We start from the raw sequence: 144,179 nt of genomic DNA, 5'->3' as shown, positions 1-144,179 counted from the left end.
GATGATAGAGCATCAGATGAAAATACATTGAAGAGAAAGAGTATCAGCAAGGGACAGATCTACTCATAATGGAGAACAAATTTTTGATGTAGATTAGGCACATTAACTTAGAGGGAGTTACACAATTTTGAGGTATATAGTCTATTAAATTTTTTTGAAAATTTCAAGTTTTGTATATAAGAAGAGTTGTGAATATATTATACTCAAGAATATTAGATAGTTATGTACAGTCAAGTGTTTTTGATACTCATGAATATATTATACTCAAGAATATTAGATATTTATTTACTGTCAAGTGTTTTTGACACTTGTGTCAAAGGGGGATATTGTTGATCTCAAATTGGTTTGACAATTGAGTGTCAACACACTTAAGTCATTTACTTAGTTCATGCCGAACTAGTAATACATGTGATGCCTTGCCTAGAAATCCTTGGAACAAGGATGAAATACAAGCCAAGATTATCATTTTTTATAAGTATGAATGCACCTGTCAACATCATATAGGGATCACTATGATTGCAATAAAAGATTTAACCTCCATCCTAGCAACTAGTGGACCTCCTAACACCACTACCAAACTGACACAACACTACAAGAACAAAAAAACTAGACACTAACAATAGAAAAAGAAATCTCCAAACTACCCAACATAGGTAAATTGGGTCAACCCCATGGGTATTAGAAACTCAAAAAACTAAAGGAGACATGTCTTGTTTCTTGCCCTCTACCAGGGTTTCATGCAGAGAAGTGCATCGTGGCACATGAAGAAACACAATTTCATGCAAGAAAGTGCATATTTGCATGAGGAAGTGTTGGTTGTGCCAAAAAAACACCTTAGGATTCGCATAGGGTTTGGTGAAAGAAAGTACCAAGTTGTGCCAAGAAACCCAACACACCACGTGAAGACTTCCATCCTCACATGATAAAGTGCAATTCGCATGAGATCTTAAATCAACACACAAACAAAAAACACAACAAAAAGATAAGGAAATAAGGTAATGTCATTCCTCCACACTAGGGAGTACTGGATCCATATTTCAAGGAGAAAACACTTGATAAGCACTGAAAGACAAACAATTAGAATCTAACCATCTAATCATACAATGAAGGAAAAGAATAAAAGGAACATCACAATGAATTAAAAGCAATATTGCACTTGGAAAAAAGACTATCTCTATACACTAGTCCCTAGCAGTGGTATGGGTAGCTATGCCTTCCAACCACATGGAACCCATAGGTCCACTCCCACCATGCTGATGGAGATAATGATACAACTACAAACACACAAGAACAACATCCATGGCTAACACTCACACCAGATAGTATGATAGTTGTAACCAAGAACCTAAGACAATGCAAGGAGTATAGGTCCTATTCAAACACTCAAAAGGCTACTAAGTAGAGACTGACATCATGGAGAGTCACTTGGCATCAAAAACCCCAAGCTCAGATCATGCGGATTCAACATCCCTCAACAGAATGGCTTGGCACAAGCATTTTATTATCTTTAGTTTTATTACCACCCAATATTTTCTTTAGTTATAACTTAATTAAAAATGTCTTCAATCAAATGGTAAATGGACACCAAAATGCATGACAGAAGCCCCCTCCGTATGCTACCCTACCCTACACATGCTCAACCTATGAAAATTGCTTGTGGGCATGCATATTCCCAACCCAACCCCAATGATCATAAACTTTTTTAAGTACCATGAAAGATTCGGCCTCACAAGTCACCTAACAAATGTACATGCACGTACTCATGTATGGTGCACCACCATTATGAAGATCATAACACAAGGACTAGATGAGAACACAATACAAAAGATCACTCAACTGAAAACAACTTGGGAGGATGAATTCTACACGAATCTCAAAGACATAAAACCATACATCATGAAATCACTCCACCAGCCTCAATTTGAGAGTATGGATTGTACACGAATTCCAATGATGCAACAAGACCAAACATCATGAACTCAATAAACTAGCCTCAATCCAAGAGTATGGATTCTACATGAATCCTAGTGTCTACAAAACAACAAGAAAATAGGGTGGCATGTAAAATAAGGTAAAAACCCCAAATTTCAAAAAAACTTTGAAATTAAAACCAATTTGGCTTTTGGGTAAAAAAAAACCCAAAAATCCAAAAATAATTAAGTTCGGACATTGTATGCAAAAATGGCCAGCATAATGGTGCAAAACCCCAAACCCTCATCCTGAAGAATAAAGAACCGTTTGTACCCACCCAACCAGGTAGAACTAGTGTACAAAAATGGAGGGAAACACTAGTTCTCAACCTCCTAACAAACAACTACCAAAAACAACTGCTAAAGGGAACAAAAACAAAAAAATGGCAAAGCCCTACCTCACAGCCAAAAGAGGAAAAATGGTAATCTAAACTAGAAAATAAAAAGCTCATAGAAGTGGCTATAAATTGTGGTAATCCAAGGCCTCCCCAAACTAGATCCAACAAGCTCAACCTCGCGATGGTCCCATGCTCGCAGCTCCCGCAATGAAAAAAATAGTAAATCCTCATGAAGATGATTTTGGGTTTTACTCTCCAACTTTTTAATTTGAAGGTGAGAAGTGAGGAATTAAATTTATTTTTCAATACTTATTCACTTTTTGAGTGAATAATCGATTAGGGCAATTAACCAGCCAATTTAGTTAAACCTCAAATTGACCCAAACAAAAATAGTTTATTCCTCATAATGAGAATTCATTTAAGGAAAATCTACTAGAAATTAATTTCAAGAAGATTTAAAGCCTAAAAACCCAAAAACACAGAAAATCACTTAACACTTTCATGATAGAGTGACCTCTAAATACACATACATGCTCATAGGTCTAATCACATAATTCAAATGAGCTCAGATTTAATAATCACCAAAAGTATTAACTAAACAATTAAAATAAGGATATGTCAACCATGCAGGGATGAAATTAGTAAAATATGAATAGCTAAATCACTAACGCCATGTGCCACTAACAGGGATATAAATCCTGCATGCTAAACAACATGATCAAGTGCAATTGCATATAATAATATAGCCAAAGAAATAAATGCATTAAATCACCTAATTTAACTATTTATTTAATTATATCAAAATACTCTATTTACATCACTCACATTTGCATAAAGGATAACAATGTAGGAATGAAGTAAATAATCATAGAATTAAATCCATCACATAGCATAATCAGGGATATGTCCAAATATCAGATAACCATATATCATCATAAAACACACTGTCATCTCAAAATGGCATCATCATGCAATATGATCAACTGAACAACATAGTAGTCTAATATCTATGATACTGAAATCAAGGCATAACATCTGACCCTTAGGTCATCTCAAAACTAAAACATAACATAAGTAGAAATTATCTCTTGGATCCAAAACATAACAAGGTAAATATCCTCAACACAAAACCAAATAATCCAACATGTACAATCCATTTATGATTATTTAACCATTAAATAATGGTTTCTAACACAACATAAAAAGGCACATAAAATACATTAGTTACCATAGTCATAAACATGACTAACCACTGCTATAGGAATCCAGTCTAGTTTAGCATGGTAAAAGTACACAGTGCAATCTCTGGACACATCTCAAGGTAATCACAGAACAACCTCATGATACCACATTGATCCTAGTAACCAATAGCACAAACCTCAGTGAACCATAAATCATCATAATCTCAAAAATCATTCAAAGCATAAACAAAGCAATTGATATAGAAACATGACTCCAATCACCTCAATGGTGTAGACCACTCATGGTACTAATCACAATCCCATATCAAGGAGAGATCAACAAGGTTGTATCCATTAGTATGAATTACAAAAGTCAAATGGGAAAGAAACTACATCATCCCTCCCAAAGACTAGGCTTACTCCTGGAAGCCTGCAATCCAAGAATAGAAACCAAAACACACCAAGAGAAAAATCAAAACTGAGCAATAGGAATGACTCAAGAAGCTCTCCACAAGTCAAACCCAAATCACTCCAACATTCTCAAAGCATCACATCAACCCCAAACATGTCAACCACAAGAGAATGAGAGTCACACTGGCATAAGGTCCTCCAACAAGGAACTTCCTAAATGCTAGGAAAAAATCCATCTAGCCATAAAGTCAACAATATAAGGGAAGGAAAAAGTCACTCTACCTTGTCCACAAGTTCCCAACTAAACATGTTCCTACCACATAACCACAAAAAAAGGTCAAAAACATTGCACACTTCCAACAAGAGTTGGAATCATGAGAAAATAACCATCCCAAAATTCCCAAGAACACAATCATGTCACACATGAGCATTCTTGAAACCACGTAAACTCATCCTTTGAACAAATTGGATGACAATTTACTAACAAAATTGCACACCCCAAAAGACTACTCACTACCACTAACCACCAAGTGTAGGAGCACAATGCCTCTCCAAAGTACAAAAGCTCAACTATCACCGAGAACTAGGGTTACACAACCCAACCAAACAAGATATAACCTTTCCACAAGGTTGCAAAGACATTTGTCAGTGGACACAATCATGTAATATTTGCATACCAATTCATAAGATGGTAAGATGTGTCCAACGATACCATGTCCCTCTAGCACCATGTTGGGAATACCACAGCCAACCTACCGCTAAACTCAATCTCTAGCATCAAGTCAATGGTCTAAGAGAAAACTTGACTGAGACAATTCTCTTGAAGAAACAAGCTTAGGGAGGAAGAAAATGTAGAGTATTAGGACTGAGAGGGAGTCTCTCTCAACCTTTTCACTAAATCAACCCAAGGTGCACTAGGGAACTCACAATCCCACCAACCATCAACATACTCATTTGAAAACACTAACTAAGCTAGTGGCATAACCACACTAGCCTACTTTCTCAAGAGAGAAAATAATGTGGAGATGTACCAAAGTCAAAGTCCAAAAAGCAGAATCTAGACTCATCAAAGAACTAAGTCACTCCCAAATGACAAGGCAACATCAACCTTGAGCAAGGAATGCTCACAAACCACACTTCACCTCACAAGGGTGGGATGGTGCTATAGGAAACACACAACCCCAAGCACAAATTCAAACAAGTACCTAGTAAATTATCAAGATTTGTTAACACCTCCCTACGAATAATCATGAAGGGTTAAACTTCTCCAATAGCCATAAATGTGACATGTCGCGATTGAATTGGCTTCTACTCAATAAAGAGTACTTGAAATAGTGATCTGCACCTTCAGAAGTGCAAAAGAATTTCTTGATGATCCCCATGAAAAATTTTGCATTAGTACAATCTCATGTGAAGTTTCTCATTAAACCAAGTGAGAAAGTGCAATGAACCAGGTGAGAAAGTACATGACCACTAGATTCTCACATGAAATTTCAAAACAATACAAAACTACCTACACTTTGGAGGCCATAACTTTCACATTCAGACTCTGATTGGCTCCATTTGAAAAGTGTTAGAAAGATATCAAAAATACCTACAACATGATGAAGCTTAGAGAGTTCTAAGACCTAGGAGTTTTAATCACCACTCCAGACAAAACATCATAGGAAAAATCAACAGTCTCAGTTACCAAAACAAATGAAAGACAAAACATCCAAAACCACTCAAGAACACACATGCCCAACACAACATAAGGCATGGAATGAAAGTTAGTTCACACACTAAAATAATCATTACTTATCTTTCATAAATTCATTAGTTAAACATAACATGAGCACTAATACACAAAGAACTTAAAGGTTTTCAAAGCAAGGGTTCAAGAGTCACTTACCCTAAAACAAGTACATATCTTTTAAATTTCTTTCAATAATAACATTATGTTTACTCATAAATTAAACCATCTAATTACATAAGAAATTTTACATCTATGAAAACCACACTAGTATATTCTCTATGATATTATCCCTTGTACATACTACCAGAGGTTCGAGATGAACATGGTAGAGTCACAATACACAACTAGGCATCAGTTAGAAACACATTCAGAATAGTCATCATGAACCAAAAAAAAAGTCCAAATGGGGAATTGTCAATTCCAATTGTAAATCAAAAAGGATATTAGTTCAATAATAAGTTGAATGTGACAACTATCACAAAGAGAGAAATAGAGAAAATTTGATGACTACTCCAAGAGAGAAAAATATTGAAAACCAATGCTAGCCCAACAACATGAGAAAAATACCTCTAGCCAAATAGAATAAGGCATCAAACAAATCACATCACATGTGACAACTAAGAACAGTCACACAAGAGGGATAAATCACCACACAATTCTAAGCAATACATCATCCTAGAAATGTTAAAGAACACACTTAGACACACCAAGTAGTTTACCATCAGTAACCTCATGCATATGCATACAAAAATACTTTCCATGAAATGCAACATTTAGATATCCATCACTTTTAATACAAATTTCCACAATGCTCAAGAAGTAATTAAATTGGGGACTTAAGTCATTAACCCAAGTATATAATACAAAACCTACTTCTTTGAAATGATTCATAATAAACACTTATTTCTCAAAGAAAAGAATCATTTCATTAGTATAACGACATAATCAAAGTCACAAATAAGAATCCTTTATTTACTTACAAGTAGGAGAAAATAGAGAAATAATGCACCTTACTCCAAAAGGAGAAATAGAAGAGGCACTCTAAGCCATCACATGGACACCAATTAGTGGTTCCATTGAATACGATCACACAAGAAACCAACCAAACAACGCACATCAATTCCATCTATAGAACCAAGAAGACTCACTTCCTTCTCTTCACATTGATCTAGTCACATCTCTTGGACAAGCAAGTCCATCACAAGTAGATACTAAAGAAACAAAGATCATGAGCTCTTTACCAAGACACTTGCACTTACACAATGCAGCATCAACTATATGGGCAACATATATGCTGAGATCCCAATGTTAGAACATGGGCTCTGATACGAGAAGTGATGCCCCGCCCGAAGATCCTTGGAACAAGGATGAAATATAAGCCAATATTTTTTTTTTAACAAGTATAAATGTACATGTCAACATCATATAGGGATCACTAAGATTAGAATGGAAGACTTAACCACCATCCTAGCAACCAATAGACCTCCTGATGCCACTATCAAACAAGCACAACACTACAAGAACCAAAACACTAGAAACTGACAACAGAACAAGGAATCTCCAAACTTCACAACCAAGGTAAATTAGGTCAACCCCATGGGTATTAGAAACTCTAAAAATTGAAGGAGACACCTCCTATTTCTCGTACGAGAAATTACCTTTACCAAGGTTTCACATGAAGAAGTGCATTGTGGCATGTGAAGAAATCCATTTCCATGTGAGAAAGTGCATTTTCATGTGAGGAAGTGTTGGTTGTACCACCAAAACACCTCAGGACTAGCGTAGGGTTTTGCGTGAGAAAGTACTAAGTTGCGCAAAGACTTGTATCCTCACGCAAGAAAGTGCAATCTTGCTTGAGATCTTAAATCAAAACACAAACATAAAACATAAAAAAAAGCTAAGGAAACAAGGTAACAACATTCCTCCACACTGGGGAGTACTGGATCCATATTTCAAGGAGAAAACACTCGACAAGCACTAAAAGACAAACAAATAGAATCTAACCATCTAATCATACAATAAAGGAAAAGAATAGAAGGAACATCATAGCGAACTAAAAGCAATATCACAATTAAATAGAATTAACATCACAATGAGCAATACAAAAAAACTAAGTATGCAGTTCCTCCTAACCGTCAATAGCATCATAAGATCATCATGGATCCTAGCCATCCCTCACACATAACATCTTAAGCCACTAACTAGATCATTGGTACTATCATAATAGGGACATCACTACTAAAACATGCTACAATAAAAGCATAGGGAAATCTAACATGCTAGTAATAAAGCATAAGATAATCCTACAAAGTAGATAACATCACGTATCACATGCTAACATCATACAAATAGGAAATCTAACATGCTAAACCAATAAGCAATAGATAATGCAATAAAGTAATTCACATCATCTAGTCATATGCTAAACATCATAATATGGAAATGCATCAAATAAACTAACATCATCTAAACATGATATATAAGCATTCCAATGAAAGCATAAATCAAAAGAAAGCATACTCTGGAACCCAAAGTACCAAGTGAAAACATCCAGCAATGGTTACACTAGGACAAAAGACCATCTCTGTACATCATTCCCTAGTAGTGGTATGGGTAGCTATGCCTCCCAACCACATGGTACCCATAGGTCTACTCCCACTGTGCTGAAGGAGATAATGATCCAACCACAAACACACAAGAACAAAATCCATGGCTAACACTTACACCAGACAGTATGATGGTTATAAACAAGAAATTAAGACAATGCAAGGAGTATAGGTCCTAGTTAGACACTCAAAAGGCTACTAAGTAGGGGTTGACATCATGGAGAGTCGCTTGGCATCAAAAAGTTCAAGCTCAGATTGTGTAGATTCAGCATCCCTCAATGGAATGGCTCAACACAAGCATTTTATTATCTTTAGTTTTATTACCACCAAATATTTTATTTAGTTATCACTTAATTAAAAACATATTCAGTCAAATGGGAAATAGACACTAGAATGCACAACAAAAGCCCCCTCCATATGCTACCCTACCCTACCCATGCTCATCCTATGACAAGTGCTTATGGGCATGCATATTCCCAACCCAACCCTAATGATCATAACTTCTAGAAGTACCCTAGAAGATTAGGCCTCACAAGTCACCAGAAAAATGTATGTGCACTACTCGTGTGTGGCACACCACCATCATGAAAATCATAACACAAGGATTGGATGAGAACACAATACAAAAGATCACTCAACTAAAAACAACTCAAGAGGATGGATTCTACATGAATCTCAAATATAATAAAACCATGCATCATGAAATCACTCGATCAGCCTCAATTTGGGAATATGGATTCTACACGAATCCCAGTGATGCAACAAGACCAAAAATCATGAACTCACTCAACTATCCTCAATCTGAGAGTATGGATTCTACATGAATCCTTGTGTCCATGAAACAATAACAAGGGTCCAAAAGAAACCATAACACCAAGTACAAAATCACTTAACCAAACACAAAGTCAAAAGTACAGATGTGACACATATCCTGTTGGGACTAGAAATTGCACGGTCAATTTTGAGAACCATTGAAAAAATCAAGCCCCATAAATGCCCTTATGATGAGATTGTACCCAGTTGTCAGTTTGAGGCCTAAGAGGTGTTTAATGATTCTAACACCTTTCATTTAGTGCATCTATGTGTTCTATGAAGTTAAAGTGACATTTCAAACCCAGGAATGTCTCATGACCTACCACTTTGGGGGATGTTTAGTATGCATAACAAAGAACCTATGTTTCAGATTTTGAGTCATTTTGAGTCCATTTGACTTGGTTTTGAATCCCTTGAAGTTGGTTAGTTATTGTTTTCATGTTTTTGCAAAATATTCAAAATTCTAGGAAGCCCTGTTTGACGTGCTGTCACTTCTGACCAGTTGACCCAAATGTTGAAATTCCTTTTGTGTTGCATTGTAGACATTAGAGACTTCCTATGTTTCAATGTTCAAATCTTGACGAATTCATTTGACCAGTTTTCAAACGCGATTCCAAATGGAATTTCGAAAGTTTTACTGATGTTAGCATTTGCAGATTGATTGGAACCCCTATTTGTGATGTCATAACTCCTAATTTGTGACTGGCTAGATCAAATGGTTTGTTCCCCTATATTTTCCACTAAAAATACTATAAGTGTGCCAATTTTTGAGCTTTAACAAATCCATTTGCACACTTTTTCGGGTCAGTTCCATTCGCAAAAAAATGTTTTATGTCAGTGCTTTTAATCTACAAAATCCAAGTAGCATACTTTGAACGTCCGCCATTTGCACCCTGTGATTCATCATGAACCCAAATTGCATATTCGTTTTCACCTCATGACATAGAATTAGTGTCCCAATTTTTGTTTCCCCATGTGCTCATTTGCCTAGTTTTTCAAACCAAATCCAAACCCAGTTTATGGTTTTCTGACATGTTTTGGTCCAAGTAATTCTAAAAGGGTGACTTTGATGGTCAATATCTTTTGACCCTAAATTCCTAATGATATGAGACTTGGTGGGGTAAAAGTATGTAGAACAAAGAATCAGTATGCCAACTTTCAAAGCTCATTCAGGTGTTTGGATTAGTTTTTAAAGCCAGTCAAAGGACCTCCTGGCATGATTTTCATAGTTTGCAATTAAGTCATACAATGAGTTTTAATTGTGTTTTTGGTAATAGAGTTTATTTTCAATCAGTTCAAGATGCCAAAAGGATTAATCTGAAGGATCAGTGTTCTGGAAACAAAAATTTTTAGTCGAACCCGCCTCAGGGCCCGATTAATCTTCATCAGATTAACTAGGAGTGTATAAGTGTTAGGCATGATTGAAATTGTCCATTGAGCCCTCTTCTAGTTGAGTCAAAAAGTAAAATTTATATCTTCAGTGGTTTGGGTATTACTGGTAATGCACATGTTAAGAATAGGCAATTCAAAGACATAAGACATCAAGAAAGAGTAGACCCCATACATGGAATAGCTTTCATATAATGATGCTTTTATTCCTATTGTTAGCAGCAATCAACTTAATGGAGATGGCACCCAATATATTGCACGGTGTTCAATAAATCTAATCTATGCCCAATTTATGGGTTCAAAGATCTTTAAAATAAGGGTAATATATGAATAAGACATGTTGTTCATGTCCTTTCACTTATGGTAAAATAGGCATTCATATTTGGGTCTCTAAAATATAGCCATTAAGCAGAGCAAATGATTTTCATGTTAAGAGATGCTTAGCACAGAAGATCAAATAACCATTAAGATAAATACTAAACACAAAAAATTGCCTATATATTAACAGATGTTTAACAAGCATTGATAGATTTTAAGAAGGAAGAACAACTTTTTTAAAAATTGAAGCCGCTACCTGAAAGGTTTGAGAGAAAATTCAAGCTGTAGGAATGAAGTTCAATGCTAAAACAGGGAGTCTCACATTTTAAGAATCTAGTCTACGTTCATCAACAGAGAAGACTCACATAAAAAAAGCAAATAGTCACACGATTAAGAAGGAGAACACATGCATGAGGAAAAGCAACCACCAGAAATCAACGTATTTAACAAAGAAGAATATACATTCATCAATGCCAGTTAGCAAACAAGGAGAATCTTCAGTTGTAGGGTCCATGTTTTAAAGAGGAAATCAGTGCAGTTTTTAAAAGGAGAGAGCCCATTTAACAAAGGATGAGTGATTTCGATTCAAGAACTATGTGAAAATGTTGTGACAATAAGAGTCAACGTTCCATAGTGGAGGGAGGCGAAGTTTTCCTTTCCCAATCTGCGAGGCCTCCAAGGGTACCATGATGAATCCAAGTTTTCTGCCTATTGATGAATTTTTGACAGTAAAACAACCGCTGCCATCTTTGTAAATGGATGAGTGGATAGAATAGGGGAAGGCTCCCATTACCCATTGCGCAAATGTTGCATGAGTTTTTAGTACAGACATCATTTTTTAATTAGAGTGAGCTTCACGCCATATTAAGAGGAACAAAGCCTCATGTGGAGTAATGCGAGACACCATTCAAACTCATGGAAACCAATAAACCTCAACTAAGAGACAAGGGAGTCGCAGTAGACCAAGAATGGCATCGGGGCATCTTAAAGGAAGACCACATGCCTGAAGCAAGCTTCCAACAAGAAAAAGGGAGTGACCATTGATATAGTCAACTTGCAGTTTAAAATGAGAAGCCACGTGCATAAAAGAGCACGTAATGCAAAGAAGTGGTAGGCATAAAAGCTGCTTATGCGAGGAGGGTGTGTTTTGAAGCCGCTGAAGGCAGCAGGGGAAGCCGTGAACATGTTTTGTTTATCCTACATTGCTTTCGTGGTGATGTTTTTATTCCTTAAATGCTTGTGCACACAGAAAGTTTTTTGTTGTAAGAAAGAAGCCTTTTGAAAGGCATACAACGCACGGGGGGGCTTAGGTGACGTCAGCAGGATGAAGTGATTACATAAATTTTAAACCAAACTACACACTAGATGACATGGCAGGAAATAGACCAAAGAAGGAGATTGTCACACATGTCTCGATCAAGTGGGAATCGCTAACTCGCCAGCCAAAAGTGCTCAGTAGTTAACCATGGTGACATAGCGAAGAGATAGGTGGTGCTGACATGTGGTAGCAGGTTTGGGAGATGATGACATGGCATGAGTTCCAAGGCAAGTGATGATGTGGCAAAGGATGACACATGTCATTTTGTCGCTATGTTGCTAGTGACCTGCCAGTTGCTGACTCAGGTAGCGACATAGCGAGGGTTGATGTGGTGATGGCACATGGCAACAAATCTTGATGGCAATGACACGTGGTGGATGATGCAGATTAGGTGTCCATCAGGAAGTTACACATGGCGTTGGTCAAACCTGGAGTTGACCCAAAATTAAAGAGGCTAGGAAAAATAAAATAATTTTAAAATTTTCATTTTAAAATTATTTTGTCAAGAGACTAGCGTGCAGGATTTTTAAATTCAAAAGACAATTAGGCTAAAGTCTAGACTTTAGGTTAATTTATTTTTTTCAATTTTTAAAACTGTGAAGAGTCACAGAACTGAAGTTCCTGGCAGAGGAGGACTTTTTCAAACTATGATTTTGGAGGCTCCTGGTATGCAAAGTATGCCTTATCATATACTGTCAGAATCATGAGAAGATGAATTTTTTGATTCCAACGTTAGTTTTTGCACAAGAATTTGTCTATTTCAGCAGTACAAGGTTTTCTATCAGGTACCTGAATTGCAACCATATTCAGACCTGGAAGTTCAGTTTTGAGTTTTTGTCACAATAATGACCTGAATATCAGTAAAAGGCAATGGAAATGCAGTTAGGGTCAAATTTGTTCAGATTTACTCACTAAAATCTCATTTTTACTAGCTTTTTCATAGGGAAATTAGATATTTTGGTGATTCAAAAAGCTTTCATCATTAAGTAGAGATTTTTTGCAAATTAGTTTTAGATAATGATGAAACAAAATTAGATCAAGATGGGAGATGGAAGAAAGAAGTTTTCTAGTTATAGAGGATTGCATTTCAAATGGACACTTGTCACATGAAGATCAGATTTGAGATTCTTTCCTTTGCTATATCTTTCTATCTTTCATTATTTCAAGGGTTCCAATTTTTTGTTACTGTGAGACCATTTATGGTAGGAAAATTGCAATCATTCTGTGAGACCACTTTTTTGGATCTAGAACTGTGATTCCACCTCCATTCTTCAGCATTTCTCTGTTGTATTGAGTAGCATGTATGTTTTATGCAAATAGTTCTTTTATGTTAGGTGATCTATGAGTTATTTTCTGTATGTCTTTCATGTATTCATTTTCAAGGAGAATAAATAAAATACAACAAAGGTTTCCAAATTCAATTTGAGTCTAGTCTCTTGTTTATTGATCTGTAATCTTTCTAGTTTGTGATCAAGGATCATAGATTAGGTTGCATCTCATTTTGGAATGTATGTGGTTAAAATGTCTTGCATATGGATCAAAGAGCCATGTAATTGCTTGGTATTTATCACAGGGTTTGCAGATTTCATGGTGGGATATTTTGAGTATGAGATTCAAATCTGAAGTAGATGTCTATTCACAAGTTGAAGGATAGATCAAGGATCTGGATGTAGTAATGTGTCTTAGATTTCCAAAAGATGTATGGTTATAATTCATTTAATTCCCCAATGGATTAGGCACTTATCAGAGATAGGATCATTAGGTTTTGCTGCATGTTTGAGGATTTGTTGAACATCAACATCAATAATCAACACTTTTCCCCTTTCATGTTGAAGAGCTATAATAGAATGCCCTCACTTAGCTTATGAATATCCTAGATTTGCATTTAGCTACTATAGATTGATGTTATTTCATGAGTTAATAGGAGAAATAAGGGTTTTATCTACTTCATATTAGATTCAGTGTATGCTTTGACAACTGGTACCATATAAGGAATCTATAGGTTCACCCGCCTAGGTTTTGTAGAGCCTGAAGTGTAGAAGGAGTATAGCCTTAGAGTTGGCCTGGTGTCTGAATGGTTGTGTTGATAATGGGAGTTAGCTTCCCCTAGATGCGTTTTGTTCTCATCAGGGTAATTGGAAATCGGTAACATTTTCAAACACCAACAAAATGGTGACTCTGCTGGGGAATTGCATTCAGAAAGAAGCAAAATCTCTTCCATGAAATAGATTGGATACAACAAATATGTAGCAAGATGTGTTCCTTTTCCTTGCTGAAGTTTCATGTTCCCCAGTTAAGCTTTATTCATTATTAGTAGTATGTTGAAACTAGATGAAAATTGTGTTCTATGATTGTCATAGGTCTATCTTCAATCAGTCTAGTTTGCAAATACTGTTGAGAAAGTTTCAGAGTCAAGAATTCATTTATAAAGTGTAAGTTCTTTTCAAGATGTCAGTGATCTCCAAGTTTCTCCTACATTGAAGGTTTGGTTCAGATTTTTCAAGTGACAAATTATGTTTTATTTCTCACCAAGTGTGAGTGGTGACTCTCAAATCTCTGTACTAGTTTGTTCCTAGTTGATTTCATTGCAAATTTTTGAAGGACTTTCAATTGTATGGGAAAATCTAAAACTGTTGATGTCTCTTGGAAAGGAAGTTTTAAATTCTTGATAAGTTTTTAAAGTGTTGTTTAAAATCTTCTATTATAAGAAATTGAAGTGTAAAAGGTGAATCACAACAGTGATTATTATTTTCCTCTTGCAAAGAGATGGTGACTCTACAAAGTTTGATCAGTGGTGTAAAGGATTTTCAGTCTTGCACCTATGCCAAATTAGCAGATCAAAGTTCAACATCAACACTTGAGGTATTTCAGGTTTCATGTTTTCATTTCATGAAAGTCAAATGTTAGAATCAGTACCTCTATTCAGTGATTTGCGGCACTAGAAGGAAGAGGTAGAAATCTTATCTTAGGATGGAGTTAGATCTAAGATTTGAGATTAGTTTACCAAATTTTGAGAGTTTAGAAACAATGAGTAATAACACTGCTATGTTGAATAGACTGGTTTACAAAAGGATTGTCAATCTTATAAGAATTGAATTAGGCAGTACCCAAGGTTTAAGTGCCAAACAATGTTATTTAAGGCTTAAGTCAGTAATCAGTAAGATGCCTTTTCATTGTAGACCTGAGGAATCTTCCCTACCTAGTGTTTTCCTTGATGTTCTAGTACCTAATTCGGTGAATTGGCTAGCACCTATAAGATTACAAAGATTTTTGCAAATTGAAAGATTCATTCAGGAGATGGAAAGCAGTGATTATAGATTTCATGACATATCTTCTAATGATAATGAGTGTGTTGAAAGCCAAGGTAGTAATGATTGCAATGAGTCCGTAGAGCAAGATAATCTGTCTTCCGAATGTGAAGAGGTGGATTCAAATGTTAATGAATTAGGTAATAGCAATCAACATGAAAAAGATGGATATAAAAGAGAAGATAAACTTTGTTATAGTGAATATGAAGTTGAAGAAATTTGTAACATTAGTAAGGGGAATGATTGCCATGATAAGAAAGAATGTTGTAATAATTCTGATTTTCCAAATTTTTACACTAATCATCTACTTGTTGTAAGTTCTTCATGTTATCTAGATGACAATCATAGGCAGGAGAAGATTTGTGAGGCAATCTTCTTGAGCTCTGATGAAATCTCTGTTTTGTTGGCTCATGAGTTTGAAAAGCACGTCAGCATCTCTAAGGATCTTCATATGTTCTCTCATAATACTTTCTCATTTAGTCAAATTAATTCCCCAAAGTTTGATGTGGAAAAAGAGATAGAATCCGAACAATCTTTGTTAGACTTTGGAGGTGTATATAACAGAACCTCAAATGTTTTTGCACATGACGATTTGCTGGATGTAGGGAATGTTAATGAAGGGAAGGTTAATGTTGTTTCAGATTCTTTTTACGTTGATCTTGCTAAACATTGTTTTGATGTTTCATATGGTGAAGTGGAAAACAGTGAGTGTTGTCAATCTAATTATAGATTTTCTTTATATGCTGATAGGTCTTGTGAAGATAAGTTCAAGGTGTATTCAAACTTTTAGTTTGATGAAGAAGATGATAGTGATCAACATAGTTTGGATCAGTACTTTCAGAATGAGTTTTCAATTTTGGTGACTAATCAATTGTTTGAATGTGAAGAGGTTTCAACAAAGGATAAATCTGATTCGATGAGTAACATGGTTGCAAGTAAGGATAAATCAGATTTTTCATACTCTTCATATTCGAAGGCACAAGGTGAGTTACCACCTGATTCATGTAACTCATTCAATGAAGTAGAATATCAAGCTTTTGTGTTTCTGGTTGAAGGAATCCATGACTATGTCAGTAGTGATCAATTTCAGTTTGATTTCAGTTATTATGATCACACTGATGTATATTTTCATAGTGAGCAAGGTATATAAATTTTGTTTGATTTATATTCACATTATGAAGATGATGACAGTAGTTTTGTTTTACCTAATGAGCTGACTGAAAGTGTTGACATGTTGGGTAAGACCAAGAAGAATGAGAATTTTAGTTTACCTCAGGGAGATGTGAATGAGAATCAGGTTTTTGACAGAGGTAAGAAGTTTTGAAAATTTTGGGTGGCCCGGGTCCATCGTGTGTACATAATAGTGTAGTTGTTTCCTTGCTTTCAATAAAGTTGTTCGAGAGAGAAAAGTTTTTGCTGCTTTGGGAATGGTCTGCTTCTTCCAAAGATCTAAAATCTTGCCATGCCCACAAGGGACATGCATCCCCAGACAGAGCCACTATTGGGACTAGAAATTGCACGATCAATTTTGAGAACCATTGAAAAAATCAAGCCCCATAAATGCCCTTTTGATGAGATTGTACTCGATTGTTAGTCTGAGGTCTAAGAGGTGTTTAATGCTTCTAATGACTTTCATTTAGTGTGTCTATGTGTTCTATGAAGTTAAAGTGACATTTCGAACCAGTCTGCAAAGTCCCATTTTGAGCTAATGTCAAAATTTGCAATTCTGCCCAAGTGTCAAATAGCGACTAGAGGCCCAGTTTGCATTTGAATATCTTTTACCTAGGAATGTCTCATGACTTGCCACTTTGGGGATGTTTATTATGCATAACAAAGAACCTATGTTTCAGATTTTGAGTCATTTAAAGTCTGTTTGACTAGGTTTTGAATCCCTCGAAGTTGGTCAGTTATTGTTTTCATGGTTTTGCAAAATATTCAAAATTCTGGGAAGCCCTGTTTGACGTGTTGTAACTTCTGACCAGTTGACGCAAATGTTGAAATTCCTTTTGCATTGCATTGTAGACATCAGAGACTTCCTATGTTTCTATGTTCAAATCTTGACGAATTCGTTTGACTAGTTTTCAAACGCGATTCCAAATGGAATTTCTAAAGTTTTACTGGTGTCTGCATTTGCAGATTGATTGGAACCACTGTTTGTGATGTCATAACTCCTAATATGTGATTGGCTAGATCAAATGGTTTGTTCCCCTATATTTTCAACTGAAAATACTATAACTGTGCCAGTTTTTGAGCTTTAACAAATCCATTTGCACACTTTTTTGGGTCATTTCCATTCGCAAAAAATGTTTTATATCAGTGCTTTTAATCTGCAAAATCCAGGTAGCATACTTTGAACGTCCGCCATTCACGCCTTGTGATTCATCATGAACCCAAATTGAATATTTGTTTTCACCTCATGACATAGAATCAGTGTCCCAATTTTTGTTTCCCCATGTGCTCATTTGCCTAGTTTTCCGAACCAAATCCAAACCCAGTTTATGGTTTTCTGACATGTTTTGGTGCAGGTAATTCTAAAAGGGTGACTTTGATGGTCAATATCTTTTGACCCTGAATTCTTCATGAGACAAGACTTGGCGGGGTAAAAGTATGCATAACAGAGAATTAGTATGCCAACTTTCAGAGCTCGTTCAGGTGTTTGGATCAGTTTTTAAAGCCAGTCAAAGGACCTCCTGACATGATTTTCATAGTTTGCAATTAAGTCATAAAATGAGTTTTAATTGTGTTTTCAGTAATAGAGTTTATTTTTAATCAGTTCAAGATGCCAAATGGATTAATCTGAAGGATCAGTGTTCTGGAAACAAAATTTTTTAGTCGAACCTGCCTTGGGGCCCGATTAATCTTCATCAGATTAACTAGGAGCGTATAAGCGTTAGGCATGATTGAAATTGTCCATTGAGCCCTCTTCTGGTTGAGTCGAAAAGTAAAATTTATATCTTCAGTGGTTTGGGTATTACTGGTAATGCACATGTTAAGAAGAGGCAATTCAAAGACATAAGACAACAAGAAAGAGCAGACCCCATACATGAAATAGCTTTCATATAATGATGCTTTTATTCCTATTGTTAGCACCAATCAACTTAATGGAGATGGCACCCAATATATTGCACAATGTTCAATAAATCTGATCTATGCCCAATTTATGGGTTCAAAGATCATACAAATAAGGGTAATATATGAATAAGACACGTTGTTCATGTCCTTTCACTTATGGTAAAATATGCATTCATATTTGGGTCTCTAAAATATAGCCATTAAGCAGAGGAAATGATTTTCATGTTAAGAGATGCTCAGCACAGAAGATCAAATAACTGATAAGTAGGAGATAATTTCCACAACTAGTCAAATTGTGATATGAATATCAGGATTTAACTGTGTGATTTTGAGTCAAACTCGATGACCCATGTTTCATGAGTTGTGATTCAACATGAATCCATCTCTCATGAGAATAAATGGAACACTTAGCACTCATTGGATCTAGGTGATGCTCACAGGGATGAAGCACCGGAACTTCCCGAGAGGTCACCCATCCCAGTACTACTCTAGCCTGAGCGCGCTTAACTATAGAGTTTCCTCCGTAGTTAAACCCAAAGCTTGCAACCCCATTTGCAAAACCTTCACCAAGTGTTGTGCCTTATGAACCATTCATTAGAAAGCCCTTAAGCTCATCAATTGATAAGTAGGAGATAATTTCCACAGCTAGTCAAATTGTGATATGAATATTAGGATTTAACTGTGTGATTTTGAGTCAAACTCGATGACCCATGTTTCATGAGTAGTGATTCAACATGAATCCATCTCTCATGAGAATAAATGGAACACTTAGCACTCATTGGATCTAGGTGATGCTCATAGGGGTGAAGCACCGGGACTTCCTGGGAGGTCACCCATCCCAGTACTACTCCAGCCTGAGCGCACTTAACTACAAAGTTTCCTCTGTAGTTAAACCCAAAGCTTGCAACCCCATTTGCAAAACCTTCACCAAGTGTTGTGCCTTATGAACCATTCATTAGAAAGCCCCTTAAGCTCATCAATTGATAAGTAGGAGATAATTTCCACAGCTAGTCAAATTGTGATATGAATATCAGGATTTAAGGGGCTTAAGGGGCTTTCTAATGAATGGTTCATAAGGCACAACACTTGGTGAAGGGGGTTGCAAGCTTTGGGTTTAACTACGAAGGAAACTCTGTAGTTAAGTGCGCTCAGGCTGGAGTAGTACTGGGATGGGTGACCTCCCGGGAAGTCCCGGTGCTTCACCCCTATGAGCATCACCTAGATCCAATGAGTGCTAAGTGTTCCATTTATTCTCATGAGAGATGGATTCATGTTGAATCACTACTCATGAAACATGGGTCATTGAGTTTGACTCAAAATCACACAGTTAAATCCTGATATTCATATCACAATTTGACTAGCTGTGGAAATTATCTCCTACTTATCAATTGATGAGCTTAAGGGGATTTCTAATGAATGGTTCATAAGGCACAACACTTGGTGAAGGTTTTGCAAATGGGGTTGCAAGCTTTGGGTTTAACTACAGAGGAAACTCTATAGTTAAGCGCGCTCAGGCTAGAGTAGTACTGGGATGGGTGACCTCCCGGGAAGTCCCGGTGCTTCATCCCTGTGAGCATCACCTAGATCCAATGAGTGCTAAGTGTTCCATTTATTCTCATGAGAGATGGATTCATGTTGAATCACAACTCATGAAACATGGGTCATCGAGTTTGACTCAAAATCACACAGTTAAATCCTGATATTCATATCACAGATCAAATAACCATTAAGATAAATAATAAACATAGCAAATTACCTAGCTATTAACAGATTTTTAACAAGCATTGATATATTTTAAGAAGGAAGAACATCTTTTTTGAAAATTGAAGCCACTGTCTGAAAGGTTTGAGAGAAAAGTCAAGCTGTAGGAATGAAGTTCAACACTAAAATAGGGAGTCTCACATTTTAAGAAGCCAGCCTACATTCATCAATAGAGAAGACTCACATAAAACAAGCAAACAGTCACACGATTAAGAAGGAGAACACATGCATGAGGAAAAGCAACCAGCAACAATCAACGTATTTAACAAAGAAGAATATGCATTCATCAACGCTAGTTAGCAGAGAAGGGAATCTTCAATTGTAGGGTCCATGTTTTAAAGAGGAAATCAGCGTAGTTTTTAAAAGGAGAGAGCCAATTTAACAAAGGATGAGTGATTTCAATTCAAGAACTATGTGAAAATGTTGTGACAATAAGAGTCAACATTCCATAGTGGAGGAAGGAAAAGTTTTCCTTTCCCAATCTGCGAGGCCTCCAAGGGTACCATGATGAATCCAAGTTTTCTGCCTATTGATGAATTGTTGACAGTAAAAAAACCACTGCCATCATTGTAAATGGATGAGCGGATAGATTAGGGGAAGGCTCCCATTACCCATTGCGCAAATGTTGCACGAGTTTTTAGTATAGACATCATTTTTTAATTAGAGTGAGCTTCACGCCATATTAAGAGGAACAAAGCCTCATGTGGAGTAACGTGAGACACCATTCAAACTCATGGAAACCAATAAACCTCAGCTAAGAGACAAGGGAGTCGCAGTAGACCAAGAATTGCATCGGGGCATCTTAAAGGAAGACCACATGCCTGAAGCAAGCTTCCAGCAAGCAAAAGGGAGCGACCATTGATATAGTCAACTTGTAGTTTAAAATGAGAAGCCGCGTGCATAAAAGAGCATGTAATGCAAAGAAGTGGTAGGCATAAAAGCTGTTCATGCAAGGAGGGTGTGTTTTGAAGTGGCTCAAGGTAGCAGGGGAAGCCGTGAATATGTTTTGTTTATCCCACATTGCTTCCATGGTGAAGTTTTTATTCCTTAAATGCTTGTGCACACTGAAAGTTTGTTGTTGTAAGAAAGAAGCCTTTTGAAAGGCATACAACGCATGGGGGGGCTTGGGTGATGTCAGCAAGACGAAGTGATTACATAAATTTTAAACCAAACTACACACTAGATGACATGGCAGGAAATAGACCAAAGAAGGAGATTGTGACATGTGTCTCAATCAAGCAGGTGTCGCTAACTCGCCAACCAAAAGTCCTCACTAGTTAACCATGGTGACATAGCGAAGAGATAGGAGATGTTGACATGTGGCAGCAGGTTTGGAAGATGATGACATGGTATGAGTTCCAAGGCAGGTGACGATGTGGCAAAGGATGACATGTGTCATTCTATCGCTATGTCGCTTGTGACATGTCAGTTGCATACTCAGGTAGTGACATAGTGAGGGTTGATGTGGTGATGCCACGTGGCAGCATATCCTGATGGCAATGACACATGGTGGATGATGTAGATCAGGTGTCCAATCAGGAAGTTACACATGGCATTGGTCAAACCTTTGACCTGAAATTAAAGAGGCTAGGAAAAATAAAATAATTTTAAAATTTTCATTTTAAAATTATTTTGTCAAGAGACTGGCATGTAGGATTTTTAAATTAAAAAGACAATTAGGCTAAAGTCTAGACTTTAGGTTAATTTAATTTTTTCAATTTTTAAAATTGTGAAGAGTCACAGACCTGAAGTTCCTGGCAGAGGAGGACTTTTTCAAACTATGATTCTGGAGGCTCCTGGTATGCAAAGTATGCCTTATCATATACTGTCGAAATTGTGAGAAGATGAATTTTCTGATTCCAAGGTTAGTTTTTGCACAAGAATCCGTCTGTTTCAACAGTACAAGGTTTTCTATCAGGTACCTGAATTGCAACCATAATCAGACTCGAAAGTTCAATTTTGAGTTTTTGTCACGATAACGACCTGAATATCAGTAAAAGGCAATGGAAATGTAGTTAGGGTCGTATTTTTTTAGATTTACTCAGTAAAATCTCATTTTTACTAGCTTTTTCATAGGGCAATGAGATATTTTGGTGAATCAAAAAGCTTTCATCATTAAGCAGAGATTTTTTGCAGATCAGTTTCAGATAATGATGAAACAAAATCAGATCAAGATGGGAGATGGAAGAAAGAAGTTTTTCAGTTACAGAGGATTGCATTTCAAATGGACACTTGTCACGTGAAGATCAGCTATGAGATTCTTTCCTTTGCTATATCTTTCTATCTTTCATTGTTTCAAGGGTTCCAATTTTTTGTTACTGTGAGACCATTGTTGGTAGGAAAGTTGTAGTCATTCTGTGAGACCACTTTTTTGGATCCAGAACTGTGATTCCACCTACATTCTTCAGCATTTCTCTATTGTATTGAGCAGCATATATGTTTTATGTAGATAGTTCTTTTATGTTAGGTGATCTATGAGTTATTTTTTGTACATCTTTCATGTATTCATTTTCAAGGAGAATGAATAAAATACAGCAAAGGTTTCCAAATTCAATTTGAGTCTTGTCTCCTATTTATGGATCTATAATCTTTCTAGTTTGTGATCAAGGATCATAGATTAGGTTGCATCTCATTTTAGAATGTATGTGGTTAAAATGTCTTGCATATGGATCAAAGAGCCATGTAATTACTTGGTATTTATCACAGGGTTTGCAGATTGCATGGTGGGATATTTTGAGTATGAGATTCAAATCTTAAGTAGATGTCTATTCACAAGGTGAAGGATAGATCGAGGATCTGGATGTAGTAATGTGTCTTAGATTTCCAAAAGACGTATGGTTATAATTTGTTTAATTTGCCAATGGATTAGGCACTAATCAGAGATAGGATCCTTAGGTTTTGCTGCATGTTTGAGAATTTGTTGAACATCAACATCAATAATCAATGCTTTTCCCCTTTCATGTTGAAGAGCTATAATAGAATGCCCTCACTCAGCTTATGAATATCCTAGATCTGCATTTAGCTACTGTAGATTGATGTTATTTCATGAGTTAATAGGAGAAATAAGGGTTTTATCTACTTCATATTAGATTCAGTGTATGCTTTGACAACTGGTACCATATAAGAAATCTATAGGTTCACTCGCCTAGGTTTTGCAGAGCCTGAAGTGCAGAAGGAGTATAGCCTTATAGTTGTCCTGGTGTCTGAATGGATGTGTTGATAATGGGAGTTAGCTACCCCTAGATGCGTTTTCTTCTCATCAAGGTAATTGGAAACGGGTAACATTTTCAAACACCAACATATCCCAATGCAAACAAAAAAGTGCAACGATGGTATGACTAATATCCAAATGGATAATCTAGCTCCATGACCCAACACATGCCAAAAAAACCCAAGAAAATAGGGTGGCACACAAAATGAGGTTAAAATCCCAAATTTTGGAAAAGTTTTGAAATTAAAACCCATTTGGCCTTTCGGTACGAAAACCCCAAAAATCCAAAAATAATTAAGACACTGTATGCAAAAATGGCCAGCATAATAGCGCAAAACCCCAAACCCTCATCTCAAAAAATAAAGAAATGTTTGTACCCACCCAACCAGGTAGAACTAGCATACAAAAACAGAGGGGGACACTAGTTCTTAGTGTCCTAACAAATGGCTACAAAAAACAAAAGCTTAAACAGAGCAAAAATAATAAAATGGGAGAGCCCTACCTCACAGCCAAAAGGGGCAAAACAAGAATCTCAACTAGAAAATAAAAAGCTCATAGAAGTGGCTGAAAATTGTGGCAATCTGAGGTCTCCCCAAGCTAGATCGAACAAGCTCAACCTTGTTAAAATCCCATGCCATAGCTCCCACAATGGAAAAAAAGTAAATTCTCATGAAGGGGATTTTGGGTTTTACTCTCCAACTTTTTAATTTGAAACTGAGAAGTGAGGAATTAAATTCTTTTTTCAATACTTGTTCACTTTTTGAGTGAATAATTGATTAGGGCAATTAACCAGCCAATTTATTTAAATCCCAAATTGACCCAAACAAAAATAGGCTATTCCTCATAACAAGAATTGACCTAAGGCAAAGCTGCCAGAAATTGAATTCGAGAAGATTTAAAGCCCAAAAACCAAAAAACACAAAAAATAACTTAAGACTTTCACAACAGAGCGAACCTCTAAATGCACAGACATGCTTATTGGTCTAATCAGATAATGTAAATGAGTTTAGATTTAATAATCACTGAAAGGATTAATTTAACAATTAAAATAAGTATAAGTTGACCATACAACGATGACATTGGTAAAATATGAATAGTTGAATCACTAACTCCTTGTGCCACTACCAAGGATATAAATCCTACACACTAAACAACATAATCAAGTACAATTGCATATAATAACATAGCCAAAGAAATAAATGCATTAAATCACCTAATTTAACTATTTATTTAATTATATCAAAGTACTCTATTTATATCACTCACATTCGCATAAAGCATAATGATGCAGGAATGAAGTAAATAACCATAGCATTAAATCCATCACATAACATAACCAGGGATATGTCCAAATACTAGATAACCATATATCAGCATAAAACACACTATCATCTCAATATGATCAATTGAACGACATAGTAGTCTAATATCTATGATACTAAAATCAAGGTATAACATCCAACCCTCAAGTCATCTCAAAAGTAAAACATAACATAAGTAACAAATATCTCTCAGATAAAAAACATAATAAGATAAATATCCTCAACACAAAACCAAAGAATCCAACATGGACAATCCATTTCTAATTATTTAAGCATTTAATAATGGTTGCTAACACAACATAAAAAGACACATAAAATACATAAGAAACCAGAGTCATAAACATGACTGACCACTGATACAAGAACCTAGTCCAGTGTAGCATGGTAAAAGTACATAGTACAATCTCTGGACACATCTCAGTGTAATGATGGAACAACCTCATAATACCACATCAATCTTGGTAACCACTAGCACAAACCTCAGTGAATCATAAATCACATCATAATATCAAAAATCAGTCTAAGCATAAACAAAGCAACTGATACAGAAACATAACTCCAATCATCTCAATGGTGTAGACCATTCATGGTCCCAATCATGATCCTATCTCAAGGAGAGATCAACAAGGTTGCATCCATCAAGATGAATTACAAAAGCCAAATGGGAGAGGCACTATAATACATGTCGAGTTGAAATGAGTGTCGATTCACTCATGTGCTGAGTCACTCAAGCGTTGAGCATATAGACCATGTTGAGTGATTCAAGTGCCAAGTAAATAGTAGATGTAGAGCAGTTCAAGTGTCAAGTGAAAAATAGAATTATAGTATGTGCCAATGTAGTGCCTCTCCCATTTGACTTCTGTAAGTCATCCTAATGGATGCAACCTTGCTGATCTTTTATTGTGATGGGATCATGATTTTGACCCTGAGTGGTCTACACCGTCGAGGTGTTCAGATTTATGTTTCTATATCAGTTGCTTTGATTATGCTTTTGACTGATCTTTGAGATTGTGATGTGATTTTTGGTTCACTAAGGTTTGTGCCAATGGTTACCAAGATTGATATGGTATCATGAGGTTGTTCCGTGATTACCTTGAGTTGTGTATAGAGATTGCACTATGTACTATTACCATGCTACACAGGACTAGGTTCCTATAGCAGTGGTTAGTTATGTTTATGACTGTGTTTGCTTATGCATTTTAAGCACCTTGCTAATGTTGTTTATACAATCATTATTAAATGCTTAAGTAATTAGAATGGATTTTTCATGTGGGGTTATTTGGTTATGTGCTGTGGACATTTACCTTGTTATATTTTTGATTAGAGAGATATTTGTTACTCATGTTATGTTCACATTTGAGACGACCCGAGGGTCAGATGTTACACTTTGATTTTAGTATCATAGATATTAGACTACTATGTTGTTCAGTTAATCATATTGCATGATGATGCTATTTTGAGATGACAGTGTGTTTTTATGATGATATTTGGTTATTTGGTATTTGGACATACCTCTGATTATGTTATGTGATGGATTTAATGCTTTGGTTATTTACTTCATTTTTGCATTGTTATGCTTTATGAGAATGTGAGTGATGTAAATAGATTATTTTAATATAATTAATTAAATGGTTAAATTAGGTGATTTAATGCATTTATTGCTTTGGCTATGTTATTATATGCAATTGCACTTGATCATGTTGTTTAGTGTGCAGGATTTATATCCCTGTTAGTGGCACGTGGAGTTAGTGATTCAACCATTCATATTTTACCAATGTGGTCCTTATATGGTCGATGTCTGTGCATTTAGAGGTTCGCATTGTCGCGAAAGTTATTATGGAGATTTATGTGTTTTTGGGTTTTTGAGCTTTTTAATTAATTTATTTTAATTTCTAGCAGCTTTCCCATAGATGAATTCCTATTTATAGGAATAGCCTGTTTTCATTTGGGTTGATTCGGGGTTTAACTATGTTGGCTGGTTATTTTCCCTAATCGATTATTCACTCGAAAAATGAATAAGTATCCAAAGAGGAATTTAATTCCTCACTTCTCACTTTCAAATTGGAAAGTTGGAGAGTAAAACCCAAAATCCTCTTCATGAGGATTTACTGTTTTGTTCGTTGTGGGAGCTACAGGTGTGGAATCATCACGAGGTTGAGCTCGTTGGATCCAACTCGGAGAAACCTTGGATTATCACAATTTTCAGCCACTTCTGCGAGCATTTTATTTTCTAGTTCAGATTCTCATTTTTCCATTTTGGCTGTGAGGTAGGGCTTTTATATTTTGTTATTTTTGCTCTGTTTCAGCTTCTTTTTTTGGTAGCCATTTTTTTGGAGGCTGAGAACTAGTGTTCCCCTCTATTTCTATATGCTAGTTCTACCTGATTGGGTGGGTATGAACATTTCCCTATTTTTTTAGGATGAGGGTTTGGAATTTTGCACCGTTATGCTCGTTGTTTTTACATACGGTGTTTGTTTTCATTTATTTTTGGATTTTTGGAGTTTTTGAACCCAACGGCCAAATGGGTTTTAAATTTTGAAGTTTTTAAAATTTTTGAAGTTTTTACCTCATTTTGTGTGCCACCCTATTTTCTCGAGTTTTCTTGGCACAATGTGGGTCATGGACCTGGATGATTCATTTGGATATCAGTCAGACCACTATTGCAACTTTTGTTGCATTGGGATGCATGTCACACCCGTACTCCAGACTTTGTGTTCGATTGAGTGATTTGTTACCTATTATGGTTTCTTTTGGACCTTTGCTTTTGTTTCGTGAATGCTAGATTTCATGTAGAATCCATACTCTCGAATTGAGGTCGGTTGAGTAAGTTCATGATGTTTGGTCTTGTTACATCATTGGAATTCGTGTAGAATCCATACTCTCGGATTGAGGCTAGTTGAGTGATTTTATGATGTATGGTTTTATTGGCTTTGGGATTTGTGTAGAATCCATCCTTCCTGTGTTGCTTTCATTTGGGTGTTTTCTTTGCATTGTGTTCTCATTCTTTTCCTTGTGTTGTGATCTTCGTGATGGTGGTGCGCCACACACGAGTACATGTGCATACATTTGTCGGGTGACTTGCAAGGCTCGATCTTCCATGGTTTTGCCAGAAGTTATGATCATTGAGGTTGGGATGGGAGTATGCATGCCCACGGGCACTTGTTGTAGGATGAGCATGGGTAGGGTATGGTAGCAAATGGAGGGGGCTTCTATCTCGTAGCTCGGTGATCATGACATGACAGGTATGGCTGAGAGGAGATTGAATAGGTGATAATTAAAGAAAATGTGTGACTGGTAATAAAACTTAAGATAATAAAAAGGTTTGGGGTGCTAGAGCCTTTTCGTTGAGGAATGTTGAAACTGTAAAAGTCCTAGCTTGGGCTTTTTGATGGATAGATGTTCTTCCTTCTGTGTTGTTCTTACACTCCAGTGTTCATTCTTCGAGCCTTTGTGGATCCGATACTCCCTGGCATGGAGGTTCTTTGGTCTGTTCTTCACCTTTCTGAGTTTTGGAAGTGTCTTTCTTTTCTATGGGTGACATTTGTTTAGCATGGTGCAACACTTTAAAAAGTATTGCATGCGCATGCAAACTATGTCGTATGACACTGTAAAGTGTTGCATGCCTTCTTGAGAAATGTCGTACGACACTAGAAGAGTGTTGCACGCCTTAAGGAGAAGTGTTGCCCTCCCTTAGTAAGAAGTGTTGCACAATTTTTTGTAAAAACCTATGTGTGCAGACAGTGGGCACTTTTTGTCATGATCTGAACTTTCTGAGAGTTGTTTTGGACACCCTTTTGGGCATTCTTCGACCCTATGTTGTTGCTTTTTGATTTTTGTCGGTTTCTCTTGAAATCTAGTTTTCGTGTTTTAGTTTTAGTCTCTTGGGGTTTAAAACATATCGTTGAAGTATAAGTTGACGTATATTTAATTTCTTATACTTAAGATATATTTTAATATATGCGACGAATCTTTTGAGATAGGTTTTAGACCTCTCGAAGACAAGTTATGGATTCTAGGAAATTTTAGGGCTTCAAAACTCCAGACTTAGCCAATTTTAAGGGCTTCAAGATTTTAGGCTTAGCCAAATTTTAGGTTTCTGCATTTTACCCCAGCTTGGTGTTTTGTTGATGAGTGGTTGTTTCTTGTGCCCTCATCATGTGCAATGTCGTTTTTAGCTTTGTTTGTGTGTGTCAGTTTGGTAGTGGCGTTTGGAGATTCATTTGTTGCCAGGATTGTGATGAAGTCTTCCATTGCAATCGTTGTGATCCCTATATGATGTTGTCATGTGCATTCATACTTGTAAAAAAAAATTCTTGGCTTGTATTTCATCCTTGTTTCCAAGGATCTCTGGGCAAGGCATTACATTTGGTATCAGAGCCCATGTTCAAACATTGGGATCTCTGTGTTTATGTTACCCAAGTAGTTGTTGCTGCATTGGTTGAGTGTGAATGTCTTGGTGAGAAATCGTGATCTTTGTTGCTTTGGTATCTACTTGTGATGGACTTTCTTGTCTAGTAGATGCAACTAGAGTAGTATGTGGAGAAGGAAGTGAGTCTTCCTAATTTTGTGAGCAGAATCGATGTGCCTTGGTTGGTTGCTTTCTTGTGTGACCCTTTTTAGATGGAACCACTGATTGGTGTCCATGTGTTGGCTTTGAGTGCCTCTTTTTGTTTCTCCTTGTGGAGTAGGTGCATTGTTTCCCTATTTTCTCTTGATTGTAAGTTGATGAATGAATCTTATTTGTTATTCTATGTTTTATCTTTAGGGTGATAAAATGGTTCCTTTCATTGAAAATGAGTGTTTATTGTGAAACATTGCAAAGAGTAGGTTTTCATTATATCCTTGGGTTAATGACTTAAGTCTCCAATTTGATTGCTTCTTAAGCTTACGTAAAACTGTATTAATTTGATGGATATCTAAATGTTGCATTGCATGGAAATTATTGCTGTCTGCATATGCATGAGGTTACTGATGGTATACTGCTTGATGTGTGTGAGTGTGTTCTCTAACATTGCTAGGATGATGTATTCCTTAGCATTGTACGGTGACTTATCCCTCTTGTGTGACTGTACTAAGTCATCACCTGTAATGTGATTTTTTTGATGCCTTATTTTATTTGGCTGGAGGTATTTTTCTCATGTTGTTGGGCTAGCAGTGGTTTTCAGTATTTTCCTCTCTTAGAGCAGTCATCAAATTTTATCTATCCCTCTCTTTGTGACAGTTGTCACATTTGACTTATTTTTGAAATGAGCTCTTTTTGGTACTTACTGTTGGAATTGATAATTTCCCCCATTTGGGCTTTTGATTTTGTTCATGATGACTATTCTGGATGTGTTTTACTGTTGCCTAGTTGTGTGTTGTGACTCTATCATGTTCATCTCGAACCTCTGGTAGTACGTACAAGGGATAATATCACAGAGAACATGCTAGTGTTTGAGTAGTAAATGTAAAGTTAAAGTTGTTATTGTAACTGAATGGTTTAAATGGTGATTAAACTTAATGTTATTTTTGAAAGAAATTGAAAGATATGTACTTGTTTTATGGTAAGTGACTCTTGGACCCTTGCTTGAAAATCTTTCAGTTCATTATGCATTAGTGCTTATGTTATGCTTAATTAATGAAATTATGAAAGAAGAGTAATGATGGTTTCAATGTGTGTACTCCCTTTCACTCCTATTGGTCTGACTTTTTGCGTGATAGAAGTCTTTTGTCCAATTGTAGAAAAGTCATATTTTTATTTCTAAGTGAAACATAGGGTTTCTAGATAATCCATCCATTGGCTAGCCTTTGAAAAAACCTTATAAAAACCCTATGTTCTTTCTATTCGTAAATTGTTAGCGCAAAATTTTTGAATTTTCAAATAAGATGAATATTCTATCGCCTTTTATCTTCTATGCCCCCGAGATACCTTTCCTCTCATATTTTCCCAGCCATCCGATCTAAGTAGATCTACCGTTGTCGTTACCTCGCTATGCAAACATGGGCACTTTTTATGTATGGTGAGGTAGCGAGTGCTGAATAGTTTATAAAATGGGACCATAAAATGAAGATACAATGGTCAGAGCTTTTTTTTCTAACTGATTTATTATTCAGGTACACATTGCAATTACCATCAAAAAAGGAAAGGGGACCCAGCAGAAGCAGTCTGAAGTTAGAGCTAGAATGATAATTTTTTCGATGCTTCGCTACCCCACCATCAAAAAAATTTGACACTCCGCCATTAGCGAAGTAGCGAGGCCCCATGAAATCAAAAGCCAGTGACATTGCAATTTTTCAGTACTATGACTAAACCAGGTGGCATGACAAGTAATAAATGCTTTTTTCAGAAGCAGTTTAATAGCAAAAATAATTATCTGATGGCCCCTTGCATTTCACAGTGCTGAAATTCATTAAAGTGCCAAAGCTCGCTACCTTGCTATTAGAAAAATTATACACTTTTCCGTTAGCGAAGTAGCGAGGCCCCATGAAATTGAAGAGCCGGTGGGAGCTTTGGTGACGTGGGATGATAATTAGGACTGGAGTAAAATCTTGAAAGGCACAATTTGTGCAAAATTCTATATTTCATCAATGCCCTTCTGATCAAATGTACAAAGAGATCCTAAGCATCAGATTGGAACAAAATCAACACTCCTCACTACCTCACTTTGAAAAGTTGCATGCTCTTTAAGCTATGCGATGTAGCGAGTATGAAACAAAAGACTATGTGCAGTTTCCTCACCCTTGATTAAACCTATGATCAACGACTATCATCTTCTCGCTATGAAGAGTTGCGAGGGAGATATTTATAGTGACATAGTGAATAGGGCCCACCGCCTTCTTTCTGAGCAAGCCTAGTAACATATCATCTGCCGATATCAGATCAGATCGATGGTTGTCACTGCTTCGCTATGGCAAGGTGCTCGTTCTTTATGCATAATAAAGTAGTGACATGTTGACACGTATCCTTAGTTGTCAGTGGGTCCAAATATAAGTGCCATCAAGGAAAGAGTTATGTACGTGGTAAGTTTTCATTGGGTGAATTGACTAACATGTCAAGTGCAATGCCTAGTTGTTCTCTCTGTATCACATGATTGTAGGATTCTTGAATATCGACGGTGTAGTTTTAAACACAAAATGTAGTGCCACTCTCTGTATTAATTAGACATGAAAGCATCATAGGTGAAAAAATAGAGTATAACACAGAAGATTTCATCAGTTCATCTTACACGAGAAAAGATTTTGAGCCACTCTTGTGCAAAAGCAATTACTGAAGGAAAGTGTGCCGAAGTCTAGCAGAATTTGCAAAATTGTCTGTTCGTGGAAAGATTGCAAAAATACAAAGAAAAACAAAGACGGAATTCAAGTAAGTAGTACTGCCATAATCTTCATAGGTTTTTCCAGTTCTGAAAAATAGTCCAAGATGCCTCTAAAGAAGGGATTTTCAGGTCAAATAAATTATTTAGATAGAAATGTGCATGATGACTTGCTTGAGTTGCTCCCTGAGTCTACTATAGAGACAATGCAAGTTAAAAGGTTAACCTCTTTGAACCCTAGGCTATGGATAGCTGATGGATTGTATGTAATGGGCACCCCTGGATGTCCCAAAAAACTAAACCAAATTGCTGAAAGGAATTATGTCAAACAATTTGCATTCAACTTCTTATTTCTCTGTTTAATGTTTTAAACCCCTTATAACTCCAAAAATGAAATGTTTATTGTTTGTTGTGTTTCGTGCATGGAATTGGTATCATACAAAATAAACAAGAAAGAAACTACAATGATATGCAAAGTAGAAATGAACTGTTGCTAATAAAATGTTATTTTTAGAATTCATAAAATCAAATACATAGCAGATTTATCAACTCACTAATTACTTCAGCAGTATTGACATAATACTCCAGCCCATGCTTACGAACTTTCTGCTACAATACTTTGTCCTTCAATCAGTCCACTACCTTCATAATACCATTCCTTCCAAGCGGCATAAGCGTCGGACAAGTAGTGAAGAAGATATGAGCAAAATACCAAATCTGCCTGTAGCCGGAAATGCAACTAAACTGCCTAATAATGAAGCTAATAACAAAGAATTCCAAAGGCCAAACCCCAAGGGAATGACATCTAGAATGTTACAAGAGAGGATAGACGTCTTCAAATGCCAAGAACAGAGCTGCAACTCACACACCAATTTCTTCCCATATTCAACCTGCCTAATGAAGCCACAAATGCTTCTTTTTATTCTATTTCCAAGGGTCCACTCAACTCATATGGGCAATGTGGGATAAAAGATGTGTAATATATAAAACATATATTAAAATACCCCTTATGTCTCCCTTGGGTACACATCACCATAAAATAAATATTAAAGTAACACTTTAATAGTTTACAATTAAATTAGACGTTACTTTAATAAAACTTCAGGCATTAAAATGTATTAGCAATCGGACTCCAAATAATGCGAGTGATAGCTCATCGGAAAGCTCTCACCGAGGAGTATCGAATCCAATCACCAAAATTGACCTACACTATGTCCTGCTGACTTACTAAAAATAGTAAGTATGCCTGAAACTGAGTAAATCAAGTTCATTTTGGCCCAAACTGGAAATGACTAGGACAAAACATTCCAGGATCCCATTAAAACCTTTGTTAGCCCTCGGGACCATGTAGAACAAGGCTAATGCACACACACTTGGTCAACTGCTAAAATGGGGACATTATAGTTTGCCCCTCCTTGAAATTGCTTTTCCTCAAGCAATCTCAGTCCAGCCTACTGAATAACCTGCTCACTCTCCCATGTAGAATCTTCCTCCGACAGGTCTTTCCATCATACCAAATACTCCTTCACTATCCTGTTTCTAAGCTTCCTCTCTCTAGTGTCCAGAATAGCATCAAGTACTAACACAAGCTTCCCCTCCTCATCCAAAGGGGGTAAATTTATAGAAGGCATTACACTCTAACCGATGGCTTTCTTAAGCCTAGACACATGAAACACATTGTGCACTCGATTGCCATCTAGAAGCTCAAGCTCATAGGCAACTTTGCCCACTTTGCGAATCACCCTATAGGGATCATAAAATCTAGGTTTCAACTTTTCAGCTTCGCTCTTCTTGAGCGATGACTATCTATATGGTTGTAGCCTCAAGTAAACCATATCCCCTACCTTGAAGGTACACTCTATTTGGTGCTGATCAACATACAATTTTTGTTGATTTTGGGCCTATTGTATATTCTCTTTGAGCACTTTCAGGATGCCTTGACTATCCTGTAATAAATTTTTGGCTTTGGGCACTCTATTGTCCCCCAAAACTAAATCCATGAAGCTAGGTGCTTCATAACCATAGAGTGCCATAAAAGGAGTCATCTTGATGGACATATGATAAGTGGTGTTATAAAAATACTCTCCCATATGCAACCATTTGATCCAAGCCTTTTGTTGTGTAGTTACATAGTTCCTCAAATATCCTTCCGCCCATTTATTCACAATTTCTGTTTGCCCATCTGTTTGCGGATGATAACTAGTGCTAGGTGTAAGATCTGTACCACACAACCTAAACAACTCTTGCCAAAAAACACTCATAAACTTACTATCCCAGTCACTGACAATGAATCTAGGTAGCCCATGTAACCTAAATATCTCTCTAAAGAAAAGATCTGCCACCTGTGCTACTGTGTAAGTGGATGGAATAGCAAAGAAGTGAGAAAACTTCGTCAAGAAGTCCACCACCACATAGATGAAATCCCTTCCCTATACTCATGGTAAACTAGTGATGAAGTCCATCAAAATACTTTCCCATTTCCTATCAGGAATGGGCAAGGGCTATAATAAACCTACAGGAAATTTGTGCTCTCCCTTATTCTATTGACAAACCACACACTCCCTAACATACCTCTGAACATCATCCTTGAGCCCTTTCCATGAGAACCACTCTCAGATCTGCCTGTAGATCTTGAAGACCCCCAGATGTCTAGCTGTGGGTGCATCATGAAATGCCTTCAGTATCGCCTCTCTCAAATGTGATGATGGAATCAAATAAACCCTATCCTGAACTCTGATCAATCCATCTATCACCTCATAGCGATCATCCTGTATGGTACCTAAAATCAATCCAGAAGCCCAAGCATCTCTGACATACTCTGCTATAATCCAATCTCTCCAATCTCCTAAAATCTCTACCAGAGCACATAAGTGAGGTCTCCGAGATAAGGCATCAGCCACCACATTTTTCTTACCTTTGACAAACTCTATGTCAAAGTCATAAGCCTGCAATTTAGTCACCCATTTTTGTTGCCGGTCATTAAGATCACACTGGCTCATGAAGTATTTAATACTGTTGTGATCAGTATTGATCACAAAATGTCCACCTACCAAATATGATCAAAATTTGGCCAATGCATGCATTATGGCCAACATCTCCCGATCATAGATAGAATAACTTTTCTCAACTCCCTGGAGCTTCCTACTCTCGAATGCAATGGGATGCTTCTCCTGCATCAATACTGCTCTAATCCCATCATCTAATGCATCACAATGAAGCTCAAAAGGCTTCGTGAAATCTGGTAGAGCTAGAATTGGACATGAAGACATTACCTACTTGAAATGCTCAAAATATCTCTGTGCTGCCCCTATCCACACAAAGGCTCCTTTCCTGGTAAGATCTGTCAAGGGTGTAGCAATTTATGAGAATCCGTTAACAAACCTCCTATAAAAACCACATAAATCAAAGAATTCCTTAAGCTGTGTAAGGTTTGTGGGAGTAGGCCACTCTACAATAGCTCTAATCTTTTCGGGATCAACCCGAACACCATCTACACTAATGATATGCCCAAGGTAAAGGAGCTCAGTCATGCCAAACTCACATTTAGATTCCTTGGCATACAATGACTCTCTCTCCAAAATAGATAAAACCTCCTCCAGATGATGTAAGTGCTCCTCCCAGGTCTTATTGAAGACCAAGATGTCATCAAAGAAGATCAAGACAAATCTCCTTAGTTGCTTCCTGAATACCTGGTTCATACAACTTTGAAATGTAGCAAGTGCATTGGTTAGACCAAATGGCATAACCATGAACTCAAAGTGGCCATAGTGACATTGGAAGGTTGTCTTCTCAATGTCCTTTGCTCTCATCCTGATCTGATGGTATCCGGATCACAAATCAATTTTGGTGAAGAAGCATGCCCCATGCAACTCATCAATCAACTCATCAATCCTAGGAATGGGATACCTATTTTTAATTGTTTTCTTATTCAGTGCCCTGTAATCGATGCACATGCACATCGTCCCATCCTTCTTCTTTACCAATACTACTGTTGAAGCAAAGGGGCTCTTACTAGGCCTGATATGCCCCATCTCCAACAAATCCTTAATCACCTTCTCTATCTCATCCTTGTGTTTCTTAGGATGATGATAGGGAGTAATCATAGCTGGTTTGGCTCCCTTCTTGAGCTCAATAACATGTTCCATCCCTCTATTAGGAGGAACCCCATGAGGAATATCACTAAATACTTTAGCATGTCTATCAAGTATCTTCTGGATATCTGGTGGATGACTCTTTTCTTGTGGCTCTGGTGAAGTTGGCATAATGTAGCATTCTGTTGCCCACTCTTTGTCATCATGACGAAAAAGTCTCTACATTCTCCTCAAGGACACTACTCTTCAACCTCCATCTGAAAGTCCTCTAAGTACCACAGTTCTGCCCTCATGCTGGAATCTCATCTCCAATTTTGTTAGATTGAGTGTGAACTCAACTAGTGAAGCCATCTATGTCATGCTGAGGATGACATCATAATCTCCCATGTCCACAACATAGAACTCATCCTCCAACTCATAGCCATCTCCAAACCTGATGCAAAGATTAGATATCTTCCAAGTGCATAATAACTTATCACTGTTAGCCACCATGACTCTAAACCCATCATGCTCCTCTGTCTGTAACCCTCTCCTGGCTACCAACTGTGCATCTATGAAGTTATGTGTAGCCCTAGTGTCAATAAGAGATATCACTTTCTGCCCCTGGATAGTACCCCTGACCTTAAATATGATTGTCTTTTGGGCCCCTGTCAAGCGTGCCAATGATCTATCATCCTTAGGAATGTTGCTCTCCTCTATAGTGTTACCCTCATCTGAATCAGAGTGCTGATCCTCCCCTTCTGACTTTGACTCTTCTATTGAAAAATACTCCATTTGATTTTCCTTAGCCTTGAGAGAACATTTATGAGATAAGTCCCAAGGCTCTCTACAATGGAAGCAGAACTTCTTCTTTCAAAGTTCATTCAAGGTTTCATTGTCTAGTCCTTTTGATCCTTCTTTGGGTTTGCTATACTCTTTCCAAAATAGTTTTTTGTCTTTGTCCTTGCAGTAGGAAGAATCTATTGAATGGTTTTTTCCTTTGTATACCGAAGGGGCTAAATCTCGTGCCTTTTTAGTTGCTTTAGCTAAGGTGAGTGGATCATGTCCCTTCACCCAACATTGTAATGGATCAGCAAGACCATCACAAAATAACACCACAAATCTCCTAGGAGAGATATCAATAACAAGTATAGACAAGCATTGAAACTCGGAAATGTAAGCATCCACAAAACCTAACTATTTTAACTATGCTAGCTCCTTGAAATGTAACTCAGGATCCTTAGTGTTAAATCTCTCAATCAATGTTTTGGTGAATTCCTCATAGGATGTAATCTGATTATGCCTCAAAGTCACCATGCCATGATTCCACCATTCATGTGCAATGCCATCCAAGTGCATAGCCACATACTTGATAGCCTCCTCCTCAGGCATAGAATTTAGCTGCAAGTATGTATCTACCTTCTGCACCCAAGCTTGTGCAGTCATCTTCCCTAAAGCATCATAATAAGGTAAAGAAAGTTTTCCAACTTTCTTCCTCAGCTCAAAGTTTTGATTCCTCCCTCCTACTTTAGGCATGTGTCTAATCCTCAAGTCCATATAATCTCTAAGAGAAATATCTGCCTGAAACTCCGGTCCACTAGCCTCCCAATCCCTCCTGAACTAATCCTATAACTTGGTAATCTACTATTCGTTTACTAGTTGAATCGGATCTCTAGGTGGAAAAGTGGGTAGAAGAGGTCTCGAGCTCGCAGTTCGTGCTAGGCGTGCAACGTGTCTAAAGTTATTAGCCTCATTCCCATTGTTTTCGTGTCCATTATTACCATTAATGTTATTCTCAGGACCATTGTTGTTGCCTTGGCCTCCATGGTTATTGTTTCCCCTGTTGTTATTATTTCTCTCGTTGTTATTTTTTCTGTTGTTAGCATCACCTAGATTAATATTGACACCCATCTGTCTAGCCATGAGTTGCAACATCATGTCCATTCACCTATTTTGCTCCTGTTGCATACACTGCCCCTGCTCTAATGTATCCAGTAACTGTCTAAACAGTACCTCCCCCTGATCTGGACCAGCATTTTTGCCTCCGCCTAATCTTGTATTCCTATCATCTCAATTACCCATATTATTTTCCTGATCAAAGAATATCTCCTCTGTGTCTGTATGGTTGGATTCAATGTCCACCTATACGGATGTACTATATTGTTTGCTTTGCAATTCTGAAATCCTATTTTGTCTTGCTCTGGTATCGCAGAAATTATAAGACCCCTGTCGCATGCTCAAACATAAATGATTAGCCTATGTTTTTTACTTACTTTTTCCCTCTATCCGGCTATTCCAAATTCCCTATAAGACCTCCATAAGATGGCAGGACTTATAGCTCTGATACCACTGTAATGGGCACCCCTGGATGTCCCAATAAACTAAATCGAATTGCTGAAAGGAATTATGTCAAACAGTTTGCATTCAACTTCTTATTTCTCCGTTTAATGTTTTAAACCCCTTATAACTCTGAAAATGAAATTTTTATTGTTTTTTGTGTTTCATGCATGGAATTGGTATCATACAACATAAACAAGAAAGAAACTACAATGATATGCAAAGTGGAAATGAACTGTTGCTAATAAAATGTTATTTTCAGAATTCATAAAACAAAATACATAGCAGATTTATCAACTCACTAATTACTTCAGCAGTATTGACATAATACTCCAACCCATGCTTACGAACTTGCTGCTACAATACTTTGTCCTTCAATCAATCCACTACCTTCATAATACCATTCCCTCCAAGTGGCATAAGCGTCGGACAAGTAGTGAAGAAGATATGAGCAAAATACCAAATCTGCCTGTAGCCGGAAATGCAACTAAACTGCCTGATAATGAAGCTAATAACAAAGAATTCCAAAGGACAAACCCCAAGGGAATGACATTTAGAATGTTACAAGAGAGGATAGACATCCTCAAATGCCAAGAACGGAGCTGCAACTCACACACCAATTTCTTCCCATATTCAACCTGCCTAATGAAGCCACAAATGCTTCCTTTTATTCTATTTCCAAGGGTCCGCTCAACTCATATGGGCAATGTGGGATAAAAGATGTGTAATATATAAAACATATATTAAAATACCCCTTATGTCTCCCTTGGGTACACATCACCATAAAATAAATATTAAAGTAACACTTTAATATTTTACAATTAAATTAGACGTTACTTTAATAAAACTTCAAGCATTAAAATGTATTAGCAATCCGACTCCAAATAATGCGACTGATAGCTCATCGAAAAGCTCTCACTGAGGAGTATCAAATCCAATCACCAAAATTGACCTGCGCTATGTCCTACCGACTTACTAAAAATAGTAAGTATGCCTGAAACTGAGTAAATCAACTTCATTTTGGCCCAAACTAGAAATGACTAGGCGAAAACATTCCAGGATCCCATTAAACCCTTCGTTAGCCCTCGAGACCATGTAGAACAAGGCTAACGCACACACACTTGGTCAACTACTAAAATGGGGACATTACATTGTATGATAAGGGTAATTGGGTCCAGGATGCTCAAACTTCTCAAACTGGTTTGAGTTTGTTCAAAAAATGGTTTACAGAAAGGAAATTATATGCCCCTCATGCCAATATATGGAATTTTGATCTAGGAAAGCTAGTTGTTCCCAGTGTGTTTGTGGATTATGACCTTCTTGAAGCCATAGCAAAAAGTTATGATCAAGCCACTTAGGTAGTGAGAAGAATAGATGGTGAGGTTTTAATTACCATCAGTCCAAAAGAAATCAGAGAAGTTTTCAGTTTGGGACCACTCACTAGGTATCATGTGCCCATTGATTTTATAGAGTTAGAAAAAGAATATATCTCCAAAAGGGATGTAGTTAGACAAGGTGCATTGAAGGCCCACATAGGCATAATTGGAAACCTACCAGCAATAACATCATCTTCTAAAGAACCTTTCAAGAAATCATGCTTTAATGCCAGGGCAGTAGAGATATACAGGACCCTGTGCAGAGTCTTCGGAGAGGGTGAAGAAGATTTTATTCCTGTGAGCTTCATGTATATGATCACCCAAATCTCCTCTTTTGGTGTAGAAATAGTTTTTGATTTTACATCTTACTTGGCTAATGAAATTCACAATGGATTGGTGGGGATTGCAAAGGGCAAGGTGGAAAAGGTTTGGGGTCAGTACTCCTTATTGATGCATATGTTTCTATTTAAAGTGGTTACATATTTCGGTAAAGAAATGGTTTTAAATAGGGAACAAGAGGGGGAAGTACTACTAGTTCAATTATGGAGTGTAGACATGACTGGGGAAGCAAAAAATGCTAGTTTTGTTAGATTTGATAGGCACTTTGCTTCTAAACTAAGATACCTCATATTGAGTGACAATCCCAGAATTTCTAAGGCACTAATGCACCTTGTTAGGCCTATGGACAGACCCCATAGTCTAAAATTTTCACATAATTGGGGAGATATCATCCCATATCTAGTCTCAACTATCATTAGGGTTTATGGAGTCAAAGGGACACCCAATGTACTACCCTATCAGGTGCCTTTAAAGGTAGGAGTAGCTGAATTTTTATGGCAGTTGGGAGGAGTGGAGGAGACTTTTTTACACAAGAGTGGAACAGGATCAATTTTTCCTACGTGCATTGTGGCTCACCAGTTTGTAATAACTAAAGAGGGGTGGATCTTCCTCTACAAATTTTTGGATCAATATAAGATGGCAGTATCTCACTCTCATTTTTGTGACACAGAATATTTCTTTAATTCTACTCTTAGACATAGGATTAAGCTGCGTCCATGTCAGCATGAATTCTATTTCCCTGAAGATGTAATAAGGAATGAATATTCTCTCCAGGAGCAAGAAATAAAGAAAGAGAAATGGAGAGTCTATTCAAAAGTTTTGGAGTTTATTAATTGTTTTGACAAGGATTACAGTCCTCTTAGTAATGCTGCAACTAATGTAGATAGAATAAACAAGCTCATGAATACATTCCCCGAAATAATGGAGGTAATGAATCAGAAGAAGCAACATTTTATTGATTCTTTCCCAGATAAAGCTAGGGAAGTTATGAGAAAATTGGGTTTCACCCCTAACATAGGGGCAGGTCCACTGGTTGTGCAAAAGAGGACAGGATATATTGTTATTCAGGATCAGATGCCCACTACAAACAAAGGAAAGCAGATAATTGAATCTACTAGTACTATTTTTGAAGAAAGACCCCTTGAACCTTCTCCCAAAAGAAGAAAAATAATAAGGGAAGAGGAATCCCATGACGAAGGTTACTCACCTTCCCAAACTCCAATTAGAATTGAGGATGAGTAGCTCACCAATGAGAAAATTGAACAAATGGGGTCACAAGGAGGAGTTTTTTTTACTGAAGCAGAAATTGATGTAGGGAACCCCCAGGAGCCTCTTGTGCCGAGTTTTGAATTAACTATGGCAGATTTTAGAGGAAGGGAATTAGACCCTATTTTGGAACAAGCCAGCCATCAATTTTTGTCTGATAACAGTTTTGTAAAATCTAGGGCTTTCCATCAGTTTGCATGGAGGGAAAACATGCACATTTTTGAGAAAAGATGTAGGAATATGAAAACACAGCATCCAGAAATGGATGAAGCCTCTATTCAAAATCAAATAAAGGAACAAATGATACAAGAGTTCCAGAATATAACCCCTAAAGAGGGTAGATAGATTGTGAAAGATGCAAATATTTTATTATTTCCCAATTGGAATATTTATGATGCCTTAATTGTTAATTCTGTGTCAAATAATTTAGGATTACAAGATCTAGATAAAGAGGAATTCTCAGGAACAACATTCAGTAATGATCAAGCTACCCTTGTTATGTGGTCATTAAGAAGAGGATCCAAGACTACTCCATTACAGCTTGATGATTCAGGACTAACAGGGAGTATCATTGTGAGGAGGGTTGCTGATACTTCACATGTATAGGTAGCCCACATGAATGTGGACTATTCTAAATTTGCCTTGGCCACTGCAGAAAAAGAAGAAAAGGAAATGATTGATCTGCAGAGTAAGTATGAAATAGTGGTGGATGCTTACAATAAAGAAGTAGAAAAGAGAATTGAGCTAGAAAATAAGATATCTCAATTGGAGAAAATACTTGGGAAAAGAAAGGTGGGAGAATCTAGTACACTTAGAATTGCATACCCTTCACAGTCATTTGTTGGATCAACCCCTATTATTGAAATACTTGACACCCCTGAAAGGCCCCAATTCTATACTACAGAGGACTTTGAAGAAGAAAAAACAAAATTACATGAGTTGCAGATAGAATTAAGAAATCAATAGGAAGAAAAATTAAAGCAGGGTGTGATATATCTGAGGGATAAAATACAATGGTCAACTTTTTATGATCAGTTGACAAGAATTGCAACCCTCATGGATGAGTTGAACAGAGATAAGGATAAACTGACTCCTCTTGCATAAAAATGGAGGGAGAGGAATAATGATATTACAATCATATGTATATCTACAGTCCAAATGCCTTATCATCAAGTTGAGAAAATTTTTGATTTATTAAATAAGCTAGAGAATTTTGATGATGAAAGAGATTCTTTACAGAAAAGATTAACACTCTGTTTTTCCCAATATATTGCTGAAAAATTCACTTTATTTCCTTGTGCTTTAGAATCTATTGATAGAATAAAGGAAAAGGAAAAGTGGAAAAGGGAGTTGGACAAGTTATTTAATGAAATAATTATAAACATCATGAGTGAAATAAGCCACTAGTTTTGGGCAAAGACAAATGAAGAGCTAGTAAAAATACAGTTATTTTATACTGCTATGAGAAAAGAATTTGATGATTTAGAAGAAAGTGCAAATTCATTAATAAAGATACAAAGAGAAGCTCTAAGTTTTGATTGGATAGATGATGATGCTTTTCATAAATGGAAAAATCAGTTGATAGAACAGATGTCAGGAGACAATGAGGAGGAAGATGCAAAAGTAACAGTTACTCTCATAGTTAGTAATGAAGACATGGAAGATCCCTAGGTTAAATTAAGTTTGCAGGTAACTGAAGATGATACATCACTTTCAGACCTCATGGCTATGTACTCCAAGGATGAAGAATGGTTGTAAAATCAAATCATATTTTCTTCTCTCAACAACTGAGAAGCAGAATAGAAAGGGACCCACCAAGGAATGTTTGATGTAATAAGCCTTTCTGTTATTTTGTTCTTGTCTTTTTGATAGAAGTATATGTGAGTGCCCTTTTAAAAGGACACCTATCATTTGTCTTTAGCCTAAAGCTTGTTGCATCTCACACTATTTAAGTGAGATCCCAAGGCTAAAGAAAGGGTTTGAATTCTATTTCTTCTAAGAATTATGCTTAATTTGTTTTTGGTCCAAATTTTGAAAGCAAGTTTGTAATGTATTTTTTTGTCAATTCTCTGAGAATACATGAATATAGAATGAGTTGTGTTTCTTTTTGAAGGCCATTCTGAGTCTATTGTAAAGGATATACCATTTTCAAAGGAAATGAATACAAATTATGAACTGTCCCCATATCAGTTCTTTGTGAATTTTGTCTCCTTTTAAATACTTAGCTATCTTGATGTTGTATGAGTAAAAGCTTGTGCAATTGAATGCAATCTAGTTAGGTTGTATATCCATTTATCAATGTTGTTAATTCAATGGATTAAATAAAGGCTTTGATGAATGTGATGAGATTCCTTAAGTATTGAAAAGAATTTTGAATGATAAATTTTGATAAGAATTGCTGATAAAATTTGTTGTAAGGCAACAAATTAGATCTAAGAATTTGCTAAAGACTTTGAACCCCAATGGATTAGGCACTGATCAAGTTATTTCAGCTGAAGGAGAAATATATTATAAATGGTTATTCAAATGCATCATCAAATCAAATTTTACTTTTATTTCCTGAAGATCTTCAAAGTTGGCCAGCACTTGTCTGCATGGAATGTTTTAGCTACAGTTAGCCACTATTGTTAAGAACATCTACAGATCTATAGAAGAATTCTTGGCCATATCTATTTCATGGGATGTTTTTATCCAATTGGTAGGAATTATGTATATGTTTTGAGGATTGTGAGATGAGAATCATAATGAAAATAAGAATAATCTTCATACAGTTGTTCCAATTTTGAATCATCCTGGGTATACCTGCCCTGGTTTTGTTGAGCCAAAAGAGTAGAAAACCATCTGTGGTTTTGTTGAAGTTGGGTCCAAGTACTTTGCATATGCAATTGTTAATAATAATTTGCTTGTCTTTAGGTTGTGTATGTATTATTACCTTGGTATTAAGCCTTTTTTCGCTTAGTAGTTTTAGTACATTTTAAAACACCAACAACTCCATGTCTTATGTTGTTTTGGGCATGTGTGCTCTGGAGTGGTTTTGGACATCTTGTTCATCACTTGTCTTGGTGGCCAAGACTATTGTTGTTTTTTTTTTCCTTGGTGGTTTTGTTTGAGTGGTGACTCAATCGTAGGTCTTAGGTCTCTCTTAGCTTCTTCATGTTGTAGCCCTTGTTGATATCTTTTCGACACTTTTCAAATGGATTCAATCTGAGTCCAAACGTGAAAGCTATGGCTTTTGGAGTTGTTGATTGATGTCTGAGTACCTTCTTGCGTAGAGGCCAATTCAATCATGACATATCATATTTATGGCCATTGGAGAAGTTTAAATCTTCATGTTATTCATAATGGAAGAATTATCTTGTCTTCACAATCTACTATGTATCTATTGGGGTTCATGCTTGGGTTTTATGTTTCCTATTGCACTAAACCGCCATTGTGAGATGTAGTGTGGTTTGTGAGCATTCCTTGCTCAGGGTTGATGTTGCCTTGTCTTTTGGGAGTGACTCAGTTCTTTGATGAGTCTAGATTCTCCTTCTTGGACATTGTCTTGGGCACACCTTTGTATCCTTTTCTCTCTTGTGAGAGTAGGCTAGTGTGGTTATGCCACTAGCTCAATTAGTGCTTTCTGGTGAGTATGTTGATGGTTGGTGAAATTGTGAGTTTTCTAATGCATCATGGACTGGTTAGTGTAGAGGTTGAGAGATACACTCCCTCTCAGTCCTAATACTCTGTAGTATCCTTCTCCCTAAGCTTATATCTTTAGGTGGATTGTCTGAGTCAAGTTTTCTCATTAACTATTGACTTGAGGCTAGAGATTGAGTTTAGTGGTAGATTGGGTGTAGTTTTCCTAGCATGGTGCTAGAGGTACATGATATCGTTGGACACATGTTACCATCTCGTGAGTTGGTATGCAAACATTTCATGATTGTGTCCACTAACGAAAGTCTGTGCAACCTTGTGGAAAGGTGATATCTTGTCTAGTTGGGTTATGTTACCCTAGTTTTTAGTGGTAGTTGAGCTTTTGTGCCTTAGAGAGGTGTTGTGCTCCTACGCTTGGTGGTGAGCAGTCTTCTGGAGTGTGTCCTTTTGTTGGTAAAATTTCATCCTCTTTGTTCTAAGGGTGAGTTTACGTGGATTCCAGAATGATCATGTGTGACATGATAGTATTCTTTAGAATTTTGGGATAGCTTTTTCTCGAGATTCCAACTCTTGTTGGAAGAGTGTCTTGTTTTGACCTTGTTTGTGGTCTTGTAGGTGGTGCGTGTTGTAGTTGGGCACCTGTTGACGAGGTAGAGAGGGTTTTTCCTTACCTTGTATTGTTGACTCTATGGCTAGATGGGTTCTTCCTAGTGCATAGAAGGTTCCTTATTGGAGGACCTTGTGTCTGTGTGACACCCATTCTCTCATGGTTAACCTATTTGGGGGTTAATGTAATGGTTTGAGAATGTTGGAGTGATCTGGTTTGACTTGTGGAGAGTTTGATTAGTCATCCTTTTGCTAAGTTTTGCATTTTGGTTCTTGTGTGTTTTGGTTTCTATTCTTGGATTGCAGGCTTTTAGGAGTAAGCCTAGTCTTTGGGGGGGATGATGTAGTGCCTCTCCCATTTGACTTCTATAAGTCATCTTGATGGATGCAACCTTGCTGATCTTTTGTTGTGATGGGATCATGATTTTGACCCTGAGTGGTCTACACCATCGAGGTGTTCAGATTTATGTTTCTGTATCAATTGCTTTGATTATGCTTTTGACTGATCTTTGAGATTGTGATGTGATTTTTGGTTCACTGAGGTTTGTGGCAGTGGTTACCAAGATCGATGTGGTATCATGAGGTTGTTCTGTGATTACCTTGAGGTGTGTGCAAAGATTGCACTGTGTACTATTACCATGCTACACTAGACTAGGTTCCTATAGCAGTGGTTAGTCATGTTTATGATCGTGTTTGCTTATGCATTTTAAGAAACTTGTTAATGTTGTTTAAACAATCATTATTAAATTCTTAAGTAATTATAATGGATTGTTCATGTGGGATTATTTGGTTATCTACTGTGGACATTTACTTTGTTATATTTTTTATTAGAGAGATATTTGTTACTCATGTTATGTTCACATTTGAGACGACCCGAGGGTCAGATGTTACACTTTGATTTTAGTATCATAGATATTAGAATACTATGTTTTTTAGTTAAACATATTGCATGATGATGCCATTTTGAGATGACAGTGTGTTTTTATGATGATATCTGGTTATCTGGTATTTGGACATACCTCTGATTATGTTATGTGATGGATTTAATGCTTTGGTTATTTACTTCATTCCTACATTGTTATGCTTTATGCAAACGCGAGTGATGTAAATAGATTATTTTATATAATTAATTAAATGGTTAAATTAGGTGATTTAATACATTTATTGCTTCGGCTATGTTATTATATGCAATTGCACTTGATCATGTTGTTTAGTGTGCAAGATTTATATCGCTGGTAGTGGCATGTGGAGTTAGTGATTCAACTATTCATATTTTACCAATGTCATCCTTATATGGTCGACGTATTCTTTACTAAATGTTTAATTTAAACCTTTCAATGATTATTAAATCTGAACTCATTGCATTATGTGAATAGAGCAGTAAGTGTGTCTGTGCATTTAGAGGTTAACATTGTCGTGAAAGTTATTATGGAGGTTTATGTATTTTTGGGTTTTTGAGCTTTTTAATTGATTTATTTTAATTTCTGGCAGCTTTGTCATAGATGAATTTCTATTTATAAGAATATTCTATTTTAATTTGGGTCGATTCGAGGTTTAGGTAGGTTGGCTGGTTATTTTTCCTAATCGATTATTCACTCAAAAAGTGAATAAGTATCCAAAGAGGAATTTAATTTCTCACTTCTCACTTTCAAATTGGAAAGTTGGAGAGTAAAACCCAAAATCCTCTTCATGAAGATTTACTATTTTTTTCGTTGTGGGAGCTATGGGCATGGGATCATCGCGAGGTTGAGCTCATTGGATCTAGCTCAGGGAAACCTTGGATTGCCGCAATTTTCAGCCACTTCTGCGAGAATTTTATTTTCTAGTTTAGATTACAATTTTTCCCTTTGGGATGTAAGGTAGGGCTTTCCTATTTTTTTGTTTCTACTCTGTTTTAGCTTCTATTTTTAGTAGTCATTTGTTTGGAGGCTGAGAACTAGTGTTCCCCTCCATTTCTGTATGCTAGTTCTACCCAGTTGGGCAGGTATGAACATTTCCCTATTTTTCTGGGATGAGGGTTTGGAATTTTGCATCATTATGCTAGCCATTTTTGTATACGGTGTTCGTGTTCATTTATTTTTGGATTTTTGGAGTTTTTGAACCCAAAAGCCAAATGGGTTTTAATTTTGAAGTTTTTCTAGTTTTTGGAGTTTTTACCTTGTTTTGCGTTTTGCCCTATTTTTTCAAGTTTTCTTGGCACAATGTGGGTTGTGGACCTGGATGAACCGTTTGGATATTAGTCAGACCACTATTGCACCTTTTTTTGCATTTGGATGCGTGTCACACCTGTACTCCAGACTTTGTGTTCGATTAAGTGATTTGTTACCTATTATGGTTTCTTTTGGACTTTTGCTTTTGTTTCGTGAACGCTAGGATTCATGTAGAACCCATACTCTTAGATTGAGGCCAATTGAGTAAGTTCATGATGTTTTCTCTTGTTACATCATTGGGATTCGTGTAGAATCCATACTCTCAGATTGAGGCCAATTGAGTGATTTTATGATGTATGGTTTTATTGGCTTTGGGATTCGTGTAGAATCCATCCTTCCTATGTTGCTTTTAGTTGGGTGTTTTCTTTGCATTGTGTTCTCATTCTTTTCCTTGTGTTATGATCTTCGTGATGGTGGTGCGCCACACACGAGTACGTGCATGCATATTTGTCGAGTGACTTGCGAGGCCCGATCTTTCATGGTTTTGCCAAAAGTTATGATCATTGGGGTTGCGATGGGAGTATGCATGCCCACGGGCACTTGTCATAGGATGAGCATGGGTAGGGTAGGGTAGCATATGGAGGGGGCTTCTATCTCGCAGTCCAGTGATCATGACACCATGGGTATGGCTGAGAGGAGCTTGAATAAGTGATAATTAAAGAAAATGTGTGATTGGTAATAAAACTTAAGATAATAAAAAGGTTTGGGGTGCAAGAGCCTTTTTGTTGTGGGATTTTGAATCTGCATAAGTCCTAGCTTGGGCTTTTTGATGCCAAGTGACTCTCCATGATGTTAGTCCCTACTTAGTAGCCTTTTGAGTGTCTGACTAGGACCTTTACTCCTTGCATTGTCTTAGGTTCTTGGTTGCAACCATCATACTGTCTGGCGTGAGTGTTATCTTTGGATGTTGTGTTTTATGTGTGTTTGTGGTTGGATCATTATCTCCATCAACATAGCAGGTGTGGACCTATGGGTGCCACGTGGTTGGGAGGCGTAGCTACCTTCATCACTGCTAGGGACTAGTTTATAGAGACGGCCTTGTCCTAGTGCGACAATTGCTAGATGTTTTCACTTGGTACTTCGGGTTTTGGAGTATGCTTCCTTGTGATTTATGATTTCATTCGGATGCTTGTATATCATGTTTAGATGATGTTATTTTATTTGACGCATTCCCTTATTATGATGTTTAGCATATGATTAGATGTTGTGAATTGTTGTATTAGCGTATCTGTTGCTTATTGCTATTTAGCATATGATAGGTGATGTTATCTACTGTAGGATTATCTTATGCTTTTCTACTAGCATGTTAGATTTCCTTATGCTTTTATTGTTGCATGTTTTTAGTAGTGACATCCCTATTATGATAGTATCGATGATCTGGTCGGTGGCTTGGGATGTTATGCGCGAGGGATGGCTAGGACCCACGATGGTCTTATGATGCTATTGATGGTTGGGAGGAACTGTGCACTTAGTTTGGTTGTTCAGTTCACTATGATGTTTATTTTAGTGTGTTCTTGCTGCTATAGTTTAGATGGATAGATGTTCTTCCTTCTCTGTTGTTCTTGCACTCGAGTGTTCATTCCTCGAGCCTTTTTGGATCCGGTACTCCCTGGTGTGGATGTTCTTTGGTCTATTCTTCACCTTTCTAAGTTCTGAAAGTGTCTTTGTTTTCTATGGGAAACATTTGTTTAGCATGGTGTTATACTTTAAAAAGTATCGCATGCTCATGCAAACTATGTTTCAGACCTCTTGGAGACAAGTTATGGATTCTAGGAAATTTTAAGGCTTCAAAAATCTAGACTTAGCCAATTTTCAGGGCTTCAGGATTTCAAGCTTAGCCAAATTTTAGTTTTTTGCATTTTACCCTAGCTTTGTGTTTTCTTGATGAGTGGTTGTTTCTTGTGCCCTCATCATGTGTGTTGTCGTTGTTAGCTTTGTTTGTGTGTGTTAGTTTGGTAGTGACATTTGGAGATTTGTTGGTTGCCGAGATTGTGGTGAAGTCTTCCGTTGCGATCATTGTGATCCCTGTATGATGTTGTCATGTGCATTCATACTTGTAAAAAAAAAATTCTTGGCTTGTATGTCATCCTTGCTTCCAAGGATCTCCGGGCGGGGCGTTACAACCAGGCATCAGTAACTTCAAGTGTCGAGCAACACATATTGGACATATTTTTTTGTGATTGCACAAATAACTATGTAAACCATTGTTCAGCTGACCAAAGGATAGAATACAATCCTTTGAAGATAAGGATGAATCTATATGCAGACTCCCTATGCAATGACATGCAGCCAATTAGAAAATAGGAAGGATTAAGTGGCAAAAAGGATGAATCTTAGTCATAGATTCATACTTAATCCTAAGTCTTCTAGTCTTCTTAAGGAGGACAAAACCCTAAACTTTATATGAGCATGTAAGGAATTGAAGGAGAAATATACAGAAGTTTGCATGCAAAAAATAGAGCATTTCATGGAGACTTAGAAGTTATAGAGAGTGAATTGTAGAATCAATTGGAGGAGAACAAAAAATAGAGGAATACAACAATTGTTACATTAGATCAGGAAGGATCAAGAAGGATACTATACATATTTGATCTTTAATTAGGCTACCAAAGGTAATCACAAGATCTATGTTGAAACATCCTAATAATTGATTTTAGTTAAATCTCCTAGGTGGAGTAGTCCTTATAGACTATTGTAAATCCTTTAATAGGGTGACATTCTAAGTGGATGTTATGAAGTCCTTTAGCCAGGCACACTTTTAATAGGGTTTTGAAATCCTCTAACAAGGTGGGACTTAACAATCCTTGTAAGCCTTTAATAGGGCATGCCTTTCACAAGGCAGATCATGATGCATGGTCAATCCATTGTAACCTTAATTGGCTACACTTTATTACTGCAGTAGTGAAGAATTGTGGCTCTCATCCCCACCCTAGTTTGACCTTCTCTTTGGAGGGCTTCTAGGTAATCATATAAGGTGTCAAATGTGTGATTGCTTATATGTTTATATGATTTAGATGTATGTGGGTTAGATGTTATTTCAATTTATCTATTGAATGTATGAGATGGATGAGTGGTGAAAATTTTTATGGGTTCATGTTTTTACTTTTGATTCACATGCTCCCCCTCCCTTAGAAGTTTGCATTTCCTACTTGTAATTCAAATAGCTAGGAGAATCATCAATCACATAGATGAATGTACTATAATCTTTAGGTTCTTCATTACATGAAATATCACTTCTTTCTATAAACTTGTCAACTTTCACATTTGCACTTTCCACAACTTTGTTAGTGTTAAAATTTAACTATTTATTTATCTTTTCTTTTGGTAGAATATCCTAGAAATATGCCTTCATCACTCTTTGCATCAATTTTTCCATTCTTGTTATCTTTCAGTATAGAACATCTATTTCCAAATGTTTTAAAATATTTCACATTAGGAGAATATACATACCATGGTTCAAAAGGTGTAGCATTTGTACCTTTCTTTACTTGTACTCTATTTAGAGTATAGACAACAGTATTAATAGCTTCTCTCTAGTACTTCTTTAATACACTCTTCTAAATCATTAATGTTCTTGCACAGTCTAGTGTTGACATCTATCTTTTAATTCCTCTATCAATGCAAAATGTATTGAACTCATTTGAAATGAATTCACCACCTCTATCAGATCTCAAGAATTTTAGATTCTTCCCTATTTCTTTTTCAACTCTGGCTAAATACCACTTGAATAGCTTGAAAGCATTAGATTAAGCTTTAAGAAACATACATTAGCATGAACCAATTCCAAAATATCACTAGTAAAGTATATTTTTCTCTCAAAAAAGACTTGATTGTTTTTCCCAATTGACATTGTTTACACATGACATTGTCAAGCTTCTTTAGTTTAGGCAACCCTCTTACTTTCTTATTTTACTTATATTCACTAGATTGTCAAAGTTCACATGCCATAATCTCTTGTGCCATAACTAAACATCTTTTTGTGCAAACAAAAATGTCTCATTTGATAAATCTAAATATAATGAGTTATCTCTTGCCTGATCACCAGTTCCAATGAAATTACCATCAACATCATGTATCTTGGCCTTCCTATTGTGAAATTCAACTTTGTAACCTAATTTTTTCAGCTGTGAAACACTCAACAAATTATAGTTAAGTCCTTTACCTCAATAAATATTGTCACATTTTATCTAGTCAGTCAATTGAATAATGCCTTTATCTTTTACAACACATGGGATATCATTACCAAATTTAACACACCCACCTTTATATGGACCAATAACCTCAAATTTATCTTTATCACTAGTCATATGATTGGAGCATCTACTATCAATTATTCATCTATCACTCTTTTTTATATATGAGATTAATGTAGTTTTCTCATCTTCATCAGAATCTTCTTTCATAGAAAAATAGACAACTTCATTTTTATTACACATAGATTAATTATTAGTTTCTTCTTCAACAATAGAACAAGATTTATTACCTTTGTCATCCTTGCTTCTCTTGTAGTCTTTGTCATCTCTTCTTCCTTTGTACTTTATTTTCCTCCTTTCATCTCTATCCTCTCTGTTAGGACACCTAGTAGCAATCTAGCCAACCTTGTTGCATGAAAAAAGAAGAAGGAAATTTTACTTATAATTTTCCTTTTCCTCTTCCACATATTTTTGCTATTATGGCTTCGAGTTCATCAATCTCATCATTAGAATTGTCACTATCACTTTTCACATGTTTACCTTTTCTTTTTCTAAGGACTAATTATGACTTGAATGCAGATTCAATAGTAGTAGGTGTGTAGTTATCAAAGTTAGACATCTCAAAAGTAGTATGTCTACCAATTACACCTTCTAAGGCTGAAGTGTTGCCTAGTGTGTATCTTAGTTCTTAGATTGCAGAAACTCTAATCACATAAATAAGGAGTAGAGTCCTCAATACCTTTCTTATTAATGTTTCATCTTTTATTTCTCCATTTGCACAATAAATAGCATTAACAATGTGTTTGACTCTTGTGTAGTATTGCACTATGTTCTCACCTTCCATCATTCTCCTTTCATCAAATTTTCATCCCAAGATTTCAGACTTGGCTCTTAAGACATTGTCATCATCTCCATATATGGTTTTCAATTTGTCCCACATTTTATCTACACTATCAAAATCCTTTAATTCATCAAAGTCAACATAGCTTAGGGCTAAGGCAATCTCCAAAATTGCTTGATTCTATTCGTGCTTCTACTTCAATTGATCAATTGTCAGATGAGTAGTGGTTACCTTTACATACTTATTGTCTACAAAGTTGATAGCAGAATCACTAATACTTGATATGTGCAACCTCATTAAGGATTTCCATGTGGGAAAGTTCTCCTTTTTCAGCTTGGATTCATCTCTCTTATGAGTCATGATCTTTAGCTTTAAGTACTTTCAAAATTTTCTTCATAATCACTACACTCTAATACCAACTATTAGAAATGTTTAGAATAGATGAGGTGGGGGCAGGGTTGGGGGGGTGAATCAGTTACTCAAGGTCCTTAAGTAACACTTGAATAATTAAACACAAACTCTCATTATTATGCTTCTACTATTGTTGCTCAGTCTCTATTGCAAAAATATTGTCTTAAACATAACATGCTTTCCTTAGTGAAAAAATCATCAAATGTAAAAATGTAAAGCATGCAACACAAATTTGATACTAAGATTTTACGTGGAAGCCCAATTTGGGAAAAACCACCAGCAACATGTCACCATTTTTTCACTCTTTCAAAGTGAGCCCTATTAGGAGCCAACACTATTAAAGGTTTATAAAACACACTATTACATGTGACTTTGTTAAGGATTTAATCACCCTATTAGGAGTGGCCTTATCAGAGGACTTTGGTCATTCCATTTAGAATGTCACCCTATTAAAGGATTTACATAGATTGTTAAATCTTTAAATGAATATTAGGTCAACCTATGTTAAAATTATTTTAGTACAAATTGTTTACAATGATTAGAAAGAAAATAGTAGGTTATTATATGTATGATTGCAAATCACTTTGCAAATTTAGATCTCTATTTAGTTCAAGTGTTGACTCACTGATAAACTCTTCTTCATCATCTTTGTTCTCAATTCACTTGGAAACCCTTCAAGAAATCTATCCACTCTTCTCAACAACACTTAAACCTTCTACTTAGATTCACTTATCAACATCAAAATCATCTAAGTAAGAAATCTCCTTTAGCTTTGCATTCACTCACTTGGGTGTTCTTGATCCACCATTATCTATATGCCTCCCTTACATCTACTTTTACTCACACTCTTTCATTTTTTCAGCTTTCTCCCTCTTTAAAAAGGCAATTATTGCTTTATCATTTTTAATCATCACTATAGATATTAGGGGTTACAATCAAGTTTGATGTGGTTTGTTGTATCTTTCTATCTTCTTGATTATCCTTAGAAACTTCTCTAAAATTAGTATATCAGGTCTTTATCTATTCCTCTTCTCTAATTTAATGATCTGACTCATCAATCTTATCTTCAACATGATTTACATCTACCAAGAAATCAACTAATTCAGCGAAATCTCATGATTTCCTCAAATTCACTCTCATATTGTTACTCAACAATCTCTAAATTTTTGCACTCAGTCATCCCTAATTTACTTGATCATTGTAAAGCTTTTGGCTTGGTATCAACTATCTTGCTTGATATCAACCATCTTGCTCATTCGATACTAATACTTAGTCAACGCTAGATTTTCTCAACACTAATTGTAGCTCAATTAAGACTAGCATCACTTGGCATTCCTTATTCTTTTACTCTATTGTTCGGCTTGGCTTAACTTTGTTGAAATAAACAATTACTTTGCTTTATCAAAGTCCATCTAATAGAATGTCCATTGTAACTTCCTTTTAATAACTAAACCTTTTCTTTAGATGTTATTGTTATGAGCAATTTCTTGAGTCCTCTTCATCAATCAAATAGATACAATATTTAGATTAGGTGGCAATATCGCTTATCAATAGGTTTGACATCCATGACAAAAAAATAATTGCTTCAATTGTAAGTTTCTAACAAGGGTTAGGAATTCCATAATGTATGATGAGATTGTAGATTCTTTCAGTGGTATTGAGTTGTAAGTGATTATGGATTGTAATCAATGGATAATAATAATATTAGACTTGTTGTTGGTGGATGTAGCCTAGGGATTGGGTGAACCACATTAAATGTTTGTGTCTTATGTTCTCTTTTGTATGATTTATTATTTTTTGAGATTGGTTATATTTTCATGTAATTGTTCTTTCTATCCATGGTAGATCCTAACAACATACGTTATTCACTTCTTATATCAAACTTACCAATGCCATCATCTCTCTTGATATAACATTTTCTTCAATAAATTTTGAAAATATTTCACTAATAGTGTTTGTCAAAACTAAATTTCATAAGGTGTCTTATTTGTATGTTCTATGATTGGCACTATGTTCATTGTATTGTCAAACTAACTACCAATGTTCCCCTTCAAGATTTGTGGCATGGCTTAACTACCTCTTATGTTCTATAAGTCTAGTGGTTGTTTTGAGCATTAACAGGTCAATCTTTTGGTGCAACATAAATTCTAGCTTATAACAAGTGGTATTAGAGCTTGATCATAGGTTTGAATCTCCTCAAGTAATTCTAAAGGGAGATTTTTGGACTAATCGCCAATGTTCCCCTTTGACATTCATGATATAGCTTGACCACCTACTGTGTTTTATAAGTCTAGTGGTTGTATCGAGCATTAACACGTTGATCTTTTAGTGCAACATCAACTCTAGCTTGTAACATGTATATACTACTATATTAGTTTCTTCTCTCCAAAATATCTTTGATAAATATTTCTCAAACATCATAGCTCTTTTTTTTTCGGTCATAGACTTATTTCTTCTATTAGTAATTCCTTTTTACTCAGGAGTCTTAGGATCTGATAGTTTACTCTTGATACCATTTACTTCACAAATGGTGTTAAACTCATTTGAGCTGAATTCTCCACCTATATCAAATCTTAAACATTTAATCTTCAATCCATACTCATTCTTAACTCTACTCTTAAAGAACTTGAACTTTTAGAATTCTTCAAAATTTTCTCTAAGGAAAGCTACCCACACCATCCTAGTAATTCACCAACATTAATCATGAATTATCTTTCACCATAAAATCCTCTTGTCTTAGTGGAACCATTCAAATTTTTATGAACAATCTCTAGTATTGCTATTGTAGTGAATGTCTTGCTAGGAAAGGAACTCTTGTTCATCTTTGTCATTAATAATGAATCTCTTTCCTATGAGCTATAACTGACATCCCTTATCAATAAACTATCCAACACTCAATAGATTAAGTTTTAATACATCAACAAAGTAAACATCACCAATGTTAGTTTTCCCATCAAGAGTAATAGATCATATTCCCTTGATATGACAAGCCACATTATTACCAACTCTAGCAATTCCTCCATCATGGCTCTTGAACTAACAAATTTATGATCCAATCATTTTTCTTCTCAACTTGTAACATTAGGGATTTCTCTTTTCTAAATTCTTTTTAAGATTTTCTTATTTTATAGCAACAAATCCTAACTCATCATCACTTTCACTCCAAACTCTTTGATTAGAGTCATCATCTTCATTTGAATACAAACATTCTCTAGGAATTCTATACTTGAAATTCTTTTTGTACTCTTTCACTCTTTTAGGACATTTAAAAGAATAATGACCAAATTCATCACAAGTCCAACATTTAAATATTTTCCTTCTATCTGGTTCTTTCCTCACAAGCAAGGTAACTCATTCTTTAATCCTTCTATCTTCCTCAGATTTGGATCTACTACTACTAGCATAATCTCCACTGATGCTTTGCACATCATGACAAGGAAGGGCATACACTTAATGCACTAAAAGTAGTTTCTACTCTAGGAAAATATCCAGACTATTTCAACCTTATTTCTACTACTTCCAAAAGAGTTTCTTTGTTAAATTTATTAGTACAAGGTATCACTTGCTCAATCATCTACATTGTCTCCTTGAATGGTGGTGTCAAGGTTTTCAAGATCTTCCATATAATCTCATCTTCATCTTTAGTTCCATTATAGGACTTGATTGCTGCAAAATTTAATAATATTCTAGCAATATAACTTCTTACATATTCATCTTCCATCATTTTAGCCTATTGAAAAAAATCCAATTTTGCGATCTGATTCTCTTTGCAGGCTTACCACCTTCAAAAGTAGATTCCGATTCTTTCCAAATTCCATGAGATGTTTCTAAGTATTTTACCTGATTGTATTCATTTTTAGGTAGAGCTAACAAAAGTGTTTATCTAGCAAGAATGTTACACATGAATTGATCTCTTTTAGCTTCACTATATTCTTCAAGTTTTCTTTCTTCCACAATTTTCTTTCTATTCTTTGTCATCAACCAATATCTTGGAGCCATGCACAACAAATGTGTCTTCATATTCTCTTTTCATCTATCATATTTAACTTCATCAAACTTAGGAATTTCTTTTGTTGAAATGACATAACATTGATCTCCTTAAGTTGTCAAGATTTTTCTTCAAGGACTTGAAGATCTAATACCAATTGTTATAGAGTAAACTCCATCAAGATAACTAAGATGGGTAGGAGAGGGGTGAATTAGTTATCTCATCAATACAAATTTTATCAACTTTATTAAACCTTAAACATGTGATCAATAAAATTAGAAACTATAAGAAGATACACATACACATCCACAATAACACCAAATATGTTGACTAGGGAACCCTTAATCAGAGGGAAAATCCCAGTGGGGATGGTACCCACAAAATAATGTACTAATATATAAGTTCCTTGTAAGAGGATGGACTTTATTAGGAGCTAATGAGATACATTCAGTACATATCAATCCCTATTAGGAGACTTTGAATCAATGTTAGGAGATTCCAACCCTGTTAGGAGTTGTGTCAACCTTGTTAGGAGTTGTAGAAGATAGATGAACCCATTATCAAAATAGCTTCAAGGGAAAGACTACCAAACTCACTATCCAACTAGTCTTTTTATTATTCATTTTAGAATAATAGAAATGCAATTTATCCCTAGCAACTCAAACTCTTTCTATTTCCTCTTACTATGCCAATACCATACCAAATACCTTTCCAATCTTAATACTAGATCTTTAACTTTACATCTCAATAATCCCTTTGATCACTTGCTAGAATTATATTCATAAATTGACTTCAATATATACTTCATCACAAGGAAAATAAATTTAATTTAAACCATATCCTCAAATTAATTAATTGAGTTGGCCTTGAGGCTTTCCTAATTAATTATAATAGGACCTTATTAAGATAACATAACTCATTGCATCTTTTCACAATTGCAAAGTATCATTGGCTCACTATCTTCACAACTTTTTACATGTGTGACCTTAGACCTCACACACTTTCTGACATCATCATTAGGTTATCTATTATCACGGTCTAACATTTCCCATCATGATTCTATCTCTATTAAGAGATATCATCCAAACATTGGAAAACACTTCTCGGGTACTCTATCTATACACTAGCTTATGTAAATCACAAATAACTTTCACATATGTTTGAATTCCTATATGTTCACTTATCCACATCATCCATATAAACTATGGAACATATCATCAACTCTGATTGACCTCATCACCAATACTCTATTTGTACGACCTCATTCTTTTTCTATTACTATCAAGGTCTTAATAGATATAATATGGTGTTGACATCAATGAAAAATACAGCCATAAATGCAACATGTCAATCTTCCAAATGTTCCATAAATGCTTAGGATACTTCCCCAAAGGAATATCATCAATATTCATGCTAACAACAGCAGGTGATTGCTAATAATTTTTATGATATTTTATGGTATTGAAAATGTTTGAAGGGACTATAGGATAATTGAACATAACTGATTAATCGCCCCTCTTAGTTATATAACATCAATACCTCTTTCCTTGATGGATGACTCCACTATATCCAATAAAGGAAAACACTAGATCTAGAGAAGGAATGTAGACACAATTGTTGGAATTCTTTAGAATAACTAGTGGGTATGAATCAGCTATCCAAGGTCCAAATATACAAATAAAACTTTTTAGTACTTCAAATATTCATTTCCATAAAACCATATCATGTATACATCCATTAGAACATCCAGTACCTTAACCTAGCAGGTCACTATCCTAGGACAAAATAACTTGGCAGTAATGTAAGCACGAAATACCACAAACTCATTCACACAATTTGACAAAAGGATTTTACATGGAAACATAATTTGGGAAAAACCACTAGTAATATGCTACCAATTTTCACTCTTTTGAAGTGATGCCCTGTTGAAGGCTAACCATATTAAAGGTTACAAAGCACATTATTAAATGTGACCTAGTTAAATCATTTCAATCATCCTATTAGGAGTGAGCCTTGTTAGAGTACTTTAGAACATTCTATTATAATGTCACCCAGTTCAAGGATTTACAAATGAATAATAGGTCAACCTTAATCCAAAGGATTTATCCAGACTAATATAATTGTTAGAAAGTAATAGTAGGACTTCATCTAATAATAAAACATAACTCACTTGCAAATTATAGATCTTTGGTTCAATCCTCCATTCTACTTAGCATTCATATTCTTCATCTCTAACAACTTGTTTACCCTTCAACATTCATCCTCTTAAGCCTTCTTTCATTGTATGCCAATTGTAGACTCTTCTACTTGGCCACCATATGAAGCAAAACCCTAGACTCCTTGTCTTGCTTAGTTTCTCACACATGAAAATAGTTGCTTCTGGCCTTGTATCCTCTTATAAAGAGAATTTAGGTCTTTTGTTGCTTAACCACAGTTTTCCATTTTAGGGTTAGATAAGATTTAATGAATCTACCCACCTTTCCATTTTAGTCCCTTCTAAAAAATTCTTCTACACTCCTCTTTGAATTCACCTCAAAATTATTTATCTTGAATTTTGTGCCACCAACTCATCATACTTATCTTCCACACACTTCACACAATTCAAGAAATCAAATTAGTCAACTCAAATTTTTTAAATCTTTGATTTAACTTGTTTCGTTATCACTTGGCATCCACATTGTTCACTCAGCAATAACAGTCTTCTGATGCTCATACAACACTAGGTTTCTCAGCATCTACTAAGTCTTCCTCACTTGGTCATCAATTTTATTTCCATAACACTTGACACATACTAAATTTAACTAATGCTCAACACCTGTTGTATTTTTTGACACTCAACACTTACTAAATTATGCTCGGCCTGAACTAAGTTTTCTCAGCTTACACTATTTTCTTAGTCAGGATTGGTAGACACTTTTTATGAAATCATATCATCCATGTCTTAGTTGGTCCTTTTATACACCAAATAACTCAACCTTTCTCTAGGTACTCTTGTTAATCTTATCTTTTCAAATCCTCTTCATCAATCAAACAAATGATAGCATTAAAACTAAATATAATTATCTTACCATGAAGTAGAAAGTTTGATATCATTGTCAAAATAATGATTGTTTCATGATAGGTTCCATCCTTCAAATAATCTCTTATCAACAATCTCCCTACTTGGTGTTGATGGCAAGCCAATCCCAAAAACAACACCAAAAAGAGACTTAATACATTTGAAATTCTCCCTCTATCAATATTTGTCCTTCCTCTATATAGGGAAATGTTATATTTTTCAATCTCCTTCAATGTATCTTCTCCCTTTGACCTCTATGTTATATCTCCCTCTTTAGGTTATCTCTCCCTCTTTGACAACAATGAAAAAGACTTGTCATCTCAATGTGCAAATATAATCAATTCAAGTTCTCCCTCTATCACCTTGTTTGTGAGTTTAAATCTTCTATTTCAACTTATCCATTACTTTAGTTAGCTCCTAAAGTTAGATCCACTACATCAAATTTTTAAATCTGACATTCAACTTAGTTGATGTAGGGTAGTATTCTTTCTTCTTCAGTGCTTTGGATAGGGGTATCACCCTAATTTACCTCTAAGATATTCATGTGCATCCTTAGGTAAAGCTTTTCTGAATATATTAGCTATTTGTTCCTTTATATTCACATATTCCATTCTCATTTCTTTGTCTTGAACCAACTCTCTCAAGTAATGATACTTCATTACAATGTTCTTTGACTTTGTATGCATCACAAGGTTCTTAGATATGTTTATAGAAATTGTATTGTTACAATAGAGTATCATAGGTTCAGTAATTTCCTCCATTTCTTTGAGTAATTGTTTGATCCATACCACATTTGTACAATTCATTGCGACAACCACATATTCAGCTTTAGTAGTAGATTGTGATATACAACTTTGTTTCTTATTGGTACATAAGACTAATATTTTTCCTAAGAAAAATGCTTCACCACTTATACTTCTTTTTTCATCAATATTTCTAGCCCAATTAGTATCTATATAGGCTCTTAATTCAAACTTATCATTCTTCTTGTAGTATAGACCATAGTCTTTTGTTCCTTTAAGGTATCTCATTATCCTTTTAATAGCTATCAAATTGTTTTCCTTAAGATTTGCAGAGAATCTTGAAACAATCTCAATAGCTAATGCAATGTCAAGTTTTCTATGAACTACATATTGTAATTTACCAATCATAGACCTATACAATGTTTGATTTACTTTGGTAGAATCATCTATTTTGGATAGTTTGTGTCCTATCACCATAGGAGTACTAACTAGTTTTGAGTCCTCCATACTAAAGAAATTAAACATTTCCTCACATACTTGGACTGAGTGGTGTAAATACCACGTTTCATCTACTATACTTGCAATCCAACAAAGAACTTTGTCACTCCAAACATAGACATTTCAAACTCTTTCTTTATTTCATTTGCAAATGTCTTACACAATGCATTTTGTCCTCCAAATATGATATCATCAACAAATATTTCAGCTAGTAAAATCCCTCCACCTCCTTCTATCTTCAGGTATAGATTGTTGTTATCATAGGTTTTCTCAAAACCAAGCTTTACAAGATAGTTGTGAAGCCTCTCATACCATGCTCTTAGAACTTTCTTCAAACCATATAAATCTTTGTACAATCTACATACCATGTTCTTGTTGTTTGGATCAAAAAATCCTTTTGGTTGTTCAATGTAATCCTCATCTTCTAGTATATCATTTAGAAATTATGATTTCATATCCATTTTATAAACTTTAAATCCTTTTTATGCAAAGTAAGAAAGAAGATTTCTTACTCCTTCCAATCTTACAACTGGGGTAAATGTCTCTCCATAGTCAATTTAATATTCTTATGCATACCCCTCGCAAACTAATCTTGCCTTATTCCTTGTGACTTCACCATTCTCATCCTATTTTTTAACGTACACCCACATGATTCCAATAGCATTCTTATTCTCTAGTTCGAGTACTAGATTCCATTTTTTTTCTTCTCAATCTAATTAATCTCTTCTTTCATGGCTTTACTTAGGTCTTCTTTCTCTAATGCATCCTTCACTCACTTAGGCTTATGCATGCTTTAAAAAAATGTATCACTTCTTAGCCTATTCCTTGTCATTGATCTAGCTTCTTTGTCTCTAATAATTTGTCCAGTAGGGTGATGTCTTCTAACATACTTTTACAATCTTGGTCATGCTCTTCTTCCTACAATGGGTCTATCAACTTCAGAGTCATTATGCACTTCTCTATCAAGTAACTTGGCTACTATAGGAGCACCCTCAAAAAATCAAGTTTCTTAATACACTTCAAGGAATTCTTCAAGGTCCTAAAACTTTAGGATAGGTTAGGAATAGTGGTTGTACATTTTGACCCACTTGTAAGGCCTAGTTCCAAGTTTGGCACAAATATAAGCCCTTGGTCAACTATTATGAAAGGTTTCTAATAGCCCAAAATCTTAAGATAGATTGTTATTTTCATCTATTAACATGTTTTGGTCCTTTTTGGATCACTTTGATAGGTTTGAAACCAAGTTTGGTTATTAGTTACAAAGTTGCATAATCAGTTGCATTGTTGCTAAAAAGTTGTCAAGCAACTTTTAAGCAGCATTTTGCAAATATTGTAAAATCATTTCCAAATGGAAAAATTAGTTTAAAAAAATTTTGTGACCATTGTAAATTCCTAAATATCCCTTATAGGTGGGTAGTAGGATCATTGAGATGTGATTTTTCTTTTCAATCAATAAAACACAATGTTTTCCTTGTAAAATTGATGTTCAAACATCATGTACAGATAGATTGATCTGAGAGGCTGACAAATTTGGATTCTCTAGTGATTCACCTTTCTAATGGATTTTTTTGGAAGACTTGAATCAACTTACAATTTGAAATATTGGAATTTCCCTAACTGCTACTCTAGATTTTGTTGTAACCTAGGATAGTGCACAATCCAAGAGAGGTACACTGACACCCCCCTTTCCACCATTATGTGAGGTGGTGACCAAGTTTCAAGGGGGAAAAAAAGGACTTTTAAAAAAAATTAAATCTCCTAAGCATGGTCTGCAAAAAATACTTTCCAATAAAACTTTTTGAAAAAAATCATTCCAAGAGCAATGCCCAATGGGAGATGGCGACATTTTTAAGTCATAAAGTTTATTAGGTAAGTTTAGGATATTTAGTTATGTTTTTTTTTTTTTTTTTTTTGGTTATTTTATTATTGTTTTTTCATTTTAAATATAATTTTAAAAAAAAGAAAGAAAAATAGATATTTAAGGAATCATTTTGATTCTCTGTTACCAAAGGCCATTTAATTAGTTTCTCCCATACAAATTCCAGAGCCTATTTGGCTCTAGGATATAAATTTATTTTGTCAAATTTTTTTCTAAGTGTGGATTTACAAAGTAATGTATTTTTTTTTTGAAGGTGTATTTTTTTTTGGATGGATTTAAAACAAAGATTTAATTATTGTGAGACAATAATACAAGATTAATTGATATCTTAAACAACTTGAATTGAACTAGCAATCATAACCATTTTTCTTTCCTTAACATAGTTTTTTCATATTTAACATATAAGGAACTTGAAAATTTTTCTTAATTAAACCATCATCCTATCATCTTATTTTTGATGTGCATCCATCTAACTGAAAATTATGATTAAATCACATGATAAACAAATATACTCAATCACCATTTTTATTGGCAAACCTGATTCAAAGGCTCAGTCGGGAAAGAACTAGGAAGAAAACCTGACATTTTTGCCATTACAACAAAGTTTGAAATACAAATTACATAGGATTTCAATCTCGAATTACAACAATTTAATTGAATTTCCTTCATGACCCTCATCAAGGGTTCCATAACAATTTCTGCAACACATTTCTAAGAATCGTGGAGAGAACAAAATCTGATCAAGTGACAACAAGCATGAGCAAGAGACAAGAAAACATGCATATTCATTCAAGGTTTACACAATGGGATTCATAATGAATCAAAAATAGGGAAAGGTGGATTCTTCTAATAGGAGAAGTTAGGCACAACACCAAAATAGATGCCCAATCGAGGCTATAAACCAAGAACTTTTGTTCTTCCATTTTAACATACCAAACTCATTGAAGTTTTGTGCTGACAGGTAGGGGCCTATAACACCCTACTCTCTCTCCCTCTTCTCATCCTGAGAAGAGACTCTACAGTGGTTGGAGTCCAACTAAAAAGACCTTTCCCAAAACTGGTCACTTCTGCCCTATCCAAGGGTGAGTAATACCAAAACACCCATGCAATAAAATCTCAAAATTCAAACATAAACATGAAAGGAAAACATTCAAGAACATGGTTTTCAATCCTTCCCAACATACCCACATACATACAAGCATCCAAACAAGAACAAGGTAGCATAAGCATGAAGCAAGCATGAAAATCTGAATAAGGGAGATGAAGAACTCTTACCTTCACAAAGAGGTAATGGCAATTGAACAAATTTGAGCAGAGCTTTTCCCTTCCTTGCTTCAATCTTCAAAGACTCCTCTATAAATGTAGAGATTGGGTAACAACCTAAACTACTCCAAGAAGGGCTTCTAAATAAGCCTCAAACTCACCCACCAAAAGGAGCAATAACTTCTCCCACCCACCTACAAATCTAGAAGTTCCTAACTCAACCCACACTATGGTTAATCACTAGGTGGAGGTGAGGTGATGCAACTTATGGTAGCCATAGTCAATTTTCGCACAAAGGTAAGAATAGACTTTTTGAGTGATCTCAAAAGTCAATAAAAGGGGCTTAGGGGTTGGAAAAGACCCCCAACCCATACCCATACCCCTTGGGTATAAATATTTCATGTTTTAAAGTCTTAGGAATAAGTTTGGAACCAAACAAAAGTTATGAAATAATTTAGGACCATCTAACAACTCTAACAATGCAGATTAAGCACTAATCTGGATTAGGAATGGCTAAACTTGATTAAGAAAAAAATTAGGAAAAAGACACTAACTTAATCTGACTTAGGTCCAAAGGTTACAAAACTAACCCTAATAGGCATGCTGAAGATCACAAACAATTCACGAGTGTCAAGCGACACTAAAAGAACATAGTTATGAACATTAACATTTACTGATCATAGAAAGATACATACATACATCTCACAATAAATTTGATTATGAACAACAAGATTTCGACAGTTAGCTTATAGGGATAAGTTCTATTCCTCCATCGAGTTTCTCATCTAAAATATCTTGCACACTAATTGCACACATTAGTAGTCTTGTAAAATCACATGTACATATGTATTTACGTATCAAAAATTCACATAGATTAAAACATACATCAATAAATTAGTCAAGGTTTTCTCTCATTTCTTAACCATTAAAATCTCTTAAATCAAAGTATCAATCCTACATTTATTGATTTCATCAACATACATATACATAGAACATTAAATGAAAAATATATGTATGCATACATGTATACATACATAGATACATGTATGTATACATAGACACATGTATGGATGGATGTATGGCTGCATGCATCCAAACATATATCTATGTATGCATGCATGCATTCATACATAGATATATCTATGTATCCGTACATACTTATATCTATGGATGTATGCATGCATACATACATATATATGTATGCATACATGTATACATACATAGATACATGTATGTATACATAGATACATGTATGGATGGATGTATGGATGCATGCATTCATACATATATCTATGTATGCATGCAGGCATGCATGCATGCATGCATACATACATATATCTATGTATGCAAAATGTATATACATACATACATGTATGTATACATGTATACATAGATGCATGCATGTATGTATGCAATCATGCATAGGTGCATGCATGTATGTATGCATCCATAGATGCATGCATATACATGTATTTATGTATGTATGTATTTATATATGTATGTATGCAATGTATACATAGATATATTTATGTATGGATGCATGCATGCATACATACATATATATGTATGCATCTATATACGATGATAGATGCATGCATGGATTGATGCATCCATGCATAGATGCATGCATGTATGTATGCATGCATACATACATATGCATACATAAAAAATATATACATGTATGTATGTATGTATGCATCCATGCATACATACATGCATGCATCTATGTATGACATAGATACAAGCATGGATGTATGCATACATGAATGCATGGATGTATGAATGAATGTATGCATCGATGCATGCATGGACGTATGCATACAAGCATGCATGGATGTATGCATGTGCATGGATGCATAAATACATGCATGCATCTATGTATGACATTGATACATGCATGGATGTATGCATCCATGCATTCATAGATGCATGCATGTGCCTGGATGCATAAATACCTGCATGCATCTATGTATGTATGCATGCATGGATGTAGATGCATGCATGCATGGATGCAGATGCATGCATGGATAGATGCATGGATGTATGTATGCATGCATACATGCATATGCATCTATGTATGTATGTATATATGCATAGATGCATGCATGGAGCATATGCATGGATGCATACATACATGCATACATCTATGGATGTATGCATATATGCATAGATGAATGCATCCATGCATGCATGGATAGATGCATGCATACATGCTTATGCATACATACAAGATCTATACATGTATAAATGTATGTATGTATGCATGCATGTATATATCCATCCATGCATGCATGTATGGATGCATACACACATACATGTATACATCTAGATATGTATGTATCTATATGCATGCATACATAGATATATCTATATATATATCTATATCTATGTATACATGCATGCATGCATAAATATATCTATGCATGCATGAATGTATACATAGATATATGTATGTAGCATGCTTCCATGCATAGATATATCTATGCATGCATACATGCAATGTATACATAGATATATGTATGTATGTATGCATGCATGCATGCATAGATATATCTATACATGCATGCATGTATACATGTTTGTATGCATGCATAGATATATGTAAGGATCCATATGCATGCATCCTTCCATACATACATGTATCTATGTATGTATACACGTATGCATGCATCCATCCATACATACATATATCTTGCATGAATGTATGCAAGTATGGATGCATACATACATACATACATGTATGCATGTATGTATGCATACATGTATCTATGTACATGCATGCATATATATGTACATACATATATATATTTATGTATACAAGCATGCATGCATATATCTATATATGTATGCATGCATGCGATACATGTATGTATGAACATATGCATCCATCCATAAATCCATCCATATATCTATGCATGCATGCATGCATCCATACATTTATCCATCCATATATCTATGCATGCATGCATGCATGCATCTATGCATACATGGATGCATAGATATATGTATGTATCCATCATGCATGCATGCATGGATATATGTATGAATATATGTATGGATCTATCTATGTATATGCATGCATGTATCTATCTATGTATGCATGCATGCATAGATGAATGCATCCATGTTTGCATGGATAGACGCATGCATACATGCATATGCATACATACAAGATATATACTTGTATATATGTATGGATGCATCCATGCATACATCCATGCATGCATGGATAGATACATATATGTATGGATGGATGCATGCATACATGTATACATACATAGATACATGTATGTATGGATGCATGCATACATTCATGCATCTATGTATGTATGCATGTATGCATAGATGCATGCATGATGCATGGATAGATGCATGCATACATACAAGATATATACATGTATACATGTATGTATGTATGTATGCATGCATGCATACATACATGCCTGCATGTATACATGCATGGATAGATACATGTATGTATGGATGCATGCATGAATGCATCCATACATATATGCAGTCATGCATCCATACATACATATATCTATTTATACATTGCATACATACATAGATACATCTATGCATGCATGCATGTATACATAGATATATTTATGTATGTATGGCTGCATGCATATCTATGTATGTATGCAATGTATCCATAGATATATATGTATGGATGCATGCATGCATATATATCTATGCATGTATCCATGCATGCATATATGCATGCATGTATGTATGCGTCCATATATATATATATATATATATATATATATATATATATATGCATGCATGCATATATATACATACATATATACATGTATGTATTCATAGATGCATGCATGTATGTATGCATGCATACATGCATATGCATACATACAAGATATATACATGTATACATGTATGTATGTATGCATCCATGCATACATGCATGGATACATAAATACATGTATCTATGTCATACATAGATGCACGCATGTAGGCATCCATGCATGCATAGATGCATGCATGTATGTATGGATGGATGCATACATACATACATCCATGTATACATGTATATATCTTGTATGTATGCATATACATACATACATACAAGATATATACATGGATGCATGCATACATACATGATATATACATGGATGTATGCATACAAGATATATAAATGGATGCATACATACATGATATATACATGGATGGATGCATACAAGATATATACATGTATACATGGATGTATGTATGTATGCATCCATCCATACATACATGCATGCATCTATGTATGACATAGATAATGCAGCCATCTATGTATGCATCCATGTATAAATGTATATATCTTGTATGTATGCATCCATGTAAATGCATGCATGTATGTATGGATGGATGCATACATACATACATGCATGCATCTATGCATCCATGCATACATACATACATCCATGTATACATGTATATATCTTGTATGTATGCATCCATGCATGCATAGATGCATGCATGTATGCATGGATACATACATACATACATTCATGTATACATGTATATATCTTGTATGTATGCATCCATGCATCCATGCATGTAAGTAAGCATACATCCATTTATGCATCTATGTATGAAATAGATACATGTATGTATGTATGTATGCATGCATTGTAATGCCCCACTTAGAGATCCTTGGAAACAAGGATGAAATACAAGTCAAGATTTTATTTTATTTTACAAGTATGAATGCACATGACAACATCATACAGGGATCACAATGATCGCAACGGAAGACTTCACCACAATCCTGGCAACCAACGAATCTCCAAACGCCACTACCAAACTGACACAGAAAAACAAATTCAACAACGACAACACACATGATGAGGGCTCAAGAAATGACCACTCATCAACAAAAAACCAAGTTAGGGTAAATGCAGAATCCTAAAATTTGACTAAGCCTGAAATCTTGAAGCCCTAAAAAATTGGCTAAGTTTGGATTTCTGAAGCCCTGAAATTTCCTAGAATCCATAACTTATCTCCAAGAGGTCTAAAACCTATCTCAAAAAAAATTTCACATATATTAAAATATTTCTTAAGTACAAGAAATTAAATATACATCAACTTAAACTTAAACGATATATTTTAAACCCCAAGAGACAAAAACAAAAACATGAAAACTAGATTTCAAGAGAAATCGATAGAAATCAAAAAGCAACAACATAGGGTCAAAGAACACCCAAAAGGGTATCCAAAACAACTCTCAAAAATTTTGGATCAGAAAGAAAAGTGCCTGCTGATGGCACGCGCAGATTTTTTACAAAAATTGTGCGACACTTTTTACTAAGGGAGGGGGACACTTCTCCTTAAGGCATGCGACAATACATTTTTATGTCGCACAATGCTTACAAAATGTTGCCCATAGAAACACAAAAACACTCCTAGAAGCAAAAAGGACAAAAAAAAAAGCAAAGAACCTCCACACCGAGGAGTACCTGATCCACAAAGGATCGAGGAATGAACACTCAAGTGCAAGAAAAATATAGAAAGAAGAACACCTATCCATCTAAACTATAGCAGCAAAGAACATACTGAAATAAACATTGCAGTGAATTGAACAACCAAACTAAGTGTACGGTTCCTCCCAGCTATCAATAGCATCATAAGACCATCGTGGGTCCTAGCCATCCCCCGTGCATAACATACCAAGCCACTGACAAGATTGTCGGTACTATCATAATAGGGACGTCACTATTAAAAACATGCAACAACATAAGCATAAGGAAATCTAACATGCTAGTAGTAAAGCATAAGATAATCCTATAGTAGATAACATCACCTATCACATGTTAAACAACAATAAGCAATAGATATGCTAATACAACAATTCAAAGCATCTAATCATATGCTAAACATCATAATAAGGGAATGCATCAAATAAAATAACATCATCTAAGCATAATATACAAGCATCCCAATGAAAGCATAAATCACAAGAAAGCATACTCTAGAACCTGAAGTACCAAGTGAAAACATCCAACAACGGTTGCACTAGGACAAAAGACTATCTCTGTACACTGGTCCCTAGCAGTGGTGAAGGTAGCTATGCCTCCCAACCACGTGGCACCCGTAGGTCCACACCCGCCATGCTGATGGAGATAATGATCCAACCACAAACACACATAAAGCACAACATCCAAGGCTAACACTCACGCCAGACAGTATGATGGCTACAACCAAGAACCTAAGACAATGCAAGGAGTAAAGGTCCTGGTCAGACACTCAAAAGGCTACTAAGTAGGGGGTGACATCATGGAGAGTCATTTGGCATCAACAAGCCTAAGCTCGGATCATGTGTGGAAACACTCGCAAGGTACTTCCCTCTCGAGGTACTCCCTTGGAACCATCACACGAAGTTTTATTACCAGTCACACATTTTCTTTAATTATCACTTATTCAAGCTCCTCTTAGCCATATCTATGGTGTCATGATCATCGGGCTGTGAGATAGAAGCCCCCTCCATATACTACCCTACCCTACCCATGCTCATTCTACGACAAGTGCCTGTGGGCATGCATACTCCCATCCCAACCCCAATGATCATAACTTCCAGCAAATCCATGGAAGATTAGGCCTTGCAAGTCACCCAAAAAATGTACGTGCACGTATTGGTGTGTGGCGTACCACCATTATGAAGATCATAACCCAAGGACAGGAATGAGAACACAATGCCAAGAAAACACCCAACCGAAAGCAACATAGGAAGGATGGATTCTACACGAATCCCAAAGCCAATAAAACCATACATCATTAAATCACTCAATCAGCCTCCATATGAGAGTATGGATTCTACACAAATCCCAATGATGCAACAAGACCAAACATCATGAACTCACTCAACCGGCCTCAATCTGAGAGTATGGATTCTACACAAATCCTAGCGTTCACAAAATAAAAGCAAAGGTCCAAAAGAAAACATAACAGGTAACAAATCGCTCAATTGAACACAAAGTCAGTACAGGTATGACACACATCCCAATGCAACAAAAGTGGCAAAAGTGGTCTGACTGATATCCAAATGGATCATCCAAGTCCATGACCCACATTGTGCCAAGAAACTCGAGAAAATAGGGCGACACACGAAATGAGGTAAAAACTCCAAATTTTAAAAACATTTCAAAATTAAAACCCATTTGACCTTTGGGTTCAAAAACCCTAAAAATCCAAAAAATAAATGGAATTGAATACAGTATGCAAAAATAGCCAACATAACGACGTAAAATCCCAAACCCTCATCCCAAAGAAAAGGGAAATGTTCATACCCAATAGAACTAGCATATAGAAATGGAGGGGAACACTGGTTCTCAGCCTCCAAACAAATGGCTACCAAAAATAGAAGTAGAAACAAAGCAGAAATAATAAAACAAGAAAGCCCTACCTCGTAGCCAAAAGGGCAAAATGAGAATCTGAATGATGAAATAAATATCTCCCAAAAGCAGCTCAAAATTACGGCAATCCAAGGTTTTCCCAAGCTGGATCCAACGAGCCTAACCTCATGATGATCCTAGGCTCGTAGCTCCCACAATGAACAAAACAGTAAATCCTTATGAAGAGGATTTTGGGTTTTACTCTCCAACTTTCCAATTTGAAAGTGAGAAGTGAGGAATTAAATTTCTCTTTGGATACTTATTCACTTTTTGAGTGAATAATTGGTTAGGGAAAATAACCAGCCAACCTAGTTAAACCTTGAATTGACCCAAACAAAAATAGGCTATTCCTATAAATAGGAATTCATCTATGGCAAAGCTGCCAGAAATTAAAACAAATCAATTAAAAAGCCCAAAAATGCAAAAACACAAAAATCTCCCCCAAAGACTAGGCTTACTCTTGGAAGCCTACAATCCATGAATAGAAACCAAACACACCAAGAACAAAAATCCAAAGTGAGCAATAGGAATGACTCAACAACTCTCTACAAGTCAAACCCAAATCACTCCAACATTATCAAACCATCATGTTAACCCCCAAATAGGTTAACTAGGAGAGAATGGGTGTCACAAAAACACAAGGCCCTCCAACAAGGAGCCTTCTATGCGCTACGAAGAACCCATCTAGCCATAGAGTCAACAATACAAGGTAAGGAAAAAACCTCTCTACCTCGTCAATAGGTGCCCAACTACAACATGCACCAACTACCAGACCACTAACAAGGTCAAAACAAGACACACTTCCAACAAGAGTTGGAATCTCAGGGAAAACCCATCCCAAAATTCCCAAGAATACTATCATAGCACACATGATCATTTTGGAATCCATGTAAACTCACCCTTAGAAAAAATAGGATGAAATTTTACCAACAAAAGGACACACTCCAAAAGACTTCTCACCACCAAGTGTAGGAGCACAACACCTCACCAAGGCACAAAAGCTCAACTACCACTAGAAACTAGGGTAACATAACCCAACTAGACAAGATATCACCTTTCCACAAGGTTGCACAGACTTTCGTCAATGGACACAATCATCAAATGTTTGCATACCAACTCATGAGATGGTAACATGTGTCCAACGATACCATGTCCCTCTAGCACCATGCTAGGAAAACTACACCCAATCTACTACTAAACTCAATCTCTAGCCTCAAGTCAATAGTTAATGAGAAAACTTGACTGAGACAATCCACCTGAAGATATAAGCTTAGGGAGAAGGATACAACAAAGTATTAGGACTAAGAGGGAGTCTCTCTGTCAACCTCTACACTAACTAGTCCATGATGCATTAGGAAACTCACAACTTCACCAACCATCAACATACTCAACTGAAAACACTAACTCAACTAAGGGCATAGCCACACTAGCCTACTCTCACAAGAGAGAAAATAATACAGAGGTGCACCCAAGAAAATGTCCAAGAAGGGGAATCTAAACTCATCAAAGAAATGAGTCACTCCCAAAAGAAAAGGCAACATCAACCCTGAGCAAGGAACGCTCACAAACCACAATACACCTCACAAGAGTAGTTCAGTGCAATAGGAAACACAAAAACCCAAGCACGAACCCCAACAAGTACCTAGTAGATTATGAAGACAAGATAACTCTTCCATTATGAATAACATGAAGAGTTAAACTTCTCCAATGGCCATAAATATGATATATCATGATTGAATTGGCCTCTACTCAAGAAGGTACTTGGAACAATGATCAGCAACTCAAGAAGCCATAGCTTCACATCTAGACTTAGATTGGATCCATCAGAAAAGTGCCAGAAAGACAACGACAAAAACTACAACAAGATGGAGCTTTGAGAGTCCTAAGACCCAAGATCTAAGTCACCACTCAAAAAAAAACTACAAAGGCAAAACAACAGTTTTGGACACCAAGACAAGTGATAGACAAAACATCCAAATCCACATAAGAGCACACATCCCCAAAAAAACATAAGACATGGAATGAGAGGTAGTTCACACATTGAAACCATCATTACTCTTCTTTCATAATTTCATGAATTAAACATAATATAAGCACTAATGCATGATGAAATTGAAAGATATGCACGTTTATTCATCTTTTAAACCATTCCATAAAAATAACAACTTTAAATCTTACAAAGACATACTAGCATGTTCTCCATGATATTATCCCTTGAACATACTACCAGAGGTTCGAGATGAACATGATAGAGTCACAACACACAACTGGGCAGCAGTAAAAAAAAATCTAGAATAGTCATCATGGAATAAATCAAAAGCTCAAATGGGGGAAATTATCAATTCCAACAGTAAGTACCAAAAAGAGCTCATTTCAGCAATAAGTCAAATGTGAAAACTATCACAAAGAGAGCGATAGATAAAATTTGATGACTGCTCCAAGAGAGGAAAATACTGAAAACCACTGCTAGCCCAACAACATGAGGAAAATACCTCTAGCCAAATAAAATAAGGCATCAAACAAATCACATTACAAGTGATGACTGAGTACAATCACACAAGAGGGATAAGTCACCGCACAATGCTAAGGAATACATCATCCTAGCAATGTTAGAGAACACACTCACACACATAAAGCAATATACAATCAGTAACCTCATGCATATGCAGACAACAATAATTTCCATGCAATGCAACATTTAGATATCCATCAAATTAATACAATTTTACATAAGCTTAAGAAGCAATCAAATTGGGGATTTAAGTCATTAACCCAAGGATATAATGCAAACCTACTCTTTGCAATGATTCACAATAAACACTCATTTTCAATGAAAGGAACCATTTTATCACCCTAAAGATAAAACATAGAATCACAAATAAGATTCATCTATATACTTGCAATAAGGAGAAAAATAGGGAAACAATGCACCTTACTCTACAAGGAGAAACAAAAAGCAGCACTCAAAGCCAACACATGGACACCAATCAGTGGTTCCATCTAAAAAGGGTCACATAAGCAACCAACCAAACAAGAAACAACAATTCTGCTCACAAAATCAGGAAGACTCACTTCCTTCTCCACATACTGCTCTAGTCACATCTACTAGACAAGAAAATCCATCACAAATAGATACCAAAGCAAAAAAGATCACAAGTTCTCACCAAGACACTCACACTCAACCAAAGCAACAATAACTACAAGGGCAAAATACACACAGAGATCCCAATGTTTGAACATGGGCTCTGATACCAGATGTAATGCCCCACTTGGAGATCCTTGGAAGCAAGGCTGAAATACAAGCCAAGATTTTTTTTTTTTACAAGTATGAATGCACATGACAACATCATACAAGGATCACAATGATTGCAATGGAATACTTCATCACAATCCCGACAACTAACGAATCTCCAAATGCCACTACCAAACTGACTGATGGGGACATGACCCACACACAGAATGGACACAATAGGAAAGGGAAATTTTAATAACTTTTTAAATAAGTTAATACATCCAGTACAGAGAAAATAGACTGCATAACATGCCCTATGGGCTTACAATAACATAAATCTAGAGATAATTTCTCCTTTCAGTACCTCCTCTCAAGCTCCACTCCGAACTACCTTTTACAATGCCAAAAATGCCCTTAAATAGACCCCAAAGGGTTAAGGACTAGGAATAAATTCTAGAAAGCAATAGTAGGCATCCACCAACCAAATAGAAGGCTCCAAAAGCTGTGTTAGAAGTCAATGTAAATCTAGAAGAATCCAGAAACGGCAACCGAACTTTTGAGAGGCATAACTTTTGAACCGTATCTCCGATTGACAAATTGTTTACATTTTCAAAAATTTCTCAAAGTTCTCTATAGCCCTATGTACCAGCTTCACTCATCCCCAAATTTTTTTCCCTTTTCAAGGTAATTTAATTCCCCTAACCTAACTTTGAAGCATTCTTAGGATGTCTCCAAAACCCAAAAAACTAGAATAACTTTCAAACCGTGGGGCCTTTTGACCTGATTCCTTTTTTGGAATGCTCTAAATTACAATTACATCCATTTAGCCAATTTACACCTTCTAGTTTACCAAAATGATGGCCCAATTACATACTCCTATTTTTTTGGCATTTACACATATCCCAAGGTGTTCAAATACTCTATCCTAGAACAATGATAATGAAACTGTGAGAGTTGGAACCTTTATTTGACCCAAATGGGTATCTAGAAATGAAAACACAATAAATAGAAACTAAGTCTAAGTACATTTTTTTGGATGATACAAGATTACCCTTATACTTCTGGATGCTCCTGCATCAGACACCCAGGGTAGATTGAAAAGTGACCCTGTCACTTTATGAATGGTAGAGGAAATCCTAAATGGAAAACCTCAGCTGCTGAAATCCAAGTTGAGTCCTTGATCGACCGTCCTTTCCACTTGATCAAATATTCTTCATACTACTTATTTTTGGTACTTCTACCCACACTATGATCTCAAATGTCTTCTATCTCCTCCTTCTTCGAAGCAGGAATTGGACATGGCTCTAAGACCAGCTCCTCATCTACACCATCATCATGATACTCTGTTAAGTCTGCAATGTCTAAAATAGGAGAAATGTGAACATCGTCTGGTAGCTCCACTTCATATGCATTTCCTAAGTCATGTTTCTTCAAAATTTTGCAGTGGCCAAATTTCTTCATTTTCAGCTTGTTGTAAGTATCGGCTGGAAATTTTTCTTTTCGTAAGTGCACCATGACTAGATCCCCTACTTCGAATTCCTTATGCCTTCTCCTTTGATCAGCCCTAGCTTTATACTATTGATTCATCTTGGTAATGTGTGCTTGAACCTCCTCATGTAGATGCTTGATAGTTTCAACAAATTCTTCAGCTTCAACACTTGTCCTCTCCCCTTGTTCTATCTTCCTCAGATTAGGTGTAGTTCTGGGGCTACTTCTATATACAATTTGGAATGGTGATTTTTTAGTACTCCTATTTATAGAGTTATTATAAGAATACTCTGCTTGTGGTAGAATCAGACCCCATCCCTTGGGCTTATCCCCAACTAAACATCTCAGCAAATTGTCCAGACTTTTGTTTACCACTTCTGTTTGGCCATTAGTCTGTGAGTGATGTGTGGAACTAAATTTCAAGTTTGTTCTAAACTTCTTCCACAATGTTCTTTAGAAATACCCCACAAATTTAGTATCTCTATCAGAAACTATACTTCTTGGGAGACCATGTAGTCTCACCACCTCTTTGAAAAACAAGTCTGCAATATGGATAGCATCATGAGTTTTGTAGCATGGAATGAAATGTGCCATTTTGGAGAACCTATCAACCACCACAAATACTTATTCATTACCCCTTTGTGTCCTTGGAAATCCAAGAACAAAATCCATGCTTATGTCCTCCCATGGCTTTGATGAAACAGGCAATGGCTGATACAGTCCAGTATTGTGGCTAAATCCCTTGGCAACTTGACAAACCTGGCAACTCTGTACAAACTTCTTCACATCCTATGAAATTTGAGGCCAAAAATAATGTTCTCTAAGAATGGAAATGGTCTTATCTTGACCAAAATGTCTTGTCATTCCTCCATTGTGTTTCTCCTTAATCAAATTTTCCCTCATGGAACTCCTTGGGATGCACAATTGACTACCCTTGAACAACATGCCATCCTGAATTAAATAGTCTAACCACTTGGTTCTATCTAAAACAATAGGCTCTTTATAAGCTTTCCATGCTTCAGCAAAATTAGGATCCTCAAGGTACAAATTCTTGAGTTCATCAAATCCAACTACTTCAACTTGCATTACTGTAAGAAACAACTATCTCCTACTTAGTGCATCTGCAACCCTGTTAGATTTTTCACTTCTATGCTTCAACACAAATGTATAGCTCTACAAGAACTCTACCCACTTCATATGCCTCTGATTCAATTTACCTTGGCTATTTAGGTACTATAATGTCTGATGATTAGTATATAAAACAAATTCCTTTGGCAAAAAATAATGCCTCCATTTCTTTAAGGCCTGAACTATTGCATAGAACTCTTGATCATAAAAAAAATACTTTTTCTTTGCATCATTCAATTTTTCACTAAAATATGCTATAGACTTACCTTCTTGGCTTAATATAGCCCTAATAGCACTGCCACTAGCATCACAATCCAACTGGAACACCTTTCTAAAATATGGAAGTGCCAACACAGGTTGTTCTGTTACCTTCTTCTTCAACAATTCAAAAACTTCTCATAGCTACTGCAGTCCATTTGAACTCTTTTCTATCCCCTCTTATTGTGTCAGTTAGGGGTGCACATATGCCACTGAAATTCTTTATGAACTTCCTGTCAAAACTAACCAAACCATGAAATGATCTTACCTCAGTAGCAGACCTTAGAGTAGTCCATTCCAAGATGACTTTTACCTTCTTTGGATCCATTTTAAGACCTTTAGGTGATATAACAAACCCCAAGTAGACTAATTCTCTTTTAGCAAAGATACACTTCTTCAAATTAATTAACAGTTTCTCTTCTCTCAACCTCTCAAGAACACTACAAATATGAAATAAATGTTCTTCCAAAGTCTTGTTGAAAATTAAAATATCATGCAAATAAACAATAACAAATTTTCCCAAGAACTTCTTAAGTACCTCATTCATGAGTTGCATGAAGGTGCTTGGGGTGTTCGTTAATCCAAAGGGCATGACTAACCACTCATAAAGACCCTCCTTAGTCTTGAAGGCTATTTTCCACTCATCTCCTTCTTGTATCCATATCAAATGATAGCCACTCTTGAGATCTATCTTTGTGAAGTACTGAGCTCCACTCAAGTATTCCATGAGATCATCCATCCTTGGCAAAGGAAACTGGTACTTGATGGTTATCCTATTTATACATTGAGAGTATGTACACATCCTCCATTCTCCATCCTTCTTTGGTGCTAGTATTGTAGGTACTACACATAGACTCAGGCTCTCTCGAATCAAGCCCTTCCTCAAGAGCTTCTGAACCTGTCCATTTAGCTCCTCAATTTCAGTAGGAGTCATCCTGTGAGTAGCCTTGTTAGGAAAACTAGCTCCTAGAATCAAATCTATTTGATGAATGACTTGCCTTACTGGTGGCAATCCTTCTGGAACATTATCAGAGATAATATCTCCAAATTCACCTATTAAATCTGAAACTTCAAGTGGTATTTCACTACTACCTTCTTTATCTTTCTTAAGAAGCAAAGCATAACACATACGCTGATGTTTCATTCCATCTAAAAACTTCCTTCCATTAACAAGAAAAATTCTAGCACTGCTACATACTTTTCACCTTCCTTTTTCATGGGCTTCAGTTTGTGTTGAACTCCATCCTTTATTAGAGAGTATGTGTTTGCATGACCATCATGTACTGCATGTCTATCAAACTGCCATGGTCTACCCAATAATAGATGGCAAGCATCCATAGAAATAATATCACAGAGAACTTCATCATGGTAACTCCCAATTTTGAATTTCAGTAAACATTGTCCACTTACGAGGACCTTATGATCATCTTTTACCTAGGCAAATCTGATAGGGCTGGGGATCTCTCTCACTCTTGAGCTTCAGCTTAGAGACCATCTCTTCTGATACCAAGTTATCAGTGCTACGAACATTAATGATCATGTCACAACATTTATCCTCACACTTGCATCTAGTATGGAACAAACTCATCCTTTGTCCTGGTTCAATCTCACAACTTAGTAGGACCCTTTCATTCACCAAGGTCTCTCCTCTTTCTTCATCCTCCGAATGTGATGACTGTGTATCTTCATCCACATGAGCAAACCTAGCTTGGCCCTCAGCTCTCCTATCTATCCTTCCTTGTCATTGAGGGCATTCAAAGGCACGATAACCTTCTTCATTACAATTGAAATAGGTACCATGGAAGCCTCCTCTTCCTTGTCCATGTCCTCTACCTCTTCATCTCTGATTTTCAAATTCATGATCATGGGAGTGGTTAAAACCCTCATTCCTCTGGTTCCTGCTAGTACCCACATCTTTGTAATAGGGACGCCACTACTAAAAACATGCAACAATATAAGCATAAAGAAATCTAACATGCTAGTAGTTAAGCATAAGATAATCCTATAGTAGATAACATCACCTATCACATGCTAAACAACAATAAGCAACAGATATGCTAATACAACAATTCACAACATCTAATCATATGCTAAACATCATAATAAGGGAATGCATCAAATAAAGTAACATAATCTAAACATGACATACAAGTGTCCCAATGAAAGCATAAATCACAAGAAAGCATACTCTGAAACTCGAAGTACCAAGTGAAAACATCCAGCAACAGTCACACTAGGACAAAAGACCATCTTTGTACACTGGTCCGTAGTAGTGGTGAAGGTAGCTACACCTCCCAACCACATAGCACCCATAGGTCCACACCTGTCATGCTGATGGAGATAATGATCCAACCACAAACACACATAAAGCACAACATCCAAGGCTAACACTAACGCCAAATAGTATGATGGCTGCAACCAAGAACCTAAGACAATGCAAGGAGTAAAGGTCCTGGTCAGACACTCAAAAGGCTACTAAGTAGGGGCTGACATCATGGAGAGTCGCTTAGCATCGACAAGCCCAAGCTCAGATCACGTGTGGAAACACTCGCAAGGTACTTCCCTCTTGAGGTACTCCCTTGGAACCATCACACGAATTTTTATTATCTTAAGTTTTATTACTAGTCACACATTTTCTTTAATTATCACTTATTCAAGCTCCTCTCAGTGATACCCATGGCATCATGATCACCGGGCTACGAGATAGAAGCCCCCTCCATATGCTACCCTACCCTGCCCATGCTCATCCTATGACAAGTGCCCATGGGCATGCATACTCCCATCCCAACCTCAATGATCATAACTTTCGTCAAATCCATGAAACATCAGGCCTCGCAAGTCACCCAACAAATGTACATGCATGTACTGGTGTGTGGCATACCACCATCATGAAGATTATAACCCAAGGACAGGAATGAGAAAACAATGCTAAGAAGACATCCAATCGAAAGCAACACAGGAAGGATGGATTCTACACAAATCTCAAATCCAATAAAACCATACATCATTAAATCACTCAATCGGCCTCAATCCGAGAGTATGGATTCTACATTAATCCCAATGATGAAACAAGACCAAACATCATGAACTCACTCAACTGGCCTTAATATGAGAGTATGGATTCTACACAAATCTTAGCATTCACAAAACAAAAGCAAAGGTCCAAAAGAAAACATAACAGGTAACAAATCACTCAATCAAATACAAAGTCGGGAGTACAAGTGCGACACACATCCCAATGCAACAAAAGTGGCAAAAGTGGTCTGACTGATATCCAAATGGATCATCCAAGTCCATGACCCACATTGTGCCAAAAAATCTTGAGAGAATAGGGCGGCACATGAAACAAGGTAAAAACCCCAAATTTTAAAAAAAATTCAAAATTAAAACCCATTTGACCTTTGGGTTCAAAAACCCCAAAAAGTCCAAAAATAAATAGAATCTGACACCATATGAAAAAATGGCCAGCATAACGGCATAAAATTGCAAACCCTCATCCCAAAAAATAGGGATATGTTCATACCTGCCCAACCTGGTAGAACTAGCATACAAAAACAGAGGGAAACACTAGTTCTTAGCCTCCAAACAAATGGCTACCAAAAACAGAAGCAGAAACAGAGCAGAAACAATAAAACAGGAAAGCTCTACCTCACAATCAAAAGGGAAAAATGGAAATCTGAACCATAAAATAAATATCTCGTAGAAGTAGCTAAAAATTGCAGCAATCCAAGGTTTTCATGTGTTGGATCCAATGAGCCCAACCTCACGACGATCCCACGCCCGTAGCTCTCACAACAAACAAAACAGTAAATCCTCATGAAGAGGATTTTGGGTTTTACTCTCCAAATTTCCAATTTGAAAGTGAGAAGTGAGGAATTAAATTCCTCTTTGGATACTTATTCACTTTTTGAGTGAATAATCGATTAGGGCAAATAACCAGCCAACCTAGTTAAACCCCGAATCGACCCAAACAAAAATAGGCTATTCCTATAAATAGGAATTCATCTATGGAAAAGCTGCCAAAAACTAAAACAAATCAATTAAAAAGCCCAAAAATCCAAAAACACAAAAATCTCCTTAATAACTTTCGCAACAATGCAAACCTCTAAATGCACAGACACGCGTACTGGTATAATTACATAATGCAAATGAGTTCAGATTTAATAATCATCGAAAGGTTTAATTTAAATATTTTAATAAAGGATACGTCGACCATATAAGGATGACATTGGTAAAATATGAAAAGTTGAATCACTAACTCCATGTGCCACTGCCAGGGATATAAATCCCACACACTAAACAACACGATCAAGTGCAATTGCATATAATAACATAACCAAAGCAATAAATGCATTAAATCACCTAATTTTAACCATTTATTTAATTATATTAAAATAATCTATTTACATCACTCACGTTCGCATAAAGGATAACAAAACCGAAATGAAATAAATAACCATAGCATTAAATCCATCATATAACATAATCAGAGGTATGTCCAAATACTAGATATCATCATAAAATACACTGTCATCTCAAAATGGCATCATCATGCAATATGATTAACTGAATAACATAGTAGTATAAAATGTATGATACTAAAAAACTAGGTATAATATTTGACCCTCAGGTCATCTCAAATGTAACATACATGAGTAACAAATATCTCTCTAATCAGATATATAACAAGGTAAATGTCTCCAGCACATAACCAAATAATCCCACATGAACAATCCATTCAGTTACTTATACATTTAATAATGATTGATTACTTTGCATTAAAAAAACACTTAAAACACAGTCATAAACATGACTAACCACTGCTACAGGAACCTAGTCTAGTGTAGTATGGTAATAGAACATAGTGCAATCTCTACACACATCTCAGGGTAATCACGGAACAACCTCATGATACCACATCGATCCTAGTAACCACTGACACAAACCTCAGTGAACCATAAATCACATCATAATCTCAAAGATTAGTTAAAAGAATAATCAAAGAAACTGATAAAGAAACATAAATCCAAACACCTCAATGGTGTAGACCACTCAGGGTCACAATCATGATCCCATCACAACAAAAAATCAGCAAGATTGCATCCATCAGGATGACTTACAGAAGTCAAATGCGAGAGGCACTAAATGCATGCATACATGTGTCTATGCATGTATACATAGATGCATGCATGGATACATGCATGCATACATACATGGATACATTTATGCATATGTACATAGATACCTATATGCATCTATGCATGCATGGATGGATCCATGCATGTATGCAATTGATACATGCATGCATGCATATGAATACATACAAGATATATACATGTATAGATGTATGTATGTATGCATACATACATGGATCTATGTATACATGCATACATACATGTATGCATCTATGTATACATACATAGATACATGCATGCATCTATATATACATACATAGATACATGCATGCATCTATATATACATACATAGATACATGCATGCATCTATACATACATGCAGGTATGTATATACATGCATGCATCTATGTATGACATAGATATATCTATGTATGTATGGATGGATGGATACATACATACATACACTGTATACATCCATACATGTATACATAGATACATGTATGTATGGATGGCATGCATGCATACATACATGCATGCATCTATTGATGCATAAATGCATAGATGCATGCATGTATGTATGCATCCATACGTGGATGCATGTATTGATGCATGCATACATGCATATGCATACATACAAAATATATATATGTATAGATGTATATATGTACGTATCCATAAATATATACATGCATCTATGTATGCATACATACATGCATGCATGCATACATACATGCATGCATGCATTTATTTATCCATGCATTGCATACATCCATACATGCATACATAGATACATGTATGTATGGATGGATGCATGCATGTATGCATACATAGATATATGTATCGATATATGTATGCATCCATGCAAAATATATATATGTATAGATATGTATGGATGCATGTATGCATGCATATATAAATGCATCTATGTATGCATACATACATGCATGGATGCATTTATTTATCCATGCATACATACATAGATACATGTATGTATGGATGTATGCATGGATGCATACATACATTCATACATTGCATACATCCATACATGCATGCATAGATACATGTATGTATATATGGATGCATATGCATGCATCCATCCACACATACATGTATCTATCCATGCATGCATAGATGCATGCATGTATGCATGGATGCATACATACATACATACATGTATATATGTATATATCTTTTATATATGCATATGCATGTATGCATTCATGCATGCATGCATCTATGCGTACATGCATCGATGCATGGATGTATGTATGCATGCATGCATGCATGCATGGATGAATTCATGTATAGATGCATGTATGGATGCATACATCCATGCATGCATCTATGAAAGTATGCATGCATGGATGCATGCATGTATGTATGCATTGCATCCATCCATGCATCTATGCATGAATGCATCCATGCATGCATGCATGCATACATACATGTATACATGTATAGATCTTGTATGTATGCATGCATCCATCCATACAGTCATGTATCTATCCATCCATACATAGATGTATGCATGTATGCATGCATGGATGCATCCATACATAAATATATACATGTATAGATCTTGTATATATGCACATGCACGTATGCATCCATACATGCATGCATGGATGCATATATGTATGTATGCATCCATGCATATGCATGCATGTATGTATGCATGGATGCATGCATGCATACATACATGTATACATGTATATATCTTGTATGTATGCATATGCATGTATGCATGCATACATACATGCATGCATCTATGCATGAATGCTACATCCATGCATGCATCTATGTATATATGCATACATACATGTATACATGTATGTATGTATATAGATGCATACATACATATGTATGTATGCATGCATGCATCCATACATACATATATCCATGTATACATTGCATACATACATAGATATGCATGCATGCATACATACATATATATATCTATGTATACATGCATGCATGCATAGATATATCTATGTATGTATGCAATGTATACAGAAATATAAGTATGTATGGAGGCATGCATGCATACATAGATATATGTATGGATATATGCATGCATGCATGCATGCATCCATACATACATGTATCTATGTATACATACATATATCTATGTATGTATGTATGTATGTATGTATGTATATGCATGCATACATATATATGTATCGATGCATCCATACATGCATGCATTGATGCATACATCCATGCATGTGTACATACATACATACATACATACATGTATACATGTATATATCTTGTATGTATGCATGCATACATACATACATGCATGGATGCATACATCCATGCAAGCATCTACGTATAGATGCACACATACATGCATACATGTATGGATGTATGTATATATATGCATGCATACATATATATATGTATGGATGCATACATCCATGCATGCATCTCTGTATACTTGCATACATAAATGTGTGTATGTCTATACATATTGCATAGATATATGTATGCATGCATGCATGCATGTATCTATCTATGTATACATGTATGCATCCATCCATCAATCCATACATGTATCTATGTATATATACATATTGCAAATGCAAGCATGCATGCATGCGTCCATAGATATATGCATGCATCTATGTATACATACATGTATCTATGGATGTATAAATGTACGTATGTATACATGCATACATACATACATATGCATGCATGCATACATGTATATACATACATACAAGATACATATATATACATACATACAAGATAAATGTATGTAAGTATGGATGCATGTATATACATAGATACATGTATGTATGCATGCATGCATGCATATACATAGATACCTGTATGTATGGATGGATGCATGCATATACATAGAGACATACATAGATAGATACATGTATGTATGCATGCATGGATATACATGAATACATGTATGTATGGATGGATGCATGTATATACATGTATACATGTATGGATGCATGCATGCAGATACATGGATACATGTATATATGGATGCTTGCATATACATAGATACATGTATGTGTGTATGGAAGGATGCATGTACATGCATACATACATAGATAGATACATGTATGTATGCAGGAGCATCGAAAGGTATAAGGGCAATCCTGTGTCACCCAAAAAAAAGTACTTAGACTTAGTTTTTATTTCATTTGTTTTCATTTTGTGATACCCATTTATTTCAAATAAAGGTTCTAACTCTCACAGATCCACTATTAGTGTTCTAGGTTAGAGTATTTGAGCACCGTAGGATATGTGAAAATATTTTTAAAATAGTAGTATGTAATTGAGCCATCATTTTGGTGAACTAGGAGGTGTAAATTGGTCAGATGGTTGTAATTGTATGAATCTATGTAACTGCATGCATCTATGTATAAATGCATACATCTATGTATACATGCACGCATACATCTATACATACATGCATACATACATAGATACATGTATGTATGGATGTATGCATGCACGCATGCATGTATACGTAGATATATATATGTACATACATACATATGCATGCATGTACATAGATACATGCATGCATACATAGATGTATTCATGTATGTATGCATCCATACTTGCATACATTCATGCCAAATATATGTATGTATGGATGGATGCATGCATACATGTATACATACATAGATACATGTATTTATACATAGATACATGTATGTATGGATGGATGCATGCATGCATCCATACATATATCCATACATATATCTTTGCATGCATACATACATGTATACATGTATGTATGTATCTATGCATCCATATGTGCATACATACATGAAAGATATATGTATGTATGGATGGATGCATGCATATACATACATATGCATGCATGGATACATACATATGTATGTATGCATGCATGGATACATACATATGTATGTGTGCATGCATATATATGCATACATACATGTATACATGTATGTATGTATGTATGCATCCATACATGTACACATACATGCATGCATCTATGTATGCATGGATCGATACATACATACATAAATCTATGTATTGATGTATGCATGAATGCATACATATATGCATTGCATACATACATAGATGGATATATGTATGTATACATAGATACATGTATGTATGGATGGATGCATGCATATGTGCATACGTACATGTAAGATAGATGTATGTACGCATGGATGCATGCTTACATGTATACATACATAGACATAGATATATGTATGTATACATAGATACATATATGTATCGATGAATGCATGCATGCATGTATGTATGTATCTATGCATCCATAAGTGCATACATACATCCAAGATATATGTATGTATGGATGGATGGATGCATGCATGCATGCATCCATAGATATATACATACATATATCTATGCATGCATGCATGCATGCATACATACATATATCTATGTATACATTGCATACATACATAGATATATCTATGCATGCATGCATACATAGATATTTATATTTATGTATCAATGCATGCATACATACATATATATGTATGCATGCATACATATACATACATACATACATGTATGCATGCATATATATATATATATATATATATATATATATATATATATATATCTATGTATCCATGCATGCATTATACATATGTATGTATGCATGCATGTATCTATGTATACATGCATACATACATAGGTACATGGATGTATGTATGCATGCATGCATCTACGTATACATGCATACATCCATAGATACATGTATGTATGGATGTATGCATGCATGCATACATACATATATATGTATGCATGCATGCATGCATACATGCATATGCATACATACAAGATACATGCATATACATAGATACATGTATGTATGGATGGATGCATGCATATACATAGATACATGTATGTATGTATGGATGGATGCATGTACATGCATACATACATAGATAGATACATGTATGTATGCATGCATGCATATTCATAGATACATGTATGTATGGATGGATGCATATACATGCATCCATCCATACATACATACATGTATCTATGTATATGCATGCATTCATCCATACATACATGTATCTATGTATATGCATGTATCTTGTATGTATGAATATGCATGTATGCATGCATGCATACATAAATGCACATGCATATACATGGATAAAGGTATCTATGCATGCATGCATATACATGGATGCATGTACATGCATACATACATAGATAGATACATGTATGTATACATCCATAGATACATGTATGTATGAATGGATGCATGCACGCATATACATAGATACATGTATGTATGGATGGATGCATGCATACATACATATACATGCATATATGGATACATGTATGTATGCATGCATGCATATACATGGATACATATATGTATGGATGGATGCATGAACATGCATACATAGATAGATAGATTCATGTATGGATGCATGCATCCATATACATGAATACATGTATGTATGGATGGATGTATAGACATGGATACATGTATGTATGAATGGATGCATGCATGCATGCATGCATATACATAGATACATATATTGATGGATGGATACATGTATGTATGGATGGATGTATGCATGCATGCATACATCCATACATACATGTATCTGTCCATACATGCATGCATGCATACATAAATGTATTTATGCATGCATGCAAAGATATATCTATGCAGGGATGCGATGTATGTATGTATGCATACATCATACATAAATGCATGTATGTGATGCAGGAGAATCCAGAGGTATAAGGGCAATCCTATGTCAACCAAAAAAAAAATGTACTTAGACTTAGTTTCTGTTTCATGTGTTTTCATTTCTGGATACCCATTTGGGTCAAATAAAGGTTTCAACTCTCACAGTTCCACTATCAGTGTTCTAGGATAGAGTATTTGAACACTTTAGGATATGTGTAAATGCCAAAAAAATAGGAGTATGTAATTGAGGCATCATTTTGGTGAACTAGAAGGTGTAAATTGGCCAAATGATTGTCCTTGTAATTTAGAGCATTCCAGAAAAAGAATTAGGTCAAAAGGCCCCACAGTTTGAAAGTTATCACAGTTTTTTTATTTTTGGAGACATCCTAAGAATGCTTTTAAGTTAGGATAGGAGCATTGCATGACATCCAAAAGGGCCCAGAATTGGGGGACGAGTGAAGCTAGTCCACAGGGCTATAGATCACTTCGAGAGCTTTTTGAAAATGTAAATGGTTTGTCAATCGGAGCTACGGTTCAAAAGTTATGCCTCCCATAAGTTCGATTACCGTTTCTAGATTCTTCTAGATTTGCATCAACTTCTAATGCAGCTTCTAGAGCCTTCTATTTGGTTGGTAGATCCCAACTAGAACTTTATGGAATGTACTCCTAATCCTTAACCCTCTGGGGTCTATTTAAGAATATTTTTGGCATTGTAAAAGAAAGTTCGGAGTGGAGTTTGAGAGGAGGTACTAAAAGGAGAAATTATCTCTAGATTATTACTTTTGTAAGCCCTTAGGACATGTTTTGAAGTCTATTTTCTCTATACTAAATGTAATAGCATATTTACATAGTTAATACAATTTTCCCTTTACTGTTGTGTCCATTCTATGCTTGGGTTGTTTCCCAATCAAGTACTATCATAGCTAGTTTTTCTAAGTGTGTGGATAGAGCACTGACTGTAAGGCAGTTTGCACCAGGACTGTGTGGTTGTGAGTTTGAGTTAAGAAGATGCCTCCATGAAGAGAGTATGGTGGAAGGGTCAGAGCTATTAATCCTGAGGAGGTTAGAGCCTTCCAAAGGCAGGTACAAGTGTTGCAGGAGGAGCTCCGTAGAGGAACAAATGTTGTCGTAGGTGACAAAAGTGAGGATGACAATGAAGAAGAAGAAATTGGACCAATGGGGGAATTTGATGGGGAAGTTTTGAATTAGGTAGAGGAAAGGCTTTTTAGGGCCATTACTAAGTTTGGGAAAAGACCTACAATTCATGTGGGTGTATTTTCAGGAAATCTGAAACTAGATGAGTTGATCGACTGGATCAATGAACTGGAAGAGTACTTTGAGTATGAGGATATCAGGGATCCAGATAGGGTTAAGTTTGCAAAGGCCAAACTAAAAGGCCATGCAAAAATCTTGTGGCAAGAGGTTCAATTGAAAAGAAATAGAAGAGGAAAGGAGAAGATCACAAGGTGGGATCGTATGTTGGACAAATTGAAGAAGCAATTCATTCCTATTGATTATGAGCTTGATTTGTTTAAAAAGATGCATGGATTAAAGCAAGTAGAAAAATTAGTCCAAGAAAATACTAAGGAGTTTTACCAACTTCTGATTAGAGTAGGGCATGCAAAAGCAAATAAGGAGAAGGTTGCTCGTTATATGAGTGGGTTGCAACCTAGCATCCAAGAGGAATTAAGTCTGGTAAGAATGACCAGCGTTGAAGAGGCATACCAGTTTGCCTTATGAGTTGAATAGAAGCTAAATAAGAGGTTTGAAGGGAGACAAAGAGGGCATAGTCAAGGAGGAAGGGGTAGTGGTAGGTCATCTGGAGGCTGAAATTAAACCCAAAAGAAAAATGAAGATGTGGGTACTAGCAGGAACCAGAGGAATGAGGTTTTCAACTGCTCCTGTGATCAAGACTTTGGAAATCAGAGAGGAAGAGGTAGATGACATAGACAAGAAAGAGGAGGCTTCTGTGGTACCTATTTCCATTGAAATAAAGAAGGTCATCATCCCTTTGAATGCCCTCAATGACAAGGAAGGATAGATAAGAGAGCTAAGGGTCAAGCTAGGATTGCTCATGTGGATAAGGATGCAGAAAGAGGAGAGACTCTAGTGAATGAAAGGGTCCTACTAAGTGGTGAGATTGAACCAGGAAGAAGGAGGAGTTTGTTCCATGCCAGATGCAACTGTGAGGACAAATGTTGTGATGTGATCATTGATGGTGGTAGCACTAATAATTTGGTATCAGAAGCGATGGTCTCTAAGCTAAAGCTCAAGAGGGAGAAACACCCCCAGCCCTATCGGATTGCTTTGGTGAAAGATGATCATAAGGTCCTGGTAAGTGAACAATGTTTAGTGAAATTCAAAATTGGGAGTTACCATGATGAAGTTCTCTATGATGTTATTCCACTGGATGTTTGCAATCTATTGTTGGGTAGACTGCGGTAGTTTGATAGGCATTTAGTACATGATGGTCATGCAAACACATACTCTCTAACAAAGGATGGAGTTTGCCAAAAATTGAAGCCCATGAAAAAGGAAGGCGAAAAGGTATGTAGTAGTGCTAGGATTTGTCTTGTTGATAGAAGGAAGTTTTTAAATGGCATGAAACATCAGCGTATGTGCAATGTCGTATGTGCTATGCTTTGTTTCTTAAGAAATATAAAGAAGGTAGTAGTGAAATATCACTTGAAGTTTCATATTTACTAGGTGGGTTTGGAGATATCATCTCTAATAATGTTTTAGAAGGATTGCCACTGATAAGGAAAATCAGTCATTAGATAGGTTCAAGGGATATTGAGAAAGGCTTTGATTCAAGAGAGCCTAACTCCATGTGCAATACCTATAGTACTAGCACCAAAGAAGGATGGAGAGTGGAGAATGTGTATAGATTCTCGAGCTATAAATAGGATAACATTCAAGTATTGGTTTCCTTTGCCAAGAATGGATGATCGTATGGATTGTTTAAGTGGAGCTCAGTACTTCACAAAGATAGATCTCAAAAGTCGCTATCACCAAATACAAATTCGAGAAGAAGATGAGTGGAAAATAGCCTTCAAGATCAAGAAGGGTCTTTATGAGTGGTTAGTCATGCATTTTGGATTGACGAATGCCTCGAGTACCTTCATGCGGCTTATGAATGAGGTACTTAAAAAGTTTTTGGGAAAATTTGTTATTGTCTATTTGGATGATATTTTAATTTTTAGCAAGACTTTGGAAGAACATTTATTGCATATTCATAGTGTCCTTGAAAGGTTAAGGGAAGAGAAATTTTTGATTAATCTAAAGAAGTGTATCTTTGCAAAAAGGGAGTTAGTCTATTTGGGGTTTTTTATATCACCCGAAGGTCTCAAAATGGATCCAGAGAAGATAAAAGCCATCTTGGAATGGCCTACTCCAAGATCTACTACTAAGGCAAGATCATTCCATGGTCTAGTTAGTTTTTACAGAAAGTTCATTAAGAATTTCAGTGGCATATGTGCACCCCTGACTGACACAATAAGAGGGGATAGAAAAGAGTTCAAATGGACTGCGGCAACTACGAGAAGTTTTGAATTGCTGAAGAAGAAGGTAAGAGAACAACATGTGTTGGCACTTCCAAATTTGAGAAAGGTGTTCCAAGTGGATTTTGATGCTAGTGGTAGTGCTATTGGGGCTGTACTAAACCAAGAAGGTAAGCCTATTGCATATTTTATTGAAAAATTGAATGATGCAAAAAAGAAGTATTCTGTTTATGATCAAGAGTTCCATGCAATAGTTCAGGCCCTAAAGAAATGGAGGCATTATTTATTGCCAAAGGAATTTTTTTTGTATACTGATCATCATGCATTATATACCTAAATAGCCAAGGTAAATTGAATCATAGGCATATGGAGTGGGTAGAGCTCTTGAAGAGCTATACATTTGTGTTGAAGCATAGAAGTGGAAAATCTAATAGGGTTGTAGATGCACTAAGTAGGAGACATATGTTTCTTATAGTAATGTAGGTTGAAGTAGTTGGGTTTGATGAACTCAAGAATCTGTACCTTGAGGATCTTGATTTTGCCAAAGCATGGAAAGCTTGTAAAGAGCCTATTGTTATAGACAGAACTAAGTGGTTAGACTATCTAATTCAGGATGGTATGTTATTCAAGGGCAGTCAATTATGCATTCCAAGGAGTTCCATGAGGGAAAATCTGATTAAGGAGAAACATAGTGGAGGGATGGCAGGACATTTTCATCAAGATAAGACCATTTCCATTCTCAAAGAACATTATTTTTGGCCTCAAATGTCACAGGATGTGAAGAAGTTTCTACAAACTTGTCAGATTTGTCAAGTTGCCAAGGGATTTAGTCATAATACTAGACTATATCATCCATTGCTTGTTCCATCAAAGCCATGGGAGGACATAATTATGGATTTTTTTCTTCTAATCCCAAGGACACAAAGGGGTAATGACTCAGTATTTGTGGTGGTTGATAGGTTCTCCAAAATGGAATATTTCATTCCATGCCACAAAACTCATGATGCTGTCCATATTGAAGACTTGTTTTTCAAAGAGGTGGTAAGACTACATGGTCTTCCAAGGAGTATATTTTCTGACAGAGATACTAAATTTGTAGGATATTTTTAGAGAACATTGTGGAAAAAGTTGAGAACAGACTTGAAATTCAGTTCCACACATCACCCACAGACTGACGACCAAACAGCAGTGGTAAACAGACATTAGGGTAATTTACTGAGATGTTTAGTTGGGGAGAAGCCCAAGGGATGGGATTTGATTCTATCACAAGTCAATTTTTCTTACAATAACTCTGTAAATAAGAGTACTAGAAAATCACCATTCCAAATTGTATATGGAAGTAGCCCAAGGACTGCATGAGAATTGAGGAAGATAGAACAAGGGGAGAGGACAAGTTTTGAAGTTGAAGAATTTAGTAAACATATCAAGTGTCTACATGAGGAGGTCCAAGCACACATTGTCAGGATGAATCAAGAATATAAAGCTAAAGTTGATCAAAAGAGAAGACATAAGGAATTCCAAGTAGGGGATCTAGTCATGGTACACTTTAGAATTGAAAGATTTCTTATTGATACTTACAACAAGCTGAAAATGAAGAAATTTGGCCCCTACAAAATTTTGAAAAAACATGACTCAAGAAATGCATATGAGGTGGAGTTGCCAGATGGTATTCACATTTCTCCTATTTTCAACATTGCAAGCTTAACAAAGTATCATGATGATGGTGCAGATGAGGAGCTGATGTTAGAGCCATGTCCAATTCCTGCTTCTAAGAAGGAGGAGATAGAAGACATTCTAGATCGTCATGTGGGTAGGAGTACTAGAAATAGGTAGTATGAAGAGTATTTGGTCAAGTGGAAAGGACGGACAATAGAGGACTCAACTTAGATTTCAGTAGCTGAGGTTTTCCATTTGGGATTTCCTCTACCATTCATAAAGTGATAGGGTCACTTTTCAATCTACCCTAGGTGTCTGATGCAGGAGCATCTAGAGGTATAAGGGCAATCCTATGTCAACCAAAAAAAAAATTACTTAGACTTAGTTTTTGTTTCATGTGTTTTCATTTTTGGATACCCATTTGGGTCAAATAAAGGTTCCAACTCTCACAATTCCACTATCAGTGTTCTAGGATAGAGTATTTGAACACTTTGGTATATGTGTAAATACCAAAAAAATAGGAGTATGTAATTGAGCCATCATTTTGGTGAATTAGAAGGTGTAAATTTGCCAGATGATTTTCACTATAATTTAGAGCATTCCAGAAAAAGAATCAGGTCAAAAGGTGCCACGATTTGAAAGTTATTGCAATTTTTCAATTTCTGGAGATATCCTAAGAATGCTTTGAAGTTAGGTTAGGGGCATTACATGACATCAAAAAGGGTTAAAAATGGAGGACGAGTGAAGCTGGTCCATAGGGATATAGTGCACTTCAAGAGCTTTCCAAAAATGTAAATGGTTCATCAATCGGAGCTACGGTTCAAAAGTTATGCCTCCTGAAAGTTCGGTTACCATTTTTGAATTCTTATAGATTTGCGTCCACTTCTATCATAGCTTCTGGAGCCTTCTATTTAGTCGGTGGATGCTAACTAGCAGTTTCTAGAATGTACTCCTAATCCTTAACCCACTGGGGTCTATTTAAGAACATTTTTGGCATTGTAAAATGTAGTTTGGAGTGAAGTTTTAGAGGAGGTACTAAAAGGAGAAATTATCTCTAGATTATTACTATTGTAAGCCCTTAGAGCATGTTTTAAAGTCTATTTTCTCTATACTGAATGTAATAGCATATTTACATAGTTAATACAATTTTTTCTTTTCTCTTGTGTCCATTCTGTGCTTAATTTGTGTCCCCATCAGTATGCATGGATGGATTCATGCATATGGATTGCATGCATGTATGGATGGATGCATGCATACATACATATACATGCATACATACATGAATATATCTATGCATGGATGCACTGTATGTATGTATGCATACATCATACATAGATACATCCATACATACATGTATCTATGTATCTGTGTGCAATGTATATATTTATGCATGCATGCATACATAAAAGCATGCATGCATAGATATATCTATGCATGGATGCAATGTATGTATGTATGCATCCATCATACATAAATGCATGTATGCATGCATGCATGTATAGATATATCTATGCAGGGATGCAATGTATGTATGTATGCATACATCATACATAGATACATGTATGTATGGATGGATGCATGCATACATTCATGCATATATCTATGCATGGATGCAATGTATGTATGTATGTATGTATGCATGCATGCATGCATGAATAGATATATTTATGCATGGATGCAATGTATGTATGGATGCATACATCATACATAGATACATGTATGTATGTATGCATGCATATATATACAAACATACATACATGTATACATGTATGTATGTATACGTACATATATATGAATGCATGCATATATATACATCCATACATACATGTAGACATGTATGTATGTATGCATGCATGCATGCATGTATACATAGATATATATATGTATATATCTATGTATGTATGTATGCATGCATTCATACATGCATATGCATACATACAAGATATATGTATATACATAGATGTATGTATGGATGGATGCATGTACATGCATACATACATAGATAGATACATGTATGTATGCATGCATGCATATACATAGATAGATGCATGTATGTATGGATGCATGCATATACATGGACAGATGTATGTATGAATGGATGTATGCATGCATATATATATATATATGCATACATACATGTATCTATGTATACATACATATTGCATATATAGATATATGTATGTATGTATGCATGCATGCATATATCTATGTATACATACATGTATCTATGTATGTATACATGTATGCATGGATCCATCCATACATACATGTAGCTATGTATGTATGCATGCATGTATCTATGTATGTATACATGTATGTATGCATGCATCCATCCATACATGTATCTATGTATACATACATATTGCATACATAGATATATGTATGTATCTATGCATGCATGCATCCATAGATGTATGCATGCATGCATGCATGTATCTATGTATACATACATGTATCCATGTATGTATGCATCCATATATATATATATATATATATATATATATATATATTAAATGCATGCATGCCTCCATACATACATGTATCTATGTATATATACATATTGCATACATAGATATATGTATGTATCTATGCATGCATGCATCCATAGATGTATGCATGTATGCATGCATGCATCTATGTATACATACATGTATCTATGTATGGATGCATCCATATATATATATATTGCATACATAGATATATGATGGGGACACAACCCAAGCACAGAATGGACACAACAAGAAAAGGGAAATTGTATTAACTGTCAAAATAATCTAGTACATTCAGTATAGAGAAAATATACTTCAAAACATGCCCTATGTACTTACAATAGCATAAATTTGGAGATAATTTCTTCTTGTAGTACCTCCTCTCAAACTCCACTCCGAACTATCTTTTACAATGCCAGAAATGTCCATAAATAGACCTCAGAGAGTTAAGGACTAGGAGTACATTCTAGAAAGTGCTAGTTGGCATCCACCAACCAAATAGAAGGCTCTAGAAGCTACATTAGAAGTCGACACAAATCTAGAAGAATCCAAAAATGGTAACCGATATTTCGGGAGGCATAACTTTTGAACCGTAGCTCCGATTGACGAACTGTTTACATTTCTGGAAAGCTCTTGAAGCGCTCTATAGACCTTTGGTAAAGCTTCACTCATCCCCCATTTTTTGGCCCTTTTTTAGGTCATTTAATGCCCCTATCCTAACTTTGAAGCATTCTTAGGAGGTCTCCAGAATTTGAAAAATTGCGATAACTTTCAAACCGTGGGGCCTTTTGACTTGATTCTTTTTTTGAAATGCTCTAAATTACAATTACATTCATCTAGCCTATTTACACCTCCTAGTTCACCAAAATGATGGCTCAATTACATGCTCCTATTTTTTTGCTATTACACATATCCCAAGGTGTTCAAATACTCTATCCTAAAAAATTGATAGTGGAACTGTGAGAGTTGGAACCTTTATTTGACCCAAAAGGGCATCCAAAAATGAAAACACATGAAATAGAAACTAAGTCTAAGTACATATTTTTTTTGGGTGACACAAGATTGCCCTTATACCTCTGGATGCTTCTGCGTCAGACACCTAGGGTAGATTGAAAAGTGAGCCTGTCACTTTAAGAATGGTAGAGGAAATCCCAAATAGGAAACCTCAGCTGCTGAAATCCAAGTTGAGTCCTCTATCAACTGTCCTTTCCACTTGACCAAATACTCTTCATATTGCCTATTTTTGGTACTCCTACCCACACGATGATCTAGAATGTCTTCTATCTCCTCCTTCTTGGAAGCAGGAATTGGACATGGCTCTAACACCAGCTCCTCATCTGCTCCATCATCATGATACTCTGTTAAGTCTGCAATGTTGAAAATAGGATAAATGTGAATACCATCTGGAAACTCCACCTCATATGCATTTCCTGAGTCATGTTTCTTCAAAATTTTGTAGGGACCAAATTTCTTCATTTTTATCTTGTTGTAAGTACTGGCTAGAAATCTTTCTTTTCGTAAGTGTAGCATGACTAGATCCCCTACTTGAAATTCCTTATGTCTTCTCCTTTGATCAGCCCTAGTTGTATACTCTTGATTCATTTTGGTAATGTGTGCTTGAATTCCTCAACTTTAGCACTTGTCCTCTCCCCTTGTTCTATCTTCCTCAATTCCGTTGCAGTCCTTGGGCTACTTCCATATACAATTTGGAATTGTGATTTTATAGTACTCCTATTTACAAAGTTATTGTAAGAAAACTCCGCATGTGGTAGAATCAAATCCCATCCCTTGGGCTTATCCCCAACTAAACATCTCAGCAAATTGACCAAACTTTTGTTTACCACTTCTGTTTGGTCGTCAGTCTACGGGTGATGTGTGGAACTAAATTTCAAATCTATTCTCAACTTCTTCTACAATGTTCTCCAGAAATACCCCACAAATTTAGTATCTCTGTCAGAAACTATACTCCTTGGGAGACCATGTAGTCTCATGACCTCTTTGAAAAACAAGTCTACAATATGGAAAACATCATGAGTTTTGTGGCATGGAATGAAATGTACCATTTTGGAGAACCGATCAACCACCACAAATACTGAGTCATTACCCCTTTGTGTTCTTGGCAATCCAAGAACAAATTCCATACTTATGTCCTCCTATGGCTTTGATGGAACAAGCAATGGCTGATATAGTCCAGTATTGTGACTAAATCCCTTGGCAACTTGACAAACCTGGCAACTCTGTACAAACTTTTTCATATCCTGTGAAATTTGAGGCCAAAAATAATGTTCTTTAAGAATGGCAATGGTTTTATGTCGACCAAAATGTGCTGCCATCCCTCCACTGTGTTTCTCCTTAATCAAATTTTCCCTCATGGAACTCCTTGGAATGCATAATTGATAGCCCTTGAATAGCATACCATCCTGAATCAGATAGTCTAACCACTTAGTTCTATCTATAGCAACAGGCTCTTTACAAGCTTTCCATGATTTAGCAAAATTAGGATCATCAGGGTATAGATTCTTGAGTTCATCAAACCCAACTACTTCAACCTGCATTACTGTAAGTAATAATTGTCTCCTGCTTAGTGCATTTGCAACCCTGTCAAATTTTCCACTTCTATGCTTCAACACAAATGTATAGCTCTACAAGAACTCTACCCACTTCATATGCCTTTGATTCAATTTACCTTGGCTATTTAGGTACTGTAATGCTTGGTGATTAGTATACAAAAAAAATTCCTTTGGAAATAAATAATGCCTCCATTTCTATAAGGTTTGAACTATTGCATAGAACTATTGATCATAAACATAATACTTCTTCTTTGCATCATTCAATTTTTCACTAAAATATGCAATAGGCTTACCTTATTGGCTTAATATAGCCCCAATAGTGCTGCCACTAGCATCACAATCCACCTAGAACACCTTTCTAAAATCTGGGAGTGCCAACATAGGCTGTTCTGTCACCTTCTTCTTCAGCAATTCAAAACTTCTCGTAGCTGTTGCAGTCCATTTGATCTCTTTTCTATCCCCTCTTATTGTGTCAATTAGGGGTACACATATGCCACTGAAATTCTTAATAAACTTCTTGTAAAAACTAATCAGACCATGAAATGATCTTACCTTAGTAGGAGACCTTGGAGTAGGCAATTCCAAGATGGCTTTTACCTTCTTTGGATCGATTTTAAGACCTTTAGGTGATATAACAAACCCCAAATAGACAAACTCCCTTTTTGCAAAGATACACTTCTTCAAATTAATTAATAGTTTCTCTTCCCTTAACCTTTCAAGGACACTATGAATGTGCAATAAATGTTCTTCCAAAATCTTGCTGAAAATTAAAATATCATCCAAATAGAAAATAATAAATTTTCCAAGGAACTTCTTAAGTACCTCATTCATAAGCCGCATGAAGGTGCTCGAGGCATTGGTCAATCCAAAGGGCATGACTAACCACTCATAAAGACCCTCCTTGGTCCTAAAGGCTATTTTCCACTCATCTCCTTCTTGAATCTCTATCTAATGATAACCACTCTTGAGATCTATCTTTGTGAAGTACTGAGCTCCACTCAAGCAGTCCATAAGATCATCCATTCTTGGCAAAGGAAATCGATACTTGATGGTTATCCTATTTATAGCTTGAGAGTGTGTACACATCCTCCACTCTCTATCCTTCTTTGGTGCTAGTACTACAAGTACTACACATGGACTTAGGCTCTCTTGAATCAAGCCCTTCCTCAATAGCTCCTGGACCTGTCTGTTTAGGTCCTCAGATTCCATAGGAGTCATCCTGTGAGCAGCCTTGTTAGGAAAACTAGCTCTTGGGATTAAATCTATTTGATGACTAATTTTCCTTACTGGTGGCAATCCTTTTGGACCTTATGATCATCTTTCACCCAAGCAATCGGATAGGGCTGGGGATGTCTCTCCCTCTTGAGCTTCAACTTAGAGACCATCTCTATTGTTACCAAGTTATCAGTGATACCACCATTAATGATCACATCACAACATTTATCCTCACACTTGCATCTGGTATGGAACAAACTCCTCCTTTTTCCTAGTTCAATCTCACCACTTAGTAGGACCCTTTCATTCACCAAGGTCTCTCCTCTTTCTGCATCCTCTGAATGTGATGATTGTGCATCCTCATCCACATGAGAAACCCTAGCTTGGCCCTCAGCTCTCCTATCTATCCTTCCTTGTCATTAAGGGCATTCAAAGGTATGATGACCTTCTTCATTAAAATTGAAATAGGTACCATGGAAGCCTCCTCTTCCTTGTCCACATCCTCTACCTCTTCCTCTCTGATTTACAAAGTCTTGATCACGGGAGCGATTGAAACCCTCATTCCTTTGGTTCCTGCTAGTAGCCACATCTTCATTTTTCTTTTGGGTTTCATTTCAGCCTCCAAATGACCTACTGCTTCTCCATCCTCCTTGACCACGCCCTCTTTGTCTCCCTTCAAACCTTTTATTCAGCTTCTCTTCGACTCGTAGAGAAAACTGGTATGCCTCTTCAACACTGGTCATTCTTACCAGACTTAATTCCTCCTGGATGCTAGGTCGCAACACACTGATATAATGAGAAACTTTCTCCTTATTTGCTTTTGCATGGCCTACTCTAATCAGAGTCGGTAAAACTCCTCTATATATTCTTGGACTAATCTTCCTACTTACTTTAACTCATGCATCCTCTTAAACAAATCGAGCTCATAGTCGAGAGGAATGAACTGCTTCTTCAATTTGTCCACCATGTGATTCCACCTTGTGATCTTCTCCTTTCCTCTTCTATTTCTTTCCAATTCGACCTCTTGCCAACTAATTTTGGCATGGCCTTTCAGTTTGGCCTTTGCAAACTTAACCCTATCTGGGTCCCTGATATCCTCATACTCAAAGTATTCTTCCAGTTCATTGATCCAATCGATCAACTCATCTAGTTTTAGATTTCTAGAAAATACACCCACTTCAATTGTAGGTCTTTTCCCAAACTTAGTAATGGCCCTAACAAGCCTTTCCTCTGCCTGATTGAGAACTTTCGCATCAAATTCCCCTTCTAGTCCAATTTTTTCTTCTTCATTGTCATCCTCATTGTCGTCACCTGTGGCAACATTTGTTCCTCTAAGGAGCTCCTATTGCAATGCTTGTACCTACCTTTGGAGGGCTCTAACCTCCTCAAGATTAATAGCTTTAGCCCTTCCACCATGCTCTCTTCATGGAGGCATCTTCTTAACTCAAACCCACAACCACACAGTCTTGGTGCAAACTACCTCACAGTCAACACTCTATCTACACACTCAGGAAAACCAGCTCTGATACCACTTGATGGGGACACAAACCAAGCACAGAATGGACACAAAAGGAAAATGAAAATTTTATTAACTATGAAAATTATCTAGTACATTTAGCACAGAGAAAATAGACTTCAAAACATGCCCTATGGGCTTACAATAGCATAAATTTGGAGATAATTTCTCCTTGTAGTACCTCCTCTCAAACTCCACTCCGAACTATCTTTTACAATGCCAAAAATGTCTATAAATAGACCTCAAAGGGTTAAGGACTAGGAATACATTCTAGAAAGTGCTAGTTGGCATCCACTAAAGTCGACACAAATCTAGAAGAATCCAGAAATGGTAACCGATCTTCTGGGAGGCATAACTTTTGAATCATAGCTTCGATTAACGAACCATTTACATTTCCAAAAACCTCTCAAAGTGCTCTATAGCCCTATGGACCAGCTTCACTCATCCCACATTTTTTGGCCCTTTTCAAATTCATTTAATGCCCCTATTTTGACTTTGAAGTATTCGTAGGAGGTCTCCAAAATTCAAAAAATTGCAATAACTTTCAAACCGTGGGGCTTTTTGACCTGATTCTTTTTCTGGAATGCTCTAAATTATAATTACATTTATCTAGCCAATATACACCTCTTAGTTCACCAAAATGATGTCTCAATTACATACTCTTATTTTTTTGGCATTTATACGTATCCCAATGTGTTCAAATACTCTATCCTAGAACACTAATAGTGGAATTGTGAGAGTTGGAACCTTTATTTGACCAAAATGGATATCCAGAAATGAAAACACATAAAACAAAAACTAAGTCTAAGTACATATTTTTTTCGGTGACACAAGATTGCCCTTATACGTTTGGATGCTCCTGCATCAATATATGTATGCATCTATGCATGCATGCATGCATGTATCTAGGTATACATCCATGTATCTATGTATGTATGCATCCATATATATATTGCATACATAGATATATATATATGTATCTATCCTTGCATGCATACATGCATGCTTGCATTTATCTATGTATGAATGCATCCATATATATATATATTGCATACATAGATATATGTATGTATCTATGCATGCATACATACATGAATGCATGCATGTATCTATGTATACATACATGTATCTATGTATGGATGCATACATACATACATATATATATGTATGTATGTATGTATGTATGTATGTATGTATGCAATCATGCATACATATATATACATAGATATATATATGTATCTATGCATGTATCTATGTATGCATACATATTGCATAAATAGATTATATATGTATCTATGCATGCATGCATGCATGCATCTATGGATACATACATATTGCATACATACATGTATCTATGCATGCATCCATACATAGATACATGCATGGATGCATGCATCCATACATACATGTATCTATGTATACATTGCAAGCATGCATGCATAGATATATCTTTCCATGGATGCATGCATATCGATGCATGTATGCATGATGGATCTATGCAAGGATGCATTCATGCATGCATCTATGTATACATGCATACATACATAGATACATGTATATCTATGCATGCATGCATGCATGCTTAGATATATCTATGCATGCATGCAATGTATATATAGAAACATGTATGTATGGATGTATGCATATATACATCCATACATACATGCATGCATACATACATGCATGAATCTATGCATGCATGGATGCATGCATACATACATACATACATGTATCTATGTCATACATAGATGTATATATGTATGATGCATGCATAGATGCATGCATGTATGTATGCATGGATGCATACATATATACATACATGTCTAGATGTATATATCTTGTATGTATGCATATGCATGTATGCATGCATTCATACAGGCATGCATCTATGGATGCATATATACATGTATGCATGCATGTATACATCCATACATGCATCTATAGATGTATACATACATATATGAATCTATGCATGCATGGATGCATACATGCATGCATACATATATACATATATCTATGTATACATGCATGCACGCATATATATATCTAATGTATGTATGCAATGTATACATAGATATATGTATGTATGCATGCATGCATACATGTATGAATCTATGCATGCATGGATGCATACATCCATGGATACATAGATATATATGCATACATACATATATACATGCATGTATGTATATAGATGCATGCATGCATCCATACATACATATATCTATATCTATGAATGCATGTATGCATAGATATATCTATTTATGTATGCAATGTATACATAGATATATGTATGTATGAATGCATGCATGCATAAATAGATATATGTATGGATATATGCATGCATGCATGCATACATAGATATATCTATGTATACATACATGTATCTATGTATGTATACATGTATAAATCTTGTATGTATGCATACACATATATGCATGCATCCATACATGCATGCATCTATACATGCATGGATGCATACATCATCCATGCATCTATGTATACATGCATGCATACATCCATCCATACATACATGTGTCTATCCATGCATGCATGCATGTATGCATGGATGGATACATACATACATACATGTATACATGCATGTATATATCTTGCATGCATACATATGCATATATACATGCATACATGTATATATCTTTTATGTATACATGCATGCATGGATGCATCCATCCATGCATGCATCTATGCATACATGCATGCATACATCCATCAATACATACATGTGTCTATGTATGCATGGATGGATACATACATACATACATGTATATATGTATATATCTTGCATGCATCCATACACATACATACATACATGTATATATCTTGTATGGATGCATATGCATGCATGCATGCATGCATGGATACATACATCCGTGCATGCATCTATGTATACATGCATGCATGGATCGATGCATGGATGCATGCATTCATGCATGCATCTATGCATACATGCATGCATACTTCCATCCATACACACATGTGTATATCCATGCATGCATGTGTGTATGCATGGATGCATACATACATTCATACATGTATACATGTATATATCTTGTATGTATACATATGCATGTATGCATGCATATATACATGCATGCATACATGTATATATCTTGTATGTATGCATTTGCATGTATGCATGCATACATGCATGCATATATGCATGCATGGATGCATACATCTATGCATGCATCTATGTATACACACATACATACATGTATGTATGTATGTATGTATGTATATGCATGCATCCATATATATGTATGGATGCATGCATACATGGATGCATGCATTTATGTATACATGCATACATGTATGTATGTATGTATATGCATGCATACATATATATATGTATGTATGCATACATGCATCCATACATACATATATCTATGTATACATTGCATACATACATAGATATGCATGCATGCATGCATACACATATATATCTATGTATACATGCATGGATAGATATATGTATGTATGGATGCATGCATGCATGAATCCATCCATACATACATGCATCTATGTATACATGCATATGGATGTATGTATTCATGCATGCATACATACATAGATACATGTATGTATGGATGTATGCATGCATACATACATACATGTATACATACATAGATACATGTAAGTATACATAAATGCATGCACGCATGCATATGCAATATGTATGTATACATAGATACATGTCTATATGGATGGATGCATTCATACATGTATACATACATATTGCATACATACATATATACATATATCTATGTATACATAGATATATATATATATATATGTATGTATGTATGCAATGTATACAGAGATATATGTATGTATGGATGCATACATACATACATACATGTATATATCTTGTATGTATGCATATGCATGTATGCTTGCATACATGCATGCATCTATGCATACATGGATGCATACATCCATGCATGCATCTATGTATACATGCATACATACATGTATACATGTATGTATGAATGTATATATATGCATGAATACATATATATATGTATGGATGCATACATACATGCATGCATGGATGCATACATCCATACATGTATGTATGTATATAGATTTAGACATATATATGTATGTATGCATGCATGCATCTATACATACATATATCTATGTATACATTGAGTGCATACATACATATATCTATGTATGTAATGTTCCACTTGGAGATCCTTGGAAACAAGGATTCAAATCAAGTCAAGATATATTTTTTTTAACAAGTATAAATGCACATGACAACATCAAACAAAGATCACAAAGATCACAACAGAAGACTTCACCACAATCTTGGCAACCAACGAATCTCTGAATGCCACTAAAAAGTCAGATGAGGGCTCAAGGAATGACCACTCATCAACAAAACACTAAGCTGGGGTAAAATGCAGAATCTTGAAATTCTGCTAAGCTTGAAATCCTAATGCACTTAAAATTGGCTAAGTCTAGATTTCTGAAGCCCTAAAAATTTTTAGAATCCTTAACTTGTCTTTGAGAGGTCTGAAACCTATCTCAAAAGATTTGTTGCATATATTAAAATATATCTTAAGTATAAGGAATTAAATATATATCAACTTATACTGAAACAATATATTTTAAACCCCAAGAGACTAAAACACAAACATGAAAACTGGATTCAAGAGAAGCCAAAAAAATTCAAAATGCAACAAAATAAGGTTGAGGAACACCCAAAAGGGTACCCAAAACAACTCTCAGAAAGTTCAGATTATGAAGAAAAATGCTCAATGTTGGACCATGCAGGTTTTTATAAAAACTGTGTGATACTATAATGTAGCATAGAAAAGTGTCGCATGAAATTTTTCAAGAAGGAGTGCGACACTTTCAAGGACTGGGCGATACTTTTTTTTAAGGCATGTGACACTTCAACAGTTTCATACGACACTTCTCTAAGAGGCGTGCAATATTGAAAAAGTGTCACGTGAATCCTCTCTAAAAGGCATTCGATATTTTATAGTGTCGTATGATACAGTTTGTATGGGCGTGCGATACTTTTTAAATATTGCACATTGTTGAACAAATGTTGCCCATAGAAAACAAAGACACTTTTAGAACTCAGAAAGGGGAAAAATAGACCAAAGAACCTCCACACCAGGGAGAATTGGATCCACATCTTGAAGCATGAACACTCAAGTGAAAGAACAACACATAACAAAGAACATCTATCCATCTAAACTACAACAACAAAGAACTTACTAACATAAACATTGCAATGAACTAAAAAAACAAACTAAGTACGTGGTTCCTCCCAACTATCAATAGCATCATAAGACCATCGTGGGTCCTAGACATCCACCGCCTGTAACATCCCAAGTTATTGACCAAATTGTCTGAAATCCTAATGCACTTAAAATTGGCTAAGTCTGGATTTCTGAAGCCCTGAATTTTCTTAGAATCCTTAACTTGTCTTTGAGAGGTCTGAAACCTATCTCAAAAGATTTGTTGCATATATTAAAATATATCTTAAGTATAAGGAATTAAATATATATCAACTTATACTAAAACGATAAATTTTAAACCCTAAGAGACTAAAACACAAATATGAAAACTAGATTCAAAAGAAGCCAAAAAAATTCAAAATGCAACAAAATAGGGTCAAGGAACACCCAAAAGGGTACACAAAACAACTCTCAGAAAGTTTAGATCACGAAGAAAAATGCTCACCATTGGGCCATGCAAGTTTTTACAAAAACTGTGTGATACTATAATGTAGCATAGAAAAGTGTTGCACAAAATTTCTCAAGAAGGAGTGCGACACTTTCAAGGACTGGGCGATACTTTTCTTTAAGGCGTGCGACACTTCAATAGTGTCATACGACACTTCTCTAAGAGGTGTGCAATACTGAAAAAGTGTCATGTGACTCCTCTCTAAAAGGCGTTCGATATTTTATAGTGTCGTACGATATAGTTTGTATGGGCGTGCGATACTTTTTAAATATCGCACATTGCTAAACAAATGTTGCCCATAGAAAACAAAGACACTTTTAGAACTCAGAAAGGGGAAAAATAGACCAAAGAACCTGCACACCAGGGAGAATTGGATCCACATCTTGAGGCATGAACACTCGAGTGAAAGAACAACACATAACAAAGAACATCTATCCATCTAACCTACAACAACAAAGAACATACTAACATAAACATCGCAATGAACTAAAAAAACAAACTAAGTACATGGTTCCTCCCAACCATCAATAGCATCATAAGACCATCGTGGATCCTAGCCATCCCCCATGTGTAACATTCCAAGCTATTGACCAAATTGTAAGTACTGTCATAATAGGGACATCACTACTAAAACATGCACAATATCAGCATAAGGAAATCTAACATGCTAGTGAAAATGCATAAGATAATCCTATAGTAGATAACATCGCCTATCACATGCTACACAATAGTAAGCAATAGATATACTACTAAATCAAATAACATCATCTAATCATATGCTAAACATCATAACATGGGAATGCATCGAATAAACTAACATCATCTAAACATGATATCCAAGCATTCCAATGAAAGCATAAATCACAAGAAAGCATACTCTAGAACCCGAAGTACTAAGTGAAGACATCTAGCAACGGTCGCACTAGGAAAAAAGATCATCTCTATACACTGGTCCCTAGCAGTGGTGAAGGTAGCTATGCTTCCTAACCGCATGAAACTCATAGGTCCACACCCATCGTGCTGATGGAGATAATGATGCAACCACAAACACACAAAAGAACATCCATGACTAACACTCATGCCAGACAGTATGATGGCTACAACCAAGAACCTAAGACAATGCAAGGAGTACAGGTCTTGGTCAAACACTCAAAAAGCTACTAAGTAGGGGTTGACATCATGGAGAGTTGCTTGGCATCAAAAATCCCAAGCTTGGATCATGCGGATTGAACATCTCTCAATGGAATGGCTCGGCACAACATTTTATTATCTTAAATTTTATTACTAGTCACACATTTTGTTTAATTATCACTTATTTAAAACTTCATATCCTTCGCTAACCCTTAAGGTAGAATGATCACCAGGCTGTGAGATAGAAGCCCCCTCCATATGCTACTCTACCCTACCCATGCTCATCCTATAACAAGTGCCCATGGGCATGCATACTCCCATCCCAACCCCAACGATCAAAACTTCCAGAAAAGACATGAAAGGTCGAGACCCGCAAGTCCTCCAACAAATGTACGCACACGTACTTGTGTGTGGTGCACCACCATCACAAAGATCATAACACAAGGACAGGATGAGAAAACAATGCAAAATAAACACCTAACTGAAAGCAACTCAAGAGGATGGATTTTGCACAAATCCCAAAGCCAATAAAACCATACATCATAAAATCACTCAACCGGCCTCAATGTGAGAGTATTGATTCTACATGGATCCTAGTGATGCAACAAGAACAATGATGTAGGAGCATCCAAAGGTATAAGGGCAATCCTGTGTTGCCCAAAAAAAATGTACTTAGACTTAGTTTCTATTTCATGTTTTTTCATTTCTGGATACCCATTTGGGTCAAATAAAGGTTCCAACTCTCACAGTTCCACTATCAGTGTTCTAGGATAGAGTACTTGAACACCTTAGGATATGTGTAAATGCCAAAAAAAGGATTATGTAATTGAATCATCATTTTGGTGAACTAGGAGGTGTAAATTGGCCAAATGAATGTTATTGTAATTTAGAACATTCTAAAAAAAGAATCAGGTCAAAAGGCCCCACGGTTTGAAAGTTATCACAATTTTTTGATTTTTGTAGACCTCTTAAGAATGCTTCAAAGTTAGGTTAGGGGCATTAAATGATCTCAAAAAGGGCTGAAAAATGGGGGATGAGTGAATTTGTCCATAAGGCTATAGAGTGCTTTGAGAGCTTTCTAGAAATAAAAATGGTTCATCAATAAGAGCTATGATTCAAAAGTTATGCCTCCCGAAAGTTTGGTTACTGTTTTTGGATTCTTCTAGATTTGCACCAACTTCTAACACGGCTTTTGGAGCCTTCTACTTGGTTGGTGGATGCCTACTAGCACTTTCTAGAATGTATTCCTAGTCCTTAACCCTTTGAGGTCTATTTAAGGACATTTCTGGTATTGTAAAAGGCAGTTTGGAGTGGAGTTTGAGAGGAGGTACTAAAAGGAGAAATTATCTCCAGATTTATGCTATTGTAAGCCCATAGGGCATGTTTTGAAGTCTATTTTCTTTGTACTAGATGTATTAGCTTATTTAAAAAGTTAATAAAATTTCCCTTTCCTGTTGTGTCCATTCTATGCTTGGGTGGTGTCCCCATCAAGTGGTATCAAAGCTGGTTTTCCTGAGTGTCTAGAAAAAGTGCCGACTGTGAGGCAGTTTGTACTAGGACTGTGTGGTTGTGGGTTCAAGTTAGAAGATGCCTCCATAAAGAGAGCATGGCGGAAGGGCCTAAGCTATTAATCCTAAGGAGATTAGAGCCCTCCAAAGGCAGTTACAAGCATTGCAAGAGGAGCTCCATAGAGGAACAAATGTTGCCGCAGGTGACGACAGTGAGGATGATAATGAAGAAGATGAAATTGGACCAGAAAGGGAATTTGATGGAGAAGTTTTGAATCAGGCAAATGAAAGGCTTTTTAGGGCCATTACTAAGTTTGGGAAAAGACCTACAATTGATGTGGGTGTATTTTCAAGAAATCTGAAACCACATGAGTTGATCAATTGGATCAATGAACTAGAAGAATACTTTGAGTATGATGATATGAGGGACCCAGATAGGGTTAAGTTTGCAAAGGCCAAACTGAAAGGACATGCCAAAATCTGGTGGCAAGAGGTTCAATTGGAAAGAAATAGAAGAAAGGAGAAGATCACAAGGTGGGATCACATGGTGGAAAAATTGAAGAAGCAGTTCATTCGTATGGACTATGAGCTTGATTTGTTTAAGAAGATGCATGGGATAAAGCAAGCAAGAAGATCAGTCCAAGAATATACAGAGGAGTTTTATCAACTTTTGATTACAGCAAAGCATGTAGAAGCAAATAAGGAGAAGGTTTCTCGTTATATCAGTGGGTTGTGACCTAGTATCCAGGAGGAATTAAGTCTGGTAAGAATGACCAGCATTGAAGAGGCATACTAGTTTGCCCTACGATTCAAAGAGAAGCTAAATAAAAGGTTTGTTGGGAGAGAAAGAGGGTGTGGTCAAGGAGGAAGGGGAAGTGGTAGGTCATTTGGAGGCCAAAATGATACCCAAACAAAAAATGAAGATGTGGGTACTAGTAGGAACTAGAGGAATGAGGGTTTCAACTGCTCTCATGATCAAGACTTTGGAAATCAGAGAGGAAGAGGTAGAGGACATGGACAAGGAAGAGGAGGCTTTCATGGTACCTATTTTCATTGCAATGAAGAAGGCCATCATGCCTTTAAATGCCCTCAATGACAAGGAAGGACAAATAAGAGAGTTGAGGGTCAAGCTAGGGTTGCTCATGTGGATGAGGATGCACAGTCATCACATTCAAAGGATGCAGAAAGAGGAGAGACTTTAGTGAATGAAAGAGTCCTACTAAGTCGTGAGATTGAACTAGGACAAAGGAGGAGTTTATTTTGTACCAGGTGCAAATGTGAGGAAAATTTTTGTTATGTGATCATTGATGGTGGTAGCACTATCAACTTGGTGTCAAAGGAGATGGTCTCTAAGCTGAAGCTCAAGAAGGAGAAACACCCCCAACCCTATCGGATTGCTTGGGTGAAAGATGATCATAAGGTTCTAGTAAGTGAACAATGTCTAGTGAAATTCAAAATTGGGAGTTACCATGATGAAGTTCTCTGTGATATTATTCCAATGGATGTTTTCCATCTATTGTTGGGTAGACTGTGGTGGTTTGATAGGCATGTAGTACATGATGGTCATGTAAACACATACTCTCTAACAAAAGATGGAGTTCACCACAAACTGAAGCCCATGAAAAAGGAAGGTGAAAAGGTATGTAGCAGTGCTAGTATTTGTCTTGTTGATGGAAGAAAGTTTTTAGATGGAGTGAAAAATTAGCATATGTGCTATGCTTTGATTCCTAGGAAAGATAAAGAAGGTAGTAGTGAAATACCACTTGAAGTTTCAGATTTACTAGGAGAGTTTGGAGATATTATATCTAATAATGTTCTAGAAGGATTGCCACAAGTAAGGCAAATTAGTCAGGTTCAGGAGCTATTAAGGAAGGGCTTGATTTGGGAGAGCCTTAGTCCATGTGTAGTACCTATAGTACTAGCACCAAAGAAGAATGGAGAGTGGAGGATGTGTATAGACTCTCGAGCTATAAATAGAATAACCATCAAGTACTAGTTTCCTTTGCCAAGAATGGATGATCTTATGGACTGCTTGAGTGGAGCTCAGTAATTCACAAAAATAGATCTGAAGAGTGGCTATCATCTGATATGGATACAAGAAGGAGATGAGTGGCAAACGACCTTCAAGACAAAGGAGGGTCTTTATGAGTGGTTAGTCATGCCCTTTGGAGTGACAAACGCCCCAAGCACCTTCATGCAAATTATGAATGAGGTACTTAAGAAGTTCTTGGGAAAATTTGTTATTTTCTATTTGGATGATATTTTAATTTTTAGCAAGACTTTGAAGGAACATTTATTACATATTTGTAGTGTCCTTGAAAGGTTAAGGGAAGAGAAACTGTTACTTAATTTGAAGAAGTGTATCTTTGCAAAAAGGGAGTTAGTCTATTTGGGGTTTGTTATATCACCTGAAGGTCTCAAAATGGATCCGAAGAAGGTAAAAGCCATCTTGGAATGGCCTACACCAAGGTCTACTATTGAGGTAAGATCATTTCATGGTCTAGTTAGTTTTTATAGAAAGTTTATTAAGAATTTCAGTGGCATATGTGCACCCCTAACTAACACAATAAGACGGGATAGAAAAGAGTTCAAAGGACTGTAGCAGCTGCGAGAAGGTTTGAAATGCTGAAGAAAAAGGTGACAAAACAACCTATGTTGGCACTTCCAAATTTTAGAAAGGTGTTCTAGGTGGATTGTGATGCAAGTGGCAGCACTATTGGGGCTGTATTAAGCCAAGAAGGTAAGCCTATTGCATTTTTTAGTGAAACATTGAATTATGCAAAGAAGAAGTATTCTGTTTATGATCAAGAGTTCTATGCAATAGTTCAGGCCTTAAAGAAATGGAGGCATTATTTATTGCCAAAGGAATTTTTTTTATATACTAATCATCATGCATTACAGTACCTAAATAGCCAAGTTAAATTGAATTAGAGGCATATGAATTGGGTAGAGTTCTTGCAGAGCTATACATTTGTGTTGAAACATAGAAGTGGAAAATCTAACAGGTTTGCAGATTCACTAAGCAGGAGACAGTTGTTGCTTACAGTAATGTAGATTGAAGTAGTTGGGTTTGATGAACTCAAGAATCTATACCCTAATGATCCTGATTTTTTTGAAGCATGGAAAGCTTGTGAAGAGCCTATTGATGTAGATAGAACTAAGTGGTTAGACTATCTGATTCAGGATGGTATGTTATTCAAGGGCAGCCAATTGTGCATTCCAAGGAGTTCCATGAGGGAAAATATGATTAAAGAGAAACACAATGGAGGGATGGCAGGATATTTTGGTCAAGATAAGACCATTTCCATTATTAGAGAACATTATTTTTGGCCTCAGATTTCACAAGATGTGAAGAAGTTTGTATAGAGTTGCTAGGTTTGTCAAGTTGCCAAGGGATTTAGCCACAATACTGGACTATATTAGCCATTTCCTGTTCCATCAAAACCATGGGAGGACATAAGTATGGATTTTGTTCTTGGATTGCCAAGGACACAATGGGGTAATGACTCAATATTTGTGGTGATTGATAGGTTCTCCAAAATGGTACATTTCATTCCATGCCACAAAACTCATGATGTTGTCCATATTGCAGACTTGTTTTTCAGAGAGGTGGTAAGACTAAATGGTCTTCCAAGAAGTATAGTTTCTAACAAAAATACTAAATTTGTAGAGTATTTTTGGAGAACATTGTGGAAAAAGTTGAGAACAGACTTAAACTTTAGTTCCACACATCACCCATAGACTAACGGGCAAACAGAAGTGGTAAACAGAAGTCTAGGCAATTTGTTGAGTTGTTTAGTTGGGGATAAACACAAGGGGTGGGATTTGATTCTACGACAAGCTGAGTTTTCTTACAATAACTCTATAAATAGGAGTACTAGTAGATCACCATTCCAAATTGTATATGGAAGTAGCCCAAGGAATGCACCAAAATTGAGGAAGATAGAGCAAGGGGAGAGGACAAGTGCTGAAGCTGAAGAATTTGCTAAACATATCAAGCATCTACATGAGGAGGTTCAAGCATACATTACCAAGATGAATCAAGAGTATAAAGCTAGGGCTTATCAAAGGAGAAGACAGAAGGAATTTCAAGTAGGGGATCTAGTCACGGTACACTTATGAAAAGAAATATTTCCAGCCAGCACTTACAAATAGCTAAAAATGAAGAAATTTGGTCCCTACAAAATTTTGAAGAAACATGACTCAGGAAATGCATATGAGGTGGAGTTGCCAGATGGTATTCATATTTCTCCTATTTTCAACATTGTAGATTTAACAGAGTATCATGATGATGGTGCAGATGAGAAACTGATGTTAGAGCCATGTCCAATTCCTGCTTCTAAGAAGGAGGAGATAGAAGACATTCTAGATCATCATGTGGGTAGGAGTACCAGAAATAGGCAATATGAAGAGCATTTGGTCAAGTGGAAGGGATGGTTGATAGAGGACTCAACTTGGATTTCAGCAGCTAAGGTTTCCTATTTAGGATTTCCTCTACCATTCATAAAGTGACAAGGTCACTTTTCAATCTACCCTGGGTGTCTAATGCAGGAGCATCCAAAGGTATAAGGGTAATCCTATGTCACCCAAAAAAAATGTACTTAGACTTAGTTTCTGTTTCATGTGTTTTCATTTCTGGATACCCATTTGGGTCAAATAAAGGTTGCAACTCTCATAGTTCCACTATCAGTGTTCTAGGATAGAGTATTTGAACACCTTGGGATACATGTAAATGTAAAAAAAAATAGGAGTATGTAATTGAGCCATCATTTTGGTGAACTTGGAGGTGTAAATTGGCCAAATGAATGTAATTCTAGTTTAAAGCATTCAAAAAAAACAATCAGGTCAGAAGGCCCCACGGTTTGAAAGTTATCACAGTTTTTTAGTTTTTGGAGACCTCCTAAGAATGCTTCAAAGTCACGTTAGGGGCATTAAATGACCTCAAAAATGGCCAAAAATTGGGATACAAGCAAAGCTGGTCCATAGGGCTATAGAGCACTTCGAGAGCTTTTCAAAAATGTAAACAGTTCGTCAATCGAAGCTACAATTGAAAAGTTATGCCTCCCGAATGTTCGGTTACCATTTTTGGATTCTTCTAGATTTGGACCAACTTCTAACACGGCTTGTGGAGCCTTCTACTTGGTTAGTGGATGCCTGCTAGCACTTTCTAGAATGTATTCCTAGTCCTTAACCCTCTGAGGTCTATTTAAGGACTTTTTTGACATTGTAAAAGACAATTCGGAGTGGAGTTTGAGAGGAGGCACTGAAAAGAGAAATTATCTCTAGATTTATTCTATTGTAAACCCATAGGGCATGTTTTGAAGTCTATTTTCTCTATACTAGATGTATTAGCTTATTTAAAAAGTTAATAAAATTTCCCTTTCCTCTTGTGTCCATTCTGTGCTTGGGTGGTGTCCCCATCAACCAAGGGTCATGAACTCACTCCACTGGCCTCAATCTGAAAGTATGGATTCTACATGAATCCCAATGTCCATGAAACAAAGAAAAGGTCCAAAAGAAACCATAACAGGTATAAAATCACTCAACCGAACACAATGTCAGGAGTACAGATTCAACACACATCTCAAGGCAACATAAAAGTGCAAAAGTGGTCTGACTGATATCCAAATGGATCATCAAGGTTCACAACCCACATTGTGCCAAGAAAACCCAAGAAAACAAGGTGGCATGCAAAACGAGGTAAAAACTTCAAATTTTGGAAAAATTACAAAATTAAAACGCATTTGGCCTTTGCGCACAAAAATTCCAAAAGTCCAAAAATAAATGGAATCAGACACTGTATGCAAAAATAGCCAGCATAATGGCGTAAAATCCCAAACCCTCATCCTAAAAAATAGGGAAATGCTCATACCTGCCCAACCAGGTAGAACTAACATAAAGAAATGGAGGGGAACACTAGTTTTCAGCCTCCACACAAATGACTACCAAAAATAGAAGAAGAAATGGAGCAAAAACAATAAAACGGGAAAGCCCTACCTCACAACCAAAAGGGAAAAATGGGAATCTGATCCATAAAATAAATAGCCTACAAAAGTAGCTAAAAATTGCGACAATCCAAGGTTTTCCTGAGCTGGACCCAATGAGCCCAACCTTGCGACGATCCCATGCCCATAGCTCCCACAATGAACAAAATAGTAAATCCTCATGAAGAGGATTTTGGGTTTTACTCTCCAACTCTCTAATTCAAAAGTGAGAATTGAGGAATTAAATTCCTCTTTGGATATTTATTCAATTTTCGAGTGAATAATCTATTAGGGCAAATAACTAGCCAACCTTGTTAAACTCTGAATCGACCCAAAAAAAAACAAGCTATTCCTATAAATAGGAATTCATCTATGAAAAAGTTGCCAAAAATTAAAATAAATCAATTAAAAAGCCCAAAAACCCAAAAACACAGAAATCACCTTAATGACTTTTGTGACAATGCGAAACTCTAAATGCACAGACACGCTCACTGGTCTAATCACATAATGCAAATGAGTTCAGATTTAATAATCACTGAAAGGTTTAATTTAAACATTTAATAAAGGATATGTCAACCATATAAGAGTGATATTGGTAAAATATGAAAGGTTGAATCACTAACTCCATGTGCCACTATCAGGGATATAAATCCTACACACTAAACAACATGATCAAGTGCAATTGTATATAATAACATAGTCGAAGCAATAAATTCATTAAATCACCTAATTTAACAATTTATTTAATTATATTAAAATAATCTATTTACATCACTTACATTTGCATAAAGCATAACAACACAATAATGAAGTTAATAACCATAGCATTAAATCCATCACATAATATAATCAGAGGTATTTCCAAATACCAGATAACTAGATATCATCATAAAATACACTATCATCTCAAAATGGCATCATCATGCACTATGATTAACTAAACAACATAGTAGTCTAATATCTGTGATACTGAAATCAAGGTATAATATCTGACCCTCGGGTCATCTGAAATGTAAATCATCACATGAGTAACAAATATCTCTCTAATAAGAAATATAAGAAGGTAAATGTCTAGAAGACATAACCAAATAATCCAACAAGAACAAACCATTTTAATTACTTAAGAATTTAATAATGATTGTTTATAGAATCAACAAAAAGACACTTAAAATGCAAAAGCAAACATAGTCATAAACATGACTAACCACTACTACAAGAACCTAGTCCAGTGTAGTGTGGTAAAAAAACATAGTCCAATCTCTACACACATCTCAAGATAATCACGGAACAACATCATGATATCACATTGATCCTGGTAACCACTGGCACAAACTTTAGTGAGCCTTAAATCACATCATAATCTCATAGATCAGCAGAAGCATAAACAAAGCAACTAAAACAAAAATATAAATCCAAACACCTCGACGGTGTAGATCACTCAGTGTCACAATCATGATCCATCACAAGAAAAGATCAACAAGGTTGCATCCACCAAGATGACTTATAGAATTCAAATGGGAGAGGCACTAAAATGTATACATACATATATATATCTATGTATGTATGCAATGTATACATAGATATATGTATGTATGGATGCATGCATGCATGCATCCATCCATGCATACATATATCTATGTATACATTGCGTATGCATAGATATGCATGCATGCATACATACATATATATATATCTATGTATATATGCATGCATGCATAAATATATCTATGTATGTATGCAGTAGCAGACCTTGGAGTAGGCCATTCCAAGATGGCTTTTAACTTCTCTGGATCCATTTTAAGACCTTCAGGTGATATAACAAACCCCAAGTAGACTAATTCCCTTTTTGCAAATATACACTTCTTCAGATTAATTAACAGTTTCTCTTCCCTTAACCTCTCAAGAACACTATAAATATGCAATAAATGTTCTTCCAAAGGCTTGCTGAAAATTAAAATATCATCCAAAGAGACAATAACAAATTTTCCCAAGAACTTCTTAAGTACCTCATTCATAAGCCACATGAAGGTTCTTGGGGCATTTGTCAATCCAAAGGGCGTGACTAACCACTCATAAAGACCCTCCTTGCTCTTGAAGGCTATCTTCCACTCATCTCCTTCTTGTATCTATATCTATGCATAGCCACTCTTGAGATCTATCTTTGTGAAGTACTGAGCTCCACTCAAGCAGTCCATAAGATCATCCATTCTTGGCAAAGGAAACTGATACTTGATGGTTATCCTATTTATAGCTCGAGAGTTTATACACATTCTCCACTCTCGATCCTTCTTTGGTGCTAGTATTGTAAGTACTGCACATGGACTTAGGCTCTCCCGAATCAAACCCTTCCTCAATAGCTCATGAACCTGTCTGTTTAGCTCCTTAGTTTCAGTAGAAGTCATCTTGTGAGCAGCCTTGTTAGGAAAACTAGCTCCTGGGATTAAATCTATCTGATGACTAACTTGCCTTACTGGTGATAGTCCTTCTGGAACATTATCAGAGATAATATCTCCAAACTCACCTAGTAAATTTGAAACTTCAAGTGACATTTCATTGCTACCTTCTTTATCTTTCCTAGGAATCAAAGCATAGCACATACGCTGATGTTTCATGCCATCTAAAAACTTCCTTCCATCAACAAGACAAATCCTAGCATTCCTGCATACCTTTTCACCTTCCTTTTTCATGGGCTTCAATTTGTGGTGAACTCCATCCTTTGTTAGAGAGTATGTGTTTGCATGACCATCTTGTACTGCATGCCTATCAAACTGCCATGGTCTACCCAACAATAGATGGAAAACATCCATTGGAATAACATCATAGAGAATTTCATCATGGTAATTCTCAATTTTGAATTTCACTAAACATTGTTCACTTACCAGGACCTTATGATCATCTTTCACCCCAACAATCTGATAGGGCTAGGGATGTCTCTCCCTCTTGAGCTTCAACTTAGAGACCATCTCTTCTAATACCAAGTTATCAATGCTACCACCATCAGTGATGATGTCACAACATTTTTCCTCACACTTGCATCTGGTATAGAACAAACTCCTCCTTTTTCCTAGTTCAATCTCACCACTTAGTAGGACCCTTTCATTTACCAAGGTCTCTCCACTTTTTGTATCCTCTAAATGTGATGATTATGCATCCTCATCCACATGAGCAACCCTAGCTTGTCCCTCAACTCTCCTATCCATCCTTCCTTATCCTTGAGGGCATTCAAAGGCATGATGACCTTCTTCATTACAATGGAAATAGGTACCGCAGAAACCTCCTCTTCCTTGTCCACATCCTCTACCTCTTCCTCTCTGATTTCCAAAGTCTTGATCATGGGAGCATTTGAAACCCTCATTCCTCTGGTTCCTGCTGGTACCCACATCTTCATTTTTCTTTTGGGTTTCATTTTGGCCTCTAGATGACCTACCACTACCCCTTCCTCCTTGACTGCACCCTATTTGCCTTCCTTCAAACCTTTTATTCAACTTCTCTTCAACTCATAGGGAAAACTTGTATGCCTCTTCAATACTGGTCATTCTTACCAGACTTGATTCCTCTTGGATGTTGGGTCGCAACCCACTGATATAACGAGCAACCTTCTCCTTATTTGCTTCTACATGCCCTACTCTAATCAAGAGTTAGTAAAAATCCTCTGTATATTCTTGGACTGATCTTTCTGCTTGCTTTAACCCATGCATCTTCTTAAATAAATCAAGGTCATAGTCCACAGGAATGAACTACTTCTTCAATTTGTCCACCATGCAATCCCATCTTGTGATCTTCTCCTTTCCTCCTCTGTTTCTTTCCAATTGAACCTCTTGCCACCAGATTTTGGCATGGCATTTTAGTTTGGCCTTTGAAAACTTAACCCTATTTGGGTCCTTGATATCCTCATACTCAAAATATTCTTCCATTTCATTGATCCAATTGATCAACTCATTTGGTTTTAGATTTTCTAAAAATACATCCACTTCAATTGTAGATCTTTTCCCAAACTTAGGCATGGCCCTCAAAAGCCTTTTCTCTGCCTGATTCAAAACTTCCCCTTTAAATTCCCCTTCTAGTCCAATTTTTTATTCTTTATTGTCATCCTCACTATCTTCACCTGTGGCAACATTTGTTCCTCTACAGAGCTCCTCTTGCAATGCTTGTACCTGCCTTTGGAGGGATCTAACCTCCTCAGGATTAATAGCTCTGGCCCTTTTTCCATGCTCTCTTCATGGAGGCATCTTCTAACTTGAACCCACAACCACTTAGTCCTAGTGCAAACTGCCTCACAGTCGGCGTACTCTATCTACACACTCAGGAAAACTAGCTCTAATACCACTTGATAGAGGTATGCTCTGCTACCACTAACAAAGGTATGCTCTGATACCACTTGATGGGGACACAACCCACAAGTACAAAATGGATACAACAGGAAAGGGAAATTTTATTAACTATGAAAATAAACTAGTACATTCAGTACAGAGAAAAATAGAATTCAAAACATGCCCTAAGGGCTTCAATAGCATAAATCTGGAGATAATTTCTCCTTTCAGTACCTCCTCTCAAACTCCACTCCGAAATGCCATTTACAATGCTAGAAATGTCCTTAAATAGACCCCAGAGGGTTAAGAACTAGGAATACATTCTAGAAACTGCTAGTAGGCATCCACCGACCAAATAGAAGGCTCCCAAAGCTACGTTAGAAGTTGTCGCAAATCTAGAAGAATCCAAAAATGGTAATCGAACTTTCGAGAGGCATAACTTTTGAACCATGGCTTTGATTGACGAACCGTTTACATTTCAAGAAAGCTCTTGAAGTGCTCTATAGCCCTATGGACAAGCCTAGCTTGTCCCCCATTTTTCAGCCCTTTTTGAGGTCATTTAATGCCCCTACCTTGACTTTGAAGCACTCTTAGGAGGTCTCCAAAACCCAAAAAACTGCAATAACTTTCAAACTGTGGGGTCTTTTGACCTGATTCTTTTTCTAGAATGCTCTAAATTACAATTACTTTCATCTTGCCAATTTACACCTTCTATTTGACCAAAATGATGACCCAATTACATACTACTATTTTTTTGGCATTTATACATATCCCAAGGTGTTCAAATACTCTATCCTAGAATGTTGATAGTGGAACTGTGAGAGTTGGAACCTTTATTTGACCCAAATGGGTATCCAAAAATGAAAACACATGAAACAAAAACTAAGTATAAGTACATTTTTTTGGGTGACACAAGATTGCCCTTATACCTCGAGATGCTCCTGCATCAAAAAGTTTCCCCATAATCAACTCTTTCTTCTTGAGCATAACCCTTGCATACCAGTCTTGCCTTGTTTCTTGTTACCTCTCCATTTTCATTTTTTTCCCTAAAACCCTAGTGTTTCCCAATAATATTTTTGTCTTTAGGTCTTGATCTTGGCACTAAATTCCAAGTATTGTTCTTCTCAATCTGGTCAATTTCCTTATTCATTGTTTAAAGAATCTTTTACTATCTTGCCCACTCAAATTCATAAAGTAAGAATGTGTCATCTTTGAGTCTTTTCCTTGTCATAAAACTTGATTTAACATCACCAATGATTTGTCTAGGTTTGTGATGAATTCTCACATATTTTTCTAGCACAAGTAGTCCCCTTCTCGATTCTTCTACAAGCTCATCTAGAAAAATAATTTCAAGCTCATTTGATCTTTCTTGTTTAGGTTCCAATTTGTGTTCTGCATCCTGAGGATTTTCTATCAGATGGTTAGCATTCCCTATCTATGACTCAGCATCTTTAGTTTATTTCTCAACACCCACTCTATACTGCTCAATAATTAGTATTTTCACTTCATCATTTCTTGTTTGTTGAGAAATTGTATCTTGATTTTTTTGTTTATTTTCAGTGCTAGTGCTGATCTCAGATTGGTTTTGACAATTGAGTGTCAACACACTTATGTCATTTACTTAGTTCATGCCAAACTAGTAATATATGCCATGTATAATATGTAAATACAAGATTGTGTCAAGTTGAAATGAGTGTCAACTCACTCAAGTGCCAAGTAGATAGACCATGCCAAATGATTCAAGTGCTAAAAAAATATTAGATGCCAAGTAGTTTAAGTGTTGAGTTAGAAATAGAATTATAGTATGTGCCAAGCATCAATAAATTCAAGTGTCAAGAAACACAAATTGAACATATTTGTTTGTGATTTCACAAATAACTATGTAAACCATTTTTCATCTGACCAAAGGATAGAATATGATCCTTTGAAGATAAGGATGAATCTGTATATAGATTTCCTATGCAATTACATACAACCAATTAGAAAATAGGAAGGATTAAGTAGCAAAAAGGATGAATCTCAGCCATAGATTCATACTTAAACCTAAGTCTTCTAGTCTTCTTAAGGAGGATGAAACCCTAAACATTATATGAGCATGTAAGGAATTGAAGGAGAAATATAAAGAAGTTTGTATGTGAAAAATAGAGCATTTCATGGAGACTTAAAAGTTATAGAGAGTGAATTGCAAAATCAATTGGAGGAGAACAAAAAAAAAAGAAATACAACAATTGTTACATTAGATTAGGATGGATCAAGAAGGACACTATATGGATTTTATCTTTAATCAAGCTACGAAAGCTAATCACAAGATCCATGTTGAAACATCCTAATGGGTGATTTTAGTTAAATCTCCTAAATAGAGTAGTCATTACAGACTATTGTAAATCCTTTAATAGGATGACATTCCAAGTGGATATTCTGAAGTCCTTTAGCTAGGAATACTTCTAACAAGGTGTTGAAATCCTCTAACAGGGTGGGACTTAATAGTCCTTGTAAGCCTTTAATAGGGCATGTCTTTCACAAGGTAGATCATGATTCATGGTCAATCTAGTGTAACCTTAATTTTCTACACTTTATTGCTACAATAGTGAAGAATTGTGGGTATCATCCCCACCCCAATTTTACCTTTTTTTGGAGGTTTTCTTGGTAATCATATTAGTTGTCAAATGTGCGATTGATTATATGTTTACATGATTTAGATGTATGTGGTTTACATGTTATTTCAGTTTATCTATTGAATGCATGAGATGGATAAGTGGTGAAAAGTTTTATGGGTTCATGTTTTGACTTTTGATTCACCCTCTGCAACCTCCCCCCACCCTCCAACACTACCCCTCTCAGAAATTTATCTTTCCTACTTGTAATCCCAACAATTGGTACTAGAGCTAAGTTCTCAGAAGAAGAAGCTTTGCAGCTTAAAGAAAAGATCTTGAAATGGAAGTCTACAAGTTCAGAAAGACCATTGAGAACCAAGAGATTGATATACATCTCATACTACATCAACTAAATAAAGCTAGAGATGCTTTGAAGAGTTCCTTAAAGAGAAGGAAAGAGATTGCTATAGTAGAAAATGACACACAATACAAAGAGATCAACACCATAAAGCTATTTATAGATGGTAACTCTAGCGAATTTGATGTAGCAATTGTAGATCTAATGGAAAAGAATAGAGCACAAGCTAAAGAAATCATAAATCTCAAGTTGGAACAAGAATCACAAACTATACTGCTATGTGAAGTGATTGAGCAAAAGAAGAAAGCTATAGAAGATAAGGCCATGATTGAAGAAGACAAAATAATTTTGGCAAATAGATTGGAAGAAAAGTCAATAAAACTATCTAGGATCTCAAACATACAATTGGACACCTTAATCCAAATGATGAATGCTCATCATGAGTTGAATGTCAAGGACATTGAGATAACTACATTGAAGTTGCAAAATGAACAACTGCAGAATGACCTAAAAAGAGAAAAAGAATTTATTGAAAGGTTCAACAAGCCAAATGAAGCCATCAAGTACTTTGAGAAACTAATAAAATCCCCTAGATCTGGTATAGATACATCAAGATTGGGCTACACAAGCACTAAAGAAGGAGAATCATTCAAAGCTATTGAGAAAAGGAACAACAAAGGTAAGAAATCCAAACCTACTTGTCATCATTGTGGTAAGAAAGGACATACTGCTAATGTGTGCATGAGCAAGAATACAAATTAGAATTCTAAGCCTAAGAACATGACTCATTCTCATAAGTGCAACAAACAAGGTCATCAAGGACATGAATGTAGAACTAGAACCATGCATGCACCAAAATTTGAAGGACACTGCTACAATTGTCAAAAGAATGGGCGTAGAGCCTTTGAATGCACATCCAAGTCCACCTGATCATCAAGCAACCTAACAAAGGTAAGAAGCCATGAAAACTCTTATGATTGGGATTACAATACAAGATATAGCTATCACTGTTGCCAGAAATATTGATATGTACTTAAAAAATACATTACGACTCACTTCAATGGTAGCTACAAAAGATGGTTGAGTCAAACTATATGTTTCAGCTATCACAAGACTGATCACATAAGTAGGTATTGTTTAGCTAGGTCCAAGGCACCAAGTTGTGAATTTGATAAAGGTAAAGGCAAGGCAGAAGTTGAACATATCAAAAATGAGACGAACAAGACATGGAAGAAGAAAGATGGTTAAAGTACATCAAATCAAGGGACCACTTCACCCAATGGGTCAAGTGGTCACACTTCATCAAACTAAGAAAACAAGAGGTATGTGGGACTGATACTTAAAGTCTTTTATTATACATTAGTTCCAAAAGAAATTATCACTAAAAAGATTACATTAGCATGAATTAAGATGCAAGAAGTTGTAGAAAATTCAATGTTAGATCTTCAAGTTTTCATGTTTTTGTCAAGCATTAAAAGTCTTCTATATATACTGAGTGAAATACTATTGAATACCAAGCTACTAGTCAAAGATAGTTAGAGCTAAGCCTATAGTAATTGTCGAGTGAGAAAATTCTCAATAGATAATGAGTGGAACAAAAATTGTGTTGATGTCGAGTTTATAGTTGTACAAGCACCAAGCATTAAATGCAAAGTTTTGAAAGGTATAAAGTTAATTTTCACCTATTTTTTGTTATTATAAATTCAAGCAAGAGAAAGTAGAGAAAAGAGGTGATTCAAAATCTAGTTTGAAGTGTATTTCAAAGATCCTAGCAATAATCAAGCACTAGTTCATCAAATTTTTGAGGTATTCTCCATAAGCCGAGTTATGCAGTTTAAAATTTGTAAAATGCTAGTTTGATAGAATGGATTCTAGTTCAAAGAATGTGAAGGAGAAAGAAGTTTTTGATGTCCAATTAGTCAGCAATGAGGTCAAACAACTGGATTTGAAAGCCATCCTAGACATAGCCTAACAAAATGACTCATCGGGTACATTATCCATGATTCCACCTAAGGTTATAATGGTCCAAGATGTAAGAAAATGTTGTAACTAAAGAGTAGGAGGCATAGGTGATATGGAAATAAGGAAAGATTATGATATGTTGTGTGAAAATGACATTTTAAAGGATAAATTTAAGATAGTAGAGAGAAAGGGTTTGACCCATGCCCTAGATTTTTCCATGGTGTTCAAGATGGAATGGATCAAGATAGTGTTAAGTAGGATAAATCATGGATGTCTATGGTTGGAAGGAGTACCAATAAATATTTCAAAAAGAATTTTTCATAGGGTGACTAGTTTGCCAACCCAAGATCAACCAAAGACCCTATGAAGTGACTCAAAAGAAGTAATTGAGAAGAACACATGAGCTGAATGGAACAAGAGAGGAATGCGAATTGATACCATCATTGATCATCTACTTGAGTTTTTTGTTAGGGTTATTTCTCACAAATTTTATTAGTCAAGCAAGTTAAATAATGTACCATGCATTGCAGTTGATGTTGGCTATAAAATTGTCAAGAAAGATTATACTTATGATCTTACAAAACTTTAATTGCAATAGATAAATCAGAACCTAGGTGCCATTAGAAAGATAAAAAGTGCACAGTGTAAATTTGGATCAATACTTTTATGCATATTTTTCTATGTACAGATTGAATTATGATCCTTTGGCAAAATAGGCTAGAAGACCAAAAGATTAGTAGTTGTACAGATCAATGAATATATTGAGCAGATGGGTGAGAACTTTGAAATAGTTATGACAAGCTATTTTGAAGACTTTGAGAAGTCTATGAAGTAGAGGTTGAGGATACCTATCTCCTTAGTTGAACAATACTACAATGACATATGTTTTCTTGTAGATATTTATTACACATACATACAAGTAGTAGCACCTACTATAAGATGGTTAAGACCTCTAGGATATGAGATAAATGTTGATGAAGCCTTAGCTACCATCACTACACTCATAGCAAAGGAGATTGATAAAGGTGCCAAGATATTTGGTTATTATGATGTTATGAAATCCAAATTTGAAATTGAATTGAAGACTACTTCTACACTAAAGAAGAAAGATAAGTTGATAAAGAAGCTCAAGGCTAAATTTGTTGATAGTGTAGAAGAGGAAGAAGAAGATGATGAAGAAGAAGAAGAGGAAGAGAAAGAAAAAGCCCAAGAACCTCTTTCTTTGACCCAAGGTATGGGTGATGATATTGAAGAAGAAGGTGTTGAGGAAGCAGAGGAAGCACCAAAATAGGTAGAACCAAAGAAGAGAAAGGCCAAAACACAACCTATAGTAAAGACAAAGGCTAAAAGAATTGTTAAGCCAAGCCAAGCAAATCTTACAACACCAACAACTAGGAAAAACACAAGGGCCACTACACAAAATGCCAAAGAGCAAGCCAAAGAAAAGGCTAGGCCTACAAAACAAGAAGGGCTAGAGTAGAAGACACAAAGGAGAAAATGCATTGCATAGCAAGAGACTGATGATGAAAAAAAAAAATTTGAAGATACAAGCCAGTTTAGAGTGGTAAGCCATCCACAAAAGTATAATCTTGAGAATCTCTATGAAAATGTTAGAAACAATGCAAATTTGACAGATTTGAAAAATGTTGATTTTGGGAAAGTTGGTAGAGAAGAAAAAAATTTGATTGAGGAATTAATATATGCAGTGATGTCAAAATTCAAGAACACTCCACTTGAATTGGATAATACAATTCCTAAGGATCTATATACAACTATTGAAAATAAGTGGCATTATTGTTTAAACCTAGAGAAACAAATCACAAAATCCACACTAGCCCAAGTGATGCCAGATTTGACAAAAGGACAAATTGTCAAAGAAAATAAGCAATATGGTGGATGTTTTGCACCAAAATACAGTGTATTTAGCATCCTTCAGAACAATTTTGAAGATGTTGTCAAGAAATCCACTCAAATGTGGAAATTGATCTATGGGTTGACAACTGTCAAAGAAGGAGAAGAAGATTCCTTTGAGGGAAGAAAGAATGATGATGAAAACAATGATAAGGAAGAAGAAGATATAGAAAAGGATACTACTATAGAGGAGACATAAAAGGAAAAAGATAACATGGCTACAACCGAAGAGTAGCAAGAAGAATAGAGTGTGCAAGACACACAAATGCCTAGCATGAGACCTCCACATGACACAAGAATACCTATAGAAACTATAAATGTTAAGGATTTTCCTAATAATTCAGCTCAAAACATCAATCCTTTAACTCCAAAAGATCTCAAGAAGATTCTTGACCAATCCACACTACAAGCCAGATTGTGTGAAAATACAGTATTGGTTAGTGTTGATGAACTTCAAAAGGTAGTAGCTGACATTACAAGGGATAAGGTGAATATAAAAGAACCACCCTCTGCCATCCCTTTAGCTACTATTGCTCAACCTTTAATACAAACATCAGTAGACATATCAACACAGGTTGACACAAATGTGAAATTTGATTTGGTTAAATAGCAACAGGCTGTAAGGGAAGAGGAAAAGGAAATCACAATAGAGCAAATAGGACAGAAAGACACATCTGTACCTACAGCAAAAACTATGATGTCCCCACTCTAATATATAAATTAAATAATAAATAAGTATTATATATAAAGTTATATTAATAAAAATATTAAAGTACTAATATTTTATATCTAATATTATATAATAATATCATCGCATTATAATAACAATATGGAATTATGAAATTAATTAAATAATAAGCTAATATAATTATAAATAAATAATTATATTTTAATTATTAAGATATGATTTAATATAGAAACACTATTAATATAAAGTATTATAATATAATAATATAATTTATTTAGTTGATATGTTATTAAAATAATATATGTAACAATATAATTATTATTAATATAATATATCTTATGATATTAATTAATCAAGCTTATTAATATAAGTATATAATTATATTATTATTACTAATATAATATAATTAATATTATAAAAAGACGTGACTCCTAGAAATGAAAACTATATATACATTGAGAAATATAATATTGAGGGGGATATGATAAGGAGAAATATAAAGGGAAATAAAAAGGAATCATTCACAATCTTGGAGCAAAAGGAGAAAATATATACACAATAAGGTTATAAACCCTAATGTCCCAAAAGGGGACATTACAGAAACCCAAGGTGAAACTCAAATCATTATAATTGTAAGAATTTGTCTTAGGAAAAATTCACCCAAGATCGAAGAACTCAAACACAAGCACAACTATAGACCAAAAAAGAGTATAAGAATGACAAGGTGTATCTCAAGTGGAGATGTTGTAGACACCATGTGCTTAATTAGTGTGCTAACTCCTGTGTTGTCAAGATGACAACTCACAAGAGTGCACATACTCCTAGGTGACTAATAAATAAATATTAAAGTAATGCATTAACCTAAGTAAACTTAAGTAAGTGTAAATAGTGAATAATTATTTACACCAAAACCCCCCTTTAAGTGAAACTTAGGGGAATGCACTTAAGCTCATGAAAACTAGGATGAAATGCAAAATGGGTCCTAGCTTCTAGGACATGTTAGGTACCCATTTACATAATAAAAATAAAGTCCCTCATAAAGTGAAGAAAGAGGGAAAATCTCATGGGAAAAACCCTCCACCAAAAAGAGAGATGAAGAGACAAGATGCATGGATGGATGGAGTAATCAAGACCCACACCCCCCCACCCCCCTACAACATACATCCAGTATATACAAGAGAGAAATGGGAGAAGGAAAAAACCCCTTAAGAGGGAAAACTTCCCCCCCCCCCCCCCCCCCCCGCGTAAAGGAGAAGAAGAAGGAGAAAAGGTAGTCTTGCCCCTAAAGGTAGTTTGTTGATCAGTGAGAAATGCTCCAATGTAGAAGCTAATCCATGACCGTTGAATAATGTTCCTCACCTTTGGAAGAAACAATAGTAGAGGTACTGGTGAGACACTTCCCCTTTGTATAGAAAGAATCTCAATGATGTAAGGTGTCTCTAAAACCTATTCAAGTTTCCCTATCTCGATATTAATGATGGATCCTTCCAAACGTATTGAGAAGAAGTGAAAATCTAGCAAGGAGTGATGCAGAACCTATTTCAAGTAACCATCTATCTCATCAACTAACAAAGAGACCATCGACAATTGTTGTACATAATTATCCACAATCACATTAGCCTATAAATATGGATCATGTAGAGAATGGACATGAGGCTCAAAGTGAGCCCTCACAACAATTGTAGAAGGATCATCATCATCAAAGAGAAGATGCAAATCATCAAGGTTGTCTCCCAAATCTATGGTGTGTGAGTCCATGAAGATACCTACAATGTCTGCCAAGAAGTCATCAACTAAAGCTAGAGCTGGAAGACAACATGTACCCTACTATACTAGACCTTTCACTATGGTAATATAAGCATGTGGACTATATTGATGCCATGACCTCTTGCTGCAACTATTGATAGAACCCCATGTATCTGAATGTGTTGAAGCCCTATCATTGGTGTCACAATTAGTTTCCATAGTGTATGAAGTGTGGAGAGGATTAGATGATAAGTTAGGTGAACTTTCCTCAAAGTGAACATCCTTCTTCACAAAAATCTCAGAGTCTCAAGATCCATAAATCTGTAAGCATTAACACCATTTAGCTTAGGTGCTAGTGCCTTGCATCCCCTAGAAGATAGGTTTGCCCATGCTGGACAACTAAATACTCTGAAGTGACTCACAACTACTTTTCTACCACACCATTCCTCAAAAGGGATCTTCCCATCTAGGGCATTATGAGGAGACCTACTAAGTATGTGAGTGGCACTGCTAATGGCTTCAACTTCAAGTGTTGGATCAAGAGACTTGGATTTAATCATGCAAATTTCCATGGACTTAAGAATTCTAATCCTTATGGCTGCAATATTTGTCTTGTGTGGACTGAATGCTGGTGGATTTTGAAGATCAATTCCCTCAAGTTTGGAAAAGTCCTTAAGTCTTATGTCCACATATCTGCTTCCATTTTCCATCTGTAGAACCTTGATGGCTTTCCTATATTTGTGTTAAACATGAATCTTAAAGGCTCTAACCTTATCAACCACTTCATTATTTTGATGAAGGAAATAGACCCATGTGAACCATGAAAAGTTGTCAAAAAAAGTAAGGATGTAGTAGCCTTCGCTAACTGAAGTCACTGCAAAAGGTCTTACTAATACCATGTGAACCAACTGGAGAACAATTGGTGCTCTAGAAGACTTCTTTTTATCGTACTTCTCCTCAAGATACATATCCACTAAACATGAAGAACACTCACCCTTAGAAAAGTTGATGTTAGGTAGACCTTTGACCATGTGTTTTGAGAAAAGTTGCTAAAGATAGCAAAATTCAAGATGACCAAACTGCTCATGCCATATTTTGATTTGTGAATTAGATTGAGTTAACAAGGCATGTGAAGGAGACTTAGGCACAAAGTGGGAGAATGAATAAAGCCTTTGTCCATGATTGACTTTCTCCACAACAACCAATGAATCATTTGTAAGACTTTGCACAATCACTAAATCTGGAAGGAACTCAACTTTATGACCATCTCCAAGGTGAGTGATTTGGTAAACTAAGAGGAGATTGGAGCTAAGGTTTGGAACATAGAGAACATCCCTAAATTCCCTGTTTTCCATTTCCACATGTCCTTTCCCTTCAACTTCCATTTTTGTATCATTTCCCATGAAGATGTGTGGTACTTGTGACTACTTCAATGAAGAAAAGCCTCCCTTTGAAGAACCCATATGATAGGAGGCACCTAAGTCAAGTATCCATTCTAAAGAAGAACTTGTGCTTGCCATAAGTGCTTTCCCTTTTCCCTTTGAAGTGGTTGGAGTTGAATCCTTGGAAGTACTTGGCACTTGAATTTTGTTCTTCTTAAGTAGGTTTTCCAACTCATTGATTCTTTTAGTCTTGCAATGATGCTCATCATGGTTTGGATTTTTTCAATATTTACAAAAAGGTTTGTCCTTCTTTTCATTACTTCCCTTCTTATTGGAAGAATAATTGTCTTTCTATGAGGAGGATTGCTATGTCTCATATTGTGATTTCTACTTCCACTACTTCTTCTTGCTATAGTTAGAACTTTTTCCTCCTTGACTTGATTGATGCTCATCACTAGTGACCAATTATTTGGTCTTTGATGTCATGAGAAGTCCCAAATCTATCAAGTGAGATTTTTCAACAATCAACATCTTTGCAAATGCATCAAATGTAGGCTTCTAGAAAGCACTTCCCATGGTCAACCTATAAGTATTATAACTTGAAACAAAGGAAGCATACTTTGAAGGTAGCCTCTTTAGGATGTGATGAATCAACTTGTCATCCTTCATGGTATTTCTAAAATCTTTAAGTAGTGTCCTATACTCATTGGCTTTGTTTTTGTAATCATGAATTGTGTCAAAGTTCTTTGTGTATATGAGAAATGTTAGTATGCTAATAGAAACCAAATTTAAATAAAGCTTCTACAAACTAAACAAAATTCATAAACTTCAAGATAGACTAAGATGAACTCTCAATTGAGAATATGAGCCATTAATGGGCTATCTCAATGAGAAGCTCTCTTTTTGAGTAGCTTTGTCTAAATAGATAGGATGTATGCTCAAGCTTTATGCTTCAAAAAGAGATTCAAATGGAGTTAAAATTTGGGTGTGAGTGTATGGTTTTGATGTAAAATGACTTCTCAAAATGGCATTATGACTTTACTTCATGGATTGTGTTATTTTGCAAAGGGGAAGGATCCAATTTATAGGCAAGAGGCTTGAGGGATTGAGGGCTAAGATGCAAGGATGGGAAAAAGCTCATGGAGGGCTCAGATTGCATAAGAGGAGAGCACATGGATTGTGCTTCCTTATAGCCAATCAAGGAGTGACACATGTCACATGGTGAGAGGATGGAGAAAAGGGGAAGGATGAGTCAACAAAAGAGACTCAAGGGATAAATCTTCATAAAGACCCTCATAATGACTTGTAAGAGTAATAAAAGGGCTTGGAAGAGTCATTTATGGCCTAGTGGGCTTCATAAAGTTTTATGGTTGAGATATTTTGAAGGTGATGAGAGCAATTTCGACTTGGACTTGATTAGGAGGGTATTAAGCTTGCTTAGGCTTGTGAAAATGATTAGAGGATCGATTAGGATGGTTTAGGATTAGCTTAGGGATAGGCAAGTAGATGGCATTTAATGAGAGTGGGTGAAGGAGGAGATATTCGTTAACTTTGGCTTGGGTTAGTAATTCTTAACCCATGTTTAGGGAATGTGACAAGGTTAGGAGGGGATTAGGATTAAGTTTAAAGACATCTTCTAGAAGAGTCTAGACTTTGGATGAGGATAAAGACTTTCTAGAATAGTCTAGAATTTTCTAAGATGAGGATGAAGACTTTCTAGAAGAGTCTAGAACTTCTTAGGATGAGGATAAATTAGATTTCTAAGAAATAAATAAAGTTTTATTTATTTCAAGGGTTTGGGTTGAGGAGATATTTGTTAAAAAAAATTTAATAAACATGAGGATTAATATTTAATCTTAATTAAATATTTTGAGTTGGGATTAGGGGTAGGAAATGATGGGATTAGCTTTTAATTAAAATTAAAGAAGGATTAGAAGATTTTGGAAGAGGTTAGTGGTCTTAAGGAAATTGGCCAAGTTTTGGGCAATAAATAATTTTTTTATTTATTTTAGGTTTTTTGGTAAATTTATTAATTAAATAATTAATAAATAAGGAAATAATGTTTAAATAAGATTTAAACATTTTTGGGAGGGATTCCTTAATTAAATATTTTTAATTAAGATAAAGGGATTTAATGGCATAAAAATTAATTAATTAAATAATTAATAAATGATGATGTCATCAATACTTTTTCAGAAAATAAAAATACTTTATTTTCTAAAGGTTTTTAGGTGTCTACATTTTTCCCCTCTTTGATGTGATGCCGCAAGTGGCATGGCATCAAAGATAAGAAAATAAGATGCCCAAGGCTAGAGCAGAAGAGGAGAGAATGGACTGTGAGATGCCCCATCAAGAAGGTAGCGGGGAGAGAAAGCGAGGCTCGATGGCTTCTTAAAAAGTAAAAGAATCTCGGATGAGCAAGGAAACTCAGATTGGCAAAGAGAAGGGGTTGAATTAGCTCAAACTCTCACTATGGGAGAATGATAAAGGAGAATCAGATGCAGAAGAGGAAGCAAGCTTAAGAGTTTAGGGAAGGTGGAGGATGAAGGACTAGAGCGCTATAAAAAGGAATCTAGGATAGGGAGATGGATGAGGGGATTATAAAGCTGATGCAACAGGATTTCAAAGAGTCAGATTGGTGGAAGATGGGTTTCGAATATCCCTAGGACTAGGATTGTGGATCTCGAAAGATGAGGCTTGGTGGATTGATTTGGATTGGTGGATCCCTAAGACTAGGATTGTGGATCCCTAAAGCTAAGAGTGATGAGTGCTTCAAAGAGATACTGATGCATAAGATGGGGTAGGAGAGATAGATGCTAGATATGGATGGGGGATAATGGAGATGAAGGAAAACCATTGAAGCTTTTTGAGCAGGGGGATACTTCAAAGAGAAGTACCACCATGTAGTTGAGCACTAGATTTGCTATAGGACTATTGGTTAATTGCCAAGGTTACCAAGAACATAAAGGCCTTTTCACCAACTATCCAGAGGACTGACGAACTGACTCAAAAAAAACACGCAAGGATTGCCCCAGCATCACACATGATTCCTAAAGGAAGTAGCATGGAACCGACACTAGGTAACCCACAAGTAGAAAAGAAAAACAAACAAAAGACATGATCAAGACCTTATGCTCTGATTGCCCCATTCGTAGTATACCATGATATGGAAGATCATGGCAACCTTGAGGAGGGAACAAGGAGATTTCTTGGAAAAGATATTTTAAGACCCAACAGGGAAGAGTCCAAATCAAAAGAAAGTGAAAATCTAAAAGAGAACCGTTTGCCAACGAGATGGGTAGGACGAGGTACTAACGGACCAAGATGAGACATGAGGAAAGCTATATCCTGTAAGAACCTATTGAAGAGCACCTAAGCTACTAGATTTGGATGAGTGATGTGTTTAGCAAGCTGAAGTAAGAAAGATAAGACTTTGGTGACAGGAAATCTAGCTAAAGGATGAATTGGAATAGCTAACCAAGATGTGCGATGGGTGCAAGATGCTGATCAAGGACGAACTAACATGAACACTGGATAGATACAATGGTACTAGGCTAAAGAGGATGTACAAGCTAATAGACCAAGATATGTTAGAAATGTACAAGTTTGTTCATGTTTTGGTTTTTGTGAGATGGAAATGTTTGTGAAGGATGGGATGTCTATAATAGGTGATAGGTGGATAGGTAGATGGTTTGCGAAAAGCTTAAGTGAAAATGGAGTTTTGTGTGTGCACATGATAGTATAGAAGCTAGGATACAAGATTATTTATAGGCTGGAATATGGTACAAACTTTGGACAAGATTTGGATATACAAGGTATGGTACAAGATTTACAAAGTATAATACAAGCTTTGGTACAAGATTTTACAAGTGGTACAGGAGGTATTTACAAGCTCCATTAGATTTTGGATATTTGGTTGGAACACCAAGGGAACAAGCAGGTATTTTATGGGATGGTGGGTGAATGGATGAGGGGTAGGATAGTGATAGATAATGGATTAGTCTTAGTACACAAGGTGCCTGAATTACCAGGTTTTCACCAAGGTACCTATCCAAGGCACTTGAATTGCCAAGTTTTCACCATTGGACGCTTATTTCTCTTTACTATTTTTTTTTTGTATCTTTCAAAAGCTAGGTGTACCAAGGATCTTCAAGCATAGAACTTCTTGAGATGAATGATGTTAATAGGATCATTCAAGAGTTCTCCTTCCGGTGTAGATAGCTGATAGACTCTGGAGCCAAAGGAAGTAGTGACAACATAAGGACCAAGCCATGTAGGTTCAAACTTGCCTTTCTTTTCTCGATCTACTTGGACTTTCATGTTTTCTTTAAGGACCATGTCACCTAGCTGAAAGTGTCATGGAAGCACCTTCTTGTTGAAATTCCTTTTGAGACAAGTTTGATAGACTGTGAGATGATCATAGGCTTGTTGTCGCTTCTCGTCTAAGAGATCTAGCTGGGTGATCCGAGCTACTCTATATTCTTCATCTGATATTTTCCCTTCCAAAGATATGCGCAAGGAGGGAAGTTCAACCTCTATAGGTAGTACCACTTCGGCACCATAGACTAGGGAGTATGGAGTTGTGCTTGTGGATGTACGGAAGGAAGTTCAATAGGCCCATAGGGCTGGATTTATTTGTAGGTGCCAATCACGGCCGAAATCATTGACAACTTTCTTTAGGATTTTGAGGAGGGTTTTGTTAGTTGCCTCTGCCTGGCCATTACCTTGTGGGAAATATGGGCTAGAAAACTGGTGATGGATGTGGAGGGAAGTGCATAATTCTTCCATGTTGAGATTTTCAAAGTTACCTCCAGGGTCAGTGAAGATGGTGGATGGGATGCCGAAGCGGCAAACAATGTGGTACAAGATGAACTTGGAGACCTGAACTCCTGTAGCTGAGACTAGGGGGATTGCTTCCACCCATTTAGTGAAATAGTCTGTAGCTGTTATTATCCATTTATGTCCATTAGATGAGAGGGGTGTGATAGTTCCAACTAGATCAAGGCCCCAACAAGCGAAAGGCCAAGGTGGTGCAATAGGCTGTAGATCCTATGCTGGAGCGTGCACAAGATTTGCATGCTGCTGACACGGGAGACACTTTCTGACAAAGTCACATGAATCTTCTTCAATGGTAGGCCAATAGTAGCCTGCTCTAAGGATTTGTCGCACTAGGACAATACCACTCATGTGGGCACTGCAAAGTCCAGAGTGTACTTCCTTTAACACCATCGTGGCCTCATTTTGGTCTAAACATTGAGAGAGAGTATCGTGATAACCCTGATGATATAGGGTATTGGCTATGATAACATAGCGGGATGATTTTCAGATGAGGTTCTAGCGTTGGGTATGTGTGAGGTGAGGGGATATGATACCATCATTAAGGTAAGCGTGAATCTCATGGTACCAAGGGGATTGGGGACCAACCAAGATACAAACACGATTTGAATCCTCATTCGCATAGGCAGGTGTGAGGAGTTGCTCCACAAAAAACTCATACTGTGTAGTTGCTTGGGGAATTTCCAAGAGCAAGCCTATAGTAGCCATAGCATCTGTTGCTTTGTTCTATATTCGAGGCACTTGTGTAAACTGAAGCTTTGTAAAATGTTGGGTTAGCTGATCAACTAGCTCTTTGTAGGGTAATAGCTTTTCATCTTTGGTTTGATATTCATTTAGGGCTTGCTTGATGATGAGCTGAGAATCACCAAAGATTTGTAGATCAGCAATGTTCCATTTTGCAGCTATCTTTAATCCTGCTATGAGGGCCTCATATTCAGCTATATTGTTGGTGCTAGGGAATTGTAGCTTGAAGGATTTTGGAATGTAATCTCCTTGAGGTGTGACCAACAATATTCCTACCCCTGATCCATGAGATGTGTATGAGCCATCAAAATAAAGTTTCCATGGGGGTTGTTCTTCAATTAGATAGATATTCTCATCTAGAAATTCTGTGATCAACAGATAAGCATCTATTAGAGGTGCATCAGCTAGGTGATCTGCTATAGCTTGCCCTTTGATTGCCTTTCTATCCACACACTAGATGTCAAATTCGCTAAGGAGCATAACCCATTTGGCCAAACGGCCTGTAAGTGCTGTTCTGGAGAGCATATACTTGAGAGGGTCAATCTTGGAGACTAGTTGGATGGTATGACTTAGCATGTAATGGTGAAGCTTTTGAGTTGAGAAAACAACTGCCAAACAAGCTTTTTCCATAGGAGTGTAATTGAGTTCATAACCAACTAGGGTTCTACTGATGTACTAGATGGCTCTTTCTCTGTTGTAGTCATCAAGCTGTGCTAGAAGTGCCCCTAGAGCAGTAGGTGTTGCTGATATGTACAAAATCAGGGAACGACTAGGAACTAGTGGAACCAAGATAGGGGGATTGATGAGATACTGCTTGAGATGGTCGAAGCTGCGCTGACATAAAGGATCCCACTTGAAGTTCTCATCCTTCTTCAGTAAATGTGAAAATGGTGTACACTTATCTGCAAGCTGGGAGATGAAGCGCCGAACAGATTGGAGCTTTCCTTGAAGAGAGCAAAGCTGTCACAGTGTCTGGGGAGGAGGCATGTCTAAGATAGCCTTAAAATTCTTGGGGTCGATCTCTACACCTCGTTTAGAAACTATGAAGCCTAGAAGCTTGCCAAATGTGACCCCAAAGACACATTTCTTGGGATTCAACATGAGATGATATTTGGCTAACCTATCAAAGACTTTCTCCAGGTCAGCAAGATGATCCATGAAGCTATGAGACTTGACCAAGATATCATCCACATAATCCTCCAAAATTCTATGGATGAGATCATGAAAAATGGCTATCATAGCTCTTTGATAGGTAGCCCCAGCATTCTTTAGGCCAAAAGGCATCATGTTGTAGCAAAGGTTCCCCAAGGGGTAGTGAATGCTGTCTTATGTTGATCCTCTTCTGCAATCTTGATTTGATTATACCCAAAAAATCCATCCATGAGGGACAAAATTTCATGTCCAGCTGTAAGATCTACAATCATATCTATGTTGGGCAAGGGAAAATCATCTTTTGGACAAGCTTTGTTAAGATCTCTGAAATCAGTGCAGATTCTGATGTCACCAGAAGGCTTAGTGACAGGGACCATGTTGGAGATCCACTCTGAATAGTCGATAGGTCAGATAACCTTAGCAGCTAACATTCTTTCTAATTCAGCTTTGATCAATAATGCCACCTTGGGGTGTATTTTTCTAAGCTTTCGTCTAACGGGCTTGATCTTTGGATTGACTGCAAGATGATGAACTACAAGCTTTGGATCAAGCCCTGGCATGTGCTGATATGACCATGAAAATTGACCAATGTTTTCTCTTAAGACTTCAAAGAGGAGATCAGCTTGGTCTTGTGATAGGGATGCAGCAATGTGAACAAGTTTGGGGATCTCTGAAGAACCAATGTTGACTTCTCGAGTATTCTCAATTAGAATAGAAGACACCTCTGGTCGATTATCTTGAGGAGGCAATGCTAAATCCTCATGTTCTTCTTGTGGCTCTAGATTTTCTTGCTGAGGGGTTCTCTTTGTTGCCTTAGCTAGTCTCAGATTCACCTTAGTTCCAGTTTTGGGTGTATCAAAACTAGGTTGGGGATTTTCTCCAAAATACCCCTTGGGATCTAGCTTGTACATATAGGCAGAATCTGGCTTTGTTTTCTTGTGAGGAGTTTCAGCTCCCATGAATCTTAGAAGTGCCTCCTCTGATGTGAACTCATCGATGTGTATGACACTTGGTTGGTCCCAATCTATGAGTTGTGGATGGGTGAGTGGTAGCTCAATGAGGTGGATGTATAGTTCTTGGAGAATAGAGTCTCCGAGGGAGATTTGGTCTAGGATATCATCGTAGGCTCTCTTTTCAACTTCCTCAGGAATGTCTTCAATTTTGACAAGGTTGCGGTGAATGTTCAAAAAAGCGTGACCGTTCTCATTAGTGCCCCCAGTTGTGGGTATGCCAAAGCCAAGACCTGACTTCGATTCCCACTTGTGTGCGTCGATGGGGCACTGCATGCCTCTTTCTTCTGGTCCTAGACCACCACCTTGATAGTTCCATTTGTCAATGATGAGCTTATGTTCTTGGGGATACTTTTGGCTAAAGTGATCAAGGCGTGCTTGATTTCTTTGAGGTGCATCCTTATGTAACCATTTGTTGACATCTGGAGTGAGCTCCTCATGAAGAGGGATTTTTGAGGATACAAAGGTTGTTGGGCCAAACTGTTTGTATCGAGGAGGTGGAATCTCCTTAGCTTTGTGATATGTCGGTCGTCCATGGGCATGTGGATCAAGTGGGAGTGCCTCGATAACAAATGCATCCGACAGACTATACTCTCCACAGCCCTTATTATTGATCTTCACGGTAGACAGGGTAGAGGTGAGGATGGTTTTTGGGTCATTATAAGTGTGGGATGAGTTGGCGATGGATGTGCCGATATCAATTCCAGGGCAATGGTTTGTATATGAAGCTTCAACCGCATTGCAGTAAGCAAAGGGTTCTGGATCGGCATGGATGGTTACCTCAGTGCCCTAATGCAGAAATTTGACGCACTGATGGTAAGTGGATGGAATAGCTTTCAAGGCATGAATCCATGGGCGATCGAGGAGGATGTTGAATGGTAGGTTTAGATCAATAACATGGTAGAGTGTCTCTTGGATGACTGGCCCAACCTTGATTGGTAGCAAAATAGTTCCTTCTGTGGTTCTTTCCAAGTTGTCATATGCTTTGATGGTGATAACCTCACTGATGATATCTACCTCAGTATACCCAGCTTGTTTTATGAATTTTAGGGTGCAAATATTCAAGGCTGATCCATTATCTATCATTACTCTTTTCACAGCAAAGTTGGATACCATGATGGCTATGCGAAGCAGAAGGGTGTGATCTGGCTCAACCATGGGTATGTCGGTGGGCTTGAAAGATAGGGCACATGAGGAGGATAGGTGTCCAACAAGATTACAAAAATTAGTAGCATTGATATCTGAAGGGACACGGGATTCTATGAGAGCACTGTCAAGGATGTTCTTGTACACAGGACTAGTGCGAAGAAGGTCTAAAATTGAGATTTGGGCTGGCATGTTCCCAAGGTGTTCCAAGATATTGTACTGGCTTTCTGATGGAGCTGATGGTGCTGGTGGAATGGGTGGGCCTGCAATGTTAAATCACGCTCTTCGAGTGGTGACTGCACACTCATTGTTTGGTCCTTGGATATTGATAACATTGATAGAAGGCTCTTTCTTGGATATACAACCTATAAGGCTACCATAGTCTATATAGGATGAAGTGTGGTCATTGTTCTTCCCATGCTGTTGGTTTGGCTGATGGTTGTTGGTGTTGTTGTTTTTGGTTTGGATAGGTGCTTTTCTAGGATTTTGGTTGTGGTGTGGAGGAAAAGCATTTTGATAGATCTGTAAGCCTGCATTGGGAGAGGTTTGGGCACCAATAGTGATTTTCTTCCGATCAATGAGGTCCTGCACATAGTCTTTCAGTTTCATGCATCTGAGGGTAGTGTGACCTTTTACCCTATGAAATTTGCAGTACTCGTTATCTTTGTACCATGCAGCTTTGGATTGGCTTGGGTCAATTTTTTGGGTAGGAGGAAATTTGATGAGGTTTTCCTTGACTAATTTCTCAAAAATGACATCCAATGGCTCACCAAGGGGTGTATAGTTTCTAGGTGTAGGTTGGAATCTAGGCTTTTGTCCTGCAGCTACATTGATGACATTAGCTTGATTGCTAGACCCTTGAAAGTTGGGTCTTGGATTGTGGTTTTGATAGCTTTGGTGATTATGCTGTTGGTAATTGATAGCTTGTTGATTTTTTGGTTGATATGGTGGGTTGGACAGGTTTTGAGAAGGACCAACAATATTCACATGTCTGGTGTCAGTGACGCCATCTGTTGCAACGTGCTTTTTTTTGTTCCAATACCTAGACTTGTCATTGGAATGTGATTGATTTTGGTTGGCTTCCTTGTAAATCTTGACCACACCATCTTTAATGAGTCCTTGCTCAAGGATCATTCCTTTGTCTTTGATATCTTTGTAGGTCTACAAACAGTTCATGGTCATGTGGTGAGCCAAGCTAGGATGGGCATTATCAATAAACATTTTCACCACATGGCGCTCTAGCAAGGTGCAAGATATGCGAGTGGTAAGGGTTTGCCATCTTTGCAGGTATTCAGCAAGGCTTTCTCCACCTTTTTTCTTAGTGTGGACAAGGTCAACTATTGATAGCTCTATTTCAACAAGATGGGCATATTGGGCTGTGAATGCCTTAGATAATTCAGAAAAGTTTTTAATTGTGCCATAGGGGATTCTATAAAACCATTCAAGAGCTGGTCCAGCTAAGCTTTTGGGAAAAATGCTAAAGAGGAAGACATCATTGTATGCTACGTCTTGGCAGTGCATGTAAAATTCTTTGATATGTGTGACAGGGTCTCCTTTTCCTCTGAATTTGTCAACTTTGGGTACCTCAAAGTGTTTGGTAAATGGTGTCATGGTAATGGCTCTGTCAAATGGGTAAGGACACACATTCTCAAACTTGAATGTCTTCGCATCATTCTCTTCTTGGATGGCTTTCAGAGCTATCTTCATTTGCTCCCATTCTGAATTGATAGGTGATGGCTGGGGTGCCCCCAATGTAGGAGTGCCTTGAGGTAGGTATGTGCTAGATGGGGCCACTGAATATGGATGGCTGTAAGGGATTTTCTGATAGGGATTGTACATTGTTTGGGTAGCTGTATGGTGGATGACAGGTTGTTGAGGGGGAGGTGGTGCATATTGCTGCATGTGTTGTGAGGCTTGCTATTGATATGGGATTTGAGGTTGGGATTAAGGAACATAAGCTGGCTATGGGATGAATGGATTGCTTTGTGGAGGTAAGGTATAAGATGGTTGTGAGGCTTGGGGAAAGGATCGAGGGGCTTGTGGAATTTGACCAATATATGTGGGTTGTGCCCCCATTTGGGATGGTATCTGCAAATAATTGGTGGTTGGCTGGGGTGGTGGATTACCTCCTAGAAGTGGCATTGAAAAGTAGTTGGTAATTGGAGGTAATGGATTAGTTGGTGGTGGAGGTGGTGGGAATTTAAAGCTTGAGAATGGAACTAATGGGGTTTGATAGCTTTGTGGTTGGATTTGGAAGCTTGGTAGAGTGGTGGCAGGGGCTGGGGTCACTTGGGAGCTTGGTAGAAAATTGGTAGTAGCTTGTGGGATTTGATAGCTTTGTGGAGTGAGGGTAGTAGCTTGTAGATTTGTGGCTAATGGTATTGAGCTCCCAAGACCTAATGGAAATGATGGGATTGTGCTTTGGGCTGCAGTGAACAAGATGGGGGTAATGAAAGGTTGATTACTTGGCCCCATGGGTGGCATCCCCATTGTATATTGCTAAGGTTGGCCAAAGATGCTCGCACTAATTTGGGAGATGGGTGGATTTTGAAGGCTGGGTTGGGGAGCAGCAGCAGCAATAGTGAAGGGGGTGAATGGTGAGGTGTTTTGGGTAAAGGGGGTTTGGAGCGAAGAGGTATGAACCAAGGATGGAGTGGTGGTGGCTGGGTTGGCTCATCGCATGGAGATTTCAACTTGGGTGGATGATGGTATGTTTGGGTCTGTTGGATCATATGGATTGGCTGGAGGCTCTTCTTTTGGCATATATTGAGGATAATTTGGATCATAAGAGCCTATGGGTGGTGGTAGCTGCCCAAACAATGGGTGAGATGGATCTGATAATGGAGGGGATCTTCCAAAGTCAAAGGTTCCAACATTGTCCCTTAGAAAATTAGCCATGATTGTCTCTTTGTTCTTGTCTATAATGGCATTTACCAATACTGCATTTCTTGGTTGGTTCATAAAAGCTTCAATGTCAGTAGATGATGGCATAGCTTTCTCTGGGCTAAAGGATGGCTGAGTGCTCAAGGGGGGTGAGGTTGTTCGATCAAAATGATAGGGCTCCATTGTTTGTTTCTTCTTGGCTAAGTGAGTGACGGGTGGCATGAAAAATGCTCCTAGGGATGAGATGCAATAATGCTAATGGATGCAAAAGGGGGAAGGCTTCTCTATGCAAATGATTTCTTAGGTTAAGGAAAAGTTATATGACAAAACCTAAGGAGGATTGGGTTGGAGATTCTAACTTCAAAGATATGTTGCCAAAGCACGAAAGGTTTGCTTTCCTATGTGCAAGCTTGGTGGTGATTGTGTCAACTTAAGGATAGACTGATGATCCTTTAGGAAGAACACAAGATTGACCACTTGTGGATCCCAACCTTTAGCTCAAGGTGATGAGGGATAACAAGTGACAAAGCTGGATTACCCTAGACAAAGCTCTGTCAAAGGATTAACCTTGGTGAGATTGATGGATTTTGAAAGATTTTAGGAATTGCAAACTTTTGGCAAGGTGACAATAATTTTGAAAGCTTAGATGTGTAGATTTTGGATTTTTGGCTAGATGGTTTGATTCTAAATGAGATGGATGAGCTAATAATGCTTAAGGGGATAACCTAAGATGGTTGGCTTTTCTACAAAGATGACTCTAAAGTGAAGCTTATCCAAGAAGATGTGGAGAAACAAGGGTGTCTAATCATAGAAATCATGCCTAGTTGGTAAGGCATAAGCAGGATTAACTCCTGGATGTTGGCTAAATTTGATGTTGCACTCTAACCAGGCCTCTTGAAGTGCTTCGTCAGTAACTTTTTTCTTTGCTTTGTGGAGTTTGGCAATTCGTGGGCTTGGTGTTATTTCTTTTCTCTTGGCTAAAATTTCTTGGTATGCTAGAGATGGTTTGAGTTTAACTTTGTGGAACTTCTATTGGGGTTTGGGTTGCTCTAACATCAATTCCTAA

This window comes from Cupressus sempervirens, chromosome 6 (genome assembly GCF_028749045.1).
Source record: "Cupressus sempervirens isolate cs-2001-9-10 chromosome 6, ASM2874904v1, whole genome shotgun sequence".
Lineage (NCBI taxonomy): Eukaryota > Viridiplantae > Streptophyta > Pinopsida > Cupressales > Cupressaceae > Cupressus > Cupressus sempervirens.
The sequence above is the reverse complement of the archived record's forward strand: the minus strand, read 5'-3'. Positions refer to the sequence as shown.